The sequence below is a fragment of the Aotus nancymaae genome, unplaced genomic scaffold (genome assembly GCF_030222135.1).
Source record: "Aotus nancymaae isolate 86718 unplaced genomic scaffold, 86718_ANA_hifiasm-v0.15.2.pri h1tg000040l, whole genome shotgun sequence".
In the NCBI taxonomy this organism is placed as follows: Eukaryota; Metazoa; Chordata; class Mammalia; order Primates; family Aotidae; genus Aotus; species Aotus nancymaae.
The window spans coordinates 18,116,292-18,259,588 of record NW_026988454.1 but is presented as its reverse complement, the minus strand read 5'-3'; the positions used below and the strand labels follow the sequence as shown (position 1 = coordinate 18,259,588).

General features: G+C 40.1%; 3 protein-coding genes, 2 non-coding genes and 1 pseudogene across 8 annotated transcripts; 4 read left to right on the top strand and 2 right to left on the bottom strand.

The window, feature by feature from the left end:
• Positions 1-7,121: 7,121 nt before the first annotated feature.
• On the bottom strand, positions 7,122-49,179 carry PPIL4 (peptidylprolyl isomerase like 4). Its single transcript, XM_012452521.3, has 13 exons — positions 49,073-49,179; positions 41,915-41,982; positions 41,762-41,826; positions 41,339-41,456; positions 36,481-36,623; positions 35,871-35,967; positions 34,609-34,725; positions 27,283-27,407; positions 26,110-26,176; positions 21,421-21,532; positions 19,509-19,605; positions 13,790-13,937; positions 7,122-7,960 (listed from the first exon to the last, which is right to left on the bottom strand). Exons 1-13 carry the CDS (start codon positions 49,140-49,142, stop codon positions 7,709-7,711), a joined length of 1,479 nt encoding a protein of 492 aa, XP_012307944.2. The 5' UTR covers positions 49,143-49,179; the 3' UTR covers positions 7,122-7,708.
• Positions 19,049-19,110, top strand: LOC135268553 (U7 small nuclear RNA). Its single transcript, XR_010336858.1, has one exon. It is a non-coding gene; the product is annotated as a U7 small nuclear RNA (small nuclear RNA).
• On the top strand, positions 44,510-46,348 carry LOC135268400 (NADH dehydrogenase [ubiquinone] 1 alpha subcomplex subunit 5-like; annotated as a pseudogene).
• Positions 49,180-64,742: 15,563 nt separating the features above from the next.
• On the top strand, positions 64,743-90,153 carry GINM1 (glycosylated integral membrane protein 1). Its single transcript, XM_012452506.3, has 8 exons — positions 64,743-64,862; positions 70,181-70,240; positions 70,403-70,499; positions 79,776-79,924; positions 80,905-81,061; positions 81,970-82,100; positions 83,813-83,976; positions 86,587-90,153. The coding sequence occupies exons 1-8, from the start codon at positions 64,743-64,745 to the stop codon at positions 86,696-86,698; spliced, it is 990 nt and encodes a 329-aa protein (XP_012307929.2). The 3' UTR covers positions 86,699-90,153.
• On the top strand, positions 89,206-89,340 carry LOC135268580 (small nucleolar RNA SNORA2/SNORA34 family). Its single transcript, XR_010336884.1, has one exon. It is a non-coding gene; the product is annotated as a small nucleolar RNA SNORA2/SNORA34 family (small nucleolar RNA).
• KATNA1 (katanin catalytic subunit A1) lies at positions 89,555-131,199 on the bottom strand. Of its 4 annotated transcripts, XM_012452485.3 has the most exons (13): positions 130,958-131,174; positions 126,888-127,023; positions 122,106-122,280; positions 117,180-117,337; positions 113,533-113,574; positions 109,963-110,143; positions 99,139-99,260; positions 97,375-97,480; positions 96,220-96,378; positions 93,175-93,301; positions 92,132-92,266; positions 91,686-91,812; positions 89,555-89,825 (listed from the first exon to the last, which is right to left on the bottom strand). In XM_012452485.3, the coding sequence occupies exons 3-13, from the start codon at positions 122,265-122,267 to the stop codon at positions 89,627-89,629; spliced, it is 1,518 nt and encodes a 505-aa protein (XP_012307908.1). In that variant the 5' UTR covers positions 122,268-122,280; positions 126,888-127,023; positions 130,958-131,174; the 3' UTR covers positions 89,555-89,626. The 4 variants fall into 4 exon arrangements, with proteins under 4 accessions (XP_012307908.1, XP_012307899.1, XP_064216652.1 ...); XM_012452476.3 differs by lacking the exon at positions 126,888-127,023; XM_064360582.1 differs by lacking the exon at positions 113,533-113,574 and having other exon boundaries at positions 130,958-131,173.
• Positions 131,200-143,297: the final 12,098 nt, after the last annotated feature.

Sequence of the window (143,297 nt, the reverse complement as noted above, 5' to 3'; positions counted from 1 at the left end):
TCTTGGCTCACTGCAACCTCCACCTCCCAGGTGTGCAAGCGATTCTCCTGCCTCAGCCTCCCAAATAGCTGGAGTTACAGGTGTGTGCCACCACACCCAACTAAATTTGTTGTTGTTGGTAGTGGTGGTGTTTTTTGTTTGTTTGAGATGAAGTTTTGCTCTTGTTGCCCAGGCTGAAGTACAATAGAGTGATCTCAGCTCACTACAACCTCCGCCTCCCAGGTTCAAGTGATTCTTCTGCCTCAGCCTCCCAAATAGCTGGGATTACAGGTATGCACCACCAAGCCCGGCTAATTTTTTGTGTTTTTAGTAGAGACGGGGGATTCACCATATTGGCCAGGCTGGTCTCGAACTCCTGACCTCAGGTGATCTGCCCACCTTGGCCTCCTAAAGTGCTAGGATTACAGATGTGAGTCACCATGCCCAGCCAGTAATCATACTCCTAAATGCATTGATGAGACCGCAAGACAGGGAAATTCCTCATGACCCACAAATAAATTTACAAAATGGTAAGCAGGCCACTAACCAGGATGCCCCTGCCTGCACAGCCGGGGACTAAGGACTTCAGGTCACAGTGATGAGGGACATCTATAAAGATGAGGCTTTGGGCCTAAAAGAGAACTGGGAAGCTAAGCCTGAGATCTTCACATGAAGCTAGGAGATGATCATAGAAGGGCTCACCTAAAGCAAACTCATCAGAGAAAGACTGGGCTAGAAAAAAAACAGCTGCATTTTCCCCGGTTCTCCAATGATGGGGGTATAGATGGGAGATCTTAATACTAGACATGTTTCCCCTGATATTTTGTCAACTTTCATCAAGGTCTAGGGGTCAAAAATACATTATGTTTGCACATGGAAAGTCCAAGCCAGAAATGAAAGTGGCCCCCAGTGATTGCATCACCTGGAGTCTGAAAGGTAAATATGCATCCTCTCTGGATAAAAGCGTCTTCATTTTAGGTACCTTAGGAGTCCCAACGTATGTCCTCCCAATTTAAGGGGGAAAAAATCTGAAACACATAAGGAAATAAGCCACTATGCACAAGGGTCAGCAGGAAAACTTTTTAATTCTTAAGAAATTAAGATACTGGAATTATCAAAAACACAATAGAATTATGTAAATAAAACAGAGTGGAAATAAATGATCCAAGAACAACAGAAAATCAGAAATAACCAGGCAAATTCTAGAAAGAATCAAACAGAACTCCTAAAAAAAAATACTGAAATTAAAATTCAGTAGATAGGTTAAATAGGAGACTGGGCTTATATGAAAAAGAATGGGTGCCCTGGAATATAGACCTGAAAAAAGTATTCAGAATACACTATCTGGAAAATATGAGTTGAGATACAAAGGGCAAAATGAGAAAGGCTTACATAAAACTGACTAAGATTACAAAAGGAAGTAATAGACAGAATGTGAAGACAGACCATTTGAGGAGAAAATGGCAGAGAAGTTTCCAGAATAATAAAAAACATGAAGCCATCAGACACAGAATATAACAAGAAAGATAAAGGAAATCCCTATCTAGACACATTATAGTGAAATTCTAGAATACTAAAGACAAGGAAAACCTTAAAAGCAGCCAGAGACCTTTTCAACAAATAGTGCCAGTGCCAGTCGATGTTCGTAAGCCAAAAAAAAAAAAAAACCCAAAATCTCAAAATTGATCACAGACTTAAATGTAAAACTAGACAATTTTTAGAAAAAATTAAAAGTATGAGAAAAATTTCAGAAGCTAGTGCTCAGCAGAGTTCTAACTTTTGACACCAAAAGCACAATCCATAAAAGGAAAAACTGATAAACTGCAGAAAAATTAAAATCTTGTACTCTACAAAACTCTGTTAAGAAGATTAAAAGACATTGGAGGCTAGATGTGGTGGCTCGTACCTATAATCCCAGCATTTTTGGGAGGCCAAGGCGGGAGAATTGCTTGAGACCAGCAGTTTGAGGCCAACCTGGGCAACAAAGGGACCTCGTCTCTACTAATAAGAAAAAAATTAGCTGGGTATCGTGGCAGGCACCTGTAGTGCCAGCTACTAAGAGGCTGAGGTGGGAGGATTGCTTGAGCCCTGGAGGTCAAGGCTGCAGTGAGCTGTGATCGCATCACTGTACTCCAACCTGAGTGATAGAGCGAGACTCTGTCCCGAAAAAGAAAAAAAAGGAAAGACAAGCTATGCATTGGGAGGAAACATCTGCAAGCAACACATCTGACAAAAAAACTAGTATGCAGGATGAAGAACTCTCAAAACTCAAAAATCAAAAAACCTAAAAATTCAATTAGATGTAAAACAACATTTCACCAAACAGGATACGCAGATGGCAAAATGAATGCATGAAAAGATACTCAACAACATCACCAATTAAAGAAATACAGGCCAGGTGCAATGGCTCACTCCTGTAATCCCAGCACTTTGGGAGGCCGAGGTGGGTGGATCAGCTGAGGTCTGGAGTTCAAGACCAGTCTGACCAACACGGAGAAACCCCACCTCTACTAAAGATAAAAAAGTAGCTGGGTGTGGTGGCACATGCCTGTAATCCCAGCTACTCAGGAGGCTGAGGCAGGAGAATCACTCGAACCCAAGAGGCAGAGGTTGCAGTGAGCTGAGATCGTGCCACTGCACTCCACCCTGGGCAACAAGAAAAGACTCCATCCCAAATAAATGAATAAAACAAAATAAAATAAAAGTGAGCTATTGATCCAGCAGCAAACTGGGAGAATCTCTGAAGAATAAGGCTAACTGCAAAACAAAGCCAATCCCAAAAAGAGGTTTGGTTTATAATCCTGTAAGACACAATCCTGAACATTTAATCCTGCATGGTGAAAATTCCAAAAGATCAAAGTGCCTAATCTAAAATCCATAATGTCTAAAATTCCAAAAATCACAATCACAGGATACTGGCATTGTGTTAGGTAGAACTACAACTTTCTCACTGTCTTTATTTGGAAATTAAGTACGGTTTAAGGAGGCATCTATGGGTGCCAAGTTGATGAGAGGTAATTTTAGGTGTAAAGTTGACTGGATTAAGCAATACCTAGAAACTTGTTATGATTTTGTGTGTGTCTGTGCAAGTGTTTCCAGAGATTAGCATCTGAGTGAAACCCGTGGAAGACACTGGTTGTTCTTATTTCAGATGATTGCAGTTACAAAACTGAGTGTACACAATTACCAACCATCAGGCTATGCATTGATACATTTCCCTTTTTGACCTATTTCTTTATAAACACCATTCATCTACCCATGGGACTGTCATTAGTAGGGCGGAGAACTGGTTATGCTTGCAAAAATAAGTAATTGTTACCTATTTTATCGTGTAAAGTGGCCTGTGTTCTGTCATGTGTTAGTATTTCTCAAATAAATCCTCTTTTACAAATGTAAATAACCTGAGGTCAGGAGTTCAAGACCAGCCTGGCCAACATGGTGAAACCCACCTCTACTAAAAATACAAAAATTAGCCAGGCACGGTGGCACACACCTGTAGTCCCAGCTACTTGGGGAGGCTGAGGCAGAAGAATCGCTTGAAACTGGGAGGTAGAAGTTGCAGTAAGCTGAATTCGTGCCACTGCACTCCAGCCTGGGTGACAGAGGACTCTGTCTCAAAAAAAAAAAAAGTAAGTATCTTTTAAAGAGTTTTAATATTATTCTTTCCAGAATTATATATTTTGGATTGATTTTCAGGATTTCAACATTCATAATTATGGCATTTGTGATTATGTACTTCCGAATTACGATTGGCTCCCACAAAAGGCTACATAATATAGAATTCCACTTATATAAAATCCTTGAAATGACATAATTATAGAAAGGGAGAACAGATCAGTGGTTGACAGCGGTGAAGGAGAAAACAGAAGTGGCAGGGAAATAGATGTGCCTATAAAAGGATGGCAAGAGGGGTCCTGGTAGTGATGGAAATATTCTGTATCTCCACTGTGTCCATGTCGGCATCTAGGTTAATACTGTACTAGAATTTTACAAGATGATATCACTGGGAGAAAGTAGGCAAAGGGTACACAGTTTCTCTCTGTATTATTTCTTACGATTGCACGCCAATCTCCAACTGACTTCAAAATTGAAAGTTTAATTAACAGCGAAAAAGCAATCAGAAAGAAGTCACATTATATCCAAAAGAATGACATTTGGAATGACAAAAGATTTCTCCCCATTAGTAGCAAAAGTAAAGACAGTAGACTGATTCTTCAAAGTACTGGAAAAAAAAAAAACTGTCAACTTAGAATTATGTACATATAAAATCAGCTTTATAGAATGAGTGACTTTAAAACATTTTCGATAAATGTAAACTAAGAGTTTGTTATCAACAGCTGTCACTGGAGGAACATCAAAGGATGTGCTTCAGAAAGAAGGAAAATTATCCTAGGTGAAAGTCCTGAGATGCAAGAATGAGTAAAGAAACACTTCCAACATATAAAGTAAATCTAAACAAAAAATTATCTGTACAAAAGCAGTAATAATCAGAAGGTCTAATATTTTTTCTAAGTAACGGTACCTCACTATGTTGCCCGCGCTGGAATGCAGCAGCTGGTCACAGGCACAGTCACAGTGCACTGCAGCCTCTAACTCCCGCCCTCAAGGGATCCTCCTACCTCAGCCATTCAGCAACTGGAACTACAGGTGTGCACCATTGAGTCCAGCTCAAGGTCTAATTTTAAGGTTAAAAATCATAAGCTATGACTAAAATACTGGATGATTGTGACACAAAAGTTGCAAGAGGGATGACTTAGCGAGTTCCAAGACTTTCAATTAGGAGGGTAAAGATAGAGCATTATACTTTTTAAGTATGGATGTAATATTCCAAAGCAACTCCCCAAAACAAAGAGGGGGCAGAGCGATGAGGGTGGAATTAAAAAACATTTTTGATTCCAAAAGAAAAAAAAAGGGTGAAAAAAAAACATAAAAAGCACAAAATAAGGTGGTAAGAAATAAATCCAAATACATCCATAAACATAAAAATAAGCTTACCAGTTAAAGTTCAGATTAAATTAAAAAATAATCAACCAGGCGCGGTGGCTCACCCCTGTAATCCCAGCACTTTGGGAGGCTGTGGATCACAAGGTCGGAAGTTTGAGACCAGCCTGGCCAATATGGTGAAAATTAGTCTCTATTTAGAAAAAAAAAAAAAAAAATATATATATATATATATACACACAAAAATTAGCCGGGCATGGTGGTGGCTACCTGTAGTCCCAGCTACTCAGGAGGCTGAGCTAGAAGAGTTGCTTGAACCCGGGAGGCAGAGGTTGCAGTAAGCTGAGATTCCGCCACTGCACTCCAGTCTGGGCGATAAAGCGAGACTCTGTCTCAAAAAATAATAATAATCTAGCTACATGCTATTTATGAGACACACTAAAATATAAGAACATTCATCAACAAAGCAAAATGATAGTAAAAATCAGCTAAAATCTACCAGCTAAACTATGTGCACCTCCATCAAAAAATTAAAAACTTCATTGAAAATAAATTCCCAGAAAAATGTAATAAAAATGACTAACATTAAAGAAATAGACTAATAATTATATAATTTTTGAAACCTAATTAATAAATTTTCTCACAAAAAATGCAAAGTTCAGATAATTTTATAGGCAAGCTCTATGCAGCTTTTAAGGAACAGATAATTTACATATTGTTCTTTTCTTCCAAGAGAACAGAGAGGGAGAGAAAGAGAGAGACAGCCCTCCCTAACTTATTCTTAGTTTCCACAATCTATTAAACATAAAAAGACAACCTACTCTATAGCCAAGGTAAGATTCGCAGGGCAGAATATTGGGTTTCCCTTGAGTCTTCAGCTAAACACCAAGCAGTGTATGCATGTGAGGTAACTGCACACGGCTGGGAAGAACCAGCACAAAGGAACAAGAAATACAACTGGGAGCTCAATAGGGCTCAGAATAGTTCATGTTCCCAACTTTGTAACCAGAAGGATTATTCAGAATATTACCTTCATAGTGGGTCAAATTTGCCCTAAAGTGACCTGGAACTGTCTCACTAAGCTTAAAAGCAAGCTACAAAATGATCAGATTGTTTCCAAGTAACTTTATGTCTCCAAACAGAGTTCAAGATACTTAAATAAAAGAACTTAAGCACTCAATGTTAAAAACAGAAATTACCAGGCACATGATGAAGGAAATTACAACCCAATATGGGCAGGGTGGGGAATGGGGTAGGGTCAGAATCAATCAATAGAAACAGACCCCAGAAATGATGCAGATGACAGAATGTGCAAGTACACTGAAACAGCTACTGTCAATACGCTCCAAATGTTAAAAATAGAGGAAGGCATGAGCATGTGAAGGAGACACATGAGAGATAATGTCCCAGACACAGCTTCTAAAAACTAAAATGTCTGAGGTGAAAAATACCTGGATACAATTAAAAGGAAATTAGATACTTCAGAAGATTAATGAACAATGAGGACACAGCGGTGGAAACTACCCAACATGAAACACAGCAAGAAAAAGGCTTTTTAAAAAGCTGAGCAGAGCATCAGCACACTGGGAGACAACTTTGAGGGGCCTAACATACTTCCAAGTCATCGGAGCCCCAGGAGAAGCATGAGAGGAGCAGAGAGACAGAAAAACAAAATAGAAGAAAAAAATGCCCCCAAATTTCCAAATTCTATGAAAACCATAAACCCACAGGTAAAATAGCTACAGCAGAATAAACATGAAAAAAAAAAAAAAACAATATCAAGCACATATCAAACTGCTTACAATGAGTGAGACAGAAAACCTTAAAAGCAGCCAGGAATAAAAGGACATCTTACACATGGAAGAACAGAGAATAATCTTGCTGGAAATCACAGTAAGATACCACTTAACATCCACTAGGTTGGCAAATTTTTAGAAGTCTGAACTTAACAAGTGTTGGAGATGCTATGAAACAAAGGTAACTCACAGTGCCAGGAGGGGTATAAACTAGTACAGCCACTTCAGAATATAATTTGGCATTATTTTATCAACATATCGAGCAATATAATTCCTAGACAATGTTCACAGCAGCATTGTTTCAACAGCAAAAATAAAAATAAATAGAACTCAAATTCAAGAGAAGAATAAGCTGTCGTATATTCATATAATACTATGTAGCAATAAAAATGAAAGTCACAGAAGTAAACATTTTGCCATTTATATAAAATTCAGAAACATACAAAATTAACATTTCATTTACAGATACATACATATGTTGAAAAACTATAATAAGCAAATGACAAACACAAAATTCCAAACACAAAATTTACTAGACATGTAGTAAAAAAATTTAAATAGCATGTAGCTAGATTTGAGAGGGAGAGGGCACTTAAGGGACTTCTAAAATGGGGGCAATACTCTATATCTTAAGCTGGCTGACGAGTACACAGATATTTACATCTATTATCCCTTTACTTTATATGTACATGCTTATGTATTTTTGTAGTATGAAATACTTCATTAAAAAAAGAGTGAAAATGTAAAAGATTTTAAAAATGAAGACTACCATTTATGTTTAACAATAAAATTAGTGTAAAAAAGTATACAAAGAAAATGTTCAGTTCTTTATTTTTCAGTGCCCTATACAATCAGTATTAATCTAAAGGGCCACAATCCTAGTATGAAAAAAAATAACAAGCTTTGACACAAAATCTAAGCATCTGCTTTCCTGACACTCTAAGTTAGACAAGAGTAAATATGTTAGCCACTCAATTCCGCCTCTTCATCTTTCATCTGTACTTAGATTTTTCTTTATCTTTGGATTTCTTTGGACTTCTGCTTCGGTCTCTCTTTTTACCCCTTTCTCTTTCGTAAAGATCTGTTTGGTACTTGGATTTGTGACTATTACTATAATGGCCATCCCTCTCTCGAGATCGGCTACGACTTCGGTTCTGAGTTTGGTCTCTCTTTTCACTCTTTTGTTTCTCCCAACAGCTTTCTTCTTCTTCATAGTGACCAAACCCCATTTCTCTATAGATATCCTGTAAAAGGAAGGGAGAATTACAAGTGAATCAGTAAAATCATCATGTTGTGGGCATTTTCAATTAATAAAACTTAGAAAGACTATCATTAGCAAGCTGTTATAACAGCTCAAATGTGAACACCACCACTAATGTCAAGAATCTTGTAAATTACAAAACAATAAAATAATTCAGAAAAAGGTTTAACCATTTTTTTTTTAACAATTTCATTGCTTTGTATTTAATATTTTGGCTGAAATGAAGGATCAGATCAAAAAATATGAAAATGAAACAGCTCAACTGAAATTAGAACATGTCTTTAGAAAAATGCTGCAATATCAAAAATTCTGATTATTATAGTCTTATTCCCACCTCCTCATCCTTCACTCCCCCAAAATGTGGCGCCATTATTGATCTGCAATAAAACTACTAAAATTCCCACAAGAATCTTGTGAGAAGATATCACTGAAATAACTTAGCAAGAAGAGATCTTAGAAAGTCAGTAAGTCTTAAATGAAAAGAAAACGGGTAATGTATACTTGGGTCTGAGCAATTTATTTTTAAAGTGTTTTATTTTGTAACAGCTCTTCTCTAGATCTTCAAATACATCTTCTATGTTTAGAAACACAGAAGCTAGAGAGAATTTTTTTTGAGACAAGGTCTTGCTCTGTCACCCAGGTAGGAATGAAGTGGTATGATCACAGCTCACTGCAGCTTCAACCTCCCAGGCTCAACAGATCCTCCCACTTCAGCCTCCCAAGTAGCTGAGATTACAGGCACGTGCCATCACGCCTGGCTAATTTCTGTATTTTTTGTAGAGATGGGCTTCGCCATGTTCCTCAGGCTGGTCTCCAACTCCTAGGCTCAAGTGATCCCCTCTCACCTCAGCCTCCCAAAGTACTGGGATTACAGGTATTAGCCACCTCACCCAGCTGACCAGGCTTACATTAAAATTATTACATTTCTTTAAAATGAGTTTAAAAACACTGGAAGAATCCTTTGCCCCAAAGATAATAAAACTGCTAAATTTAATTCTACTCTTAGACTAGAGCCAATGCTCTTTCAAGAGATACTTTGTAAAATTCAACTTTCTTAAGCTTGCCCAAGGGAAAGGCAAAATTCTAAGGACTGAACTCCCAGAGGTCTCAACTCCATCACCAGACATTACTGTAGTAAATACAAATGTCAAGGCTTAAAATCCAGAGTGATGAATACCCATGGTTAAGGACTGGGTTTTATGCAAAGTATTAATTATTCCATATACTGTCTAGATACTGTACACCTTGAGTTTGGCAGTGTGTGAAAACAGACGTAACATGATTGTTATGGTAATAATCACAGTGTTTGTGGAATACAACAATATAAACTGATTTGTGATTTTCCACACAATCCAAATAGTTCTTGTCATATCGTAAGAGTCCCTGATGTAGAAAAAATGAGTAGGCATTTTGGTTTAGCCCTTTACCATCTATTTTCTAGCAAATTATGACATTTCTAGATGAAAGAATTTTTGTGCTTCCAACATATACAAAATAGAAATATCCATATAGTATTACATCTGCACATCTTATCGTTATTTCTGTATTGGTTGAGACAAACTTTTAAAATGCAGAGACTGTTGGCTGATATATAACTTCATCAAATCCTCAGCATGTTATTATACAAATGGGCACTTAAGTCCTTTGAGTATTTAAAATAAAAAGAGATAAAAGATTACGTAGCACTTAATTCTTTTAAAAAATTGAGGAAGCTGAATATTTGAATTGGACTGAAACTTTAAAATCACTCCTACTTGGGAGTAGTTTTCAAAGCTACACAAGCTTTGAAGTCAAGCAGATCTGGGTTCAAGGAGTCTTTGACATTTAGGAGATGTGTCAAACAAGAAGTACTCTTAAGGTTAGACTAATTAGAGAAGGTTTCATGGAGAAGTCAGGATTTCAGATGAGCCTCAGAGGATAAGTGAGCTTGGGTCTGACTAGGCTGCAAGAAGGCTAATGAAAGTAGCGTAAGTGAAAACTGGAAAGCAAGGAAAAATGAGCACTGTATGTATGAAGGGGAAAAGTTTAAGTGGCTGGATGAAGCCACATAAGAGCAGATCCTTTAAGTACATGCTAACACAGTGCTAAGAGCTTTAGGAGTGCAATATTATCCTCATTCTAGAAATAGGGAAACTGAGACTCAAGAGATCTACACAGGTTGGAGATAATTATTTAATCAATCAGTAACTTGACATCCAAAATTAAAAAGGGGGGAGTGGCATAGAAAAATGGGGAAAAAATCCAACACCTGACTGAATCAAATAAATGTTAAAATTCCAGCTCTCCCACCAAACTATAAAGGCCTAAGAGCCTGTGGGATCAGTATCTTCATATCTAAAGTGAGAGAAATGAATTAGATAAGCTCTAGGTCCTTTCCAGTATGAACTTCTAAAACTTACATTATTTATACATTTAAAACATAAGACAAGATGATTAAACTACCATGTGGCCAAAAAAGAAAGAAAAAAACAAAGAACACAAAATGGCCAATTTAAAGAACCTAACAAATGACTTAGTATAAGCAGTCAAAAAAAGTCTTGCTCAGGTCTCTGGGACTAAATCAAAGATCTGGTTAAATCTTAATCACCAAAATAACATTAAATCACTAAAATGACAGCAAAATACAGTCAAGAATACAAACATTATGAAAACCCCGGTGGAAAACTGACTACCAGCATGAACACTTGTCAGTAAGGCAACCCCCAGCTGAATACTCATTTCCTGTAACCCCAGTAAAACCCAAACCTCAACAACACAAAAACCACTTCTGGAATTAAGAAATGAGGTGGAAAATTAAACAGAGACGTTTTCGAATTGATAAGCCTATCTACTCAATAAAAAACAAAGAATTTGAAGAAATAAGTAAAAACACTCTTGGGAAATCAGACATACCAAGCAAAACACCAACAAATAGGAAAATATGAACTATAGCTGAAATTTGTCTAGTACTGAAAATTCTCTTTAAAGAATTTTAAAAAAGGAAAGCAATCAAAATAATAAAAAAATTGGGGGCCACTGAAATCTTAAATACTGATGCTGAGTTTTATTAGAAGGAGAAATTTATGTAGCTATATTATTAAATCAAAGTACAAAATGTTTTAAAAATGTAATTTAAAGAGAGAAGTAAAATTTGATCATTTTTCAGCATTTAATAATTTTATAGTTAATAGTGCCCTAAAATTAAAACTTAAAACTGCCTTAAAATTCCTTTAAAAAATACTAATAGCATTCCCCCAAAATCTTGATGCTTTTACTTCAAGCAAAATGAGAAGGATATTTGCTACTGTAAGGTTTCAAGTAATCAAACAGCAGAATCAAAAAGATTCACACAAAAAAACACAACCAGTCTGAATTTTTTTAGACCTCTGATTATATCAAACACACCAATGTTTATTTATCTCAGGCTTAAATTCATTGAAGGTTCCATGTACAAGGGCAGGATGCAAAGCTGGAGCTAAAAGCAGCACATGGAGGGGGAGGGAATTCAGAGTTTTTAGTGGAAAACATGCTAAACATTCATAGGAATGTGATCCAGTCACCAGTGAAGAAGACTGATGTGACCTTAGACTAAAGTAATCCATAGAGTACAGACATTTAAGAAGGAGATGTGTTCCTGTTAGATCACAGTGGAATACTGTACTATGAGACAAATTTTATTAAAATAACAATAGAGTTTAGGAAAGAAAACTGACAAGAATATAACCCAGGTAAAAAGAGCAGCAAGAGTAGTTAGGAGTCCAAGTAGGAAACTAAACTATGGTTCCACTACTTACTAGCTGTGTAAAACTATGGGCAAGTAACAACTTCTTTTGTTCTTGCTTCCTTTGTTGTGTGAAAAGGGGATGAAAGAACCCACCTCACATTGTAAGGACCAAAAAAAATGTTAACTACTACTGCTACTACTACTGCTTTTTTCTTTTTCTTATTTAAATTTTTTGCAGAGACTGAGTCTCGCTATGTTGCCCAGGCTGGTCTTGAACTCTGGGCTCAAGCGATTCTCCTGCCTCAGCCTCCCAACATGCTGGGATTACAAGCATGAGCCACTGCACCTGGCCTACTAATACTTTTATTACCACCACTGATTCACATGAGAAATATTTGAAGGAACCAGCAAAAAGTATGGCCTAAAAACGGGATGAGACATGAATGATGGCAGTCTTTAAACAGCTAAAGGCCTATGGAAAGAAGAAATTCTTTCTCTGCTGGATTATAGCAAAGAGGTAAGAACATATGACAAATATTTACTTGCTAAATTTTTTTAAATGAATAACCCATAAAACACATAAAATACCCACAGAGGGAAGAAGGAAATAGGGAGGGAACAAGAATAAAAGCTAGGTTCTCTATATGTACCATTTTGTAGATTTCACTTTGGAAACAGTTTTTAAAACTACAAAACAACAAATTCTTAAAGCAACCCTTAAACATCAAAAATAAAAAGAAACAATATAACTGAAATATAAATCTAGTTAATGTCATAACCACAGAGAGAAACTATTTCAAGTAACTCTAAAACTAGTAATTTGCTTCAACAGTTAAAAAAAAAAAAGTAGTAACAATAATAGCCAGCGTAGAAAATGTTTGCACAGGTATTTTTTTTTTTTCACTTAATCTTAACAACATGCCTGTAAAGTATTTCTCACTTTTCACGAAAGATGAAACTGTGGCTTAGAAAGTTAAAGAATTTGTCAAGGTCACTTTGATGACTAGCAGTATAGAAACGTAAACCTAGCTCTCCTGACAGCAAATCCTTGACTGTGCCTATCATATCTACATTTCTCTATTTCTGCATCTTTACTTCACATTCTCATCATCTTGAGTTTCCTCCCTTCTCACTTCAACCCACTGAAATCCTTCTCAGCTACCAGGGCCCAGCTCAAATGCCTCTATGTGGTAAAACAAAAGCAAAGAGCTTTGATGGAAAAAAATCCGTATTTTTTTGGAGACACGGTCTGGCTCTGCTGCCCAGGCTGGAGTGCAGTGGCACGATCTGGGCTCACTGCAGCCTCTACCTCCTGGGCTCAAGAGATCCTCCCAAGTAGCTGAGACCATAGGTGCACACCACCAGGCCTGGCTTTTTTTTTTTTTTTTTTTTTTTTTTGTATTTTTTGTAGAGATGGGGTTTCACCATGTTGCCCAGACTGGTCTTGAACTCTTGAGCTCAAGCTATCTGCCTGCCTTGGCCTCCCAAAGTGCTAGGATTACAGGCGTGAGCCACCAGCAACCAGCCTGTAAACTATTTTTTATTTAAGTAAGAACCAAAACACAGGCTGGAAATAATTACTTTTCTTCACACTAAATTTTCTTTGGGGAATTTTTATTATTGTTTTTAAAAGTGTGCTGTTCAGGACAGCTTTTAGGATGCTCAAGCTATCAGTGCTGTTTTTATTTCTTATATACAATATGGAAGAATATAAATGTTTTGTAGGACATAAAATCTCAAGAGCCCTTAAGAGCTATACATCACACTTGATGATAAATTAAGCAGATAAATGACAAAATCTTTTTCAGCACAACCACACTTGTTTTTGATGGGAATAAATGAGTATCCACAGGTATGGAAATCACTCTTGCTTCACAATGTGGAAGTATTTGATACATTAAGTTATGTCAAAAATGATCTTTTATTATTTGTGATAAATATGTTTGAAAATTAAAACCCAATACCCCAGTGCAAACATTCTACTTCTTAGGAACACATCCATCTCTGCTTAGAATGGTCCCTTACCTCCTAAGTGGTATCACTAAGGCATCATTTACAGAGGGATAAAATACTTATTTCTCCACATCTAAATCTGGACATTAGAGGTACCTGATTAGGATTTTTGATTGGCATGTAGTCCTCATCTTCTTTTTCTTCAGAGCAGTGACGGGTTTTCTTCTTGTGTTTTTTACTTGTGTGTGAGTGACTTGATTTTGAGTCTTCTGCCTGCTCATCTAGTATCAGATCATATTTTGCACTGCAGCAGTTAGTTAAGGATAAATATGAGAAATAATACTGGTAAGACATCAAAACTTAAGAATCTGGTAAACAAAGATCATAGGCTAAAAGTAACTTTAAAACAAAAAGCATTGAGAATAGAGTACATTTCTTAAACAAAACTAACATTTTCTTTCATTATACGGTCAGGAGAAATGGAAAAAATCCTAATCCTAAACAATCTTAAAATAACAACTAGTAGGCAAAAAAATAGAGGGGAAAATAAACATGTTTGTCAATAATAATAAAATAAACAGAAAATGAGGGACATCTTTAACCTGAAAAAAATAAGGTATTATAAATTCCAATGCCCAGAAAAGCTATATAAGATAGCAGGTACGTCCCTTCTTTTAGTTCAGTCCTACAGGAGGAAATTCAGCAATGCATATCAAGTTATCATGTTTAAATTCTTTTTTTTTTTTTTTTTTTTTTTGAGATAGTCTTGTTCTGTCGCCCACGCTGGAGTGCAATGGCGCAATCTCAGCTCACTGAAACCTCTGCCTCCTGGGTTCAAGTGATTCTCCTGCCTCAGCCTCCCGAGTAGCTGGCATTACAGCTGCTCGCCACAACAACACCTGGCTACTTTTTTGTTTTTGTTTTTGTTTTTTGAGACAGAATCTCGCTCTGGTTGCTCAGGCTGAAGTGCAATGGCACAATCTCGGCTCACTGCAACCTTTGCCTCCCAAGTAGCTGGGATTACAGGCACCCACCACCACACCCAGCTAGTTTTTCGTATTTTCAGTAGAGACGGGGTTTCACAATGTTGGCCAGGCTTGTCTCAAACTCCTGACCTCAGGTGATCCACCTGCCTTGGCCCCCCAAAGTGCTGAGATTACAGGCATGAGCCACCATGCCCAGCCTTTTGTATCTTTAGTAGACACAGGGTTTCACCATGTTTGGCCAGGCTGGTCTCAACTCCTGACCTTGTGATCTGCCTGCCTCCGCCTCCCCGCTAGGATCACAGGCATGAGCCACCACGTTTAAATTCTAATAAGAATTTATAAATAAAGTTAAATGAACAAAAATATACACAATACCCAGGCGTGGTGGCTCACATCTGTAATCCCAGCACTTTGGGAAGCAGAGACAGGTGAATCACTTGAGGCCAGGAGTTCAAGACCAGCTTGGCCAACATGGTGAAACCCCATCTCCACTAAAAATAGAATAATTAGCCTGGCGTGGTGGCACACACTTATAATAATGCCGGCTACTTGGGAGGCTGAGGCAGGAGAACCGTTTGAATCCAGGAGGTAGAGGCTTCCGTGAGCTAGGGTTGCACCACTGCACTCCAGCCTGGGTGACAGAGTGGGACTCTATCTTGAAAAAATTTTTTAAAAAAAGCATAATAGGATTACTTTTAGTATCAAAGTGGGAACAACAAAATATCTAGTAATAAAGATATACTTAAATGCATTATAGTACTTCAAAGAGATATTATAAAGGAAGTTAACAATGATAAATGTTACAGAAAAAAACCTAGAAAGGTGTTTATGAAAATTAACATGAAAAAAACTTGAAGCAAAAACTACATATACTATACAACAATTATAACTACATAAGACAAAGGCTTGAAAGAAACAAGGAGAAATAAAAAGTATCACGTGTCTAGGTGATGAAGCTATGAATGAATCCTTTTAAATTTCATATAAATGTGTTAAAAACTTAATGTTTTAATTCAGAGATAAGTATTTTCTTAAATATAATATCTTAGAATAAGATAACATATATAATAGTTACAACTTCTGCTGAAAATAATCTCAACCTCAAAGGTAGGTTTTGAGGAAGGCTGACATGGGCTGCAATGGTGGTTTTCAAAAGAAAGCTTATGAGGAAGCCCAACAGGCAGAGCTATGTTAGTTCCATATGGGACCACAGTAAACACTTCTATCAGGCCTGGAGGCTCAGGTCGGCTTCACAAAGCCACAGCTCCACATTCTCCACAGGAATGTCTCACTTCTACATAAAAGCAAATGAAAGACACTGTCCCTCCTGGCTTCCCAAGAGATAGCTAAAGAGGGTTAGTCAGCTCATACCATCCTGTTACGACTCCATTACCTCCAACTTCTTCCCCCTTTTTACTATGCCACACTGTTTCCAGGGCATCTTCTGGATCTTGCCTGTTCCAGATATACATTCCATAGCTCCTGCCTATGATTTCATCCTAACGTGCTCTACACATGCTGTTCCCTCTATCCAAATTCTTCAGAGCAGTGTTTTTCTTTTCTTTTTTTTTTTTTTTTTACTGAGACTGAGTCTCGGTCTGTTACCCAGGCTGGAGTGCAGTGGCCAGATCTTGCCTCCCTGAAACCTCCCCATCCCTAGTTCAAGCAATTCTCTTGCCTCAGCCTCCCAAGTAGCTATGATTACAGGTGTACACCACCACACCTGGCTAATTTCTGTATTTTTAGTAGAGACGGGGTTTCACCATATTGGCCAGGATGGTCTCAAACTCTTGACCTCAAGTAATCTACCTACCTCAGCCTCCCAAAGTACTGGGATTACAGGCATGAGCCACTGCACCGGGCTCAGAGCAGTGTTTTTCAAACTGATGACTATAATCCATCAATGGGGTACAAAATCTATTTAGTGGGTCACAATAGCATTTTTTAAAAGTACAGAAATATAGTATATGCCACCTAAAATTTTTATTTTATTAACCTTTTGATTCGTGTGTGTGTGTGTGTGTGTGTGTGTGTGTGTGTGTGTGTATGACTGTACCGTGACTCATGACTGTGCTGGGTTAAGTTAAAATCTGTATTTAAAAAAAAAATGGAGACAGGGTCTCACTATGTTTCCCTGGCTGTTCTCAAACTTCTGGGTTCAAGCAGTCCTCCCAATTTGGCCTCCCAGAGTGCTGGAATTAAAGGCATGAACCACTGCATCCAGCCTATTTCTTAAATGATGGATCACATGAAAGAAGACAGCATTCCACCTCAGCCCTCCTATCTCCCATATTAGTGTCGCAGTTTTAATGTCACTTTTTTCAGTGTTGAGGGTATTCTCTAACCTCTCGCCCCCTATTATGAGTCCCATACCCCTTTGCAATATTTCTTTGCAATAGTTTAGACATATTTAGTTAATGGTAATTACTCTATGTCTGTTCTTTTTCCCCACTCTAACAATAAAATGTAAGCTCTGGCCAGGCGCAGTGGCTCACACCTGTAATCCCAGCACTTTGGGAGGCCGAGACAGGCGGATCACGAGCTCAAGAGATCGAGACCATCCTGGCCAACAAGGTGAAACCCCGTCTCTACTAAAAAATACAAAAATTAGCTGGGTGTGGTGGCGTGCGCCTGTAGTCCCAGCTACTAGGGAGGCTGAGGCAGGAGAATTGCTTGAACCCGGGAAGCAGAGGTTGCAGTGAGCCAAGATTGCGCCACTGCACTCCAGCCTGCTGCCTGGCGATGGAGTGAGACTGTCCAAAAAAAAAAAAAATGTAAGCTCTATGTGGGCAGGAACTGAATATCTTCCATTGCTAAACTGAGTATGTGACAGATGCTAACTAAGTACCTGTAAGATGACTTGTCATACCCTCAAGACACTTGTTATATTTCTTGCTTCCTCACTTGCCCACTATCTTGTACCTACCACTAAAATCAACAGTTTTAGAAGACATCAAATCCCTCCCTTTGAATAAAACACAAATTTGTGAGCTCACTGCCCTCTTTTCTCCATTTCTTCCCTGAAGCCTAGTTGGGCCAAGTTACTTCCTTCTCCTACTTCTATTTTTCATTGTTCTTATTAAGAATCTATATTTACAGTAATTTCTTTCTTTCAAGGCCCATAAAGTAGATGCCACCATGCCTTAATTGACTGATGACAACTTATCTGCACATCAGACTATCTCCTAATGGCATTTCTCTGTCTATATCAACATCAGAAGGCTAGAAGCTACACTATTCCATATAGGTATATGTGTGGTTGTTTCAATTAATTAAAATTAAAGAAAACTTAAAATTCCCCATCTTCTAGCTACAGTTATTAGTAAAAAGCCTAAATTTAATTTCAAAGATTTAGTAAATAAATCTCAAATGTATTCCATTCATACCTTTTATGATTTAAAGCTTTCAATCATATGCCCTTGAATGTTATTATTTTCAGACCAAATCCCAGCTTCTTGTTTGGTCTGTCTGCATGTGAAAGCCTCTCCTCATGCTGATTTTATCAGCTTCCTTCACTTTATCCAGCTCTAACACCTCACAATGTTTTATGCATTGTAGACAGTCAACACATCTTAAAACAGGAATATAGACCAGGTCAACCTGATACTCATCTTTCTTGATGAGTACTTGGAAAAGAAATGTCTACATAACATGTATGGAAAAAAAATTCCTGAAATACCAATAGAAACTAGGAAACAAAGACACCATTTACCAGAAAGAATCACAAAAGAAAGAACTTTGGCAATGTGTGGAGTGATATATTTATAATGGGAAAAATTAGTGAACAAATTAAAATGTCATAATATAAACAGTATCTTTCGGCTGGGTATGGTGGCTCATGCCTGTAATCCTAGCACTTTGGGAGGCCGAGGCGGGCAAATCACGAGGTCAGAAGATCAAGACCATCCTGGCCAACATGGTGAAACCCTGTCTCTACTAAAGTATAGAAATTAGCTGGGCGTGGTGGTGCACACTTGTAGTCCCAACTACTCAGGAGGCTGAGGCAGGAGAATTGCTTGAAGCCAGGAGGCAGAGATTGCACTGCACTCCGGCCTAGTGACAGAGCGAGACTCCATCTGAAAAAAAAAAAAAAAAAAAAAAAGCCAGTATGTTCCACTGCTTTTTACATGTCTCAATCTAAAACTTGGAAGAACCTGAAGTAAATGGTCAAGTCAATGGATTTCTTTTAATCCTATAAAAGTGAACTCTTGCACTCAGTAGAAACCCAATAAGTATGTGTTGTTTAAATTATAATATACTATACAGAAAGAAGTAACCTAATTTTGTAACAGAGAACAATAGGATTTTGTTATCTACATAAAAAAGTTAAACATAAGAGTGGTTAGCACAAAGGATTCAGCTTAGCAATAATAAATTTCTGATTATGAGGAATAAAAAACATTAAAATTCCATACAGAAAATATAAAGCTAGTGTTACAGCTCTTTTAAAATTTGCCTAGCAGGCTTTCCAGTTTTTGTAGGAAAGCCCCCCAAAAAAGAAAATACAAATCTTACCTGAAGATCTGCTGAGAATATGCTAAGTAGGAAAGTACTTAACTTAGAGTAGGAAGGTACTGATAAAAGAATTAGGCTACAGATTTCTTTCAACCTTAACTTTTTCCATACACTAGAGTATAGTGAAAAAGCAAAGTATATGTAAGATCTTAAAAAGAGATGATAGCACTGAAATGTCCTTTGACATGATAAAAAAATAAATTAAATTTTAAAAAAAGAAAAGAGATAATGATAAACTAAGTTACTTCCTCACAATCTGGATTCAGGAACTTTGTCTTCTATAGCTTTTGTGACTTTTGATAACACATCACACAGAACTCTACACATAGCAGATAGTCAATATATATTAACTAACTGATTCTTGGTAAGGATACTCTTGTTTGGGCTTTACTTTATCTTTCAGAACCAAATTAGATGATTTATCCTGTTCTTTTTCATATTCCTTGAAATCACTCTTGGTATATTTCCCACCTATTTATTAAAAAAAGAAGAAGAAAATTGCTTAGTAAAAAAAAAAACAACCTAGTTAATCAAGAACAATAATTATTTTATAAAAGGTGTAAGAGCTATTTTATAAATGGCATATATCGAGAGACAGAAAAAGGGAATAAAAGAATCATAGTAATTCCATCTCCATTACTAATTTAACTGAAATCAGATATCCATTTTGCTAGGTAGCCACATGCTGCCACCTAACGATATATGTGAATATTACAACATCAAACTTTCAAATAAATTACACACAAATGCAATGTTCAAGTAGAGCCACTAAGTCCATGACAACATTAAGTCCAATGGAAAACGGAGAATTTGGGACCTGAGTTTAAGATCTGAAAGACCAGGTTTGGAAGAAGTGAGACTTTAAGAGACCTTTTAAGATCTAACAAGAGATACTCTGCTGCCAAATGGCAACTTCCTTGCCTACTTCAGTCACATTAATAATTTCTTCCTTCTCTCAACTCCCATAAAGTAATAGAATCCACCAAACAATTCAGCAATTCACAACTAGTGTTTTTCTTTCTTACTAAAAACAGACCAAAAAAAAGTTCATTAAAATCATGGGAAATAAGTGTTATAGAAAAATAAAGTAACCCTAAAATTCCCAGTAAAATTTAGCATTACATGTGAGTAACTATCAAAGTAAAACCTTTTAAAAACACTACATAAAAAACCTAAAACTTATTTCAACATACAAGAGACCCAACTTTAAGACTGATATGCTACCAGGAATTTATTTGACATATGTGTATGTATATGTGGGAAATGTAATATGTATAGGGGTAAAACATACTGCTATGGACATGAAAGAGTAAAAATTTAGAAAACTTAATAGGACTGGTTCATTTTATATACTCACATGAACTGATTTCTTAGATACACTGTTAAGTGAAAAATGCAAGGTACAAAAACAGTATGTATAGACTGCATCCTTTGTATTTTCTTTTTTAAAAGGAGAAAATCATATATATATATGCATGCAGATATATATTCAAAGACTTTAGGGGAAAATTAGTACCAATAGGTAATAATGGTTGCCTGGAAGAAATTAGATATGAGGAGCAGGAATGAATGAGACTTTTATCTACCTTTTCATGGACCTTTTCTATTTTGCATCATATGACAACTAAAACAAACTTTAAAAAATTTAAGTTGTGTACCTAAAAAACTCAAACCACCATAAAGTCAAAATAATTACTTTGGAAACATATCATGTCTGCAGCGGATAATTATTAGTAGTTTATAATACAGTCAAACATAGAAAATATAATTTTTCATCAGTTTAAAATACACACATACTCACACACACAAACACACTCTACCTCAGTTTCTAGACAGCAGGTTTGTAAAATTATAAATGGCAGAAGTTACATGAATTAATATTTCTCCTAATTAACAGCACTCAATCAAAGGCTCACATAAGCATGAAAAGCACAACAAAAATAAGGCCAGGCGCAGTGGCTCACGCCTGTAATCCCAGCACTTTGGGAGGCCAAGGTGAATGAATTACCTGAAGTCAGGAGTTGGAAACCAGCCTGACCAACATGGTGAAACCCTGTCTCTACTAAAAATACAAAACTTATTTGGGCATGGTGGCACGTGGTTGTAATCCAGCTACTTGGGAGGTTGAGGCATGATAATGGCTTGAACCCGATAGACAAAGGTTGCAGTGAGCCAAGATCACGCCACTGCACTCCAGCCTGGGCAACAGAGTAAGCCTCCATCTCCACAAAAAAAAAAAAAAAGAAAGAAAGCAGAGCAAACACAAAAGAAGATAAACCATCATACCTTTTCCTTTCCATTTAACCTTTGCAACAGACTGGCTAAAATCCACATGTATTCTTCTGTCATCTATAAGTACATTGTCCATTTTGAAGAATGCTTTCTCACAATCTTCTTCCTGATAATAATTATAAAAACTCAAGCATAAATCTTTATGGAAAAGATTTCTGTAGCTAGAATACTGAAAATACAAAAAATCTGTTGTTACAAAAATTAATGTTTGAATACTTATTACACACCAGATGCTGTTAAATGTTTTGTATCTATCATCTCAAATAACTCTGGTAACAACCCCATGAAGTACTATCTAATATTATCTCCATTTTCTCAATGAGAAAACAGACTAAAATTTAGAGAAGCATAGAAGTTGTCGACAAGAGTCAGAGCCAGGATTTTAAAGAGGCAGTTCGACTGCAGTAGACGGATAAATACACACTTACTGACTGTATTATACAAGTTCACAATCCTTTTTACTCAAAATCCAAAAACATCCTGAAAAGTGAAAGTTGTTTTCGTAAGTTTGGTGTTAAAATTTATTCGGCAGCAACACTGGACCTAATGGTAGGTTATGACTTTTTTTTAATCCACTTAGTATGAATATTCATTTGTTTCACTGCAGAAATACTTTTGTGATGGCTTACGAAATGCTGACCCAGAAGGATATTACATAATCACGGATGTAATATGTATGTGTGTGTATGCATATACACAGTATTACCTTTCTGAATTCTGAAAAATTCTAAATTAGGAAGCCTGCTTATTCTCAGGGGTTTTAGATAACAAACTGTGAGCCTGCAATACCAAGGTGTGTGCTACATAAGAATCCTTCCTGTCAGTAGCTTCCCAACTCTAAATCCCTGTTTCTGACACTGACAGTGACATATTTCAACTCAGCACTGATCAATTTTCTTTTATATTCCTGGAAACTTATTCTTACTAGAGATAATTCAAAGAGAAACAGATAAAATAGTTTATTTATTATGTGTCAAAAATAAAATTAATTATAAACTCATGAAGATACAGACAAAACTTTATTCATCTTTGTAACTACATCATTTAGAACATCATATGCCATGGTATCTAAAACATAGGTAATCAGTGTATGTTTCATGAATCTGACTAATTATTCTCAGGCAAGTATAATTCTATCACCATGCCATTTCTGCAAAGAGAAAGTGCTCAGATCACTTTTTCAGGAGGATAGTATTTGCAAATACTCAATTTACTTACACCTAAATAATAGGTAAGAAATCTCTTCAAAATTAAGAAACTGATTCAAAAATATATATATATAAATTCAAAAGTCAAAAACAGCTATCACAATCTTCAAAAACAACAAAGTTAAAAGACTCACACTGTAAGTTAGCAAGACATTATAAACCTACAGTGATTAACACAATATAACAGTGGTATATGAATAGACAAATATATCAGTGCAACAGTATAGCATCTAGAAACAGACTTTATACATATATGGATACCTGATTTATAACAAAGGTGGTACTACAAAGTTGTGGGACAGGACAACTTTTTTATTATTTTCATCAGTAGAGACCTCAGAGAAAAGGATAACCTTTTAAATAAATGGTGCTGAGTGTCACTTGGCAATCCAAGAAAAATGAAATGATGTAATAGACATACACAAAAAGCATTTTACCGAATTGAATGGAAAACAATTTCACAACATAACTTCTAAAAATAATACAGGAGAATATCCTCAAGTCTTTGAAGTAGACAAAGATTTTTTAAATAGACCATTAAAAAAAAAGAAAAATACTGACAAACTCAACCATTAAAATTAGAAATTTATTTATCAAAAGACACCATTAAGAAAGGAAAAAGGGGGCCAGGCGTGGCAGCTCACACCTGTAATCCCAGCACTTTGGGAGGCTGAGGTGGGCAGATCACAAGGTCAGGAGTTTGAGACCAGCCTGGCCAATATGGTGAAACCCCGTCTCTAATAAAGATACAAAAATTAGCTGGGCGTGGTGGAGGACACCTATACTTCCAGCTACTTGGGAGGCTGAGGCAGGAGACTTGCTTGAACCCAGGAGGCAGAGGGTTGCAGTGAGCTGAGATCGCACCATTTCACTCCAGCCTAGGCGACAGAGCAAGGCTGTCTCAAAAAAAAAGAAAGAAAGGAAAAACGCATGCCTGTGGTCCCAGCTACTCAGGAGGCTTGAGTTGGAGAATGACTTGAGCCCACGAGTTCAAAGTCCAGCCTGGGCAAAACACAGAGATCCTGTCCCTTAAAAAAAGAGAAAAAAGGAAGGGAAAAAAAAAGGAGGCTGCGTGCAGTGGCTCACACCTGTAATCCCAGCACTTTGGGAGGCAGAAGCAGGTGGATTACTTGAGTTTGGGAGTTCAAGACCAGCCTGATCAACATGGAGAAACACCGTCTCTACTACAAATACAAAATTAGCCAGGTGTGGTGGTGCATGCCTGTAATTCAAGCCACTTGGTGGGAGGCTGAGGCAGGAGAATTGCTTGAACCTGGTAGGTAGAGGTTGCAGTGAGCCAAGATCACACCATTGCACTCCAGCCTGGGCAACAAGAGTGAAATTTCATCTCAAAAAAAAAAAAAAAGTAAAAGGAAATCCACAGAGCAGAGATATCTGTATCACATATAAACAACAACAACAAAAAGCTTGCCTCCAGAAAATATAAAGAATCCTTAGAGATCAATAAAAAAGCAAAACAGCAGATACAGTGGTTCACACCTGTAATTCCAGTACTTTAGGTGGCCAAGGCAGGTGGATCACTTGAGGTCAGGAGTTCAAGACCAGCCCGGCCAAAATTATGAAACCCCGTATCTACTAAAAATATTAAAATGAGCTAGGTGTAGTGACACGCAACTGTAATACCAGCTACTTGGGAGCCTGAGGCAGGATAATCGCTTGAAACTGGGAGGTGGAGGTTGCAGTGAGCTGAGATCATGCCACTGCACTTCAGCCTGGGCGACAGAGCAAAACTGTCTCACAAAAAGAAAAAGAAAAAAAAATGGTATAGCTCCAGAAAACTGAAAAACATGGGCAGTCATTAGCCTATGTGCTACAAATGAAATAAAATTTTCTTTGTGATGAAATAAATAATAGATTCTATAGTGTCAATGAAAGAATGCTAATGCAGGTCTACAAGTTTTCACAACAAACCAAAGGTAAAGGTCTTTCTGCTGGCACCAATGTACCTTGTAAGTATCATTTCTGGTACACAGTGCCTACGTATATCTTTATGTGTCTATCTTCCTCAACCCTCCATGATTTATCTTGTATCCCTAAGCCTTATTGCTGTGTCTGAAAACATAAAAGGTATTCCATAAATGCTTAATAATTAGAACTTAGAATGAGCTACTATTGGATACATATTAGTCTGAAGTTGCATTAAAAAACAGCATACCATAGCATAATGTAAACTCAATGGGAACAGAATCACACATATCTGAGTTCAAATCCTAGCTATGACATTCATTTACTAGGTGTGTGATTTTGAACAAGTCACATTAACATTATGTGTCTCAGTGAACTTATCTGGTAAAGGGAATGGTCCCTATCTTATAGAACTGTGAGGATTAAATGCAGCAAAAGTAACATAATGCCTAGCTTAAAGTAAATATTTGAGCAACATAAGCTATCATCATTATTACAGCTCTAGAAGGGACCATCTAATCTAATACCCAAGTTTTATTTATAGGAAGGTAAGGCCTAGAAAGAAGGGTTAACTAAATTGCCAAGTATCATACAATAGCTAGCTAGTGACAAAAGAGGGACTAATATTTAGATTTTAACATCCAGTTCAGTTCTCTTTCTATTATTCACTTTTATCTCAAGTAACAGGGAAAAATTATTAGAGTCTATGAGGCCAGGAGCGGTGGCTCACACCTGTAATTCTAGCACTTTGAGAGGCTGAGGCAGGCAGATCACAAGGTCAGGAGTTCGAGACCAGCCTGACCAACGTGGTGAAACCCCATCTCTACTAAAAGTACAAAAATTAGCTGAGCATGGTGGTGCACACCTGTAATCCCAGCTACTCAGGAGGCTGAAGTAGAAGAATCACTTGAACCTGAGGGGCAGAGGTTGCAATGAGCCGAGATTGCGCCACTGCACTCCAGCCTGGGTGACAGAGCAAGACTCTGTGTCAAAAAAAAAAAGTCCATGAAGGCCTTTATCTAGTTCTAAAGACTGGCTGGCTGCGATGGCTCATGCCTGTAATCCCAGCACTTTGGGAGGCCAAGGAGGGCAGATCTCTTTAGGTCAGGAGTTCAAGACCAGCCTGGCCAATATAGTGACACCCCATCTCTAAAAATACAAAAAAAATTAGCAGGGCATGGTGGTGGGCACCTATAACCAGCTACTCGGGAAGCTGAGGCAGAAGAATCTCTTGAACCCAGGAGGTGAAGGTTGCAGTGAGCCAAGACAAGGCCATTGCATTCCATCCTGGGTGACAGAGCAAGACCCTGTCTCAGAAAAAGTTCTAAAGATACTTTCATGCAGATTGCACCTGAACCTAAAGTAAAAGTATGGATATTAACATCAACAGATGTTGGATTTATCCCCATATGAATACAATAAAGTTAATTTTGAGGAGTGCCAAAAGAAAGGGCAATTCTAGAAACTAGAAAAAATTCTACAATTTTTCGTATTTTAATATCATATAAAAGCAAATAAATACCAAACTTATGTCTACATTATGACATACCTTTTCAAATTCAATAAAAGCATAACAGAGGGACTCTCCTGTCTTCCAGTCCCGGATAACTTCACAACTGAAAGAAAGTATTTTAAAGTGACTTAAAAAAAAAAGTGGGGGGTCGGGGAGAAAGCATTCACTCTCACTCTTCAAAACTTAAGAAGAAATAAGTCAGTTATTACAAGGCAAAGTTAAATTCATGGATTTTTCCAAATTTCTTTAATAACAATTCTTTTTTAAAAAATAGTTCACCAAACCAGTAACTAAATTATCTAAATTTTACTCTAAATGCCCTATGCAGGCCTATAGTCCTAAATCCCTTAAGCACTGAAGGAAGAATAAAAATATTTAATTTTCATTTGGCAAAATGAAACTGCTAAAGATTTTTAAAATCATAACACTTTTCTAGTCCAAATATAGATGAATTATAGAATATCTAATATTACTTTAGAATAATGTATGCATATTCATACATATGTTTAGTAAGTTTAAGCTTTGAAATTTTTGATTTTTAATAGTCAAATTAATAGCTCTAATTTAACACTGTAAGCACAATGTTAATTACAAAACTAATATACCATAATAACCAAGTGAAAAGGCCAATAAGCTGGAGTTGAAAGCACCTGGCTTGTCCCTTTCCCCAAGTGTCATAAATCTCATTTTAAAAACCTGAAATGAAAGGAAACCCTAAATATAATACTTTTTAATCAATGACAAAATAGTCCCCTTCCTCACAGACATACTAGTTTCACAGACTTTTTCATTTATGCAGGGAAAATTAGCCAAAAGAAAAATTTTGGAAAATTTAGTTTTAAATTAATTTTGACATAAACTGCTGTTAATTTTAGGAGTTAAATGAGATAAATATTTTAAATATTAAAGAAAGCTGTTAACGCATATTACAAAACTAGATTTAAATTGTTCCTTTCATTTCCTGTTTTAGAGTGAAAATGTGTGGGGAGCGGGAGATTCAACTATTTACCTCTATATGTGTGTGTATATATGTATGTACACACACACATATACACTTTTCTTCCCTACTGTCCAAAGACTCACCTGTAAAAATTCACCAGTACAAAATTCACCTAGAATTCACAGAATCATCAATATATGTCATTAGAAAACCACCAACGGAATACCTCTTTTTTTCCAAATTTCTCTTTCACTAATTCTAATGATTACCTTCTTATTGGCCCGAATCTAGAGAATATTATTTCCAGATCCTCATCTGTGGTCACTGGGTTCAATTTACACACAAACAGCACATTTTCTGGAGGTTTAATGTCTGCATCAGGTAGGTCTCCCACCTAAATTATAAACAAACAAAAACATAAATCCATTCCTATTTAGTTTCCATTCTAAATCTTATCCAATCCCCACAATGCTGATTTCCTTAAAACATCTAAGTTTATATTATACACTCCAGGCTCTGGAAAAGAAATCCAAGTAAGATTTCAAAATTTGAACTATACTGTTCCTATTCTTAACAATAGTAATAGCTAATATTTGCATAACTCATACTTTGTGTGAATATTGCTTGTGACTTCAGATATATTGCACTAATTTTTTAAACAATCCTGCAATTACCATTTTAAAGACAGTACAGTGGCTGAGCTCGGTGGCTCACGCCTGTAATCCCAGCACTTTGGGAGGCCAAGGTGGGTAGATCACTTGAGGTCAGGAGTTCAAGACCAGCCTGGGCAACCTGGTAAAACCCTATCTCTACTAAAAATACAAAAATTAGATGAGCGTGGTGGTATGCACCTGTAGTCCTAGCTACTTGGGATGCTGAGGCAGGAGAATTGCTTAAACCCAGGAGGCAGAGGTTGCAGTGAGCTGAGATAATACAACACTGCACTCCAGCCTGGGTGACAAGAGATTGAGATTCCATCTCAAAAATAAATAAATATAATAAATAAATAAACAAGTAAATGAAATGAAGACAAGTAAAGTGAAATTTTAAAAAGTTAAACAAGTAACTTGCCCAAGGCCACACAGTGGTAAACAACAGTGCTGGGATTTGAACCTAGATTTACCTGTCTTCAAAGCCCAATTTTACCCCTACTTTTCCTTTCTTCAAGTGTTTGATACATTTTTTAAAGGATAAGAATTTATGTAAAGTACACGTAAGTAATAAAGCATTAAAAATGAAATCACTATGATGCTACCACCTAGCTTAAGAACTAAAATGTCAGCCGGGCGCGGTGGCTCACGCCTATAATCCTAGCACTTTGGGAGGCTGAGGCGTGTGGATCACGAGGTCAAGAGATCGAGACGATCCTGGTCAACATGGTGAAACCCCGTCTCTACTAAAAATAAAAAAAAAATTAGCTGGGCATGGTGGCTCATGCCTGTAATCCCAGCTACTCGGGAGGCTGAGGCAGGAGAATTGCCTGAACCCAGGAGGCGGAGGTTGCGGTGAGCCGAGATCGCGCCATTGCACTCCAGCCTGGGTAACAAGAACGAAACTCTGTCTCAAAAAAAAAAAAAAGAACTAAAATGTCGCCTGATCCCATTCTCCCTCTGCCTCCTCATCAGAGACAATGAATACGCTGCTTTTTTATTTTCCTTTTTGGTCACTTCTTTGTATATCATCAGAATTTTGCCACATATGCATGCAACTCTATGCAATATATTGTTTAGTTTTGCTTGTTTTTGAACTTTTGAAAAATATAATCATACTCAAGCTAGGCTTCTGTGATTTGTAATGCCCAATTCTTTCCACATAATTGTTCAATATGGAATAGTAACAATTCCTGGATAATGTTTCTAGCTTTTGTCTCTTACACTCACCCTTTGGCCTTCTACTTCAGCCAAACTAAAGTCAACTTCACAATCAACTAGGACAATGAACACAGCAGGTCACTTCCTACTGAAAACCACTGAGGGTGACAGTAAAAGAGAACCATGATGATGGTATTGGTCTTATTATGGGAAAATTGTATTTCCCATGAGCCCTTAGATAGGGTAATAATATTCCTTTATACATGTATTCAAACACTCTCTCACAGATGATTTCTGAAAAGATCACCTGCAAAGTGTCTCCTTTTGAGTAAACACATCCTTTCCCCCAAAATTTTGAAAATAAAAAACAGTGAGAAGCAACAGAGCCAGTAAGATCTGCTCAATGATTCTGAAGTCTATCAGAAGACAACATTATGTCCAATAAGAAGTATCAGCCAGGCATGATAGCTCACGGCTGTAATACCAACACTTTGGGAGGCTGTGGTGGGAGGATCACTTGAAACCAGGAATTTGAGACCAACCCAAACAACATACTAAGACCTTGTCTCTATAGTAAATTTAAAAAATAGCCAGGCAAGGCAGTGTGAGTAGTTCTAGCTACTCAGAAAGTTGGGTGGACGCTTGGGTCCTGGAGGTTTTGAGGCAGCAGTGAGCTATGATCACACCACTGTACTACAGCCTAGGAAACAGAGTGAGATCCTGCCTCTAAAAAAGAAAAAAAGAAAGAGTATCAAAACACAGAAAAAGAAGAGCAAATTAGGAAAAATCCTCCAAAGCACCTATAATGGCAGAAAGAAAGCACAAATGAGAAAAAAAGTTAATGAGTCAAAAAAGAGGTTGCTATACTACTTAGTCAAAGCTAACTGTAAAATACTATTAGGAAATTTAAAGCATTCATAATAGCTATGAGGTTCAAAACTAATTTTGCAAAACACTAGCTGAGGCTGGTAACAGTGTCTCACGCTTGTAAGCCCAGCACTTTGGGAGGTCGAGGCGAGTGGATCACAAGGTTAGGAGTTCGAGACCAACCTGACCAACATGGTGAAACCCCGTCTCTACTAAAAATACAAAAATTAGCCAGGCATGGTGGCATGCATCTGTAATCCAAGTACTTGGGAGGCTGAGGCAAGAGAGCTGCTTGAAGCTGGGAGGCAGAGGTTGCAGCAAGCCGAGATCATGCCACTGCACTCCAGTCTGGGTGACAGAGCAAGACTCTATCTCAAAAAAAAAACAACACTAGCTGAATTATCACTGCATTATAAACAAATGCAAATAAAGAAAGAGAAACAAATGTTCTTAGAAAAGAGAAGATGAAACATGTTAATAAAAATCAAAAGGACACAGAATCACCTTTTAGAATGACTAAAATCCAAAACAATACCACCACCAAGTGCTGGCAAGGATGTGAGGCAAAAGAAACTCATTCATTGTTGGTAGGACTGTAAAATGTAAAGCCACTGTGGTAGACAATTTGGCAGTTTCTTACAAAGTGAAATCATTCAATCCAGCATCTGAACTAGGAGTTTACCTAGCTATTTACTGAAATGCACTGAAACTTTATGCCTACACAAAAATCTGCATGCAAATGTTTACAGCAGCTTTATTCACAATTACCAAAACTTGGAAAAAAACCAAGGTATCTTTTAATAGGTAAAAAATAAACAAGCTGTGATACATCCATACAATTAAATTTTACTTAGCAATGAAAAGACATGAGCTATCAGCCATGCATGGTGGCTCATGCCCGTAATCCCAACACTTTGGGAAGCCAAGGCAGGAGAATCACTTGAACCTAGGAGTTCAGGATCAGCCTGAGCAACACAGGTGAGATTCCATCTCTACAAAAAAATTGTTAAATTAGCCGGGTGTGGTGGTGTGTGCCTACAGCCCCAGCTATTCAAGAGGCTGAGGCAGAAAGACTGCTTGAGCTCAGAAGTTCAAGGTTATAGTAAGCTATGATAGCACCACTGCACTCTAGCCTGGGTGACAGAGCAAGACTTTGTTTCAAAAAAAAAAAAAAAGAAATGAAATCCCAGGTGGGCAACAGAGTGAGACTGTCTCTACAAAAAAATAAAATTAGCCACATATGGTGGCACATGCCTGTGGTTCCAGCTACTTGGGAGGCTGAGGTAGGAGGATTACTTGAGCCTGGGAGGTTAGGGTGCAGTGAGCCATTATTGTACCACTGCACTCCAGTTCGTGCAACAGAGCAAGAACCTGTCTCAAAAAAAAAAAAAAAAAAGGAAAAGGAAGAATGGGAGTGAAGGAAGGAAAAGGAAAAGGCGAGAAAAGGAGAGGAAGGAGGGAGGGAGGGAGGGAGGGAGGAAAGGAGGAAAGGAAGGAAGGAAGGAATAGTGGAACCTTAAATGCATACTGCTAAGTGAAAGAAGACAGTCTGAAAAGGCTACATACTCTATGATTCCAACTATATGATACTTTGAAAATGCCAAAACTATATAGGCATTAAAAATATCAGTAGTTGCCAAAAACTGGGTGTTGGGGGTAGAGATGAACAGGTAGAGCCCAGGGGATTTCTCAGGGAAACTACCCTGTATGATCCTGTAAGGGTAGATAAATGTTATCATACATCTGTCAGTTCCACAGAATGTACAACACAAAGCTTGAATTCTAAAGTATACCATAAATTTTAGTTAATAATGTATCAATATTGGCTCATCAATTGTTAACAAATATATCACAATAATGCAAGAATGAGGGACAGAGGGAGTACACAGAAACTCTCTGTACTTTCTATTCAATGTTTCTATAATCCCAAAATTGCTCTACAAATTATCTATTTATTAAAAGCAAAACCAAAATAAGAATCCATGAGTCAACACTGATAATGAATGGATAGATGAGAGTTAAGAAGGGAGGGCTCGGCCGGGCGCGGTGGCTCAAGCCTGTAATCCCAGCACTTTGGGAGGCCGAGGCGGGTGGATCACGAGGTCGAGAGATCGAGACCATCCTGGTCAACATTGTGAAACCCCGTCTCTATTAATACAAAAAAATTAGCTGGGCACGGTGGCGTGTGCCTGTAATCCCAGCTACTCAGGAGGCTGAGGCAGGAGAATTGCCTGAACCCAGGAGGCGGAGGTTGCGGTGAGCCGAGATCGCGCCATTGCACTCCAGCCTGGGTAACAAGAGCGAGACTCCGTCTCAAAAAAAAAAAAAAAAAAAAAAAAGAAGGGAGGGCTCGGCCAGGCACGGTGGCTCACGCCTGTAATCCCAGCACTTTGGGAGGCTGAGGCAGGCAGATCACGAGGTCAGGAGGTCAAGACCAGCCTAACCAACATGGTGAAACCTCATCTCCACTAAAAATATAAAAATTAGTCAGGTGTGGTGGCAGGCACCTGTAATCCCAGCTACTCAGGAAAATTGCTTGAACCCAGGAGGCAGAGGTTGCAGTGAGAAGAGATCGCGCCATTACACTCCAACCTGGGTGACAGACAGAGACTCCCTCTTAAAAACAAGAAGGGAGGGCTCTTCTTACAGTAGAATGCAGGCTGGTAATTGTTTAAAGGGTGGTGGAGTTGGGAAAATACGAATTTGCATTTAACCAGAGTCAAGACTGGTACAGTCAGGAATCACAAATGGCGGAGAAATTTATGGGGGAAATTTGACAAGGAATAAGACACTTGAAATATCTCAAAGTGTCTAGCCACAGATTATCTATTGGAGACACTGGGCAGTGGATTACCATGACCAAGTAACCAAAATTACCATCAAGGAACTGATGAATATTGTACACCTCCAGATGTGACATCTGAGAAGGACAGAACATCACTCATGTAATGTTTTGGCTGTGGGTGCATAACCTGAATCTAATCATGAGGCAAGAGTAGATAATCCTAAATCGAAAAATATTCTATTGGCAGGGTTCAGTAGTTCACGCCTATAATCCCAGCATTTTGGGAGGCTGAGCCAGGTGGATCGCCTGAGGTCGGAGTTCGAGACCAGCCTGGCCAGCATAGTAAAACTCGTCTCTACTAAAAATACAAAAATTAGCTGGGTTTGGTGGCAGGCACCTGTAATCCCAGCTACCCAGGAGGCTGAGACAGGAGAATCGCTTAATTCTGGGAGGTGGAGGTTGCAGTGAGCTGAGATCACGCCATTGACTTCCAGCCTGAGCAACAAAGGAAGACAATATCTCAAAAAAAAAAAAAAAAAGCAAAGAAAAATATTCTATAAAATAAATGCAACAGATGATAAGTCATGAGCTGGATTCTAGTCTGGAGGAGGAAACGATTATAAAAGGATATTATTAAAACTGTCAAAATTGGAATATAAACTAATTTGTCACTTTTAAATTTTCTGATTTTGATAACTACACTGTGAATATGTATATATTGTTATACATATTGAATGCTGTTGCTCTTAGGAAATACACACTGATTAAGCGGTAAAGGGAAATGACAGGCAACTTACTGTCAAATAGTCCAGAAAAAAATATGTGTGTTTATGTGCTTGAATAATCAGAGAGAGAGAAAAAGAGAGAATCATAAAACAAATGTAGCAAAATGTTAAAGACTGGTGAACGTGGGTAAAAGGTATACAGAAGTTCTATGTACTTTTTTCCATAAATTTGAAACTATGTGAAAACAAGTTCTCAAAAGTATGTTAATCTATTTTCTTCTGGCATAAATTTCCAAAGTGTTACTGTTGAAAAGTCTGATACAATCTAAATTCATTCCCTTATAAGTAACTTACTGTTTCTGCCTAGTTGCTCAACATATCTTTCTTTCAAGTGCAGTAATTCTCTTAGAATTTGTATTGGTGTTAGTTGTTCAGGGTCAATACTCTGAGATACACAATGTGCTCATTAAAATGTATATTTTCTTTTTTTTTTAAATTTCAGTAAAGCTTTCTTGAACTATAGCCTTTACTATTTGTTCATTCAGACAGGCGATAGTAACAGAAACTTAAGCCTGGGCAACACGGCGAGATCCTGTCCCTACCAAAAAATTTAAAAATTAGCAGAGCATGGTGGTGTGCAACTGTGGTCTCAGCAACCCAGGAGGCTGAGGCAGGGGCAATGCTTTAGCTGAGGAGTTGGAGGCTGCAGCGAGCTATGGTCATATCGCTGTACTCAAGCCAGAAAAACAGAGTGAGACCCTGTCTCTATAAAATAATAATTAAATAAATAAACTTTAAAACAGACTACAAATCTGAAAGTTCTATTATATAAAATAATAATAAAAACTTTATTATCTATTCATTCAAATTTTTATTATCTATGATATGACAGGTATGTCCATTCTACAAAAATAAGAAATGGAAAATAATACCAAGTAGGTCAATTAATCATCTACTGAATTATTGTTCCTCAAATGACTTCATGTTGTTAGTTATACAGAGAATGTATTTTAGAGTGCTCAGTTTCCACCCATTATTTTCCCCTACAACTACCATTCTGTTTAATCTTAACAGTTGAGTGGTACAATGAAGAGCTATTCTTTAATATACATAAAATTCAGCCCACTAAACACTCTTTAAAAATCAGATGACTATTAAACAACTAAAATTCAATTAATAAGTTAGAGATCCACTTCCCATTGTTTAAAAAGGCACTTAGCACTATATTGACAGTACAGCCAAATTTATTTTCATCTGCATTATTATGCCATACCTAATTTAAACCAGAAAAAAATCATAACTAAATTTTTAATATTTTAAGACTACAAAAGAGCCAGAAACAAACACTCAATTAGTATTATTAAATATATTACAGAACAATTATTTGAACAAAGATAATTATCTTACCATCTCTAAAAGTATAGCCTGAGTTTTAGCCTCTTTTTCTGCCTTTATTTCTTCTACTTCCTCAGCTGATCGTCCTTTGAAATCATCAATTTCTTCATCTGCTCCTATTCGACCACTCTGTAAGGCAGAAGTTACTGATGTATATATTTAAAGAATTTTTTAAAAATCTGAGAAACACGGAAGACATACTTTATTCTTAGTTATATCAAATATGCTAAAACAGCAACTGATCAAGGCAGCAGTGAGCAACAATCACACCACTGCACTCCAGCCTGGGTGACAGCATGAGATCCTATCTCTTAAAAAAAATTGTAATAATTAAACAGCAACTGAGACAAACTTATAAACCTCCAAAATTGATTTAAATTAATTCTAAAGTATTAGCCAAAGTGGGCTTCTGTTAAAATCAAAATAGGCCAGGCGCAATGGCTCATGCCTATAATCCCAGCACTTTGGGAGGTTGAGCCAGGTGGATCACATGAAGTCAGGAGTTCGAGACAAGCCTGGCCAATATGGTGAAACTCTGTCCCTACTAAAAATACAAAAATTAGCCAGGCATGGTGGCACACGCCTATAATCCCAGCTACTCAGGAGGCTAAGGCACACGAGAATCACTTGAACAAGGGAGGCTGAGGTAGCAGTGAGCCACTACACTCCAGCCTGGGCAACAGAGCTGAGACTCTGTCTCAAAAAAAAAAAAAAAAAAAAAAATCAAAATAAATATTTATATGGACACTATTATCCAATTCTAACTGCTGAATGAAGACAAATAATCTTAGAATTAAGCACCAATCCCAAACATAAAGACAAATTCAGCTTTGAGGAAGCCTCACAAACAGAAATTTATACCTTAAAATATGTGGGGGAAAAGTCTGTGCTGTTCCACAGAGATTTCTGGGTTCTAGCCTGGCTCCAGAGTATCCCCAGTTGAAAAGTTACCTCACAAGATGATAGTTTAATTTGGCCTCGAAAACTCCTAAACTAGTTAGATGACAAGAAAAACACTTCCTAAGGTGTTCATGTAAGCTTCCAGAACTGAGGTTGTCCAGTAGAAAAGAAACTGAAGAAAGGAAATTAGGGAAATGAGAAGATAGCTAGAAAAATTAGTATCTCTGTGGAAAAGAAAAAGAACTCTAAACTTGTTCTAGTATAATTAAGTAAAATAATAATTCTGAAAAAATTAACTTTAATAGATGAAAAAGATAAATCCATACAAACTATTAATATGAATGTACATTTAATGATAAGAGGGCTTTACTTACATCTAATTGTTCCCTTGTAGGTTCTGGTGATCGATCAGGGATTAATAAATCAGGAGGGTCATCAAATGGATCATCTAAAATCACCGTATGATTTATCCTTACAAAATAAATCCAAGTCAAATGTTACATTTAAGTTATTTCAGAATCCATATTTTATTAGATTACAAAAAATTACTTGATTATCTGTAATGCCAAAAAAACCCGTATTGCACATGGATATTACTAACCTAGATATACTTTCACAATGAGTGTTACTGTTCTGCATTGAGTGATACCATATTTATTACCCTGCATTACTTTAAGATGTAAACTAATATAACTGTCTAAATCTTAGTACTTTTGCCCCATTTCTCAATTAAAAAACTAAATTAAAGCATTAATAATTCCTACAAACATAAGTAATTATAAATAAATAATTAGTATAAGTATAAAAATACAAAAGATCCTTTTTATTATAAAGATTCTTATAGTCTTATATTAATTCACCTTTTGGAATTAGAATTATCCAGAAACCAGTCCTATGCATATTGTTCCTATCCATACCACTATGTGTCAAATACCTCAATATGAAAACATTCTAGTACATTCTAATAGTAAATTGTAACCACACCTGATATCCTGATATGGTACAAAGTCCTTATCAACAAAGGTCTCATTAATTTTCTTAATTATGTCCATTCCTTCTGTCACCTCACCAAACACTGTATGGACACCATCAAGGTAATCTAGATTTTCTCCTGTAGTAATGAGAAACTATACAGAAAGACACATAATAAATACCAAAAAAAAAAATACATAACTCAAACTGAAATCAGTTACAGACTGACAAAAAAAAAATACACAAAAGTAAGAGTCCACATTTACTGCACGAATTCTTACACACTTGTTACTAGAACTAAGTAAAAAGTACAAAGCTTATGCAGGCATATCTCATTTTATTGCACTTTACAGATAGTGCATTTTTTACAAGTAAAGATTTCCAGCAACCATGTATTAAGTCTATTATTGGTGCCACTTTGCCAAAAGCATATGCTCATTTCATGTTTCTGGCTCACATTCTGGTAATTCTCACAAGATTTCAAACTTTTTCATTACTATGATATCTGTTATTATGATCTGTAATCTCTGATCTTACTACTGTAATTGTTTTGGGGCACCACAAACTTGCCCATATAAGATGGTGAACTTACTCTATAAATGTTGTATGTGTTCTGACTACTCCACCAACCAGCCATTCCCGTCTTTCTCCCTCTCAGTGATTGCTATTCCCTGAGACACAACAATATTGAAATTAGGCCAATTAACCCTCTAAGAGACTCTTAAGTGTTCAAGTAAAAGGAAGAGTGACACATCTCTCATTTTAAATCAAAAGCTAAAATGATTAAGCATAGTGAAGAAGGCATGTTGAAAGCAGACATAAGCTGAAAGCTAGGCCTCTTGTACCAAACAATAGCTGAGTTGTAAATGCAAAGGAAAAGTTCTTGAAGAAAATTAGAAGTGCTATTCCAGTGAACACATGAATAATAAGAAAATGAAACAGGCTTACTGCTGATACGAAGAAAGTTTTAGTAACCTACAAAGACCGTCAAACCAGCCACAACGATCCCTTAAGCCAAAGCCTAATTCCAAGCAAGCCCTAACTTTCTTCAATTCTATATAAAGGCTCAGAGAGGGGAGGTAGCTGCAAAACAAAGTTTGAAGCTAGCAGAGGTTGGTTCATTAAGTTTTAAAAGAAAGGACAGGTGCAGTGAATCACTCCATCACAAACAAACAAACAAAAAATTTAAGGAAAGAAGCTGTCTCCATAATTTAAAGGTGCAAAGTGAAGCAGTAAGTGCTGACATAGAAGCTGCAGCAAGTTATCTGGAAGATCTAGCTAAGACCACTGATGAAGATGACTACATGCAATAACAAATTTTCCATGTAGATGAAACAGCCTTATATTGGAAGATGACACCACTTAGGACTTTCATAGCTAGAGAGGAAAAGTCAATGCCTAGCTTCAAAGCTTCAAAGGACAAGCTGACTCTTTTGTTATATGCTACTGCAGCTAGTGACTTCAAGTTGAAACCAATACTCAAAAATCCTAGGGCCCTTAAGAATGATGCTAAATCTATTCTGCCTGAGCTCTAGAAATGGAACACAGCCTGGATGACAGCATATCTGTTTTACAGCAAGGTTTATCAAATATTTTAAGATCATTGTTGAGACCTGCTGCTCAGAACAAAGATCCTTTTTAATACTACTGCTCTTTTAATAAGAAATCCTTTTAAAATATCACTGCTCATTGACAATACTCCCGGTCACCTAGGAGCTCTGATGGATATGATGGAAATTAATATTGTTTTCAGCTCTGCACAGTGGCTCACACCTGTAAACCCAGCACTTTGGGAGGCTGAAGCAGGCAGATCACTTGAGGCCAGGAGTTCAAGACCAGCCTGGCCAACATGGTGAAACCCCCATCTCTACTATAAATACAAAAAATTAGCCAGGTATGGTAGTGCATGCCTGTAATCCCAACTACTCAGGAGGCTGAGGCAAGAGAATCATTTAAATCTGGGAGGCAGAGGTTGCAGTGAGGTAAGACTGCACCACTGTATCCCAGCCTGGGTGACAGGGTGAGACTCTGTCTCAAAAATATATATATATATTGTTTTCATGCCTGCTAACATAAAATCCATTCTGTAGCTATGGATCAAAGAGTAATTTCCACTTTCAAGTATTATTATTTAAGAAATACAGCCTGACATGGTGGTGTGCACCTGTAGTACCAGCTACACAGGAGGCTCAGACAGGAGGATCACATGAGAAACACAGTGAGACCCCATCTCTAATAATAAAAATAAAAAAATACATGTTGTAAGGCTATAGCTGCCATAGATGGTGATTCCTCTGATGGATATGTGCAAGTAAATTGAAAAACCTTTTGGAAAAGATCACCATTCTAGATGTCATTAAGAACATTCGTGATTTGTGGGAGGAGGTCAAAATATCAACATTAACAGAAGTTTGGAAGAAGTTGATTCCAACCCTCATGGATGACTTTGAGTGGCACAAGACTTCAGGGAAGGAAGTAACTGCAAATGTGGTAGAAATTGCAAGAAAATGAGAATCAGAAGTAGAGCCTGAAGATAGGACTGAATGCTGCAACCTCCTAACAAAACGCTAACAGATGTGGAGCTGCTTCTTAAAAATGAGCAAAGTGGTTTTTTTCCCCTCTTTTTGAGAAAGAGTCTTGCTGTGTCACCCAGGCTGGAGTGCAGTGGCTCAATGTCAGATCACTGCAACCTCCGGCTCCCAGGTTCAGGCAATTCTCTTGTCTAAGCCTCCCAAGCAGCTGGGACTACAGGCATGTACCGCAACGCCTGGCTAACTGTTGTATTTTTAGTAACGATGGTGTTTCACCATATGGGTCAGGCTGGTCTCAAACTCCTGACCTCAGGTGATCCACTTGCCTCGGCTTCCCAAAGTGCTGGGATTACAGGTACGAGCCATCGCACCTGGCCAAGTGGTTTCCTGAGATGGAATCTACTCCTGGTGAAGATGCTATGATCATTGTTGAATGACAACAAAGGATTTAGGATATTACATAAACTTGGTTGATAGAGCAGTAGCAGGGTTTGAGAGGACTGACTTCAATATTGAAAGAATTCTACTGTATGTAAAATGCTATCAAACAGCATCTTATGATACACAGAAATCTTTCATGGAAGGAAGAGTCAGTCCATCAACATGGCAAACTTCTGTTGTCTTTATTTATTTTACAAGGCCTCACTGTCACCCAGGCTGGAATGCAGTGGTGCAATCACAGTTCACTGCATCCTTGACCTCCTGGGCTCAAGTGATCCTCTCACCTCAGCTTCCCAAGAAGCTGCAACTACAGGCATGCACCACCATGCCCAGCTAATTTTTCTATTTTTTTGTGGAGATGGGATTTTCACCATGTTGCCCGGGCTGGCCTCGAAATCCTGAGCTCAACTGATCTGGCTGCCATGGCCCCCCAAAGTACTGGGATTACAGATGTATGCCACTGAGCCAGTCTGTTGTCTTTTTTTTTTTTTTTTTGAGATGGAGTCTTGCTCCATTATCCAGCTTGGAGTGCAATGGCACGATCTCGGCTCACTGTAACCTCCACCTCCCAGGTTCAAGCGATTTTCCTGCATCAGCTTCCCGAGTAGCTGGGATTACAGGTGACTGCAACCACGCCTGGTTAATTTTTATATTTTTAGTAGAGACGGTGTTTCACCATGCTGGCCAGGCTGGTCTCAAACTCCCAACCTCAGTCAATCTGCCTGGCTCTGCCTCCCAAAGTGCTGGGATTACAGGTGTGAGCCACTGCACCAGGCCATGTTGTCTTATTTTAAGAAACTGCCACAGTCACACCAACCTTCAGCAATCACCACCCTGATTAGTCAATGGCCATCAACATCAAGGCAAGACCCTTCACCAGCAAAAAGATTACAATTTACTGAAGGCTCAGATGATCAGAAGCATTTTTTAGCAAAAAAAAAAGTATTTTTTGGCCAGGCATGGTGACTCATGCCTGTAATCCCAGCACTTTGGGAGGCCGAGACAGGCAGATCACCTGAGGTCAGGAGTTTGAGACCAGCTTGGCTAACATGGTGAAACGCCACCTCTACTGAAAATACAAAAATTAGCTGGGTGCAGTGGTACGCGCCTGAGGCAGGATAACTGCTTGAACCCGGAAGGCAGAGGTTGCAGTGAGCCATGACCACACCACTGTATTCCAGCCTGGGCAACAAAGCAAGACTCCAACTCAAAAAAAAAAAAAAGAAAGTATTTTTAAATTAAGGTATATACATTTTAAAAGACATAATACTATTGCACACTTAAGAGACTGCTGTATAGTGTAAATGTAACTTTTATATGCATTAGGAAACCAAAAAACCTGTGACTTGCTTTACTGAGTTATTTGCTGTATTATGCTGGTTTGGAAGCAAACCCACAGTATCTCCAAGGTATGTCTGTATATAAAACATCAACACATACAAAGATGTCCCCTTGATTGTTTAAAATACTTGGACAAGCCACGACTCAACTTCATGTGTATATAGCAGAAAATACAAGTACCTACTCTAATAGGGTTGTTGGGAGAATTAAACAAGGTAATGAATGGAAGGTATCCTGCATAACGTTTTTAAAAAATTAAGAAATACTGAAAAATGAGCCACAAATGTGAATAGTGATAATTATGGAGAGTTGAGTTGTAGGTAATGTTTTTCTTTGTACTTTTCTGTATTTTCTCAAGTCTTCACAATGGGTATGCCTTACATTTAAAAGAAGAAAATAATGCTTTCTAATATAGAAAAATGTGCATTTTGTTCCCTAACACATATTTCTGATTGAAACCCTCTAAGCCTTACTGGATAGTTTTAAAAGATCCCTCAGTGGGCTCCTTCTAGTCCTTCATTTCTAAGCAAAGTTCATGTTCTCACTCATTTCCTAACCTGAGATCCATGTTGATCACTGCCATTGTTCACCATGGACACTGTGCCTTTCTTCTTGTGCTTAATTCTTGGGACTTTTTCTGCCTCAAAAAAGCTTGCTTGATCACCATACAGTTGGCTGAAAAAAACATATAATAAGGTAAATGTAAGTACTCTCAAAATGAAATACAGAAGCACTAGTAACATATAGGGTTACCAATTATTTCTTTACAGAAATGACACCAGGATTCAAAATATTCCCCTTTTTTGCTAGACATTTAGGGAACTTCAAGAAAAAAAAATATAAATTTGGACCATATTTTAAAATGTAGATTGAAGCATGAGCAATTATATTTTTCCTCATTTAAGAATAAAATAACTTGTTCTGCGCTTCCAGAGGTAAAAAAAGAAGAAGAAGAAGAAAAGAAGAATAAAAGAACTTACCCAAAAATAGACTCTCCTCCACGGCCAGTCCCTGTAGGATCACCAGTTTGTATGATAAAATCCCTCTGTAATATGCAGGATTCTTTGTTAATTCAAAGAGTTTGTTAGATAGTTCCAAAAACAAAGGAAATGACTTAGTATCTACCAACTCACCTGTACATTGTGAATAAGGCAATAATTGTAATATTTTATTTTGCACAATTTCAAGAAATTCAAGCAGGCTGAAAGAAAAAAAGTACAAAATTAAAAATACATTTTTAAATAAGTAAAAGCAAAGCAAAATGTAATTTCTAAATTACCATTAAAAGAAAAAAAAAGTCAAATATCCAAAACTATAAAAAAGGGCAATAGGCCTGGCACAGTGGCTCACACCTGTAATCCCAGCACTTTGGGAGGCCTAGGTGGGCAGATCACTTAAGATCAGGAGTTCAAGACCAGTTTGGCCAACACAGTGAAACCCCGTCTCAACTAAAAATACATATAAAATTAGCCAGGCGTGGTGACAGGCACATATAATCCCAGCTACCCGGGAGGCTGAGGCAGGAGAATCGCTTGATCCCAGGAGGCAGAAGTTGCAGTGAGCCAAGATAGCACCACTGTGCTCCAGCCTGGGTGACAGAATGAGACTTACCGAAAAAAAAATAAGCTAGGGTTGGGTGTGGTGGCTCACGCCTGTAATCCCAGCACTTTGGGAGGCCAAGGTGGGCAGATCACCTGAGGTCAGGAGTTCAAGACCAGCCTGACCAACACGGAGAAACCCCATCTCTATTAAAAATACAAAAGTAGCCAGGCATGGTGGTGTATGCCTGTAATCCCAGCTACATGGGAGGCTGAGGCAGGAGAATCACTTGAACCTGGGAGGCGGAGGTTGCAGTAAGTCAAGATCATGCCATTGCACTCCAGCCTGGGCAACAAGAATGAAACTCCGGCTCAAAAATAAATAAATTAAATTAAATTAAAGATCAATAATCGCTCTAGAGAGCAACTATTTTTAAGTCTAGAAAAAAAGCAACATATTTTAAATTACCTTTTTTTTTCTTTCATAGGATTTTCGGGGTATCTGGGCTAATACAGAAAACTGACACTTATCTGTGATAAGCAATCATTTATTGATAAGATTGATTTACTACAAAAAAAAGAACACTTAAAGAGCATATTGTAATAGTAATGGATCTAGCATAATATATAAAAATGAATATAGATTATATCAATTAGGAAAAAGTCAAACATCCAGGGTCAGTTTTTAAATAATAAACAGTCCTTTATAAAAAGCCATACACTGGCCAGGCGCAGCAGCTCACGCCTGTAATCCCAGCACTTTGGGAGGCCAAGGCGGGAGGATCATGAGGTCAGGAGTTCGAGACCAGCCTGGTCAACATGGTAAAACCCAGTCCCTACTAAAGATACAAAACATTAGCCGGGCATGGTGGTGAGCACCTGTAATCCCAGCTACTCAGGAGGCTAAGGCAGCAGAATTGCTTGAACCCAGGAGGCAGAAGTTGTAGTGAGCAGAGATCGCACCATTGCACTCCAGCTTGGGAGACAGGGAGAGACTCTGTCTCAAAATAAATAAATAAATATTTTAAAAAGTAAAAATAAAAATCCATACGTTTATCACAAACAACCTTTTTCGTGTAAATTAATCCTGCTTATCCAACAAACATTTACCGAGTACCTTCTAGATGGCTTGAGACTGCCATCACAAATGCCAGTAAACCGTGGTCCCTGCTTCCAAAAAGTTCACAGTCTAGTCATGGAAAGACATGTTAACAAGTTCCTAAAGGCACTAAGTAAGAAACCGGACAAACAGTAAGATATATGAGGCAGTCCCTGCCCTCAAAAAGCTTACATTAAATTAGGGTCCTTACATTTGAACACAAGAAGTGTTCAAATTACATACTGAGCATATCTAATTAATAACATGTGTGCCACTTAAAGAAAAAGTAGTTTTAAAAATTCCACAAGAGTTCAAAAGATTGTTTCTGGCTAGGGAAATCAGAACACCTCAGGGAAGGTTAAGGCAAACATTAAAAGAACTACACTAGCAGAGAGTGAAGGGTGACCATTTTAAGTTTGGAGGACTATGAAAAGGCCTGGAAGTGGGAATTTAAATGTTTTAAGGGTCTGTAATAGTCTGGTATTACACAGTAATAGAGGATGAAAAGGCTGGAGAGATAAGATGGGGCTAGTTGTTCAAGAGAGTTGAATATCAGTCTTACAGTTATTTATTTCTGGGCTTCCTGTTAAACAGTTAGGAGTGGTCCTTTTACTAGAAAACAAAAATAATGGATTTAGGCAGTGATCATCAATGGCTGCCAAAAATTTAAGTCTTTCATCAAAATCTGATGATTATAAGGGTAACAAGGCTGCCAGGCGTGGGGGCTCACGCCTATAATCCCAGCACTTTGGGAGGCCAAGGTGGGCAGATCACGAGGTCAGAAGATTGAGAACAGCCTGGCCAACATGGTGAAACCCCATCTCTCCCCAAAATACAAAAATTAGCCGGGCATGGTGGTGCGTGCCTGTAATCCCTGCTACTCTGGAGGCTAAAACAGGAGAATCGCTTAAACCAGGGAGTCAGAGGTTGCAGTGAGCAAGATCATGCCACTGTACTCCAGCCTGGCAACAGAGTGAGACTCCATCTCAAAAAAAAAAAAAAAAGAAAAGAAAGGGCAACAAGGCCATAACGCTAACCAATTTTAACATCACAAAAAGAGCCAACCAGACATCAAGTGCCTCCTGAGTATGATGGAGCTGAAAGTACAGACTATCTTATATGAAATATTCTTGCCAAAAACATTAGATCTGAATCTGATCAAGGCTCTAAAGCTGAAGAACAACGTACAGGAAATAGAGGGCATACAGGAATATGTTAATGGACACAGTAAATAATCAGTCAAATCCAAAACAAGAGAAATTCTAAAAGACAAAGGACCTAGATTCTTTCTCAAATTTTTTTCAAGGAAAAAAAGGGGGAGAACCAATAGATTAAAACATATATAAGAGACATTTTAACCAATATAATATATGGACTTTGGGTCCTAATTTAAATTACCAGATTTTCTTAAAATTTATGAGATAATAGGAAAGTTTAATGATACTAAAAAATTACTGCTGGTTTTTTCAAAGTGTGATAAAATTTGTGGTTCTGTTTTTCTTTTTCTATTTTCTTCAGTATTTTTCCCTTTTCCCTGTCAAATTTTCTTTCTTTTTTTAACTGTCACTTATGTGGCACTTAAGCTCATAGTTCTGGTTTTTTTTTGTTTGTTTTTTTCCAAAGAGTCCTTATCTTTTACAAATACATACTGAAGTAATTACAGATTAAATAGATACACTGGAGGTGGGGGTATTTAATGGCTGTGTGTTCACAGCTGTTAAACAAAGCTGGTCATGTGGACATGAGAGTTCCTTTACAAGATTCTCTCCACATCTGTGTTTTAAATTTTCTATAATAAAAAGTTAAAAAAGAAAAGGAAGAAAGAAGGGGAGAAAGGAAGGTAGGTTAAGTGTGCATACGTTGATCACAGATGGATAAGAGGGTATAAATATAGTTGGTAGGCATGTAAGCAGATCTCCAGTCATATGCTTTCAAATATGTACAGGGGGTGGACTTAGGTTTTGGTGTTATGGGCTTATCTTTGCAGAACCACTGCTTGTTAACTGGGTGCGATAGCCCTACCTCCCCTTTATTTCCTCACAACTCTGGGGAAAGAGGCCTATTCATTTTGCCAGGTGCTGCTCTACATGAACAAAGCCTCAAAAAAACTCAAAGAAAAGTAAAATCAAGAGATAAAAAACAAAATTCCCTATCCTTTGAAACCCTGGATCCAGCCACCTTTAAAACCAAGCTTACCCCAGTATTATGAGGTAACAAATTATCTTCTTTGTTTAAGCCAGTTTGAGTTGGGTTTCTATCACTTGCACAAAGGGTCCTAATACAACACATTTATATCCATTAGTCAATATAATGAACCTCTAGTGTGTGCCCTAAAAGTAACAAGCATTGTACTACGTATTCAGGATATAGAGATGATAATTGTGGTATAGTTCCTGCTCTCACTGGAGTTTACATTCTTGAAAGAGGAAGCCTTGTAATCAGCTCCAGAAAAATAGGCAAATATTATAATAAAATGTGTCTATAAAAGACCTAAGACAGAGCAGAAGAAACCTCAGATAACTGCTTAGAAAGGAGGGAAAGCGGTTGTTCCCAGAGGGCTGTGCGATATCAATTCGTCAGCACTGTCACGGCAGGTGTGCTAAAGACCACTGGCCTTGTGAGATTGGCTGTGTGCAATACTCCACACGAGAGGCTAAGAATATTGTACGCAAAGATTCTTGAAGTTCTTGAGGATATCCCTAAAAATGGAACATATAGAAAATATACAGAACAGATTATAAATGAGAAGCTAGGTATGGTTAAAGCAGAACCAGATGTTCAAAAATTAGAAGACCAACTGTGGTCAATTAGAAGAGGTGATTCTTCAGGCTGACCATGAACTAAATCTGGCAAGAAAAATGGTGCAGTGAAAAACATGGGAGCCAGTAGTGGAAGAGCCTCCTGCCGATCAGTGGAAATGGCCAATATAATTATTAAGTGATTTTGGTGGGTTGATGGGAAACTGATGTAATGAAATGTTCTATTAAAAGCGTGTTCGTATTACTGACATAATCAAGAAAACTGATATAGAAAATATCTAGGAGACTTAAAATTAGTGATTATGATAATTCAGTCATGTGAATCCATTATTGATTTGTAGTCACACAAATTATTTCAAAGATGATATTTCTATGAACAGAGAGGTCATGGGAAGATTTGAGAATTAATTTAGAAAAATTCCTACAGATTTTCAATGTAGAGGCCATAATAAAAAAGTAAAGTTTCTTTAGTAATATGTTCAAAACATCATTCAATTTTTTAAATTATCCTGAAGAAAAGAAAAGGTCCTTAATTATTATGGTCTAAACAAATTTACAGATCACTGTTTGAGGTAAAAAATAAAAGTGATATTTTTAAATGTGATAAAATAGCACAGTGGCTGGTAATAAAATTTGAAATTACGGTTAACCTCCTTAACTGTGATCTTACGGATGTAAAGTAAAATTTAAATATATAGTTATATATTGATTACAAAATCCATAACGCCATTTTATTTTAGTCATTATTTGAATTATACCATTTACTCTGTTTTCTTATAGTCTTAATGTTATTACATTTTGTTGTTATGTATTATATTTAAAAACCAAATTAGAATACATTGTACAGTTGAAGAAACTGACTTGGTACTTGAAAGAAAGATTTCTCATTGCATAGAGGTACTTGGAAAAACTTTTCCTTTTGTTGCATTTGTGGAAGTTAGTTTTCTGGCCCATAGCCTTTAAATTTCTTTTTTTTTTTTTTTTTTTTTTTGAGACGGAGTTTCGCTCTTGATACCCAGGCTGGAGTGCAATGGCGCGATCTCGGCTCACCGCAACCTCCGCCTCCTGGGTTCAGGCAATTCTCCTGCCTCAGCCTCCTGAGTAGCTGGGATTACAGGCACGCGCCACGAAGCCCAGCTAATTTTTTGTATTAGTAGAGACGGGGTTTCACTATGTTGACCAGGATGGTCTCGATCTCTTGACCTCGTGATCCACCCGCCTCGGCCTCCCAAAGTGCTGGGATTACAGGCTTGAGCCACCGCGCCCGGCCCAGCCTTTAAATTTCTTAATCAGCCTAATTACATCAGGATAGAGGTAGAATTTCTGTAAAAGAAGAGACATTAACAGTTTCTGACATTTATATCTGGCATACGGATAGGCTTCAAAACATTTTAGTCATAGGACTATAAATTCAAAGTGGAATCGCTAAGTAGTTTGCAGTACGTTTCTAATATAAGTGTAAGTGGGTATAAAAACGACAAATGTTGTTCAGGGAAAGAAGTTGGCAAGCTTAAGATTAAACAAAAATAAAATTACATGTGTTTTCGCCTTTAAAAAAAAAAAAGAAAGAAAGGAGGGAGGGCTTCAAAGAAGAGATGATGCTTGATCTGAGGCTTAGATAATAAGTAATCGGTTTGCCAGAAGGACAAAAGTGGAGAGGAATATTGGCTAGAAGGAACAGCAAGAGAATGGTAAAATTGGCACGGGAGAGTTTGTAGTGTTTTTGCCCGGCGGAGAGGAGGGAGGAATAGCTGCGTCCTGGTGGGGTGGGGGGGCGGGGAATGGAGCATGGCAGAAAGTAGTTATTGTACAATACTGCAACTTATTTCATCTTCTTTGATAGGTTCTGCATTCCATGTGGGTAGGACCCTGTCTGTAACTAATCTCTTCTGGTCTCCAGTTTCTTCCTGACTCTGATACATTCTCCACACTGCTGCCTATTATCTTCTCAAAACAAGTATGCCACACCTCAATACTGCTGTTAAAGTCTTCAAAGACTCTGATCATCAGTAGGACACACAAGACTATTCACGACCTGACCTAAGCCTATCTGACCAGACTTGAGTCTGCCTTTCCATGACTCATACCAGTCCTTCCAGTCACACCAAATTATTTGCCGTTTCCAGAAAATTCCAAGCAAACAAAGTCTAAGCTAAGAAAACCCTCATTCCCATTCATCTTTGAAAGAACTACTTCAAGTGTTGTACTTGCAAGCTTTGCTTCTCCCCACCCCCGCCCCCCCCGCCCCGAGAAGACGCCCTCTTCTGGTTTCCATGGCAACTGACACATTCTTCTACCAAAACACATAGAAAACTAAAACGGGTTCCTATGTCAATTTCCCCCAACGGAAAATCAGACCCTCAGAGGCAAGAAGCCAAGCCCAGGACTTAGCCCAGTGCCTCAAAGGCTCAAGTTCACACTCCGGACAACCTCTTCTTCCATCCAGGCGGATGCCCACACTCGCTGCGCCAAGCACACCCTACCTGCCTTCTTCAAGATTTAACCGACTACGCATCAAGCAGTAGTTGCTGTGTTCCTCTCCCAAGTAAACATAGTAAAGGCACAAAAGCTATGGGTATTGTATGTACAGCTCGAATCACACTCACAGGCCCCCCCCGCCCCGACACATACGCTCCCAAAGGCAATTAATGACCGAAAGCACCCTCCACCGGACTGGCCAACACAAGATACAGGAGAAGGGCTGCCAAGGCTCAAACGAATTCGTCACATAAACTTTTCTAGCCAAGGCAGGTTAATAAAATAGCCCAGTCGCAGACACTAGCAGCCCAGAAGTTCGAGCTCCAACCAATCTATAGCCTGGACTGCGCAGAAAAGGGAAAGTGGGGGGACAAGCTCAGGGGTCCCGGCGACAGGTGAGCAGGGTTCAAGCCTCACCACGCGGCCGCTCCTCGGTGTACAAGTCGATGACGACGTCGCCCAAAGTGGTCTCCAGTAGAACCGCCATGGCGCCCGCTCCACCTCCGCTACAAACCCCGGGGGGTGGTGACAGGCGCGGGTCGTCAGTGTGGTTTACGCCACGCGTCACCCTCGGCGCGACCCCTGTTGCGTCATCTCGCCGGCGCCGCCCTTCGCTTCCGGGCAGTTTCTTCCGGCCGGTGGGTGGGCGCAGGGCTGCCGCGCTAACGTGCAGTCCCTATTCGTCCCGCCCCCGGCGCGGCCTTTTTGAAAATCCTGGTCCGCCCTTGGCGATTTTTGCGGAAGCCTGTCGCTCAGAACAGTCGCCGAATAAGTGTTTTGTGCCCCGTTTGAGTCCGTCTCAAGAGCAGAGCGGCTCTCCGAGCGACCCTTTTATCCACCAGGGGGCACCCACGGCGGGATCGTCTCCCCACCTTTTTGGGCGGACTCCTTCGGCTTTCCTGTCAGTCTCTCTTCGCAAAACAACTTTGGGCCTCTACCGTGGGTTTCCGTTTCTAAGAACTAACATTTTGTTTCGTATTGTTTTCTGTTTTGAGACGGGGTCTCGCCCTGTCGCCCAAGCTGGAGTGCGGTGGCTCTATCTCGGTTCACTGCAACCTCCACCTCCCCGGCTCCAGCGATTCTCCTGTCTCAGCCTCGCAAGTACCTGGGACCACAGGCCCGCGCCATCACGCCTGGCTAATTTTGTTCTCTTATTTTTTTGTAGAGATGGCGGTGGAGGGAGGTGGTCTCACTATGTTGCTCAGGTTGCTCTTGAACTCCTGAGCTTAAGGACTTCGAACTCTTCCCGCCTCGGCCTCCCGAAGCTCTAGGAGCTAGGATTACTGGCGTGAGCCACCGCGCCCTGCCAGAACTAACATTTTGTCATGCAAGTTTATTCCCCAAACACTCTTCTGGGCACGCCTGTCACTCTCTTTTATGACATTTTATAATCTTATAATCTCCAATAACTTCACATCTGACAAAAAGCCAAAGCTGTTATAATGGCTGACAAGGCATTACAAGACCCTCTCCTACCCCATCTTATTCCCAGGAAACTACGCTAGACAGTTTGCTATTCCCTGAACACTGCTGACACACTCCTGACTTAGGTCTTTTCAATTGCCATGGTTGGGAGACTTCTTCCTCCAGTTATTTGCATGGCTCCCCTTCACCCTCTTCAGGTGCTTTGGCGTCCGATACCCTGTCAGTGAGGCCCTCAAAGACTTTTATTTTTCTCCATATAGCTTTTTCTCCAGAGCACTTTTTACAATCTAACATGCTCTTTACGAATTTGTTTATGTTTGTTTATTGTTACTAGAATGTGTGCTCCAGGATAATCCATGTTGTTTTGTTTAAAGCTGTATCCCTAATGCCTATGACAGCCTGGTACATAATGTGCAAATAAATGTTTGTTGAATGAATGTTGTGTTTTGGTTTTTGGCTTTTTTTGAAATGGAGTCTCACTCTGTCGCCCAGTCTAGAGTGCAGTGGTGCAATCTCAGCTCACTACAACCTCCACCTCCTGGATTCAAGCGATCCTCCTGCCTCAGCCTCCAGAGTAGCTGGGACTACAGGCGCCTGCCACCACACCTGGCTAATTTTTTCTGTTTTAGTAGAGATGGGGTTTCACCGTGTTGGCAAGGCTGGTCTCGAACTCCTAACCTCAAGTGATCCACCCACCTCAGCCTCCCAAAGTGCTGGGATTACAGGTGTGAGCTACCATGCCCAGCCATGAATATTGTTAATTAAAGAAATGCAAATTAAAGAGATACATTTCTGATGGGAATGCAAAATTATATTAATACAAATAGGGAACAGCAGCTAGAGCTTCCCCTGGGGTCAATCTAAGGGTTCTCAGGAGAAAGTGTGTCCATGCGTTGTTCAGTTTGCAGTACCATTTGGAGTTTAATTGCTTCTAGGTGAGAAGAAACAATTGGAGTTACAGTCTTGAGTATACAGGATCCAAATATTAATACAAGACATATAAATAAGAAAGGGCTTAATAAAGGGGTTACCCAATTCCATAAAGAAGACTGGAATTCATTAAAGGATTGTAGCCACCCGGGGGCTGAAGCTGGCATTTTCCCTGAGCCTGTCAATAATTTTAATTTGATCTTTAAGTACCTGTAGATTTTCCGCTACTTTACTAGAGGTGTTAATCCAGAAGAAACATGTTTCGCTTAAAAGTGCATAGGTACAGCCGGCACGGTGGCTCACGCCTGTAATCCTAGCACCTTGGGAGGCTGAGGCGGGAGGATCACCTGAGGTCAGGAGTTCAAGACCAGCCTGGCTAACATGATGAAACCCTGTTTCTACTAAAAATACAAAAAATTAGCCGGGTGTGGTGGTGCGCGCCTGTAATCCCAGCTACTCGGGAGGCTGAGGCAGGAGAAGCACTTGAACCTGGATGGCGGAGGTTGCAGTGAGCCGAGATCATGCCATTTGTACTCCAGCTTGGGCAACAAGAGTGAAACTCATTCTCGAAAAAAAGAAAAAAAAAAAGAGGCCAGGCACAGTGGCTCATGCCTGTAATCCCAGTACTTTGGGAGGCCAAGGCAGACAGATCATGAGGTCAGGAGTTCGAGACTAGCCTGACTAACATGGTGAAACCCCATCTCTACTAAAAATACAAAAGTTAGCTGAGCTTGGTGGTGCATGCCTGAATTCCCAGCTACTCAGGAGGCTGAGGCAGGAGAATCGCTTGAAACTGGGAGGTGGAGGTTGCAGTGAGTCAAGATTGCACCATAGCACTCCAGCCTGGGTGACAGAGAAAAGAAAGAGAGAGAGAGAAAGGAAGGAAGGAGGGAGGGAAGGAGGGAGGGAGGGAGGGAGGGAGGGAAGGAAGGGAAAGAGCAGGGAGGGAAGGAGAGAGAAAGAGAGGGAGGGAGGAAGAAAATGCACAGGTACCTCCTACTTCAGCCTTAAGGACATCTAAGTCTCATCTATTTTGTGCTATTCCTGAGGCTACGAGTCTATAGATTGCTGTTGTGTCTCTGTGGCCCTTACAGTTGCATTCCATTCTTGTTTCATCATAATAGAGATATTAAGTATTGATCTTTCAAGGAGAGGGATGCCCGCAAACCAGAATAGATTTCTAGCTATAGAATTTCTCATCCATGATTTTTCTAAAATGGGATTGTCATGTACATGCCCTCCCAGTCTGCCCTTTCAGTTAAATCTCCATATGAGGGCATAGAAATGATATATCTCTTTGTCTGGTGTATTTGAGATAGTGCAGTTTCTAGAAAAGAAGCCTAAGTTAGGGATATCCCCAGATGCTGCTGCCATCTCAGTGGAATTTAAAAAAAATAAGTCAGGAGGCCAAGTGTGGTGGCTCACACCTAGCACTTTGGGAAGTGTAGCCCCAGCACTTTGGGAAGCTAAGGTGGGTGGATCACCTGAGGTCAGGAGTTTGAGACCTGCCTGACCAACATGGTGAAACCCTATCTCTATTAAAAATACAAAAATTAGCTGGGTGTGGTGGTGGGTGCCTGTAATCCAGATACTTAGGAGGCTGAAGCAGGAGAATCACTTGAACCCAGGAGGCAGAGGTCATAGTGAGCAGAGATTGCACAATTGCACTCTAGCCTGGGAGACAGAGCAAGACTCCATCTCAAAAAAAAAAAAAAATTACAATAATAATAAGTCAGGAACTACTGCGACTACATTATAAATTCCATTCCACTTTCTTGGGAGGATTAAGTGTATCCAAGAGCCACACAGAAGATATCGCCCTGCTCCTTGAAGAGACAGTTCTAAGTTGTGGCTTGTGAGAGACACTGGCAAATTTTTCTCATATCTTAGAAATTTTTCTTCTTTACATATAATAGGGACATCCTTGAGATAAGGATAACCATATTTAGGATAGTCACTTATGATGCCATTTGAAATTTGACATGCTAAATGAAAAAGGTCCACCTGACAAATGGAGTTTTAAAAAATTAGAGAAATAATATGCCCTGGCCAATATCTCAGATGATCACTGTGGCAAAGGCTGTCAGTCCAGATGTCTCCAATTCACTCACAGATTTGTAAACTGCTACTATTAGCAAACATCATACAAGGGTTTGGAGTTCCATGAGGGCGCATGTTTGGAAAGGCCCGTGTGTTATTCTTTACATTATAGTCAAGGTGTTTATTTAGAACATGTCATTCCCATCGGGACTTCCAGCTAATGGGAGAGGCTAGATTCTGAAAGCTCCCTGTACTAGGGCTTCTGATTCTTGTAGATTACCCTTGTTGCATCCTCCCCAAATATTTGAACTTTCAGCAATTACAAATGTGATGTTACAATATTTGAGATGTCCCAAGTATGGTCCTTCCCCCTTACTTCTAAAGCAGCAGGAGGCATTTGCTATTACTTGGTCCACTTTTCCCAGCCTGAGGGTGTGAAGTTTGTCTTTGGGGAGAGTGTTCTTTGGCATTGGGGGCAGAATTTTTTCCTGAGAGGAGTTAGTCACCAGTCGAAAGTGCTCCCATACCATGTTCCATTTATGTCTGATATGTCTTTAAGGGTTAAAGGTAAAGCCAACAAAGGGAACCCTACAGTGGTGAGTTCCGAGTCATTGTAAGGTTTCCCAGTGCCATTGAACTAAGTGATCTGCTCAGGACAGATCCAACAATTAGTCTCGTTGTAGAAATGGGCCGTAGCAGATATTATAGGAGCTAAGGGTATGATGTATTACTAAGTCCAATAAAAAATCCTAACAGACTTAGTAAAACACTCATGTTTACTGCTGGTTAACAACCGTTATTCCAGCTCTTAGTAATTAAGCAAACTGCTACAGTAATTGAGATTCTTTGTTCGATATTCCACCCTGAGGGTGCTATAGTATATAGTCATATTTGGCTTAAAAGGAGAGGTAGAAATGGCAAAAAGTATTTCGTGAGGTAGAGGTGAGACTGAGTAAGGTGAGTAGTTATACTCTGTTCCTCATCTTTTGTGATTTTCAGCTTAAGGTTCCTATTTCTTCACATTGATATTCAGGTTGTTCCTCTGGGCTCTCAGGAGTTGCTCCTTCAGCTTTCCAGGCTTTGACTCGAGTGTGATGTATCCAAGAGTCTATTCCTGTAACTTTTATTGCCAGGGGGTTTGGAAGAAGAACAGTGTAAGGCCCTTCCCAGCTTGGGCTTAGGGAGGGAGAGAGAGAGAGGAGGGAGAGGCTTCAGCAGTACCAAATCTTCTGGGTTAAATAGAGGTGGTCCAATTTCCTGGGGTTAGGCCTTTGCTACTTGTGCTAATTCCTGTTGGAAATGAGCCAGAGAAGTTACATGCTTGACTAGCTCAGAGCTTTCTTGATCTAATAGAAAATCATTGGTAAGGAAAGGTCATCCATATAGCATCTCAAAAGGGCTAAGACATAGTTTTGAAGCGGTATTTCTTATTTGTCGTAAGACCATGGGAAGAAGAGTGACTCAAGGAAGGTGAGTTTCTTGGGATAATTTTCTGAGGTGTCTCTTGATAATATCATTAGTTTTCTCTACCTCTCTTGAGGATTGGGGTCTCCAAGCACAGTGGAGATGGTATTCTATGCCTAGTGCTTTTGAGACTCCTTGTGTGACAGCTGCCTTAAATGAGTGTCCATTGTCACTTTGAAGATACCTAGGTAGACCAAAGCAAGGAGATATTTCATTAACTAACACTTTTATTATCTATCTCAGAGGCATTTTCTGTACAGCATGGAAATGCCTCTACCCAGCTAGTGAAGGTGTCTACCCATACCAGCAGATATTGGATACCCTTTGTCTTTGGCATGTGGGTGAAGTCTATTTGCCAGTCTTCCCCTGGATAACCTCCTATTCTTTAGGTTTGAGGAAGAAGGAGTCACATGTTTGGGGATTATTTTTAAGACAGACTTCACAAGCATTAACAACTTGCTTAACTGTTTTTAGTAAATTCTCTCCTGAAAACAATCTCTGGGCACATTGATACGTCTTATCCTTTCCCAAGGTGAAAATCTTGGTGAAGGAAATCAAGGACTTTCCATTGGCTAGAAGCTGGCAAGTGGAGCTTGCCATCCTCCAACTGTCCCCATCCTGAGGGTTGAAACAAATACTGTTGAGAAGTGGCCTGTTCTGCTTCTGTAGGGGAGTACTGAGGTTTAATTCCTCTTATGTAGCCTTCCCAGACTAGAGGGGTTTGAAGCGGGTTGATGTCTTGAGGCTTTTTTACCTCTGACTTAGCTGCCTGATCAGCTAATCTGTTTCCTTCAGCTACTTCATCTGTTTCCTTTTGATGTCCCCTACAATGCATTACTGCAGTTTCTCGTGGAAGGAAAACTGAGGATAGTAACCTAATAATTTCCTGATGATATTTTATAGGATAGCCATTGGTGGTAAGAAAATGCCTTTCCTTCCAAATGGCCGCATGAGCACGGAGAACTAGAAAAGCATACTTGGAGTCAGTGTAAATATTAGCTAACTTTCTTTTGCTTAATTCAGTTCCTCTTGTAAGAGCTATTAGCTCAGCTAATTGAGTGCTTATGCCTAGAGGAAGAGATGCACTTTCAATGATGTCATTTAGATGACTACTGCATATGCTGCCTTGCAGATCCCTTGTAAAGAGCTCCCATCTGTGAAGAGAGTCCAGTCTGCATTCTCTAGGGGAGTTTCCCTGAGATCCTCCCTGTCTGCATAGGTTTATACTATGACTTGTTCAGTTATGCTCAGGTTCCCTAGTCTCCTCAGGGAGGAAAGTAGCTGGATTTAGGCTAGACCAAGTCTTTTTTTTTTTTTTTTTGAGATGGAGTTTTGCTCTTGTTACCCAGGCTGGAGTGCAATGGCACGATCTCGGCTCACTGCAACCTCTGCCTCCTGGGTTCAAGCAATTCTCCTGCCTCAGCCTCCCAAGTAGCTGGGACTACAGGCATGCACCACCATGCCCAGCTAATTTTTTTTGTATTTTTAGTAGAGATGGGGTTTCACCATGTTGACCAGGATGGTCTCGATCTCTTGACCTCATGATCCACCTGCCTCGGCCTCCCAAAGTGCTGGGATTACAGGCGTGAGCCACCGCGCCGGGCCCTAGACCAAGCCTTTAACTGGATGTTGGAACCCTCTAACAGGAGGGCCTGACATTTAAGGATTTGGATATCTGTTATCCAAAGCCTTCCTCTAGAGTACAGTAGTCCTGCACATTGTGTGGGTTGTAAACAGTTAAATCATTCCCCAGGGTTAATTTGCAGACTTCTGGGATCAGCAGAGCCACTGAAGCAATGGCTCAGAGGCATGTTGGCCACTCTTTAACCACCATATCAAGTTCCTTACTTAGGTAGCCTACTGGCTCTTGAGCTGGTCCTTGGGCCTGTGTTAAAACTCCTAGGGCTATTCCCTTCCTTTCTGATATATACAGATTGAAGGCCTTCTCTACAGGAAGGCTGAGAGCTGGTGCCTTGAGCAAGGCTCACTTTAGCTGGTCAAAGGCCTTTGAGCTTCAGGTTCCCAGGTTAAAAGATGAGTTTTAGCTCCCCAAGTTTCTTTTATGAGGTTATATAAGGGATGGACTACTTCATTATACCCAGGTATCCATAGCCTATGGAATCCTGTAATACCCAAAAATCTTCTAGGTTGCTTGAGGGTTTTGGGAGGGGGAAGGAGGAGATAGGCTTAATCCTATCTTCCCCCAATGCTCTGATCCCTTCAGATAGCACTAAGCCTAGGTACATTACCGAGGTTTTGCGGAGTTGAGCCTTGGGTTTTAAAACCTTATATCCTCTGCTAGCTAAGAAGTTAAGAAGAGTTTCAGTAGGCTGGGCGCGGCAGCTTACGCCTGTAATCCCAGCACTTTGGGAGGCCAAGGCAGCTGGATCATCTGAGGTCAGGAGTTCGAGACCAGCCTGACCAACGTGGAGAAACTCCATCTCTACTAAAAATACAAAATTAGCCTGGCATGGTGGCACATGCCTGTAATCCCAGCTAGTTGGGAGGCTGAGGCAGTAGCACTGCTTGAACCTGGGAGGCAGAGGTTGCAGTGAGCCGAGACCACACCACTGCACTCCAGCCTGGGCAACAAGAGCAAAACTCCATCTCAAAAAAAAAAAAAGAAAGAAAAGAAAAGAAAAAACGACACGGACACACCTGGAGTAGCTTTAAGGAACAGGGAGTTTAATAGGCAAGAAAGGAGGAGGAAGAAAGAAAGAAGTAGCTCCCCTGTACAGAGAGAGAGGGAGGGGGAGCTCCAAAGCTGAGAGACAGAACCTTGCTTTCACATAATATCAGCCAGCTATATTTCACGGCTGGAGGAAGCATTGTTTGATTTGCATAGGGATCAGGGGATTGGTTTGACCAGACATGTCACTCATGTAGCCCAGGAAAAAAATTAGCCCTAACACCCTAGCCTTTTAATAGGTAAATACAGGGCACCATGATGTTCCACATAACGTGGGGATATGTGGGGGCGGTCATGCTGCTAGGCACATATGGAGGCAAGGATAAGAGGACAAAGGTGGGAACTGCCATGTTGGGTGAGTTTCTAAAGGCTTGCATTTGCATATCAAAGGTTGCCGGCCAGGGTCTAACACTCAGGGCTTTTATGCTAGACAAGAGCTGCAAAAAATCTTCCAAGGACCCGTTTTTTCCTCTCTATCTGCCTAAAACAATTTCTTAATAACTTCTACCTCAATACTGCCACTTTGGAAGACAGCTTGGCAGTTTCTTAAAAAGCTAAACATACTACACTATTCAGCAGTCGAGCTTCTAGATATTCACCCAAATAAGTTGAAAACTTATATTACACAAAAATCGTTACACAAATGTTTATAACAGCTTTATTCATAACGGCCAAACCTTGGAAGCAAGCAAGAAGTCCTTCAAAGAATTAATGGAAATAAAAACTCAGAGCCACAAAGGAAATGAGCACTTGAATGAAAGATTTCTCAGCAAGGCAAATTTACTTCTGCAGAAGGGCGCTGCTCGCGCCTGGCATGGTCTCAAGAGTGTACCAAACAAAGGAGGGAAGGGGTTTTTATTAATGCAGCTGGTCCTTGCTTCTGTGTCTTATCCCCGTTGGCTGGGGTTGGACCACACAATCTAAACTAATCCCAGTTGGCTATTTTAAACAAGAGGAGGGATGTGGGTTACAGTGGCAGGATGGGCAGTTTCGGCAGGAAGAGCCGTTGTGGCGGGAGGGGTAGTTTACAGAACAGGTAACTAGGAGTGGGAAAGTACAAGGAAGTTGATCTTAAGAACAAAGTACAGGGAAGTTAACAAGCCAGACCTTTGAAGAGGAACTTACTGTATCTGACAGGGTAAATGGATACACAGTGTGGTGCCCATATACAATGGAATACAGTATATACTACATTATTCCATACTATGGGATTCCTACTATATGACATTCTGGCAAAGGCAAAACTATAGGACAGTAAGAAGATCAGTGGTTCCATATAAGAGATATTGTTAAGTAGAGGGGGAAAAAAGAAAAATAAATAAAAACAAAAGGATCAGTGGCTGCCAAAGGTTTCTAGGGGAATAGGGGAGGGGTGAATAGATGGTACACAGGGGATTTTTCTGTATGATACTATAACAGTGGATACACGTTATTGTACATTTGTCCAAATCCATAGAACTATACAATACAAAGGGTAAACCCTTGCAAACTATGGATTTTAGTTACTAATAGTGTATCAACATTGGTTCATTAATTGTAATAAATATACCACATTAATGCCATATGTTAATAATAGGGAACTGGGGTTTGGGGAGAGGGTATATGGGAACTCTCTATGCTTTCTGATCATCAACTCTTCTATAAACCTAAAACTGCTCTAAAAAATGCAGTGTATTTAAAACAATAAAACAATGATTTACCACTTTTTATCTTAAGAGACTCAGAAGATGAGCAATCCTAAATCTTAAATTTTACATTTATAGCACTTATACTCTATAGTTTTATGGTTTAAATTTCACAATTAGCTATAAATATTATGAGTCCTCTGAGACAGTAATCTTCTACTCCTACCTTATCCAATTGAATAACAAACAGAAGCTATTTTTAAGTAAAAGAGGGGCCAGGCATGGTGGCTCATGCCTGTAATCTGAGCACTTTGGGAGGCCCAGACAAGTGGACTGCTTGAGCCTAGGAGTTCAAAGAGACCATCCTGGGCAACATGGCGAAGCCCTGTGTCTACCCAAAAAACATAATAATAATAATACAAAACTTAGCTAGATGTGGTGGTGCATGCCTGTAGTCCTGCTACTTAAGAGGCTGAAGTGCAAGGATCACTTGAGCCCAGGAGGTAGAGGTTGCAATGAGCCAAGTTTGTGCCACTGAACTTCCAGCCTGGGTGACAGAACAAGACCCTGCCTCAAAAAAAAAAAAAAAAGTAAAAATAAAAATATAAATAGGAGCAGTTTCATATATTTCCGATTTCCAAAACTGGTTGCATTGCTGCATAATACTAAGTTGTGTTTTAGCAAAAATAACTTAGCACATTCCTATGTGTTGGCCTATACTTGTATTGCTATAAAGAAATACCTGAGGCTGGGTAATTTATAAAGAAAAGATGTTTAATTGGCTCACGGTCTGCAGGCTGTACAGGAAGCATGGCACCATACTTGGCTTTGCCTGTTCTTTACTGTTGTTCAATTGTGTTTGTTTGTGTGTCTTTAAATATCCCTTGAAAAGATAGTTTAGAACAAAGGGCAGTCAGCATCTTGCCCACAAGATGTACTAAAACACTAGAAATCCACAGAGAATTATCCTCCAACAATTATTTTTTGAAGATCTTTGAAAACTGGCCAGGCAAGGTGGCTCACGCCTGTAATCCCAGCACTTTGGGAAACTGAGGCAGGCAGATCACCTGAGGTCAGGAGTTTGAGACCAGCCTGGCCAACATGGTGAAACCCTGTCTCTACTAAAAATACCAAAAAAAAAAAAAAAATAGCTGGACGTGGTGGTGCGTGCTGGTAATCCTAGCTACTGAGGAGGCTGAGGCAGGGGAATCTCTTGAACCTGAGAAGCAGAGGTTGCAGTGAGCTGAGAATATGCCGTTGCACTCCAGCCTGGGTGGCTGAGTGAGACTCTGTCTCAAAAAAAAACATTAATTTTTTATAGAACTATTAAAAACAATACTAAAATTCACATGCAACCAAAAAGCTCAAATAGCCAATGTAAGAACAAGAAGAACAAAGCTGGAGGCATCATATTACCTGACTTCAAAATATATTATAAGGCTATAGTAACCAAACAGCATGGTATTTGTATAAAAATTGACACACTGACAAATGAAACAGAATAGAGAACCCAGAAATAAAGCCATACACTTAAGCCAACTGATCTTTGACAAAGCTGAAAAGAGCTTACATTGGGAAAAGGACATCTCCTTCAATCAATGGTGCTGGGAAAATTGGATAGCCACATGCAGAAGAATAAAACTGGACCCCTATCTTTCACCATATACAAAAATCAAGTCAAGATGGATTAAAGACTTAAACATAAGACATGAAACTACAAAAATACTGGACAAGCCGGGCACAGTGGCTCACGCCTGTAATCCCAGCACTTTGGGAGGCCAAGGCGGGTGGATCACGAGGTCAAGAGATCGAGACCATCCTGGTCAACATGGTGAAACCCCGTCTCTACTAAAAATACAAAAAATGAGCTGGGCACGGTGGCGTGTGCCTGTAATCCCAGCTACTCAGGAGGCTGAGGCAGGAGAATTGCCTGAACCCAGGAGGCGGAGGTTGCGGTGAGCTGAGATCGCGCCATTGCACTCCAGCCTGGGTAACAAGAGCGAAACTCCGTATCAAAAAAAAAAAAAATACTGGACAAAAACCTAGGGAAACCTCTCTTGGACATTGTCTAGGCAAATAATTTATGATTAAGTCCTCAAAAGCACATACAAAAAAACAGAAATAGACAAATGGGACTTAATTGAACTAAAAAGTTTCTACATAGCAAAAGAATCAGCAGAGTGAAGAGACAATCTGCTGAATGGGAGAAAACATTTGCAAACTATTCATCCAACAGGAGACTAATATCCAGAATATATAAGGAACTCAACTCAACAGGAAAAAACAATCTCTTTAAAAAGTGGGCAAAGTTGGCTGAGCATGGTAGCTCACACCTTCAATGCTAAGCACTTTGAGAGGCCAAGGTGGGAGAATTCTTTGAGCCCAGGAGTTCAAAACCAATCTGGGCAACATAACAAGATCCTGTCCACTATTTTTTTTTTAAAGTGGGCAAAGAACATGAATAGACGTTTCTCAGAAAAAGACAATCAAATGTCCAACAGATATATGAAAAAATCCTCAACATCACTAACTGTCACAGAAATGCAAAGCAAAACGACAATGAGATATCATCTTACAGTCAGAATGGCTATGAACAGATGTTGGCAATGATGCAGAGATAAAGAACTTTTATACACTGTGGGAATGTAAACTAGTATAGCCACTATGGAAAACAGTATGGATATTTCTCAAAAAACTAAAATAGAATTACCATTCAATCCAGTACCCCACTGCTGGCTATCTACCCGAGGGAAAAGAAATCAATATATCAAAGGAATACCTGCATTCACATGTTTATTTCAGCACTGTTCACAACAGAAATATAGAGGATCAACCTCTGTGTCCATCAACAGATGAACAGATAAAGAAACTAAGGTATTTATACACAATCGAATACTATTTGGTCATTAAAAAGAATAAAATAGGTCAGACACAGTGGCTCACTCCTGTAATCTCAGCACTTTGGGAGGCCAAGTCGGGTGGATCACCTGAAGTCGGGAGTTCGAGACCAGCCTGACCAACATGGAGAAAACCCATCTGTACTAAAAATACAAAATTAGTTGGGCGTGATGGTGCATCCCTGTAATCCCAGCTACTTGGGAGGCTGAGGCAGGAGAATCATTTCAACCCGGGAGGCAGAGGTTGCAGTGTGCCAAGACTGCGTGCGCCATTGCACTCCAGCCTGGGCAACAAGAGTGAAACTCTGTCTCAAAAAAAAAAAAAAAAAAAAAAGATGAATGAAATAATGTCATTCATAGCAACATGGATGGAACTCAAGGTCACTATCTTAAGTAAAATATGCCAGGCACAGAAAGAAAAAATATCACATGTTCTCATTTGTATGTGGGAGCTAAACAAATTGGACCACGTGGAGGTAGAGAACGGAAAGGCAGATGACAAAAACTGGGTAATGATGAAAGTAACAATGAAATCAGTTACTGGAAAAGGAAATATATGAAGGTTTGTAGTCAAAAGGTATTATTTGTTGAAAGAATAAAGACATTTTAATATATACTTTGTTTTCCATACTATTAGAAATGTTTTAAAATATCTTCTCCTATATGAAAGATTACCTTCAAAGAGTTTGAGAAAGCATCTGATGTGCATGAAACTACACTGGGTTGCTATTAGGTGAGTCAAACTCTTTTTATGATAGAAGATATCAAGTTCACATGAGCTGACTGAAAGGAACATCAAAATACACACTGTATTAACACTGACAGATTTATTTGTCATGTAAGCAACTGCCAAGTTAATTCTGTCTTTTGTTTCTCAGATTCATGTGAAGGCTCAGTATACCAAGCTGAGTTTTCCAGTGGACAAGTGGAACTCAGCCACAAAGCTTGTTTAAAGATTTGTTGTGACTCTAATATTAGAGTTGTGGTATGGTGCTTCTTCCCCTAAATGATGGGGCTTTTTAACGTGAAATTCCATAGCGCTATTTCCACGTAGCAAAACAATGGCCTAAAGAGAACCATTTCATACAAAAGAGTAAAATTGTTAATTATCAAATAATACTGTCAACGAATTAGGCATTATTTGTCCAACAGACCCCCACTGAGGGCCTACTCTAGCAAGATGTTTGCTTTAAGGTTTGGCCACCCCCTTCCTGGAGCTCACAAGGCAGACAAAAGAATAATGGACAGTTAGACCATCGAAAGGCTCCGTAAGAAAACAGCCTCATTTGAGTCATGGCACCAAAAAATAAAATAAATAAATAAATAAATAGAAAACAGATAGCTTCAACTTTCCCTATTTTCATATATATGGACTGTGTAACCTTATATTACTAATTCAAATTATACAGATCCACATGTTATGTTTGTTTTCCGACTTCCAGATTCTTTTTTTTTTTTTTTGAGATGGAGTCTCACTGCGCAGGTTGGAGTGCAGTGGTGCTATCCTGGCTCACTGCAACCTCCGCCTCCCAGGTTCAAGCGATTCTCCTGACTCATCCTCCTATCTGGGATTACAGGTACGTGCCATCACACCCGGCTAATTTTTGTATTTTTAGTAGAGACGGGTTTTCACCATGCTGGCTAGGCTGGTCTCAAACTCCTGATCTCAAATGTTCTACCCACCTCGGCCTCCCAAAATGCTAGGATTACAGCTGTGAACCACTGCTCCCAGCTTCCAGATTCCTTTTTTATTTTTATTTTTATTTTTTGATAGACTCAGGCGATCCTCCTGCCTGCGTTTGCAGCATAGCTGGGACTATAGGCACAAACCACCACGTCCATCTCCAAATTCATTTTTAATTCCTGCAGTAGGAAAAAAGTGAAAAGGCCAAGTGTGCAGATGGAACCCAGAAGTGGGTGGAACTTCACTGTGATATCACTTGTAGCTTAGCAATGGCGTGGGGAATCTCAGAGTAAGCCGGGAGTCAGTTGAAAGGAGTCTTTAGCCAAAACTTTCATAATTTATTCTAGCGGGGGGAAAAAGCAGGCACGTGGGAGAAGGCTGTTAAAAGGAGTAATGGAGGCTCAAAGAGAGAAATAATTCTTGTTTCCCTTTTCACGTCAAAAGTTTTACTTCAGAGGAAGACTATTGTCTTTTATTCTGCCTGAATGGCCAAGTTTTCAAGTTTTTCTCAATCAACATGCAATCCTGTTAATCTAAAATGCTTGAATTTCTTGCTACTCTCTGCTTTACAGGTTTCCATAATCTTTTTTTTTTTTTAACTCTGAAAGGTGGAAGAAAAGTCTAACACTTTCACTTTAGAGTTAGGAGACTGACCAAAAACGCACTGACAGCCCAGGTGTGCTGGCTTCCAGTTTAGCATTGTCCCCGCGCGCCTCCAGGGATCCGCTGAGTGCTCAGCAATAAGCGGCATAGCAAATCCACCGGCGAAAATTTAAAAACTACCAGGGCCAGAACATCAGCCCAGGCTGGAAATTGGGGTGCCCAGGGAGACCCCAGTACTTTTTAAAGCTGCATGGGAGAGTCCCACGTGCAGCCAAGGGTGGGAAATTACCCACTCAATAAAAATTTCCCCTCTAAATGCGATGTTTCATTTTTAATGTATAACAGTTTTCTGAAATATTACCGTTGTTTTCATCGTATAGGTATATATACATGTGCACACACAGATACATGCATGTGTGTATATACTAATTTTAAAAATAATGGCTACGAGAACATTTACACCGCTCGGGTTGGAGTCCAGTCGGTTCCTGAGCGCGGGTTTAATGAAGGGCCGGACCTTCCCAGACTTCACTCCGCCCCTCGACGCCGCGCGACGCTGAGCGTGCGCAAACGCCTTTCCCCGGCGAGCGAGATTTCAGAGGTTCCTTGCGCCTTCCGCGGCGCCCGAGGAGGGGAGTGCCCGCCCCTCTCCCCGAAGCTCCGCCCCGCCCACCGGCCGGCTCCGCCCTCACCTCCAGGTCGCCGCTGCCCGCTGTCGGGGTTGTCCAAGATGGAGGGCGACCCACCGGCGCCGCTCGCCCTCCGGCTGCTGCTGTTCGTGGCGCTACCCGCCGCTGGGTGGCTGACAACGGGCGCCCCCGAGCCGCCGCCGCTGTCCAGAGCCCCGCAGGTAGGGCAGGGTGGGCCCGGCTGGCCGCTTTACCACCCCGACCCTCCGAAAGGCCGGGGCCGTCCGCACCGACGCCTCTTACATCCCGGCGGCGGGCAGGGGCGGGGGTCCGGGTCCCCCGAAGGAGGCTTGGGGAGAAGCACCCCAGGAAATGGGGGCGGCGTGGGAGGCCGAGGTGAGAGGAAAGGGACCCATGGGGGCTGCGTCGCTGTGAGTGAGCCTCGGGCCACCCCACACCGACTCGGCCACCCAAGCCGGCGCGCAACCTGACTGGGCTCTGCCGTCGAAGCGCGCGGTTGCGGGTGATCGCAGGCCTTCGTAATGGCGCCTTCCCGGGGTAGAGCCGGCGCTTGGGCAGGGAATGTTTGTGTGCTCGGGAAGTGTGGAAGTTGCCCAGTTCGCGCGTTTCCAAGCCACCTGTGCCCACTCGGCCTGCGATCGCCAGGGCGCGCCGTCCCGAGGCTGCGGGGCTCCGCCGCGCTGAGGTGGGCAGAGGCAGAGCCCCGGCCCTCGCGCGACGTTGTGTTTTTGTCGGATGTTGGAGGAGAGGTTCTCACAGCGGGGCGCGACCGGCGGCGTCCGCACCCCGCGGGAACTTGGCCCGGCCTCTGGGGGCGGGGCTCAGCAGTCCAGGTCGGCGAGCCCTGCAGGTGCTTCTGATGCCGGCTGAGGTGGGAGGATCGAGGCATCCTAACATTAAAACGTGGCAGATGCTCACCGTTTCTGCCGTAGAGTCGTCCCTTCCTAGGCCAGTATCAGCCTTTTTTTCAGTACTGTGTTTGGTAAGGTTAACTTTGACTATTTTAAAGTGCAAGTTTTCCGAGAATGACAAGAAGCTACGTCGGTACACTTCTCTTCCTAGTCAAGACTTGAATATGAACACTCTAAATACAAAGGTGAAGGGCACGGTAAATGTCACTTTTTAAAGTTTTAACGTTTTAGGATAATGATATCACCCCGCGTGGGTACAAAACTGACGAGCATGTCTCAGTTCTGCAGGGCATTCCAGGAAGCCACAACATTGCTTGCCCTAAGAACCACCTAGATCTAAGATTATATGTGGACCACAGTTTCACTTGGTTAAACAATAGGAATGTGATGGACAAACACCAAGGGATCAAATAAGGACATTATTTTCCTATTTTTCAAGTTTTATTTTTTATTTATTTATTTTTTTATATTTTTCAAGTTTTAAAGATTTCATCATTGACACCTATATGTCAGAGAGATGTTTAGGTCTACTTAGTCTGCGAAAAATACATTTTGACTGCAGGCTTAAAATACACTGCATTGTCGGCTGGCTCTTAGTGATTTTATCATTTCAGTTCTCCCTTCTTGGGCCTTCATTCCACTTTTGGAAAGTCCAGATCTAAACTGGGAAATTCACATATTAAGCTGGGTGCAGTGGCTCATGCCTATAATCCCAGCTGCTGCGGAAGCCGAAGCCAGAGAATCGCTTGAGACCAAGAGTTGGGAGTTGGCAATAAGCCTGGTTAACATAGCAAGACCCTGTCTCAAAGGCAAAAAATTTCACAGTTTAAATGAATGCTGAGCAACTAGAAAGAGAATCCCATTACCTGGACTGTTTGTGGAAAACTGAAGACACTTGATCTAAGTCTTTTCAACGTCTTATCTTATTGTGAAACATTTCCCAATATGAAAGAATTTCACAGTTATCCCACATACTGCATAAGTCCTGTCCAGTAGAACTTTCTGCCTTGATGGTTGTCTTTTCTCACCATTTGAGTAGCCGCTAGACTCCTGTGGCCACTGAGCACTTGAACTGTGACCAGTGCCAGTGAGGAACTGTTTTTAAATTTTTATTTAATTTTAATCAACTTAAATGTAAATAGTCGCAAGTGATTAGTGTGTACCATATTGAAGAGTGCAGAACTGGACTACTCTTAACATTACTAGCTTTATCACATCTGTCCATCTTTGTCTTCAGTCTGATAGAAATTAAACTGGTTGATGTCAGGAAAATTCTGTCTTCTTCCAGTGACTCAGATATATTGGATTACAAGCATTTTTCTGTTTTTATGTATACACTTGTCAGAAGTTGAAGTTATAAAAGATTTCACATAAGATTGAAAAATAAAAGTCTTTTTTTTTTTTTTTTTTTGAGACGGTCTTGCTCTGTTGCCCAGGCTGCAGTGCAATGGTGCAATTCAGGTCACTGCAGCCTCCACCTCCTGGGTTCCAGCGATTCTTCTGCCTCAGCCTCCCAGGTAGCTGGGATTACAGAAAGCACCACCACACCTGGCTAATTTTTGTATTTTTAGTAGAAATGGGGTTTCACCATGCTGGCTAGGCTCGTCTTAAACTCCTGACCCCAGGTGATCTGCTGCCTTGGCCTCTCAAAGTGCTAGGATTATGGGTGTGAGCCACCACACCCAACCGAAAAATATAAGTCTTTATAGTACATTCTTCTAATACTAAAATAACTTGGTCACCAAAGAGAGGCATTCAGAAGACACTCACTTTCTTGTATATATAACTATATATTTCTCTCAGATGTATATTAAACCAGCTGTCTATTACCTTTATTCTTAGGAAGCCACTTGTGTCCCTGATGGGCATCCTAGGAGTAAAGGAATTAGAAGAATTGAAGATGATTAGGGAGAAACTTTTTAGTGTCCCCAAGCACTCTCTAAGTATATACAACCCTGGCTCACAAGCCTGACCTTCCATTTCAATGAGAAGTTCTCAAGAAGAACAATAAATGTGACCTGGCTCTGAACTCTTGACCAGGAGGCAGTAAGGAATGTGATTCCCTTTTGCAGTGAAATCATTAAGAAAGACCAGAAAATAATTTTGTTGAATTTGGTTCTGTAGAAAATACAGTATGCTTATGTCTATTAATTGTCTTTTTCAAACTCTGTATTTTTACTAGGTAGGTGATATATATAAAGTTCAGTAAGTTGCTAACAGTATAGTGTATGTTCACTGCTAAAAGGCAGAAGCTATAAAATGGTTCCCTAGAACATCATTGGAGGCTTACTTCTGGGCTGTTACAAGAACAATAGTTTATAATTAATACATTCTCTAGTTTGCAAAGGAGATCCATATGACTTGAATTTGGACACAAAACAATATAGCTATCAGTCTGATGACTCACTGAATGTTGATTTGTTTTAGATGCACTATTGGTTCCAACTCTGTAGATCAAGGTAGGCCAGGAGAAAGCTGGCTAGTTCTGAGGAGTTGCTAGTTGTAAAGTTTCCTAGGCTCCTTGTTGGTAAGTGAACCATACTTACCCTAAATGTGTGGTGTAGGTCTTGTGTGGTATGAATCCTATTCCACAAGTTATTCCTGGAATCAGCTCAACCTCATGAAATTTCATCAAATTCTCTCATTTGTTGGAAATTATATATATGTAAAATATTGAGGATACTCAGTACCAGCAGATATACTTGTATTTTTTTTTTTTTTTTTTTTTTTTTTTGAGACAAAATTTCACCCAGGCTGGAGTGCAGCGGCACAATCTTGGCTCACCGCAACCTCCGCCTCTCTCTCGGGTTCAAGCTATTCTCCTGCCTCAGCCTCCTGAGTAGCTGGTATTACAGGCATACACCATCACTCCCAGCTAATTTTGTATTTTTAGTAGAGAAAGGGTTTCTCCATGTTGATCAGACTGGTCTTGAACTCCCAACCTCAGATGATCCTCCTGCCACAACCTCCCAAAGTGCTGGGATTATAGGTGTGAGCCACCATGCCCCGCCCTGTATATTCTTTTTGATGTTTATGAACAGTTTTTCTATTTTCTAAGTTAATACAACCTCAAAGTATTTGAGAGGAGTATTGTTTTTATTCTTGAATAACAATGTCTATTTCTGAATAAACTTAGGAAAGAATTTGATTTATAAATGACCGATTATAGTTCCTGTGGTCAATGGTAAATACTTATTTTAAAAGTGCTTGCCTCTTGGCCGGGCGCAGTGGCTCACGCCTGTAATCCCAGCACTTTGGGAGGCTGAGGCAGGTGCAAGGTCAGGAGTTAGAGACCAGCCTGGCCAATATGGTGAAACTCCGTTTCTATTAAAAATACGTTAAAAAAAATTAGCCAGGTGCGGTGGCACACACCTGTAGTCCTAGCTACTCTAGAGGCTGAGGCAGAAGAATCGCTTGAACCTGGGAGCTGGAGGTTGCAGTGAGCCGAGATTGTGCCACTGCACTCCAGCCTGGGTGACAGAGCAAGATTCCATCTCAAAAAAAAAAAAAGTGCTTGCCTCTCTATATAAAGCATGTCATCTTAAATATTTGGGTATACTGCTTTTGATCATACCTCGAGAGGCAATAAAATTCCAGCACTACAGATACTTGTATAAGAAACACACTCAAGAAAGGGTCAGTGCAACTTTGGTCAGGTTTTGGGGCTGAAGCCTGTAATCCTGGCACTTTGGGAGGCTGAGGCAGGTGGATCACCTGGGATCAGGAGTAGGAGTTCGAGACCAGCCTGGCCAACATGGCTGAACCCCATCTCTACTAAAAATATAAAAATTAGCCAGGCATGGTGGCGTGCACTGGTAGTCCCAGCTACTCAGGAGGCTGAGGAAGAATTACTTGAACGTGGGAGGTGGAGGTTGCCGTAAGCTGAGACCCCACCACTGTACTCCAGCCTGGGCAATAGAGCGAGACTGTCTCACAAAAAAAAAAAAAAAAAAAAAAAAGTCAGTGCAACTTTGTTTATAAAAGCAAAATGTTGGAAACAACTCAGATGTCCATGGGTAGTAGAATAAATAAGTAAATTGGTAGACAGAGATGGAATGTTACCACAGCACTATGATTATGCTACGTGCAACAACTAAAGTTATGGAAGAATACATATACTGTTATCCTACTTACATAAAGCTCAGAAACAGATAAAACTAAGCAACATATTATTTAGAGAGAGAGAGTGAGACAGGTAGTAAAACTATTTAAAAAAAGCAAGAAATGATTCAAATGGAAGTGGGTATGGGATTCCTTGTGGGGGGATAGAGGGCAATCATGCAGAGCCTCCCAAGGCAGGGGTATTATTTTAGATTTTAGTCTTGGTGGTACTTACAGGAGTGCTCATCTTTTAAACTCTACATTTGCATATTATATACTCGTGATATTTTCACAAGTAAATAGAAAAAGTATATATTATAAAAAATTAGAATTGTCAATAAGGGTGGAGAAATGGCTATAAAATGCAAAAGATGGTCTTTTAAAATCTCTTAATGCTGTTATAAGTGATTGTACAATAGATATAATTGGAGGGAAAAGAAAGAGCCACGTTATTCTCAGTCTGTGAGATGCAGACTTGTCCAATTTAAACACTACTTGTTTTACAGGATGGCATCAGAATTAATGTAACTACGCTGAAAGATGATGGGGAGGTATCTAAACAGCAGGTTTGTCTCCTTTTATGGTTTTAATATATAATTTAGCTAAGTGCTAAGCAGCTTATTTGATTTTTTAACCTGCACATCTAATTTAGTTTATCTTTTTTGACATGAAGAGTTTGCTACTGTTTATAAATATTGGAATTAATGTATATGCTGCTTTATTTTAAGGTTGTTCTTAACATAACCTATGAGAGTGGACAGGTGTATCTAAATGACTTACCTGTAAATAGTGGTGTAACCCGCATAAGCTGTCAGACTTTGATAGGTGAGTACTACTAAATTATTTCCATAATTGCTGTTTTTTTGTTTGTTTGCTTTTGTTATTTTTATTGTTTGGTTTTTGAGACAGTATCACTCTGTCACCCAGGCTGCAGTGCAATGGCGTGTCTCAGCTCACTGTAACCTCTGCCTCCTGGGTTCAAGTGATTCTCATGCCTCAGCTTCCAAAGTAGCTTGGACCGCAGGCATGTGCGTAGAGATGGGGTTTTGCCATGTTGGCCAGGCTGGTCTTGAACTCCTAGCCTCAAACCATCTACCCTCCTCGGCCTCTCAAAGTGTTGGGATTACAGGTGTGAGCAACCATGCCTGGCCTGTTCTGTTTTTAATAATACTAAATTAGCAAAATAATTTTTGGATGTTACATATTTCCATTTTAAAGTAAAAATAGGCCAGGCACAGTGGCTCACGCCTGTAATCCCAGCACTTTGGGAGGCTGAGGTGGGCAGATCACAGGAGGTCAGGAGTTTGAGACCAGCCTGGCCAATATGGTGAAACCCCATCTCTACTAAAAATATGGTGTGCATGCCTGTAATCCCACCTACTCAGGAGGCTGAAGCAGGAGAATCATTTGAATCTGGGAGGTGGAGGCTGCAGTGAGCTGACGTCACGCTACTGCACTCTAGCCTGGGCAACAGAGTGAGACTCCATCTCAAAAAAAATAAAAATAAAGTAAAAATGTACATCATTGAAGCAGGAAGATCACTTGATCCCAGGAGTTTGAGGCTGCAGTGAGCTATAATTGTGCCACTGCACTCCAGCATGGGTAGCAAGACCCCATCTGTAAAACACACACACATCATCAGAATGTACAATAACACTAATGTGTTGAAAACTCTATGCTTATTTTATATTGGCTACTCTGGCACACTCACTTTTTTCCATGAGATCACCATTGATGAAATTGCATTTCTGGTAGGTTGATATTGATGTAAGAATGTGTGTAGAGGCAGGCCATGGTGACTCTAGCACTTCAGGAGGCTGAGGCAAGTGAGCTCCCTGAGCCCAGAGTCTGAGACCAGCTCAGGCAACATGGCAAAACCTTGTCTCTGCAAAAAATACAAAAATTAGCTCAGTGTGGTGGTATGTGCCTTTAGTCCCAGCACTCCTGAGAGGTGGGAGGACTGCCACTACACTCCAGGCTGGGCAACAGAGTGAGACCCTGGCTCAAAAAAAAAAAAAGTGCATAAAGGTAGTAAATGGAATAGCAAGAGCCAAGAAAATGAATTGTCTGATTATCTAGTTTTCAGTTTCTTCTACTCTTATGTCAGTTGAACATTTTTTTCAACCTTTAAAAATTTTGAGTCATGTGTGTACCTATGCAACAATCTTGCATGTTCTTCACATGTACCCCAAAATCTAAAATGCAATAAAAAAAAATTTTGAGTTGTTTAAAGGTAAGCAGATATGTTGCTTTGGAATATACCATATTATTTGAATGAAATAGCAAACATGAAGACTATACATAGGATTTTTATTACCTGTTTTAATGTGCACATTTAAAACAGTACATTTTTCTCTAAGCACTTTTGTCATATACTTGATTTGTTATAAATATTTTTTTTTTTTTTTTTTTTTTTTTTTTGAGACGGAGTTTCGCTCCTGTTACCCAGGCTGGAGTGCAATGGCGCGATCTCTGCTCACCGCAACCTCTGCCTCCCGGGTTCAGGCAATTCTCCTGCCTCAGCCTCCTGAGTAGCTGGGATTACAGGCACGTGCCACCATGCCCAGCTCATTTTTTGTATTTTTAGTAGAGATGGGGTTTCACCATGTTGACCAGGATGGTCTCGATCTCTTGACCTCGTGATCCATCCGCCTCAGCCTCCCAAAGTGCTGGGATTACAGGCGTGAGCCACTGCGCCCAGCCCTGTTATAAATATTATTCAGTTAAAAGTATTGCCTAATAATTTCTTTTGCTGTTTCCTCGTCTTAATGGTCATTTGGAATTACATCGCTTAATTTCTAAATATTTGGAACTTTTTACTGATTCCACCTATTATCATCAGAAATATAACTGTGTGATTTCAAGCCTTTGAAATTAGACTTAATTTATGGCTTTAGCATATAGTTAGATTTATTAAATGTTTCTTTCCATGTGTACTTGAAAAGAAAATAAATATATGTAATGAGTTGGATACAATAATGTAATGCCAGGTGAAGTTTTTAATCATGTTGTTCTGTCTTTTTTGGAATTACTGATTTTTTGTTTGCTTGCTTGCTATATCAATTACTGAGAATAGTATGTTAAAATTTCCACTCTGTGGATTTTGTCTATTCTCTTTTTAGTTCTGTCATTTTGGCTTTACATATTTTCACACAGTAATACTAAATGCATGTAGATTTAGAACTACTATGCTTTCTGACAGATTGACTGTTTTCATCATTTGTATGGCTTCTTTGCCTCTATTGATGTTCTTGCCTTTAAAATCAGCTTTATCTGTGTTTAGCAATAACTGCTTTTTGGTGGGGCAGGAGGGGAGGTGCATTGTTGTGTGGTATGTCTTTCCATTTTATTTCTGTTTTTCTGGGTCCTTGTATGTAAGGTAAATATCTCATAAACAGCATGTATTTGTTGTTTTTCCAGTCATTCTGTCAGTCTGTCTTTTAGTTGGGATTTTAACTTATTTACATTAATAGAATTACTGATACATTTGGATTTAAATCCTCCTTCTTAATTGTTTCCTCTTTGTCCCAACGGTTTTGTGTTTCTTTTTCTTCCTCTTTTGCCTTCTTCTGGGTTATTTTTGGTTTCATAGTTCCCTTCTATCTTGGTTTTATATAATTTTACTATTCTTTTAGTGGTTACCCTTGCTCTCAGTAAATTAGTACTTCTAATTTACTGGCTGGGCATGGTTGCTCATGCCTGTATTCCCAGCCCTTTGGGAGGCCAAAGCTGGAGGATCACTTGAGCCTGGGAGTTCGAGACCATCCTGGGCAACATAGGGAAACCCATGAGCCAGTGTGGTGGTGCAGGCCTGTTTTCCCAGCTACTCAGAAGGCTGAGGCGAAAGGATCCCTTGAGCTCGGGAGATAGAGGCTGCAGTGAGTTGTGATTGTACCACTGTACTCCATCCTGGGTGACAAAGTAAGACCCTGTCTCTAAAATAAATTTAATAAATAAATTTGTACTTTTATCACTTCCCAAACAATGCAAGAACCTTAGAATACTTAAATTCCATGTATTCCCTTTATGCCTTTGCGCTATTATTATGTATCTCAACTCTTTGTTTTCTTAAACCCAATGTGACATAATTATTGTTGTTTTATGCTTTTAAATATTCATATATGTTTACCATCATGGTTACCTTTTTCGTTGCTCTTTATTCCTTCCTGCCTGTGCTCGCCTCTGTATCATTTGGTTGGAATTTTAAGTTCCAAAATTCTTTCTCCTGTCTCTCTTTCTCTGTATATTCTGCAACTCCTGTCTTGTCTGCACACACATGCATTGTGCCCTCATTGTCATTTTCCTTTGGCCTAAAGAATTCCCTTTAGTATTTCTTTTAGTACAGGTTTGTTAGCAGTGAATGGTCTGAGCTTTTGTTTTTCTGAAAACATCTCTTTGCCTTCATTTTAGAAGGATATGCTGGCTGTGGCAGCATAGCTTAGCATTTTTGTTTTAACACTTAAACACTTCATTTTCTCCCCTGCTGGGTGAGACTGCCAGACACTTTGTCAAGCTTTTTTGCCTCCCACTTACTGCTTTCTACTCAGCTTTTCAACTTCTTACCTGTTGGGCTTGGGAGTTGGCAAATGTCTTTGGGGGAAGAAGTTGCATGAGATATTGTACTCACCTCAGGGAGCTCTTTCCTTGGCCCTTCAAGTGCTGGCTGTCTAGCTTCTGATGCCTCCTTGGACAGATTTGAATGTATGTGTGGATGTGTATTTTTTACATCTTTTCTAGCAGTTCTTTGCAAATGGTTCATTGCAAGAGGGTTGGTGTACTACAAGCTAATCCATGGTAGCTAAGAAAGGAAGTGCTAGTACTATTGAAATAATAATTCTTTTGTTGTTGTATTCACTGGGAAATGGATGTGGATACAGCCTCTCTCCTCTATTATGGCCACCTTTAAGTCATCCCAGTCATTGCACTGAGTTTGTTTCTTTGAAATAAGTGCTCATCTTATCCAGTTACAACAAGAATCTTCAAAACATTAAGTGCAGCAACAACAACAAATCTTCTTTAATTCTTTAAAGAAACTTTTTCTTGACCACCTCTGGGAGAGAGATCCAAGATGACTGATCACTAGCAGCTCGGGCACGTAGCTCCCAGTGAAAGCGCAGAGAACGAGAGGACGCCACACTTTCAGACGAATATTTGTAGCTCACGGACCAGGAGATTCCCAGCGGAGGAGCCCCACGGGTCGCCAGTGCGACTCTTGTGGCCGGCGCGGCGGTTTTGCTGGCGCCTTAAAGCGGCAGTTCTTGGTGCAGAGTCCGGAGTTTCCTGGGCAGAAAGGCACCATCAATCTTAACACCGCTGTCTTGGCCGGCGCAGTGGATTGCTCAGTTTTCGGCGCTGGGAATCAAAAAGTTGGACGTCCGCTCAGAGACCTAGTTAGAAAGTCGGTAATTACAAAGACGACAGATGGATAAATATATAATCAAGGGAAGAAAGCAGCCTAAAAAGGCAGAGAATACTCAAAATCAGAATGCCTCTCCCTCTACAGGGGATCGCAATTCCTCATCAGTAACGGAACAAGGCTTAATGGAGAACGAGTGTGTTCCAGTAACAGAAGCAGGTTTCAAAACGTGGGTGATGAGAAACTTCTGTGAATTAAAAGAACTTGTTCTAACGCAATGCAAAGAAACTAAGAACCTTAAAAAAAGGTTTGACGAAATGCTAACGAGAATGGACAATTTAGAGAGGAATATAAGTGAATTGATGGAGCTGAAAAGCACCACACGAGAACTTCGCGAAGCATGCACAAGCTTAAACAGTCGAATTGATCAAGCAGAAGAAAGGATATCAGAAGTCGAGGACCAGCTCAGTGAAATGAAACGAGAAGACAAGATTGGAGAAAAAAGGATAAAAAGGAATGAGCAAAGTCTCCAGGAAATATGGGACTATGTGAAAAGACCTAATCTACGTTTGATAGGTGTACCTGAATGTGATGAAGAGAATGAATCCAAGTTGGAAAATACTCTTCAGGATATCATTCAGGAAAACTTTCCCAACCTAGCAAGGCAAGGTAATATTCAACTCCAGGTAATACAGAGAACACCACAAAGATATTCTTCAAGAAGACCAACCCCAAGGCACATAATTGCCAGATTTATTAGGGTTGAAATGAAGGAGAAAATACTAAGGGCAGCCAGAGAGAAAGGTCAGGTTACCCATAAAGGGAAATCTATCAGACTTACAGCAGATCTCTCAGTAGAAACCCTACAAGCCAGAAAAGAGTGGGGACCGATATTTAACATCCTTAAAGAAAAGAACTTTCAACCCAGAATTTCCTATCCAGCCAAACTAAGCTTTATGAGCGAAGGAAAAATTAAATCCTTTGCGAACAAACAAGCACTTAGAGAGTTCACCACCACCAGGCCTGCTTTACAAGAGCTTCTGAAAGAAGCACTATACATATAAAGGAACAACCAATATCAGCCTTTCCAAAAATATATCAAAAAGCAAAGAACATTAATACAGTGAAAAATTTACATCAACTAATGGGCAAAACAGCCAGCTAGCATCAAACGCCAGAATTAAAGTTATATATATTTTAATTGAATAAAAAGCCAAAACCCATCGGTATGCTGCATCCAGACCCATCTTACATGCAGCGATACACAAAGACTCAAAGAGAAGGAGGAAGATTTACCAACCAGAGAGTAAAAATAAACAAATAAACAAAAAACAGGAGATGCAATTCTCGCCTCTGATAAAGTAGACTTTAAAGCAACAAAGATCAAAAGAGGCAAAGAAGGACATTGCATAATGGTAAAAGGATCAATGTAACAAGAATAGCTAAAGATTCTATAGATCAACGAGATAGAAAATTAACAAGGATATTCAGGATTTGAACTCAGACCCGGAACAAGTAAACTTAATAAACATTTATAGAACTCTCCACTTCAAATACACAAAACATACATTACCACCTCACACCTATTCCAAAAGTGACTATATAATTGGAAGTAAATCACTCCTCAGTAATCGCATAGCATTTCATAGGTTTAAATGAAATATTGGTTGGCTGTTTGTTTGTTATCTTCTTCCCTTATTCCTTCCTGACTACATCATTAAGTATAATTATCAGTATAAAAGAGATTTTCAATACCCATTACTAAATTGCATTCCAGCCTGGGCAAGAAAGCAATACTCCCATTCTCTCTCCCTCTTTCTTTTCCTTTTTCCTCCTCCCCATTCGCTCTCTTTCTTTCTCTTCCTTTTTCCTCCTCCCCATTCTCTCTCTAAAAAAAAAGAAAAAAAAAAAAAAAAAAAAAAAAAAAAAAAAGAAACTTTTTCTTTAGTTGATGTATTTGTTATTTATTGCTGCGTAACAGTTTAACCCAGAAGTCAGTGGCCTAAGACAGTATTTATTATTTCATAATGTCTGTAGGTCAAGAATCTGAGCTTGGCTTTAGTGGAGTCCTGTGGTTCTCAAAAGGGTGCCATCACATCAGGGCTTAGCTGGGAAAAATCTGCTTCCCAGCTCATTCATGTGGTTGTTGGCAGGAGTCAGCTCCTTCTGAACTCTTGAACAGAGGCCTCAGTTCCTCACCAGATGTTGGCTGAAGGCCTCCTTCAGTTCCTTGTCACATGAAGCTCCCCATAGAGCATCTCACAACGTGGCAGCTGGCTTCATCATTGAGAGGACAAGAGAGACTGCCAGTAAGAGAAAGAGTACTAGCAAGACAGAAGTCACAGTCTTGAATAATCTAGTCGTGGAAGTAATAGTCCATCACTTATGCTATGCTCTGTTTGTTAGAAACAAGTCACGAGGCTGGGTGCAATGGCTCACACCTGTAATCCTAGCTATTTGAGAGGCTGAGGCTGGAGGATCACTTGAGGCCAGGAGTTCAAGACCAGCCTGGGCAAGATAGCAAGACTTCTCTTTCAAAAGAACAAAAAAAAAAAAAAGAAGAAAAGAAAAGAAAAAAGACTGTCATTCATAGATAGATAGGTAACTAGTCACTAGGTCCGACCTACTTGAGGAAGGAATTACACAAATGTAAGAATCCTTAGAGGCAAAGGTCATTGAGGGTCATTTTTGAAAGCTGCTTACCACAGTAAGGAAGTCGGAATATGAAGGGCTTTGTTGTTTTTTATTTAATTTTACCCTATGTTATAGGTACTGAATGAGGCTCTTCTCACATTGCTATAAAGAAATACCTTAAACTGGGTAAAGTATAAAGAAAAGAGGTTATAATTGGCTCATGGTTCTGCAGGCTGTACAGGAAACATGGCACCAGCATCTGCTCAACTTCTCAGGAGGCCTCAGGAAGCTTTTACTCATGGTGGGAGGCAAAGGGGGAGCCGGTGTCTCACGTGGCAGAGCACGAGCAAGAGAGAGCGAGAGTGGCAGGGGGTGCCATAACACCAAGCCATGAGGGATCTGCCCCCATGGTGCAAACACCTCCCACCAGGCCCCACCTCCAACATTGGGAATTACATCTCAACATGAGATTTGCAGGGAACATCCAAACTATATCAGGCACCAAATTTGCAGGCTGAAGATTCGCCACTTGGGTGTATATATATGACTGCATTTTCTCACCCATTGAGTCTCCTGTACCCTGGTATTTGGGCTTATGGACATGCTGACACAGTGCCTGCCATTCCACGAGGGAGACCCACAGGTGTTAGTGGTCAGTTGAAACATGGGGATGGACCATGAGAGGGGGTACCTTTCACAGTGGTGTCTTTCAAAGGGCATGAAGAATTAGGCACACTAGAGAGGGGAGCAGCAAGGGGCCAGATCAGGAACCTGAGGACGACCAGTCAGAGGACAAGGAGCCACACAGGAGTGCCACTGAAGGTGTATGAGCAGGAGGCTGTGGACTGAAAACCATGTCACAGTGAGATGCACTGTTGTCTGAATGGTTTGGAAGGGAGGGACTAAAGAAGGGAAGAATAGGTAGGGACAGTTTATAATAAGTGGTTAGTGAACTAGATACTGAGATATTCCAGATAAAGGAAATAGCCCTGTAAATGCACAGAATCAGATTAAACAGCTGGGTATGCATTCAGGTTGTGCATCTGGTTTCCTGTTTGGCAAATAATCTTCAGATTCTTTGCCATCTGTGGCAAAATGTTCCATCTGTGGCAGTTGCATTGATGTATGTTGCTTAATCTTTTTTTATAGCACTTTCTACCTTAATAGAGTAGCCACTGGCTCTATAAACCAGCTGTAGCTACTACACCGCATTTCTACTGGAGTGGGAATAGGGGTTTCCTAGCTAGAGAAGAACATGGCTAATAGCTAGTCCTACCCCATTATACATTACCAGGAAGAAATGACAGGCCTCCCCCACCCTCTTTCCCCATTCCTGCTTTCTCTAACAGTAATAAGTCACTTATCCGGGAAAGGATTGAGAAAAAAACTCAGTGTTCATACTGCTTGTGCCTCTTCTATCACAGGATTTTGAGGATGAATGAATGGATGCATGTATGTGCTTATTGTGTTAAAACATGGGATTGACTGTGTCTTCTGGCTAGCTTTATAGTTATGCCATGGTGGTTCCTCATTGCCAACTGTGTAAAAGAATAGGAAAGAGGGGCCGGGCATGGTGGCTCATGCCTGTAATCTCAACACTTTGGGAGGCTGAGGTGGGTGAATCTCTTGAGGTCAGAAGTTCAAGACCAGCCTGGTCAATATGGTGAAACATGTTTCTACTAAAAATACAAAAAATCAGCTGGATGTGGTTGTGCAAGCCTGTAATCCCAACTACTCCGGAGGCAGAGGCAGGAGAATCCCTTAAACCCAGGAGGCAAAGGTTGTGGTGAGCCAGGATCGTGCCACTGCACTCCAGCCTGGGCGACAGAGCAAGACTCCACCTCAGAAAGAAAAGGATAGAAAAGATGTTGCTAGTGTGGTATTTCATACAAGTCTAAAGATCAACACATTTTATAATGTAAAGATTTGTCAGATTGTCTTTGTTTTTAATAAATCGGAAACAGCATTGAGATCAGGGATGAAGAAAGCCAAAGAAATTGGTTTATGACTGTCTTGTTCCATGTAAATGTCATCAAAATAATCAAACTTCTGTAACAGATTTGGAGGTAGATTTTTGTTCAAAGCTGTCACTACTTTTTTTTTTTTTATAGTGAATGAAAATCTTGAAAATTTGGAGGAAAAAGAATATTTTGGAATTGCCAGTGTAAGGATTTTAGTTCATGAGTGGCCTATGACATCTGGTTCCAGTTTGCAACTGATTGTCATTCAAGAAGAGGTAGTAGAGATTGATGGAAAACAAGTAAGATAGTATGCTTATTAATTGGGAATTAAATTATAAAGATTTGAATTTGTGCTAAGTATTATGCGTGTGTTCAGTTATTTTGTTTCTGACTTGATAAGGAAGGTGCCTGATGTTGCCTGTATCCAGTTATTTAGAATTTTTGTATATTTAGCATTTGAAATGTATTTTTAAAATTTCACATATTAGTACCTGTTTATATCACTTTAAAATGTATGGACATTATTAGATAGAAAGTAAACAAAAAGATTCAGTTTGGCTCATAGTTCTGTTACCATTTCCTCTATGGTAAATGAAGTCTCTGTGTGTAAATGAAGTAGAATCGAGATTTTTTTTTTTTAAAGAGATGAGGTGTTACCATGTTGGCCAGGCTGATCTCGAACTCCTGACCTCAGGTGATCCACCCATCTCAGCCTCCAATAGTGCTGGGATTACAGGTGTGAGCCACCACGCCCAGCCTAGAATCGAGATTAAGCTTATAATAGTGTTAAAGCAGACAGGAATATTATTAAAGTTGCAAGTTAAGTGCCCCAAAGTGGGAGTAGGAGGAAATAAAGAGTAACTGTCGACCAGGCACAGTGGCTCACGCCTGTAATACAAGCACTTTGGGAAGCAGAGGTGGGCAGATCACCTGAGGTCGAGAGTTTGAACCAGCCTGACCAACATGGAGAAACCCTGTCTCTACTAAAAATACAAAATTAGCCGGGCGTAGTGGTGCGTGCCTGTAATCCCAGCTACTCAGGAGGCTTGAGGCACTAGAATCACTTGAACCCAGAAAGCGGAGGTTGCTGTGAGCTGAGATTGCACCATTACACTCCAGCCTGGGCAACAAGAATGAAACTCCATCTCAAAAAAACAAAAAGGAGTAATTGTCTGAATAGGACATGTGTTTTAGTTACATAAATCTGGGAGGGAAATTTGCTTTTAAATTGTTATGGGGCTGTGCCACTATTTAAAATAAATCATATTTTCTTTCATAGGTTCAACAAAAGGATGTGACTGAAGTTGATATTTTAGTTAAGAACCAGGAAATACTCAGACATTCAAACTATACCCTCCCTTTGGAAGAAAGCATGCTCTACTCTATTTCTCGAGACAGTGACATTTTATTTACCCTCCCTAACCTCTCCAAAAAAGGTAACTTAAAAGACCATTATTTAAAGTATTAGGGAGATTATTTATTTAGTTGGTAGCTTTATATACTCTTGAACTTTGTTATTTTTTACACTAGTTTCAAAAGTTGCTACTTATCTTTAATAGTTAATATGTTTGGAAATGAGCTTCTTTAAAAATGCTTCATAACATGTATTGGTTCATATGTCCATTTAAGGACTTTAGGACTCTACTTTGAGCCTTAGTAGAATGTGATCAGTGCTGGTTGCATAGTGACATTTCTCAGTAATTATCCACTCTTACTCTGAATATTGATCACAAAATATGTAATAAGACTATTGTGAAGGTTCATTCAGAGGAAGAACTATTCATTTCTTCACTGAAACGTAGAACTTCTAAAATTTTGGCCTTTTTTTTTTGAGGTGGAGTCTCACTCTGTTGCCCAGGCTGGAATGCAGTGGTGCAATCTCAGCTCACTGCAACCTCCACCTCCCAGGTTCAAGAGATTCTCCTGCCTCAGCTTCCCAAATAACTGGGATTACAGGCGCCTGCCACCACGCCTGGCTAATTTTTGTATTTTTAGTAGAGATGGGGTTTCACCATGCTGACCAGGCTGGTCTCAAACTCCGAACCTCAGGTAATCTGCCTACCTTGGCCTCCCAAAGTGCTGGCATTATAGGTGTGAGCCACCACACCCAGCCTAAAATTTTGGCTTTATATGTGACAGAATCATAACTGCTTTAGCTCTTTATACATATCTTAGTTTATAGCTCTCTTCTGGCATTTAAATCAGTGAACACTCAAATGTGTTAATTTTTTATCCCATGGTAAAATATATGTTCTTACAATCCTAAATGTTATTGGTATAGTAATCCTAAGACTAGTAGGAAAGACACCAGCCTTTTGGTAATGTTACTCTTCCTCCTCAGTAGAAAGTGTTAGTTCACTGCAGACCACCAGCCAGTATCTTGTCAGGAATGTGGAAACCACTGTAGATGAAGATGTTTTACCTGGCAAGTTACCCGAAACTCCTCTCAGAGCAGAGCCTCCATCTTCATATAAGGTAAATCAAGTATTTGGTGTTATATTTATTTGGTGTTATCATAAGCATTCATGGTTATGGTGAAGAAAATAGATCCTAGCATTTAAAATGAAGTGGAAATGAAGAATGGAACCATGGTGCATTGGTGGTAATGGACTCATCTTGGTCTTAGTATGATATTTTTAGGTATTCCTGTTTTCTTCTTCAACCTTCGTTTAATAATATTGTAGTCAGATCATGATTATCAAGGTGCTGGGTTTCATTTGGTTGGAATTGTAAATTCCACAGTTCTTTCTCATATTCAGATTTCTGTGTTTATTCTGCACCCGCTACCTTGCGTACACACGTGTGCATAGTGCCCTCAGGATCTTGCCCCGTGATTCAGCTCAGGTGGTTGAGAATATACTTCCTGGAGTCAGCCTACCCAGGCTTGAAACCTGGTTCTGCCACTTACCGGTTGTGTGATCTTGAACAAATTCTTTTTCTTTTTTTTTTTCCTTTGAGGTAGAGTCTCTCTCTGTTGCCCAGACTGGAGTGCAGTGACAGAATCTTGGCTTACTCCTCTGCCTCCTGGGTTCAAGTGATTCTCCTGCCTCAGCCTCCCAAGTAGCTGGAATTACAGGCACGCCCCACCACACCCAGTTAATTTTGTATTTTTAGTAGAGACAGGGTTTCACCGTCTTGGCCAGGCTGGTCTCAAACTCCTGTACCTCAAGTGATCCACTCACCTTGTCCTCCCAAAGTGCTGTGATTACAGGCGTCAGCCACTGTGCCCAGCCTTGAACAAATTCTTAATCTCTCTAACATCAGTTTCTTTATCTGTACAGTGGGGCACCCACTTAATTAAATAGTAGTGTAAAGTAGTATCTAATGAAGTTGTTATGAGGATTAAATAATATGGGTACTACATATAAATACGAATTGGCACCTACCAATTTCTTGTATGTTACCTGTGACATTTATACTGCGTACTAGGAAGATATTCATGGGTTCAGAGAGTATCCTGATAACTCTCTGTATATTAAGTAGGCCCCTACCCAAAATTCATTTTAAATGAGCCGGGTCTATGGTTGGTCTTAAAGGAGTAGCAGTTCTCACTGAAGGTCAGGATGTATATTTGGGGTCACTTTAGCAGTCTGGACTGTAGCACCCTCACCCTGTCTACCTCACCCCCCTTAGCAGGTCAGCCCCAGAGCAGACTGTCTTCATAGCCCATGCCAGCAGTGCCCACCTTAGGTTCTCTTCTCGCTCTTCAAGTATAGAAACATGTTTTGTACACAGTGAGCTTCCCATCTGTTCTAAAAGCTACTGATATATTTGTCTTTCTCTTTTTTCTCTTGTGCTCTAGGTACTGGAAACAGATAGTTGATGCTGCTTTATTTCGTTTGTAATGGACTAGCCTAATGAACCTCTTCTCAATTAGCAATTATTTTCACTTGATTTGTAATTAGAAAACAATACAAATAATTTTAAAGGCTATTAACATGTTTGTGCTTGTATTGTTAGAACATACTTTTTTAAATTATAAGTAACTTTATTGAGGTACATTTGAAAATAAAATGCACCATTTAAAATACACAGTTAGTTTTGACAAATGTAGTCACCCATGTAACTACTAGCACAATCAAAATACAGAACATTTTTACCATCCCAAAGCTAAAACATTACAAAATGTAAAGTTTATTCTTAGAGCTCGATGCAACTTGCTTATCTAATCGAAACTTCTTTTTCAGGTAATGTGTCAGTGGATGGAAAAGTTTAGAAAAGATCTGTGTAGGTTCTGGAGCAGTGTTTTCCCAGTGTTCTTTCAGTTTTTGAACATCATGGTGGTTGGAATTACAGGAGCAGCTGTGGTAATAACCATGTTAAAGGTGCTTTTCCCAGTTTCTGAATACAAGTAAGTATCCTATTTTTGAAATGTTAGTATTTTTTAATGATTAAAAACTGAGACATATTTGCTGTGTTTTTGAGTAGAAAATATAAAAATTAGAAAGGGTAAGACAAATGGGAGGGAAAATACAACTGCTGTTTTTCTAGCCCATCTTCCAATGTTAGCAAAATTGAAATACATTTATTGAATACCTATTGTGATCCAGACATTCTTAGAGATTCAGATGTGAGTAAGACAAATTCTGCTCTCTAAGAACTTAAAATCTAGTAGGAGAGGAAGGAAACAAATATGTGTAATGGAAAATGCAATTGTATGATCAGAGATGAACAAAACCAGAGGACTTCGTGGTGTATTTTCAACCCCAGAGTATCAGTTTAAAATGTAGTTAATTTCAGTAGACAAGCAGCATATTCACTGCAGCATTGTTTGTAACAGAAAATAAAAGAAATAGGCTGGGTGCACTGGCTCACGCCTGTAATCTCAGCACCTTGGGAGGCCGAGGCAGGCAGATCACAAGGTCAAGAGATAAGACCATCCTGGCCAACATGGTGAAACCCCATCTCTACTAAAAATATACCTCCTAGGTTCAAGCAATTTTTATGCCTCAGCCTCCTGAGTAGCTGAGTCTACAGGCACCTGCCACCATGCCTGGCCAATTTTTGTATTTTCAGTAGAGATATGTTTTACCAGGTTGGCCAGGCTGGTCTTGAACCCCTGACCTCAAGTGATCCACCCCCTGACCCTTGGCTTCCCAAAGTGCAGTCCTAGCACTTTGGGAAGCCAAGACGGGGGAGTGGATCACTTGAGGTCAGGAGTTCGAGAGCCACTGTGCCTGGCCTAAGCCTCTGTGCCCAGCCATTTTTGTAAAGAAAATTTTATTTTGTGTAGAGACAGGATCTCACTATGTTGCCCAGGCCGGACTCCTTGGGCCCAAGCAGTCCTCCTGCCTTGGCCTCCAAAGGTGCTGGAATTTCTGAGGGCATGAGCCACTGCGCCCAGCATTATATTTTCTTAAAATTTATTTATTTTTGAGACGGTGTCTCCCCCTGTTGCCCAGGCTGAGTGCACTAGCACAATCTCTGCTCACTGCAGTCTCCGCCTCCTGGGTTCAATTGATTCTCCTGCCTCAGCCTGCCAAGTAGCTGGAGCTCCAGGCGTGCATCACCACAGCCAGCTAATTTTTGTATTTTTAGTAGAGCCAGGGTTTCACCATGTTGGCCAGGCCTGTCTCCAACTCCTGACCTCAGGCAATTCGCCCACCTCAGCCTCCCAAAGTGCTGGGATTCCAGGCGTGGGCCACTGCGCTTGGCCAAAATTTATTTTTTAGCATTATTTTTGTGTATACTTTTTACTCGAGAGTTCTCATTTTGTTTTCCAACAGAGGCCATTTTTCCATCAGTAATTTCTCATTGACGTAGAATGTTACTGTATTATAAACTAAATTTCCATGTACACTAGTCTTTTTGTGGACTTTTTTTCTGTCCCAGTGATCTATTTGTCTATTCCTGTCTCAGTAGAACAGTTTTAATTACTATCATGTCTTGTTTTTGTTTTTGAGACAGGGTATCACTTTGTCACCCAGGCTGCAGTGCAGTGGCATGATCTTGGCTCACTGCAACCTCCACCTCCCGGGTTCAAGCGATCCTCGCGATTCAGCCTCCCGAATAGCTGGGACTGCAGGTGTGCACCACCACACCCAGCTAATTTTTTCTATTTTTAGTAAAGATGGGATTTCACCACTTTGCCCAGGCTGGTCTCAAACTACTGGGCTCAAGCGATCTGCCTGCCTTAGCCTCCCAAAGTGCTAAGATTACAGGTGTGAGCCCTCACACCTGACCTGTTATGTTTTAATAAAACCTTTGAGAGCTAGTTAAGGCAACTTTCTCTTCTTCCCCTTGTTCTTTTTGAAAAAAATATATGGCTATTCTTGCAGTTACTTTCCTGGGAACTTTAGAATCTGTTTAGTTCTATAAACAACTAACCTCTGTTGATGTTCTTAGAATAACACCATATTTATAATATAGGGTCCCAGACTGAATCCAAAGATGTACTCTCTGGTCAGGGATTTTAAGTGACAAAAAGAGAAACACTATCTAAAGACCTAAGGATGGCCGGGCACAGTGGCTCACGCCTGTAATCCTAGCACTTTGGGAGGCTAAAGTGGGGGATCACCTGAGGTCAGGAGTTCAAGACCAGCCTGGCCATCATGGTGAAACCCCATCTTTATTAAAAAAAAAAAAAAAGAAAGAAAGAAAGAAAAAAAAGACCTCAGGTTGTATTCTGGTGATGAGTATTGTTTAGAAAGGTTCTTAGGCTTAGTCTTTTTGCTCAGCCTAGGTATATCTAGGAACTTCACTCTACCTTGGAGATCTATACTTACCCTATTCTTCCCTAAAATAGGAAGTAATGAACTTCCCTGATGCCTTTCTATTCTCTCAGCCAGTTTGGTTAAAGTGATTTGGGCTCATTGTACAACCACTATGAATATTTAAATAGAATGTAGCAAAAGCACCTAACTTTAGGTATGTATTATAACTTTGAAGTAGCCTTATCTCACTAACAAACTACAGGCAGAAACATTTAATTTTGATAGTAATTAATCACTTTCTATTTCAGAGGAATTCTTCAGTTGGATAAAGTGAATGTCATACCTGTGACGACTGTCAACTTATATCCAGATGGTCTTGAGAAAACAGCTGAAAACCTTGAAGATAAAACATGTATTTAAAATCCCATCTCTTATCATGGACTCTGAATTAGTCTGTTACCTCCAAATTTGCCAGTTGAATATAATTTTCTTTAAATCATTAAGAATCAGTTTATACACTAGAGGAATTGCTAAACTTCTAAGACTGCCTGAAAATTGACCTTTACAGTGCCAAGTTCAAGTTTACCTTATTCTCGACCAGGCGCAGTGGCTCACACCTGTAATCCCAGCACTTTTGGGAGGCTGAGGTGGGCAGATCACAAGGTCAGGAGATCAAGACCACCCTGGCCAACATGGTGAAACCCCATCTCTACTAAATACAAAAATTAGCCGGGCATGGCAGCTCGTGCCTGTAGTCCCAGCTACTCGAGAGGCTGAGGCAGAACTGCTTGAACCCAGGAGGCTGAGGCTGCAGTGAGCTGAGATTGCACCATTGCACTGTAGCCTAGGTGACAGAGCAAGACTCTGTCTCAAAAAAAAAAAAAAAAAAAGTTTACCTTATTCTCTAAAAGGGCTGGCTATTTATATGATGAATTGTGAAGGAAAACTTAAAGTGGAAGATAAGACATGTGACGAGACTTTGAAATTACCAAAAGGAAAAAAAGGCCAGACAAAATCTCTTGTGCCAGGAACTTTTCAAGGTGCCTTTGTTAAGGAAATTATATCCACTTAATTACTATAATATATAAGACTTTATGAAAAGCACTTTATAAAATTCTAATTTAAAAGCTCAAGAACTTAACACTTATTTTTTTATTCAGTACAATGTGCCTTTATATTGTGTGTGACTCAGTATAAAATCACTGAAGCATATCATGATTTGACTGTATCCTGTACCAAGACTCCTTACCTTGAATGCTCCAAGATTTAAAAGTAGTATGACATGTTCTCACTCTAAAATAAATTTTTTTTGAGGAAAAAAGTATAGCCGTTTTGGTTACACTGATATAAAACCTTTACCCAGGTAAGAATGGCCGAGATGCAGGAGTAGGTTTACTTTCATTTACACTGGCTGAAACCATGGCTCAAATGAGTCCATTTATACCATGAATTAGACTGTGCCCTTGTTCTTGTGGTTCTAGATATAGTGCTGTTTACCCTACAAGTGTTTTATTACCTTTTTTAACCCTCACTCATATTGACATATTAATATTTTACAATGTGACCTAATACATACAATTATGTGATACTTTGTTATTAAAAATTTTTTTTACTGCAGCCCATCATTTTGAAAACATTGTCCAAGAAAGTAACGGTTGGTTTTTATTTTTTGTTTTTGAAACAGTGTTTTGCTCGTTGCCCAGGCTGGAGTGCAATGGCACGATCTCAGCTCACTGCAACCTCCGCCTCCCGGGTTCAAGCGATTCTCCTACCCCAGCCTCCTGAGTAGCTTGGATTACAGCCACCCACCACCATGCCCAGCTAATTTTTGTATTTTTAGTAGAGACAGGGTTTCACCGTGTCGGCCAGGCTGGTCTCGAACTCCTGACCTCAGGTGATCCATCCACCTAGCTCTCCCAAAGTGTTGGGATTATAGGCATGAGCCGTCACACCCAGCCATGGTTGTTTTTTTGAGACCACTTTATATTTAGGCCAAATAGATACGTGTGTGGTAGGAGTGGAGAGGATGACAAATAGCAGAATGAAAGAGTGATGTTTCATTTTACCAGACTTTAATTATTACACTGCATGGAGTTCTATTATGCCTACCCTCATATTGCTGAAAGAAATATCCTGCAACTTATAATTTGATCCTAGAGTTACCAGCTAGTAACACTTTTTCTTTACACCCTTTTTCTTTCCCTAAGTTATTAGCACCAGTTCTAACTAACTCCAAACAATGACATGATCTTATTTTATCATCTAGTAACTGTAAGCTTACAGATTTTAGTGAAGAAGAAAATAGGAGGCTTTGCAGTTAGCAGATCCCTATCCTGGCTTCTGTCTTTCTCAATAAGACTTTGGAACATAGCAAGGTCCGCAGTCTCCTGAAGCTGTTTTCTATGGCTGGGATAACGTAGTAAGTTATTTTCTTCTAAGTAGTCACACATGGAAATCTAACCTAAATTTTATACCATTAAATTTTATTTCACTTACTAACAAACAACAAACCATTAACTATTACTGTAGCTATGTTTAGTATGCATGAGTTAATGAGTTTGATTAGAGGTTTAGAAATGCCTGTTTGCCTGTAGTGCAGCCTCTTACGTAGACAAAATAAAAGTCAGGTAAGACTTCTTTTATTTTTTCTTTTTAAAATGCAAAGTAAAATGTGTCTTTAAAACTCTCCCAAGAAGAGAAGGGAAGCTACCATAACACTAAGTGAGAAGGAAGATATATTGGGCCTGGCGCATGTTTTAATTAGCTACTTGTGTAAAAATGTTGAGGATTTTCAGTTATCCACTGGCACCTAGAGGCAGTGGGTAAAGTTAACTGAAGATACAGCCAATCTTATTCTCCCTAGAAGGAGTAAGAGGAGCAAAGGAGAGAAGATGCTAAATTAGAAGTGCATATAAAGACAGCTTTCCTAGGACCTGAATCAAGACAGGTGGTAGTTTGCCATTGGAGCTGTTGGTTTCAAATAAGAGCCAAGATTGATGTCTTTCTTACGGTCCATTGGCTAATCCCAATGTGAACAGCCAATTCATTTGGAAGAAACAGTCTTGAAAAAAATAATAGAAAAAGCAAAGGAAAAAAAAAAGACAGCTTTCCAAGCTAAGTAACATTTGTGTTGTAACAGTTGTGGTCAGTGAAACAGAAATCTGGTAATGCTAAAGTAAAACAGATTTTCAGCTTAAAAATATTGCCTTTATTCAGAATCATAAGAGTTTAAAAAAATCTTACCATTATGCAAGTTTAAAAAAATATAGCACTCAGTGCAATGAATTACTACATTTAATTATTATTCAAACACATAAGGCACATTTCTCACAGTTTACATGTGAGAATTTAGCATGATCCAAACTCAAATATCCACTTCTCGTATCTCTCAATGTCTGCAGCAGACACCGACTTAGAAACCTTTTTTAAAGCCATTTCGAAATCCTCCATGGTTGTAGGCATATGCATTTCTTCTTTGGAAAGATTTCGGATTTCCTCTGGAGTCAAACCTTCAATGCGCCTTCTCATTGCCATCAAGGACGCATCCCTAGGTTTTAAGTTAAAAACAACAACAAAAACAACACACAAAGTGTTACTTTGGTTAAATGAAAACCTGTTAATAGAAATATTTTCAGTGGATCTGTTGTAACATTCCTTAATTATATTATACACATATATATTTAGTATTGCATAGAAGCTTGTTGGTATCCAAAGCCTGTTGTTTTTTTTTTAAGCAGTTAAATCTTCTGTGATGAAATAGAATGCTAATCAATTTAATACTGAATATAAAACCCCAGAAAATGTAAAAGGGGTGTTAAAGAAGCTAGGAATTAGTTTCATTGTAAGTATTCAATAAAATGAATTAGTATCACAGAGTCAGAAGAGAACCAATTAACAAGAAAATTAAATATTTTCTCCATGTAGAGGAAAAGCTAGGTTAAGTTCAGTGTTTTCTCCTTTTCTCCTCTATTTGTGCTTTTTAAAACACACACACACACACACACACACACACACACATTCAAATACCTCTTTCCTTTTAACAAGTTTCATCCTTAGTAGCAGCCACCATTTATGCAAAGGGACAGCAATATAGCTGCTTGATGTATACAGGTTAGTTTTAATCCTCAGAATTCTGTGGTGTGCTCACTTTAGAGATGAGGAAATGAGCACAGTCAAGCCTCTGGTTAATTATCTCCACTAACACTTAGGACAAAACTTGCTTGAACCAGCTGGATTAAAGACAATCTTTTTTTCTTTTTACTGCTATTCCTATCACATTAACTGCTATCCTATCACATTTACTGCTATTCCTATCACATTTAATGCTTCCTATCACATTTACTGCTATTCCTATCACATATAAGTTCACTGAGAATGAGACTGTACTCAGCATATACCAAGTCAACATATTTCGCAATCATTACCTATTTTAACTATAGTGAACAAAGGCACCAACAATTTTTTTAATCCAAGACAATTATTGATTTTCCATTTTGCACAAATTATCCTAACATTAGCTTCTTGAACTTTTAGCTTTCAAGTGAACTGTAGACTCTTCACTAACATGAAAGATACCCAGATATCTTACCAGCACCTGCTAACACCAACAAAACCAGAATTTGTGACTGACTACAAAATGTAATGTGGGGCTGGGCACAGTGGCTCATGCTTGCAATCCCAGCACTTTGGGAGGCCGAGGCAGGTTGATAACTTGAGGTCAGGAGTTCAAGACCAGCCTGGCCAATAGAGTGAAACCCCGTCTCCACTAAAAATAAAAAAATTAGTGGTGTGGTGGCACGTGCCTGTAATCCCAGCTACTTTTGAGGCTAAGGCACAAGAATCGCTTGAACCCAGGAGGCAGAGGTTGCAGTTAGATCGTGCCACTGCACTCCAGCCTGGGTGAAAGCGAGAGTCCATCTCAAAAAAAGAAAGAAAAAAACACTATAATGTGGGTCTTGATTCATCTTTTTTTTTTTGGACACAGGGTCTTGCTCTGTCGCCCAGGCTGGGGTGCAATGGCACAATCATGGGTCACTGCAGCCTCAAACTCCTGGGCTTAACCACAGGTGAGCACCACCATGCCCAGCTAATTTTTAAAAATTTTTCATGGAGATGTTGCCCAGGCTGGTCAAACTCTGGGCTCAAGTGATCTCTCGTTTGGCCTCCCAAGGTGCTGAGATTACAGGTGTGAGCCACTAAGCCTAGCATATTAATCTAAATTCAGCATAAGAACTTCACCTCAGAGGATCACTTGAGCTTAGGAGTTTCAGGCTGTAGTGAGCTGTGACTGTGGCTCTACTCCCCAGTCTGGGCAACAGAGCTAGACTGTCTCAAAAACCAAAAAAACTTCATATTAGTTTATGCCTACAAAAACCTGTGCTCCCATAACTTCAATAATAATGCATACCTGCACACGTTGGTAATGTCCGCACCTGAGTAACCTTCCATGTTTTCTGCTATACTTGCAAGGTCAACATCGTCAGCCAATTCCAGCTCACGTAGACTTATTCGTAATAGCTCCTCCCTGCCTTTTGCTAATGGTGGAAACACATTTCAAAATTAAGCCTATGGCATAAACATAGTATACTGTTGTCTCGAATCTTTTTTTTGTGTGAGTTGTTTTCCAGTAAGAATTGGATGTCTAAGAAGAGATCATTTCTTAATTCAAGAGACATTCTTTACTTTTTAATTCCCTACTATTTAATATTAAGGCGTATAGCCAAACTAGTACTGTAAGGGAAGATACTCCTCATGTGTATCTTCTGGAAAGTTAGTTAATACCAAATTTTTAATTCTCTAAACAAAACTACTTGAAAGTTAACAGACTTTCTAACAAGATTTAAAGGAAGATACCTGATGGCAAAGGAATATAGATTCGTTTCTCAAGACGTCGTCTTAAAGCCTCATCTATATCCCAGGGAAAATTAGTAGCTGCCAGAACCATAACCATTTTGGAAGGGTCATCATTTTCAGAAGCACCTCCAACACCTAAAATAAAGGTAAGGAGAGAGTGAAAAAGATACTAAGTTGGATTATACCAAATAAAGCTCAGCTATTTAAAGATCATCAAATATTTAGCACAACAATAAGAGGTAGCATAGTCTTCAAGCCTCCTTAAGACTTAGAAAGGTAACTGGTACATACATGATTTTGTAATCCAAAGAAAGTAAGTTCTGTAGTATGCAAACATGACTCAAAATAGATTTAATCAAAAAACCAGATCAGCTCAACTACATAAAAATTTTAAATCTTAGGCTGGGCGCGGTGGCTCATGCCTATAATCCCAGCACTTTGGGAGGCGGAGGCAGGTGGATTATGAGGTCAAGAGATCGAGACCATCCTGGTCAACAAGGTGAAACCCCGTCTCTACTAAAAATACAAAAATTAGCTGGGCATGGTGGCGTGCGCCTGTACTCCCAGTTACCCCGGAGGCTGAGGCAGGAGAATTGCTTGAACCCAGGAGGCGGAGGTTGCAGAGATTGCGCCATTGCACTCCAGCCTGGGTAACAAGAGTGAAACTCTGTCTCAAAAAAAAAAAAAAAAAAAAATTTAAAATCTTTACCAAAGCGTATGTAAACTCTAAGGCCAATTTATCTGCATTTCTTTCTATTTCAATTTCATGGCTAAAGTAAGATAGTTGTATATACCAAAAGAAAGTTGTATATACCCTGTGGGTGGCCATTATTTCTGACTTGTCACCACTGTCAGTGTACCAGATCTATTACTATCAATCTCAGGAACTCCTTGCCACCCCCTCTAGTCCATCTGAAGTTATGAATACCTATTTAAAGCCTTGGATTAGCACTATGAGTAAAGCTTGATCCACTGGAGCTGGAGATGCCACACCTAACAACCTCCCACCCCAGGTCAACTCATGCTAAACACATCACAGATACCATCCATTTGAACCAGCAGCTCTGCTTTCACCCTTCTGCTTGCTTCATGTTCTTCAGAAGTCCCTCGACGACTACAAATGGAGTCTATCTCATCAATAAATATAGTGGCTGGAGAATAAAATCGAGCCTAAAGGAATAAACCATGCAATACGAAGCTATTATTTCATTTTAAAATAATCTATAGGTTAGCAATCAGACAATAGCTGAGGGAGGCTGGGCATAGTGGCTCACACCTGTAATCCCAGCACTTTGGGAGGCCAAGGTGGGCAGATCATTTGAGGTCAGGAGTTTGAGACCAACCTGATCAACATGGAGAAACCCCGTCTCTATTAAAAATATAAAATTAGCCAGGCATGATAGCGCATTCCTGAAATTCCCAACTACTCAGGAGGCTGAGGCAGGAGAATCACTTGAACCCGGAGGCAGAGGTGGTGGTGAACCAAGATAGCGCCACTGCACCCCAGCCTGGGCAGCAAGAGCAAAACTCCATCTCAAAAAAAAAAAAACTCAGTACTTGGGTTTTTATGTATAAATATTTTTTACTTTTTCAAGAAATGGAGAGAGGAAAAGAGTGAACTTAATCATTAAAACATCCAAGAAAATTCTCAACTGAAATTTTAGTTAGCAACCATCTATCAAAAGAACCTACATCAACAAAAATTAAATTTCAGTCTGTTGCCACACCAAGCAAAAATGACTAGACTGATTCTTCCCACATACTGAGGGTATGTAGAATGATCTGACTTCAAGCAAAGGCTCTGCATCCTGGCTTTAGCTGGCCAGGGAAGCTACTGTAGAGAACACCTATTGGTTCTCCCTGCACAGCACACTTCTGGTAAGAGAAGTGTCTTTTTGATTTGCAAATCATAAATCATCCCTCTTTTTTTTTTTTGAGACGAGAGTCTCGCTCTGTCTCCCAGGCTGGAGTGCAATAGCAAGGAACTCGGCTCACTGCAACCTCTGCCACCCGGGTTCAAGTGATTCTCCTGCCTCAGCCTCCTGAGTAGCTGTAGCTGGGATTATAGGCATACACCACCACACCTGGCTAATTTTTGTATTTTTAGTAGAGACGGGGTTTCATCATGTTGGCCAGGCTGGTTTCAAACTCCTGACCTCAAGTGATCCGCCTGCCTCGATCTCCCAAAGTGCTGGGATTACAGGTGTGAGCCACCATGCCCGGCCCCTCACTACTTCAAAAGAGGCTAGCTCTACTTTAAGGTCCAGGGGTTTTATTCAGGCCTGGCCAATCAATTTGGCCAAGAGCACTTCAATTCTCTGAGCAAAAACAAGGAGTGTAGGCATGGATATGAAGCTCAAAACAGGCCAAATGTTAATCTTTGGACCTTTGCTGGAACAATGACAAAATGAGGGCTAATTTCTCTGAGAGTTCATAACCCTAAGGACAATAAAAATAAGGCTTAAAAGCTGAGTACAGTGGCACATGCCTGCAGTCCCAGGTACTTAGGAGGCTGAGACAGAAGGATGCAGTTCGCTATGATTGTGCCCATGAATGACCACTGCACTACAACCTGTACAACATAGTGAGATCTTTTCTGTTGTTGCTGTTGTTTTTGAGACGGAGTCTCACTGGAGTGCAGTGGCAAGATCTCAGCTCACTGCAACCTCCCCCTCCCTGGTTCAAGCGATTCTCCTGCCTCATCCTCCCGAGTAGCTGGGACTACAGGCATGCGCCACCATGCCCAGCTAATTTTTGTATTTTCAATAGAGACAGGGTTTCACCATCTTGGCCAGGTGGTCTTGAACTCCTGACCTCGTGATCCACCCGCCTCGGCCTCCCAAAATGCTGGGCTTAAAGATGTGAGCCACCATGCCTGGAGATAACTTATCTTTAAAAAATAAAAGCTGAACACAATGGCTCTTGCTTGTACCAGCACTTTATGGGGTCTACGCAAGAGGATCATTTGAGGCCAGGAGTTCTAGACTGGCCTGGGCAACATAGTGAGACCTCATCTCCATAAAAAAATCAAAAAAGGTGGGGCGCAGTGGCTCATACCTGTAATCCCAGCACTTTGGGAGGCCAAGGTGGGCAGATCACCTGAGATCAGGAGTTCAAGACCAGCCTGACCAACATGGTAAAACCTCATCACTACTAAAAATACATAAATTAGCCAGGCATGGTAGTGAGCACCTGTAGTCCCAACTACCCAGGAGGCTAAGGTGGGAGGATCGCTTGAGGCTAGGAGTTCAAGACCAGCCTGGGCAACACAGCAAGACTCCATCTGTAAAAAAAATAAAAATTAACTGGGTGTGGTGGCTCATGTCCATCATCCCAGCTACCTGAGAGGCTTAGACGGGAGGATCACTTGAGCCTGGAGGTCATGGCTGCAGTGAGTTGTGATCATGCTCCTGCATACTAGCCTAGGCAAGAGTGAGAACCCGTTTCAAAAAAAAAAATTAATGTCTTTGTCCCTAATAGCGTAACTCCTAATTACATCAAACTACTCTGTTTCTTAGAGGCAAGAGTAAAGTAATCAGTGAAGCTTAACAAAGTCTAGTTTAAAAGGCTGTGGAATTCAATCTAACACTCTACCAAAACTTGTTTAATTACTTTCTTCTATTGGTACTCTGATTTGTATTGGTGGAACAAAGAACCTAATCCAAAGATTAGGTCATGAAAATGAAGGCATTTGCTATAGTTAATACATTGGAGGTGACCTAAGTTCCACAATAACTTACGATTCTCACCTTTTGGCATCATTGTTACAATACTGTGGTTATGATATTATAACTAAACCTATTGATTTAAAAAACATAATTTCAGATTCCTACAAAAGATTAGTAATGCAGATCTCATAATGTGAACATGCCCCAAAACTGGTAGATTTGGATCTACATCTGGAGGAAAAGAGACAAAGAGAAACTCAAATTATTCATGTTTGTAAAGAACACTAGTTTTAAGGACACAAGAATCATACTCTGGGCAAAATGGTATCCTGCCTTATTCCATATACTTGAGATAGTTACAACTCACTTTCCCTGCTTTTAGAGAGGTAAAGAATCATTAGAGCTGTCTCAAACATTCACCATTTCAAACAGAAGACGAACAAGCTTCTCAGATTCTCCTCTGTATTTGGAAGTCAAGGTTGATGAAGAGACATTGAAGAATGTTGTCTTGCATTCTGTAGCTACCGCTTTAGCAAGGAGCGTCTTCCCCGTTCCGGGTGGGCCAACCATCAGTACTCCCTGTTGGGAATATAATAGCCTTAGCAGAGGATTTATCTGCCATTGTTCTAATTCATAAAAATTTCATGACTAAGTAGCAACTTTCAACCAACTTACATATAATATCAAGACAAGTAAAAGACAAACAGATAAACAGGAGGATACTCTGTCACAAATTTACTCTTCCTATTAAAAAAGAAGATAACCACATTATTAAAAACATGGTGAAACCCCATTTCTATTAAAATACAAAAAAAATTAGCCGGGCGTGGTGGCACGGGCCTGTAGTCCCAGCTACTTGGGAGGCTCAGGCAGGGCATCGCTTAGACCCAGGAGGCGATGGTTGCAGTGAGCCGATATCACGCCACTGCACTCCAGCCTGGTGACAGAGCGAAACTCCGTCTCAAAACAAAACAAACAAAATACATTCATCTATCATTTATTCAAAATATGTCTATCATTTTGTATCTTGCTTATTTAATGTATAAAGGATTTTTACAACTATTCATACATGCAGAGTTACCTATTAGTGTGTTTTCCAACCCAAGAAAGGTTTTTTTGATGGTCTTTTTTTTTTTTAAGTGTTGATGGTCTTTTTTCAGATCAGCCCATGACTTCAAAAAGTACTCATCACATGCAGATATTTCCCGTTACTTGAGAACAATCCCCAAAATACAGGTTACTAGTCATGTAACATGACATATAAAATGACGTATTTTTGCTTTAGCTAACAAGGTCATATTTGCAAATACAGCTCATTCAAAATGGGGTGAATTCTACATTTTAATACTGTGTATTCAACTTTCCAAAGATCACATTGTATGTATTTCTTATTCAAGGAATCTTGCAATGGCTTTTGGCCTAACAAAATTCTCAGTAGCACAACATATACTTTGTAATTTAAAAATTTCCTTACTCCACTTTCTCCCTCCACTGTCCCAATATAGAGAAATATTGGCTCTCTGTATCAACACATCGCCATTTACTTTGACAATGCCATCACAGTAACAGACTTACTTTCCATGGTCTCCTAATGCCCTTAAAGAATTCAGGCATCCACATTGGTAACACCACAGCTTCCTTAAGCAACTTTTTGGCTTCTACTAAATCAGCGATATCATCCCTGAAAGAGAAGACATTTTATCAACTAATAAACCTTTGGAGGACATATGTCTATGTAGTCACTCATGAGAAGCCCTGGAAGCACATGATGTTACGCTGCTGACAGAATGGTGAGCCTCTCTCTGCGCACGGGAGAACTAACACACTGCAATGAGGCCCACCATGTCAACCAGTAGATATGCAAAGAGCACAACCTTTTCTTCAGTTCTTGGCAGTTGACAGTTTTTTGCCTGGATCATGAGAACCTAGTCTCCAGGCCCACTATCCAATATTATCGTGTCATCTCATCTTAAACTTCTGCTCTTAAGGTCCTCATTCCATAACCTCCATGATTTAGAAACAATGAGCCCTTTTTTTTATTTTAAAAAAAGCATAAAGAATAAAAAGGGTATAAAGCAGAGACAGGCTACAACATAGCTGCTTTGCCTCCAGCTCTATTTAGAGGTAGATGCCAAGGTTAAAGAGTATCACAGAGCTCAGAAGAAGCAATTTCTTTACAGACTTAAAAGAAAAAAAGAAAAAAAAAAAGAGTATCACAGAGATTGCTATAAAGTCTTCTCCAACCACTAGAATACCTACGACTACTGCTACATGTGGCAATTTTTGTTAAAAAGAAAAAAAGGTATTTCATTGTATAAATATTAATGTCCCCAATATTTTTTAATATCACTCAAACCCATACCTAATAATCATTAAGGTTTTAACACAAATATAAACAGAATATACCTAACTTTATGGAAAAGTTAACTTTTATAACTCATTGTAATACATTACAGATCTTTGATTACATGTAATATTAATAAAGTTGAGAACCACTGCTCTAAAAGGGGGAAAAAAAGCAACATTTATAGGCTGCTAGAGTTAATAAGCAACACACGTACATAAAAATAATTGCCTTGGCCAGGTGCATTGGCTCATGACTGTAATCCTAGCACTCTGGGAGGCTGAGGCAGGAGGATCACTTGAACCCAGGAGTTCAAGACCAGCCTGATCAAGACTCCATCTCTACAAAACATTTTTTTAAAATAGCTAGACGTGGTGGTGTGCAGCTGTAGTCGCAGTTTCTTGGAAGGCTGTAGCAGGAGGATCATTTGAGCCTAGAAGTTTGAAGCTGCAGAGAGCTATGATCGAGCCACTGTCCTCCAGCTTGGGCAACAAAGTGAGACCCTATCTCTAAAAAACAAAAACAAACGCCAAGCGCGGTAGCTGACGCCTGTAATCCCAGCACTTTGGGAGGCTGAGGTGGTTGGATCACGTGGTCAGGAGTTTGAGACCAGTCTGGCCAACATGGTGAAACCCCATCTCTACTAAAAATACAAAAATTATCCAGGTGTGGTGGCACATGCCTGTAGTCCCAGCTGCTCAGGAATCTGAGGCAGGAGAATCGCTTGGACCTTAGCGGAGGAAGTTGCAGTGAGCTGAGATCGTGCTACTGCACTCCACCCTGGGCAACAGAGCAAGACTTCATCTCAAAAAAGAAAAAACTCAGACTCTCAGACAAGAATTGGAACAGGCTGAACACAGTAAAGTCATGCTCATGTTGCATATACTCCAGTTTTATCTTCAAGCTGTGCTCTTCAGTACAAGCTCACATTTGTTCTATTTTCCATTCCAAAAAGCACTATCAGCACCCAATTATTTTGTTTTGATATAACTTACCATCGAACATTGGGATTCTGGGAAATTATATCTCTTTCCAAAGCTTCTACTAAGTCTTTATCATATCCGGTACTATCAAATTTATTTGTCTCTGGTTCTGTTACTGCAGCAGGTGATTTGTTCTACATCAAGGAAAAAAAACAAGAACTTTTGATTTATTTATTTTGTTTCTGTGAATAAGAAACACAGATTGGACTCAAATGACATACTTTAAAAAGCTAATACAAGTAACAAAGATTGGATCAAAGACTTGAAGTCATCCTTCTGTATCAACATCGGTTTGGGTTTGATGTATCAAAAGTATCAAGAAAAGTAACAAAAATGACCATGCATATGAACTGGCTACATAAAAAAACTAATACTGAGATAAATGTGGTCACAAGTAAATAGCAGATATACACAAAATTTATCTCAATTCTTTCAAGGAGATAAGATTAAAGACAGGTGGCTTATTTAGCCAAGACTATGGCTCAATCTTAAGTACCTAAGTGGCCCTCGTCAACGCTCCTAAAAATATCCCTTTTCATCGTTCCCACTACCCTCCATAAGACACATCTCAGTCCTTACATGAGACTCCTCTCACCTTCTGTGATGACAGTCATTAGGGCCATGGTTCCCAAACTATGTACTCAATACCCAGGACACAATGGCAAACTCACAAGGTACTGTGGGATAGTTTAAATTTTTTTTAAAAAAACAGCAACATCTGTTGAACACTGTGTGAACTACTAGCTTGAGGTAGTTCACAATTCCTACATAGGACTGCTATACTGCTCTTCAATGATGCCATATTTATTTATTTTATTATTATTTTAGAGTCTCGCTCTGTCACCCAGGCTGGAGTGTAGTGGTGTGATCTCGGCTCACTGCAACCTCCAGCTCCCAGGTTCAAACAATTCTGTCTCAGCCTCCTAAGTAGGATTACAGGTATGCACCACCACTTGGCTAAAATTTCTGTATTTTTAGTAGAGACGAAGTTTCACCCTATTGGCCAGGCTGATCTCGAACTCCTGACCTCAAGTGATCCGCCCACCTCAGCCTCCCAAAGTGTTAGGATTACAGGCATGAGCCACCACATCCAGCCTCAATAATGCCATATTTTGTGAAGCTGGGTTTTGGGCAGTTGCTATGATAAAATGTACAGAGAGAAAATCAATGTGGAAGAAGAATGAGGGTAGAATGTTCATTCTGACTGCAAGGTTTGAGAAACTGTGCAATAGGGCCCAATAGGTGCTAAACTGGTAGGACATAAACTGTTTGAACCTAACTTCTTCATAAATGGGTAGGCATTTTTCATAAATGGATGAGTATCCTGGCCTAGAGATGCTGTATAAAAATTACTAAGATACTCGTGAATTTTATAGGTCAAGCCCTGCATTCAGGTAAATAAACATTTCTTATGTCTTGTACTAAAATTGTTACGCAATTCCCATAACAGTTTTTTTGCACATAATATGATGATTCCTTTGTCAACTGGTGCTAATGCCATTATTAATGTCCAGACTTAACCAATATTTATGATATTCAAAATGTTATCCTAGATGGCCAAATAAGCATCTGTTTTACAATATGTATACTGAGCCTCTAATACTAACATACAAGATTCAAGGTAGGAACTGTGTAACTTTTTTTTTTTTTTTTTTGAGATGGAATCTTGCTCTCTTACGCAGGCTGGAGTGCAGCAGTACAATCTCACATCACTCTAACCTCCACCTCCTGGGTTCAAGCTATTCTCCTGCCTCAGCCTCCTGAGTAGCTGGGACTACAGGCATGTACCACTATGCCCAGCTAATTCTTTGTATTTTTAGTAGAGATGGGGTTTCACCATGTTGGCCAGGCTGATCTCAAACTCCTGGCCTCAAGTGATCTATCTGTCTCAGCCTCTCAAAGTGCTGGAATTACAGGAATGAGCCACTGTGCCTAGCCAGGAGCAAAGTATTGGATAGATGTTCACCTAACAGAAATTGTACTACTTCAACTAATCAAATAAAATCCTATTAAATATGTCAGCATTTGAAATTCCACAGCTTCCTTTGGCTGGCCTATTACAGCACTGTTTCTTTTTTCTGCTTACTTAAATTTGTTTTGCTTTATCTGCAGACATTCCCTTAGTGCTGTGTTCTATGGAAGAAAGGAAAGCGAAAGAAAACATCTATCTTCCCTGGCTTATATTATATCTTCCTGATAGTCAGGGACAGTGTCTTCTTTCTGTTCTCCATGGCAGCTAACACAGAACAGACACTTGTTAAATATCTGTAAATGAATAACAACTTTATAAATACTTTGAAGAAAAAATTATCTTCTTCTCTTTTAAATGTTACACAGTTCTGGCCAGGCATGGTGTCTCACGCCTGTAATCCCAACACTTTGGGAGGCTGAGGTGGACGGATCACCTGAAGTCAGGAGTTCAAGACCAGTCTGGCCAACATGGTGAAGCCCCATCTCTACTAAAAATATAAAAAGTTAGCCAGGTGTGGTGGCATATGCCTGTAATCCCTGCTACTCGGGTGGCTGAGACAGAAGAATCGCGTGAACCTGGGAGGCAGAGGTTGCAGTGAGCTGAGATAGTGCTACTGCACTCTAGTCTGGGTGACAAAGCGAGACTCTGTCAAAAAAAAGAAAGAAAGAAAAACTAGTTATTTTTAAAGCTGCCAAAATTATAAATACAAAACCCATTACTTCAATTAACAAAAAAAAGTTAATTTAAAATGACAGCTGGGCTCTCACTTCTGGGAGGATGGAGCATACTTTTCAGCATTTTCTCCACTAAGTAGAGCTAAAACCCTTGGGTATTATACACACCACAAACACAGGAGGACTCTGAAAGGTGCAAAGAAGCCACAGAACCACTAAGGAACTCAAACATGGTGTGTGTTCCCTGCATTTACTTTCTCTTTCAAATGTCCAGACTTGGGGCTGAAGAGTTGGCAACCTGGAATTTGAACAAACAAAAACTGCCCCAACAGAAGCTTGCTCTTTCTAGGCAAAGAAAAGACCAAGAAAGGGGCAGCCTAGCAAGACAGAGCTTTTAGACAATAACTACTCCAGTCAAACACCACCAAAGTCTTGTGACCCCAGCCCCACCTAGGGCAGAAAGGCAGAGCAGAAGGCGTAGACTTTCCACCTCCAAAAGCCTACAATGAGGTACCGCACACCCAACCAGGGTAGAATCAGAGGCTAAGTAAGAAGCTGAAACTTCCATTCCCACTGACCAGCAACAAGAGCCCCTGTACATTCCCCTCTCCCCACCCCTCCCGGCCACAGTCACTGGAGATCATAGAGGAAACCTGGACTTCCACTCCAAAACCACAGTGTCCCTGGAGAGTGTGCGGAGAACTTCTACCACAGCTCGGCAGTAATGAGAAGGTCTCTGCCCCTCTGCAGGTGCCGGCAGAGGCTGGCTTGGGAACCTGAACTTCCATCCCCACCTGGCAGTGGTGGTACCCTTATTCGCCGTGCCAGAGCAGTGTTAGGGAAAGTCTGCTAAATAGTAGGTTTAAATAAGATCCAGAGGCTCATAATATAATATGAAAATGTCCAAGTTTCAACAAAAAATTCCTCATACTAAGAACCGTGAAGATCTCAAACTAAATGAAAAAAGACAATCAACAGATGCCAACACCAAGATGACAGAGATGTTAGTTTCCTGACAGATTTTAAAGACTTTTACATGATTCAATAAGCAATTATGAATGCACTTGCAACATTATTAAGAAAAATAGCCTCAGAAACAAATAGAAGACCCCAAAGACTCCATGCCAACACACATTATACTTTAACTTCTGAAAACTAAAGACAAAGAAAAAATTGGAAGCAATGAAAGAATATCAACACCTTGCCTATAGGGAAAAGCAATTCTGATGAAAGCAGATATCTTCTCAGAAAAGCAAGTCAGTTCATGCTTTTAATCCCAGCGGGCGTAGTGGCTCACACCTGTAATCCTAGCACTTTGGGAGGCTGAGGTGGGAGGATCACCTAAGGTCAGGAGTTCTAGACCAGCCTGAGCAACATGGAGAAACCCTGTCTCTACTAAAAATACAAAAAATTAGCCAGGTGTGGTGGCACATGCCTCTAGTCCCAGCTACTCAGGAGCCTGAGGCACGAGAATCATTTGAACCCAGGAGGTGGAGACTGCCGTGAGTCGAGATCACACCACTGCAATCCAGCCTGGGCAAGAGTGAAATTCCATCTCAAAAAAAAAAAAAAATCCCAGCACTTTGGGAGACCAAGGTGGGCGGATCACTAGGTCAAGAGATCAAGACCATCCTAGCCAACATGGTGAAACCCTGTCTCTACTAAAACTACAAAGTTAGCTGGGCGTGGTGGCGTATGCCTGTAGTCCCAGCTACTTGGGAGGCTGAGGTAGGAGAATCACTTGAACCCAGGAGGCAGAGCTTGCAGTGAGCCAAGATCGCTCCACCTGCACTCCAGCCTGGCAACAGAGACTCCATCTAAAAAAAAAGAAAGAAAGAAAAAGAAAGCCAGGGGAAGTAGCATAGTATTTAAAAAAAAAAAAAAATTTTTTTTTTTTTTAAGAAAAAAACTCAGGCCAGGTGTGGTGTCCCATGCCTATAATTTTAGCATTTTGGAAGGCCAAGATGGGAAGACTTGAAGACCAGCTTGGACAATAAAATGAGATCCTGTCTCTACAAAATAAAAATTAAAAAATTAGCTACGTGTGGTAGCACACATCTGTAGTCCCAGCTACTCAGGAGACTGAGTCAGGAAGATCCCTTGAGCCTAAGGAGTTCAAGGCCACATTGAGCTGTGATTGGTGCCATTGCACTCCAGCCTGGGCAACAGAGTGAGAACCTATCTCAAAAATAAAATGAAAAATCAGCAAGCATATAGAGCTCAGTAACACCATCCAAAGGATCCAACAGACATTTATAGAAAACTCCATCTAACAACAGCAAAATACATACTCTTCTCAAGTGTTCACAGAACATATACCAAAACAGACCATTTCTCGGGCCAAAAACAAACTTAGACAAGTTTAAAAGAGTTGAAATTAAATGATGTATATTCTCAAACACAAAGGATTCAAACTAGGAATCAGTAACAGGAAGATAATGAGAAAATCTCCACACAATTGGACTAAACAACACATCACTAAATAATCCAGGTCAAAGAGGAAGTCTCATGGCAATCAAAGAATACATTGCCTGAAGGAAAATAAAGATACAACTTATCAAAATTTCTGGGACACAGTTAAAGCAGTGCTGAGAGGGCAATTTAGAGCACTAAATGAATATGTTAAGCAAGAAAGTCTCAGGCTGGGTGTTGGGGCTCACGCCTATAATCCCAGCACTTTAGGAGGCTGAGACAGGTGATCACCAGAGGTCAGGAATTTGAGACCAGCCTGGCCAACATGGCGAAACCCGGTCTCTATTAAAAATACAAAACTTAGCCAGGCATGGTGGTGCATGCTTGTAGTGCCAGTTATTTGGGAGGCTAAGGTGGGAGGATCACTTGAGCACAGGTAGTAAAGGCTGCAGTGAGGTTTTCATTGGCACACAGAACATTCTCCAGGAGAGTCTACGGCCAGAACACGCACAATCTTGTCTGATCTCGGAAGCTAAGCAGGGTCAGGCCTGGTTAGGACTCGGATGGGAGAATGTTCTCCAGGATAGATCACATGTTAGGCCACAAAACAAGTCTTAACTAATTGCAAAGAAGTGAAGTCACATCGAGTATCTTTTCTGACATAACAAGAGCAACTTTCAAAACTATTCAAATACATAAAAACTAAAGAACATGTTCCTAAACAACTTATGACTCAATAAAGAAATTAAGAAGGAAAATAAAACATTTATTGAAACAAACAAAAATCAGAACATAATATACTGAAACCTATGGGATACAGCAATAGTAACACTAAGTGTGTAGCAATAATTGCCTAGACCAGAAAGTCCAAAGATTTCAAATAACAGAGAAATGCATCTCAAGGAACTAGAAGAGCGAGAACAAACTAAACTCAAAATCAGTAGAGGGAAATAAATAATAAATATAAGAGCAAGGCCAGGTGTAGTGGCTCATGCCTGTAATCCCGGCACCTTAGGAAGCCAAACTGGGAGGATCGCTTGAGCCCAGGAGTTCAAGACCTGCCTGGGTAATGTAGTAAGACTCTGTCTCTCAGAAAAAACTTAAAAATTAGTTGGGCATGGTGTTACACGTTTATACTCCCAGCTACTCATGAGGCTGAGGCCGGAGGGTTGCTTGAGTCCAGGAGGTCAAAGCTACAGTGAGCAGTGACTGTGACACTGCACTCGTCTGGTGACAGAGTGAGACCCTGTCTCCCTACCCCATGAATTAAAAAAATCAGAGCAAAAAAACACTAAATTGTGACTAACACAAAAGCTAAACAAGGCTGGGTGCAGTGGCTCACAACCAGCACTCTGGGAAGCTGAGGCTGGAGGACTGCTTGAGCCCAAGAGTTTGAGACCAGCCTGGGTAACATGGTGAAACTCCATCTCTACAAAAAAATACAAAAATTAGCCAGGCATGGTAGTACATGCTTATAGCTCCAGCTACTTGGGAGGCTGAGGTGGGAGGATTGCTTGAGCATGGGTAGTGAAGGTTGCAGTGAGCCAAAGCCACTGCACTTAGCTTGGGCAACAGAGCAAGAGATTGTCTCAAAAAAGGCCAGGCGTGGTGGCTCATGCCTGTAATCCCAGCACTTTAAGAGGCCAAGGTGGAATACATTCTAGTGTTCTATAGTGCTATAGGATGACTGTAATTTTTTTTTTTTTTTGAGACAGAGTCTCACTTTGTCTCCCAGGCTGGAGTGCAGTGGCGCAAACTTGGCTCACTGCAACCTATGCCTTCCAGGCTCAAGCAATCCTCCTGTCTCAGCCTCCCAAGTAGCTGGGATTATAGGTGTGTGCTACCACGCCCAGCTAATTTTTTTTGTATTTTTAATAGAGATGGCCACCATGTTGGCCAGGCTGATGAACTCCTGATCTCAAGTAATCCACCTGCCTCAGCCTCCCAAAGTGCTGGGATTATAGGAGTAAGCCACCATGCCCAGCCAGGTGACTGTAATTAAAAACAATTTATGAGAAAATACTAAGAGCAGCTAGAGAGAAAGGTCAGGTTACCCACAAAGGGAAGCCTATCAGACTTACAGCAGATCTCTCAGCAGAAACCCTACAAGCCAGAAAAGAGTGGGGGCCAATATTCAACATCCTTAAAGAAAAGAACTTTCAACCCAGAATTTCATATCCAGCCAAACTGAGCTTCAAAAGCGAAGGAAAAATAAAATCTTTTGCAAACAAGCAAGTACTTAGAGATTTCACCATCACCAGGCCTGCTTTGCAGAAGCTTCTGAAAGAAGCACTACACATATGAACAAACAACCAGTATCAGCCTTTCCAAAAATATATCCAGCTAGCATCAAATGGCAGTTTTAAACTCATATATATTATTAACTGGATAAAAAGCCAAAGCCCATCGGTACGCTGTATCCAGACCCATCTCACATACAACGATACACAAAGACTCAAAGGGACAAAGGAAGATTTACCAACCAAACGGAGAGCAAACATAAATAAATAAATAAAAAGCAGGAGTTGCAATTCTCACCTCTGATAAAATAGACCTTAAAGCAACAAAGATCAAAAGAGGCAAAGAAGGACATTACATAATGGTAAAAGGATCAATGCAACAAGAAGAGCTAACAATCCTATATATACACGCACCCAATACAGGAGCACCCAGATACGTAAGACAAGTTCTTAATGACTTATAAAGAGACTTAGCCTCCCACACAATAATAGTGGGAGACTGTAACATCACATTGTCAATATTAGACTGATCAATGAGATAGAAAATTAACAAGGATATCTAGGACTTGAATTCAGACCCGGAACAAGTAAACTTAATAAACATTTATAGAACTCTCCACTTCAAATACACAAAACATACATTCTTATCAGTACCATATCACACTTATTCCAAAAGTGACTACATAATTGCAAGTAAATTACTCCTCAATAATTGCATGGCATTTCGTAGGTTTAAATGAAATATTGGTTGGCTGCTTGCTTGTTATTTTCTTCCCTTATTCTTTCCTGTCTCCATTGTTAAGCACAATTATTGGCATAAAAGAGGTTTTCAATTCCCATTTTTAGACTGCATTCTAGCCTGGGCAATAAAGCAATATTCCCGTTCTCTCTCCCTCTTTCTCTTCCTTTTTCTTCCTCTTCTTCATTCTTTTTTTCTTTTCTTTTTTTTTTTTTTTTTTTTGAGACGGAGTCTCGCTCTTGTTACCCAGGCTGGAGTGCAATGGCGCGATCTCGGCTCACCGCAACCTCCGCCTCCTGGGTTCAGGCAATTCTCCTGCCTCAGCCTCCTGAGTAGCTGGGATTACAGGCACGCGCCACCGTGCCCAGCTAATTTTTTTGTATTAATAGAGACGGGGTTTCACAATGTTGACCAGGATGGTCTCGATCTCTCGACCTCGTGATCCACCCGCCTCGGCCTCCCAAAGTGCTGGGATTACAGGCTTGAGCCACCGCGCCCGGCCCTTTTCTTTTTTTTTCTTTCTTTCTTTCTTCTTCTTAAAAAAAAAAAAACAATTTATGGTACATTTTCAAATAACTAGAACAGATTTTGAATATTCCCAACACAAAGAAATGATAAATGTTTGAGGTGATGGATATGTTAATTACTGATTTGATCATTACCCAGTATATATGTGTATTGAATTATCACACTGTACTCCATAAATATGTATGATTATGTGTTAAATTAAAAATAACAAACACAAAATTTTAAAAAACCAAAGCAATGTCTACACATGGCTTTTATAATTAATATAGAAGCAATAATGGCATTAGAAAATTATGATTTTGCAATCAGTGCAGAAATAACTGATTCAGACAAGAATCACTGGATGCTAAAACTAGATGAATTATTGATGAGAAACAGAATATTTATATAGTCTCAAAGTACCTCCCACAAATTATTACAAAGGGTCAAACAGTAAGTTTATTGTGGAGAGATCAAGCAGACACTACCTAACCAAGCAAACCAACTTATCACCAGTAATAGGACAAACAGACATCCTGTACCTTCTTACATGATACACTGAGAGAGAAAAGAAAAAAAATCCTACCAATGATATTCCTGCCAAAAATGAATAATCTTAATCTAATCCTGAGGAAGTATCAGGCAAGCCCAAACTGAGACATAATCCACAAAATAACTGGCCTGAACTCTTCAAAAATGTCAGTCCAAGGCAGGGCATGGTGGCTCATGCCTGTAATCCCAGCACTTTGGGAGGCTGAAGCAGGCAGATCACCTGAGGTCGGGAGTTCGAGACCCTTCTTTACTAAAAATACAAAATTAGCCAGGTATGGTGGCGCACCCCTGTAATCCAGCTACTCGGGAGGCTGAGGAAGGAGAATGGCTTGAACCCGGGAGGCGGAGTTTGCAGTGAGCCGAGATTGTGACATTGCACTCCAGCCTGGGCAACAAAAGTGAGACTCCGTCTCAAAAAAAAAAAAAAAAAAAAAAAAAAAAATGCCAGTTCAAGAAAGACAAAAGCTGAAAAGAGGTTTATATTCAAAGGAACTAAAGAAACACGACAACTAAATTCAATTTGTGCATCTACAATGTATTCTGATCTAGCAGGGAGAGAAAGGGGAAAATCTCTAAATGACATTATTGGGATAACTGGCAAAATCTTATAAAGGTCTGTGGATTAGATGAACAGAACTATATCAATGTAAAATTTCCAGCTTTTGATAATTGTGTTGCTTTTATGTAAAAGAATATCCGAGTACGCAGGATATACATTCTGAAGTACTATAGGTTAAAGGAGCATTATATTTACAACTTAGTCTCAAATGGTTCAGGAAAAGGGTATACAGAGGAAGAAAATGATAACTCAAGAGGGGCATAATATTAATAATAGATAAAACTAGGTAAAGTATATATGGAAGTTCTTTATGCCATTCCTGGAAATTGTCTGCTAGTTTGAAATTACATCAAAATATAAGGTCACCAAAAAAAAACCCAAAATATTTGTTGAATTGCAAGTGGGGAAAATCCCAGCCTAGAAGTAGTATAAGTAAGGTTTTATCATAGCTCTGGCAAACAGATGACTACAACTTATTGAAATTTGGGCCAGACACAGTGGCCCATGCCTGTAATCCCAGCACTTTGGGAGGCCGAGGAGGTGGATCACCTGAGGTCAAGAGTTCGAGACCAGCCTGGCCAACTTGATGAAACCCTGTCTTTATTAATACAAAAATTAGCCAGATGTGGTGGCGCCTGCCTATAACCCCAGTTCCTCAGAAGGCTGAGACATGAGAATTGCTTGAACCCAGGAGGTAGAGGGTGCAATGTGCAGAGATCATGCCCCTGCACTCCAGCCTGGGTGACAGGGTGAGACTCTTATCTTAAAAAATAAATAAATAGCCGGGCGCGGTGGCTCAAGCCTGTAATCCCAGCACTTTGGGAGGCCGAGGCGGGTGGATCACGAGGTCAAGAGATCGAGACCATCCTGGTCAACATGGTGAAACCCCGTCTCTACTAATACAAAAAATTAGCTGGGCACGGTGGCGCGTGCCTGTAATCCCAGCTACTCAGGAGGCTGAGGCAGGAGAATTGCCTGAACCCAGGAGGCGGAGATTGCGGTGAGCCGAGATCGCGCCATTGCGCTCCAGCCTGGGTATCAAGAGTGAAACTCCGTCTCAAAAAAAAAAAATAAATAAATAAATAAATAAATAAATAATTAAATAATAAATAAATTTGTACAGTCTTCATTTTTACTGTTTGGAAATAACTTTTTCATTTATGAAAATCAGTAACATTTACCTTTTCCTCTCTTCCTTTATTCTGTTCTTTCTTTTCACGACAACGAACAGCTTTCCCTCTGTCATTGTGAAGATTCTGTGCAGATGAACGATGCACTCTGACAGATGTACTTGGACGATTACCATGTGATTTAGGGTCACTGTACTGAGAAGACTGTCGTTTTCTAGGTCCTGGTGAGGGTCTAATCAAACAAAAACTTTTTAATATCATAATCGACTCCAAATGTGGATGAACACACATACTGTGTAAGTTAGAATCTATGAACTAAAAAAGCCAATGCAACAACTGAACACAAGACACAACTGAATAAACTTCAGGATGTTGAAACCTAAGATCTAAAATTTAAATCTGGGCCAGGCACCATGGCTCACGCCTATAATCCTAGCATTTTGGGAGGCCAAGGTGGGTGGATCACTTGAGGTCAGGAGTTCAAGACTAGCCTCGCCAACATGGTGAAACCCCGTATCTACTAAAAATACAATAAATTAGCCAGGCATAGTGGTGCGTGCCTGTAATCCCAGCCACTCGGGAGGCTGAGGCAGGTGAATCGTTTGAACCTGGGAGGTGGAAAGTACAGTGAGCCAAGACTGCCACTGCACTCTAGCCTGGGCAACAAACCAAGACTCCAACTAAAAAAAAAAAAAAAAAACCCAAAAAATGAAAAATAAAAATAAAATAAAATGTAAATCTGACATAGCTGTTGGTGGTGATTTAATGCAAGGAATGTAGTATAGTTACATTACAGAAATAGTGGAGGGGAACTAATGGTCACCTCTACTTAGAAAGGAAATTGCTGTACATCAAAAATGAATGCAAAATTAGTCTGATTGTTGGAAACGGAAAAAAGCAATCATCAGAGAAGAGAGTTTTATCAAAACAACCAGAATATAGTACAAGTATTCCATTCACATTTATCCACTGGTATATATGCAATTTGGTACCATTTACTTAGAATATACAGGTTGGGTATCCCTTATCCAAATTCTGGGGACCAGAAGTTTTTGAATTTTGGATTTTTTCAGATTTTGGAATATTTGCATATACACACCAGCTGAGCATCTCTAATCTGAAAATCCACAACCTGATATGTCCCCATGAGCGCTTCCTTTGAGCATGACCTTTGAGTGTCATGGTGGTGCTCAAAAAGTTTTGGATTTTGAAATATTTTGAATTTTCATATTAGGAATGCTCAATTTGTACCATAATTTTTGTGTTTTAATTAATAAAATTTAATCATTTTCCCATTTAAAAACTGATATAAGCACTAGCTATGAACAGTTACTAGAGCTCAAATACAGTGCTTTACATTTACATACATCACCTCATTTCACCTGTATGTATTTATATCTTATTATTATTATTCTTTGAGACAGGGTCTTGCTCTGTCACTGCAGCCTTGACTTACCAAGCTCAAGCAATCCTCCCACCTCAGCCTCCCGAGTAGCAAGGACTACAAGGACATGCCACCACAAAAGGCTAATTTTTGTATTTTGTAGAAACAAGGTCTCATTATGTTGCCTAGGCTAGTATCAAACCCTCGGGCTCAATTGATCCTCCCACCTTGGCCTCCCAAAGAGTTGGGATTATAGGAGTTAGCCCCTGTGCTGGTCCTTATTTCATCCTTATTTCTGTAGCAGAATTCAGACTTCTCAAATATCTGTTAGGCTCCTATTCTGCTCCCAGATTTGGTTGCAGCCATTTAAAAGAGGGAAAACAAACCAAAAAAAGGAGTCCTATTCTCAAATAAACCACAGTATAGTTAGACAGAAGCTATGTAAAGCTAGGCAGATAAACTACAAGGTGTGAAAGAGATCTAGTACTATGGCAATGGGAATGGCCTCAGGAAGACAGCCTCATGGCCAACATGGTGAAATCCAGTCTCTACTAAAAATACAGAAAAAAAAAAAAAAAAAAAAAGCTGGGCATGGTGGCACATGCCTGTAATCCCAGCTATTTGGAAGGCTGAGGCAAGAGAATTGCTTGAACCTTGGAGACAGAGGTTGCCGTGAGCCAAGATCATGCCACTGTATCATTCCAGCCTGGATGACAGAGTGAGACTCCATCTAAAAAAAAAAAAAAATTAGCCAGATAATTATTCCAACTACTCAGGAGGCTGAGGCATAAGAATTGCTTGGACTGTCGGGCATGGTGGCTCACGCCTGTAATCCCAGCACTTTGGGAGGCCGAGGCAGGTGGATCATGAGGTCAAGAGATCGAGATCATCCTGGTCAACATGGTGAAACCCCGTCTCTACTAAAAATACAAAAAATGAGCTGGGCATGGTGGCGCGTGCCTGTAATCCTGGCTACTCAGGAGGCTGAGGCAGGAGAATTGCCTGAACCCAGGAGGCAGAGGTTGTGGTGAGTTGAGATCGCGCCATTGCACTCCAGCCTGGGTAACAAGAGCGAAACTCCGTCTCCAAAAAAAAAAAGAATTGCTTGGACACAGGAGGTGGAGGTTGCAGTAAGCTGAGATGCATTACTGCACTCTAGCCTGGGTGACAGAGACAGACTTTCCGAGGTGACAAGTAGAAAGCTGAATGAAATAAGGAAACAGGTCATTAAGTACTGGAGCTGAGGGAAAGGCAGATGAAAGGAGTAAAGCATTTGTGTGCTTGGCTTGTGCAAGGCCACAGCACAGTGCCTGAGGGAGAGAGCTGCAAGAACTTAGGTCCTAGAGGCTGTGGGGAACCAGGTCTCATAGGGCTTGAAAGACATGAAAACTCTGGGTTTTCTTGTGTGAGATGGGAAGATATTTGAGGGACATCAGCTGACTGTTAAAAGACATTTGAAAAGAATCACATCTGGTGGCATTTAAGCTATGTGTAACCTTTTCAATATAAGCCTTCAATGAACCTCCTTGTACTCACATTTTTTGTGTACAGTTCTAGAAGAGAATACTGGATCAGGTAAATCTATTATTTAAACAGTACTAAAATTTAGGTGATGACAAGGTTAGAATCACCAACACAAGTAAAGAAGAAATGACTCTCTTAAGCATGAGTACAAATGAAGACTAATAGAAAAATTAAAACTTGAAAGATATCCAGTTAAGGGAGCAAGTAAAATAAAGTACAAGAAGAAATAGAAAGATGCCAAATAAAAATCAAAAAAGGAAAACATAACAGTAATCTAGAGCATTCAAAATCAGGGACAGAAAATGATATTGAAGAAAGCAAGAAGCAATAAGAAGGAACACCACTTAGGGCTTAACTTCCCACCCACCACCCCTCAAAGGGAATCCTGCCTCTGCTTGTGAGACTGAAGTAACCAGATACTTCACTAAATTCAGAATCAACTGATTTTCCACTGGGAACATCTATTTGCTGGAAAAATCGGACTAATAACTGAGGATTTATAGGACTGTTAGAGGCTGAATGTTTGTGTCCTCCCCAAAATTCATATGTTAAAGCCCCAATGCCCAATATGACTATTAGGAGTAAGGAAGTAAGAGTCCCTGATGTGATAGGATTAATGTCCTTATGAAAGACACCAAAGAATTCACTCACTCTCTCTGCCAGGTGAGCACACAGAGAGAAGGCAGCTGTCTGCTCAGGAAGAGAGCCCTCACCTGGAACCAAACTGGCCACATCTTGATCTTGGACTTCCCAGCCTGAGTGTGAGAAATAAATTTCTGTTGTTTAAGCCACCCAGTGTACTCTGTTATAGTAGCCCAAGTAGACTAATACAAGACCCAAGCAATGATCCTCCAGAAGGAGAAAAGAAAAGAGCAAGTAAATAAGAATAAAACAAATTAACAGGCAAAAGCAAAAACACAACTTGACTTATCTATTAGTTCTACTTCTGAAGTTGGGGAAAAAATTATAAATGCAGAAAAATTTTTACTCACAAATATTCACACAACTTTATAATAATGAAAAAAGGGGAAAAAAACATTAAGAGCATGGTTAACTATATAGGTCATATACCATTCAGAACAATAGCAAATAACTCTTTTTTTTTTTTGAGACGCAGTTTCGCTCGTTACCCAGGCTGGAGTGCAATGGCACGATCTCGGCTCACCGCAACCTCCGCCTCCTGGGTTCAGGCAATTCTCCTGCCTCAGTCTCCTGAGTAGCTGGGATTACAGGCACGTGCCACCATGCCCAGCTCGTTTTTTGTATTTTTAGTAGAGACGGGGTTTCACCATGTTGACCAGGATGGTCTCGATCTCTTGACCTCATGATCCACCTGCCTCGGCCTCCCAAAGTGCTGGGATTACAGGCGTGAGCCACCACACCCGGCCCGCAAATAACTCTTAAAAAACTGCAGAGAAAAATATCTGGCATGGCTTATAAATCATAAATGTTTAAAATATGAAGAGCAAATTACTTAACCTATCTTAGCTTAGCCTCATCAGAAATTGGGGCTAAAAAAATTAGTACCTACATTTTAAGATGGTTTTAAGAATTAGGTAATACATGCAAAACAACAAACACAGTACCTGGCACACATTAAATATGCAATGATTGTTGACTATTGTTTGGATTTTTCTTAGAAGAGAGTACAATGTTGTAAATTATGGACATAGCACAACTACAACTATGAAAATAATGCATAAAAGATCAGAAGGAAATAATCTAGGATGACTGTGATTTTCCCCCTACTTCTATGAATTTTTCTATTTTTCTTTAATGAGTCTACTGTGCTTTTTTGTAGTGAACTATTATATAACAGAAAATGTAATTTACATGAAAGTGCTTATGAGGCCTGAGAAAAATTTAGTAAATATCCAAAGGATATCAGGAGTTAGTAACAGAACATTAGTACAGTCCTTGTATGTGGAGATTAAGAAAATTAAATGGCGCCCGGGTGCAGTGGCTCATGCCTGTAATCCTAGCACTTTGGGAGGCCAACATAGGTGGATTACCTGAGGTCAGGAGCTCAAGACCAACTTGGCCAATATCCTGAAACCCCATCTCTACTAAAAATACAAAAATTAGCTGGGTGTGGTGGTGCATGCCTGTAATTCCAGCTACTTGAGGCAGAGACAGGAGAATTGCTTGAATCCAGGAGGTGAAGGCTGCAGTGAGCCGAGATCTCGCCACTACACTCCAGCCTGGACGACAGAGCAAGACTCCATCTCAAAAATAAATAAATAAATAAAAATAAAAGTGGCTAAGAAATAATCAATACTCATTAATTGATTTTAAATGTCAAGAACATGATGGTGTTGGTCTTCTCAAAGTGTGACCTATGGACCACCTATATCAGAATCACCTGTAGATTCCTGAGTTCTATCCACTATCTACTATATCACATACTCTGGGAGTGATCCCCTGAATCCACATTTTTAATCATTTTTAATTAGAGATTGTTAGGCCTGCTATAGCAGAGAGTGCCAGATTTGTAATTATATTATAAAACACAATATATCTAGGTTCAAATCCTAGCTCTACCAGTTACCAGTTTTGTGATAGTGGGGAAAAGTTACCCAACCTTATTGTACTATTGTACCTCAGCTGTCTTATCTGAAATATAGGGAAAATATGACCTATTTGGAAGGCATATTGTAAGAAATAAATAAAATAACACCTATAGCCTAAAATAGTTCAGGACACTGTGGGTGTATAATCTAGCACCTGTGATTATAAAATACAACCAGCCCGGGCTTGGTGGCTCACACCTGTAATTCCAGCACTTTCCAGCACTTTGAGAGGCCAAGGCAGGCGGATCACCTGAGGTCAGTAGTTCAAGACCAGCCTGGCCAACATGGTGAAATCCTGTCTCTCCTAAAAATACAAAAATTAGCTGGGCGTGGCAGTGCAGGTCTATAATCCCACCTACTCAGGAGGCTGAGGCAGGAGAAATGCTTGAACCTGGGAGGCAGAGGTTGCAGTGGGCCGAGATTACACCACTGCACTACAGCCCAGGTGACAGAGTGAGACTCCGTCCCAATAAATAAAATAAAATTAAAGAAAATATAACCAAGGCTGTCTAAAGTTGTGAGTTATCTCAATTGATTGTTCACAGTCAGTTACAGATCAAACTCCTTGTTCTATTCTTCCTCTACTTCTTACTACTGCACTTGACTAGTATTAAAAAAAAAAACGAAAAACAAGAATTCAAAACTGCAATGACAAAATATTAAAACTGAAAACCATCTGGGCAACATCTTAATGCAAAGTTAACAGGCAATGAACATGGGAAGTCGTAAGTGTTCTTTCTAGAAAGGCATGACACATTCAATATTTAAATCTATAATACAAACTAGGAAATCTACTATGTAAGTGAAATAGATAACATCCACCTGTATACTGGTCAGTTAAAAATTATGCAGTAAAACTACACGATTGGCTGTTTACAGTATTTCAGTAAATATCAGTATCACTAGTCATTCATTTGCTAGCACTTGGTAGTAGGAAGTTGGGGAAAAAATGCCAGAGAAAACCCTAAAATTCAGAACATTTTATCTTTTAACTTTTCTCTATAAATTAAAAAGCCCATTTTTTTTCAATTTTAGCAACATTATACCTTGATGAAAAGAAGTAATCTGTGATGCCTGTTTGAGAGCCACTGTTAGTCTGACTTTCTCTCTTTACACAAGAAAAACCTGAGGCCTGGCCTCACACCTGTAATCTCATCACTTTTGGAGGCTGAGGCAGGAGGATCACAAGGTCAGGAGATTGAGACCATCCTAGCCAACACGGTGAAACCCATCTCTACTAAAATACAAAAAATTAGCCAGGCATTGTGGGGCGCACCTGTAGTCCCAGCTACTCAGGAAGCTGAGGCAGGGAATCGCTTGAACCTGGGAGGCAGAGGTTGCAGTAAGCTGAGATCATGCCACTGCACTCCAGCCTGGCAACAGAGTGAGACTCTGTCTAAAAAAAAAAAAAAAAAAGAAAAAAAAAGAAAAATCTGAGGTCTAAAAGGTTTTATTATTTTCCCAAAGCTACAGAGAATGGCAAAGACAGAAGAGCAGAGCCTGGATATTTCAATTCCTAACCCCATTCTCCTTCTACAAGATAACACTGTCTCTAGCACTTTAAGGTCATTCACAAAAGCACATATTTGAATTATTCCTACCGAAATATTTTTTGAATTAAGTCACAAAGGCATATGATACAAAGTTCAAGAGTTATTAAAAGAGACAATATTCAGTAAAAAAAAAACTCCCTCCCATTCCTGTCTCTCAGCCACCCCATCCTCCTCCTAGATATAATCAATGCTATAAGCTCCTTGGGCTAACTGGTTTCTTAAAAGGTCTCCACTTACCTTCGTTCAACAGGTACAGGCATGGACCAGACTTCTCCCTCAGAAGCTGGAAATTCATGCTGTGCTGCTTTCAAGGGAGTGCTGTCTAGTTTAAAGCTCTCTAGTGTTTTCATGATATCTTTAACATGTTTAGCTTCCACATTTATTTCCTGCCAAACCTGATTTCAAAGAAGAAGATGGCTCTTTAAATTTCTATAATATATCACTGTCAAAATTAACTGAGGGCCATTTATTAAAGATGTTAGGAAACTCCATTTTGATATCAGATATCCAGTAAACCACATCAAGATATTTTGTCAAAATTTTAATAATAGTTCATTAAATTTTTGTTTTCCAATTGCAAAATTAATTCTGATAAAATGAATTAAACATCCAGGCTAAGCTGGGCATGGTGGCTCATGCCTAGCACTTTGGGAGGCTGAAGAGGATGGATCACTTGAGCTCAAGAGTTTGAGACCAGTCTGGCCAACATGGTGAAACCCCATCTCTACTAAAAACATTACTAATTTATGTTCTTATTTCAATTGCATAACAGGCTGGGCACGGTGGCTCACACCTGTAATCTCAACACTTTGGTAGGCCAAGGCGGGCAGATCACCTGATGTCAGGCGTTCAAGATCAGCCTGGCCAACATGGTGAAACCCGTCTCTACTAAAAATACAAAAATTAGTGAGTAGGGTGGCGGGCACCTGGAATCCCAGCTACTCGGGAGTTTGAGGCAGGAAAATCACTTGAACCCAGGAGGCGGAGGTTGCAGTATGTATAGTCTGGGCGACAGAGCGAGACTCCATCTCGAAAAAATAAAATAAAATAAAATAAATTGCGTAACAAATTGAAAAGTTAACTAAAACTTTAAAGTTCTAAAAAAATAATTAGCTGGGCATGGTGGCCCATGCCTGTAGTCCTGCCTACTTGAGAGGCTGAGGTGAGACAACTGCTTGATCCCAAGGGGGGAAAAAAACATCAAAGTACAACTTGTGAAAGTTTTATTTTTGTCAAACTTTATTTTTATTTTTTAGAGACAAAGTTTCATTCTGTTGCCCAGGCTATACTGCAGTGGCATGATCATAGCTCACCATAACCTCAAACTCCTAGGTTCAAGCCATCCTCCCACCTCAGCCTCCCAAAGTGCTGGGATTACAGGTGTGAGCCACCATGCCCAGTCCTACTTTGATAATTTTTATGCCATTTTTAAATGCTGATTAATCCCAATTATCCTGATTTTATCATGAGACACTGTATTCAGAAGTCAAAATATAATATGTATCCCCAAGATAGGTACAACTATTATATATCAGTAAATAATTTCTAAAAAATGAATACAACACTGATCAGAATCTACTAATTCTATGACTCAATGATGGGTCACAACCTACAGACTAAAAAAGGTCTCAATTTATATGCAACCAAGATTTTTTTTAAAGCAGTTTTTTTCTGTTTTTTTTTTGAGATGGAGTCTCACTCTGTCCACCAGGCTGGAGTGCAATAGCATGATCTGGGCTCACTGCAACCTCCACCTCCTGGGTTCAAGCAATTCTCCTGGGTTCAAGCAATTCTCCTGCCTCAGCCTTCCAAGTAGCTGGGATTACAGGTGTCTGCCACCACGCCTGCCTAATTTTTGTATTTTTAGAGACAGGGTTTCACCATGTTGGTCAGGCTGGTCTCAAACTCTTGATCTCAGGTGATCCACCCGCCTCGGCCTCCCAAAGTGCTGGGATTACAGGCATGAGCCACAGTGCCTGGACAAAAGCAGTCTTTATTTTTAAAATATTTTTTAGAGACAAGGTCTCATTCTGTCATCCAGACTGGAATGCAGTGAAATGACCCTAGGTTTTTGAGAGTAAGATTCCAACTCAAAAATAAAAGAGAAAAGAAATCTTGACTCAATTTAAAAACTAATTCTGGACAACACAGCAGTACCCCCATCTCTAAAAAATAATAAGCCAGGCATGTTGATTTGTGCCTGTGGTCCCAGCTACTCCAGAGGCTGGGGTGGGAGGATTGCTTGAGCCTGGGAAGTTAAGGCTGCAGTGAGCCATGATTGCACCACTAAATTCCAGCCTGGGGAACAGACTAAGATAAGACCCTGCCTCAAAAAAACCCGTCAAAAATCTATATATAGTTTTGGCCAGGGGCGGTGGCTCACGCCTGTAATCCCAGCACTTTGGGAGGCCAAAGCGGGTGGATCACGAGGTCAAGAGATCGAGACCATCCTGGCCAATATGGTGAAACCCCGTCTCTACTAAAAATACAAAAAAATTAGCTGGGTGTGGTGGCGCGCGCCTGTAGTCCCAGCTACTTGGGAGGCTGAGGCAGGAGAATTGCTTGAACCCGGGAGGCGGAGGTTGCAGTGAGCCGAGGTCACACCACTGCACTCCAACCTGGCACCTGGTGATGGAGTGAGACTCTAACTCAAAAAAAAAAAAAAAACTTCTATATAGTTTTGACTCAATTGTATTATAGTAATGGATCTGAACTTAGTCTAAAAACTCTATGTGGTGATGGTTGCACATTATATATGTATCTAATGACACTGAACTGTACACTTAAAAATGGCCAAGGCCAGGCACAGTAGCTCACATATGTAATTCTAGCACTCAGAGGCTTAGGCAGGTGGATCACCTGAGGTCAGGAGTTCAAGACCAGCCAGGCCAAAATGGCGAAACCGCGTCTCTACTAAAAATGCAAAAGAATTAGCCAGGTGAGGTGGAACATGCCTGTAATTCCAGCTACTCAGGAGGCTGAGGCAGGAGAATTGCTTGAACCCAGGAGGTGATGTTTACAGTGAGCCGAGACTGTGCCACTGCACTCCAGCCTGGGCAACAGAACAAGACTCTGTCTCAAAAAAAAAAAAAAAAAAAAGCCAAGACAGTAAAGTGTTATGTATATTTTACCACAACAAGAAAATGGTAGGCCAGGCTTGGTGGCTTATGCCTGTAATCCCAGCACTTTCGAAGTCCAAGGCAGGCGGATCACCTGATTATCAGGAGTTAAAGACCAGCCTGGCCAACATGGCAAAACCCATCTCCACTAAAAATACAAAAATTAGCCAGGTTATGGTGGCAGGCGCCTGTAATCCCAGCTACTCAGGAGACTGAAGCAGGAGAATCGCTTGAACCCAGGAGGTGGAGGTTGCAGTGAGCTGAGAATATGCCATTGCACTCCAGTCTGGGCAACAAGAGCACAACTACATTTCAAAAGAAAAAAAAAATAGAAAAGAAAATAGTAAAAAAAAACTCTATAATATTGAAATGAAATTTAAGGTGATAATGTTTTGTTTTACAGCTTAAATGATTTAATCTTACGTACCTTTAAACAAAAGCTTACACTTACGTAAAAGTCTTTGGCCTAACAACAAAAGGTCTAAAAAGTCCTTCACTGACAAACTTCAGACTCTTTATGAAATTAAATATTTTCCAGGCAGAGAATGGTGACTCACGCCTATAATCCTAGCACTTTGGGAGGCCCACGCAAGAGGATCATTTGAACCCAGGAGTTCAAGACCAGCCTGAACAACATAGTGAGATGTCATCTCTATAAAAAATAAAGATAAATAAAATAAAAGATTTGCCCCTTCTGGTAATGATATGGATGTAGTAAAGGATATGGAGGAACAGATACAGGGAAACAGATTAAGTTCAAAGAGTTAGGCTGTTTCTCTCAAAAAAAATTAAGGAAAAATATGGAACAATATTTAAAAAGCAGCTCAGTAGAATCTGAGGTATAATATTCTATCTAGAAGATCAGCTCAAAAAGGCTATTACTTTGTTAACATTTCTTTCCTCTTGTGATATAGTTGAGCCTTATTATAAATGCCAGCCTCCACTGGACCTGTAAGTTCTACAATTTCCAATTTTAAATTTCTGTTGGTCCTCAGTAACTGAAGTTTCTCAGTGGGATCCAACCATAACCTGCTTTATAAAGTTCTATTATACAGGAATATGGGGCCGGGTGTGGTGGCTCACACCTGTAATCCCAGCACTTTGGGAGGCTGAAGTGGGAGGATCTCTTGAGCCTAGGAGCTTGAGACCAGCCTGGGAAATACAGGGAGAGCCCATCTCTCCCAAAAAAATTAAAAATTAGCAGTTCATGGTGGGGCACACCTGTGGTTCCACCTACTCAGGAGACTGAGGTGGGAGGATTGTTTGAACCTTGAGGTCAATGCTGCAGTGACTGCACCACTGCATCCCTCCTGGGCAACAGAGCAAGACATTCTCTCAAAAATAAAAAAAATAAAAAATAAAAGAATTTGGTACCCGTCCGTGAGATTCACAAGCCATTTACAGTTTCGACAATGGCTTAATAAAGTCTGCTCTATTTTTACCAGGTAAAAATCTAATAAAGAAAAAAATGTCAAAACCATTATTTTAAAGAACGCTTATTGGATTCCAGCAATTAGAATTAAGTAGAACTCATAATACTGCTGATGGTGAAAGTAGATTATTATTAATATAATAAATTCAGTTTCAAGTATTATATGCAAAACTGTGTAATAAATCACATATTCGTGTTTTGTTTTGTTTTTTATTTTTGAGACAAGGTCTAGCTCTGTTGCCCAGGCTGGAGTGTAGTGGTACAAGCATATCTCACTGAAGCCTCAACCTCCCAGGCTCAAGTGATTCTCCCACCTCAGCCTCCCTAGTAGGTAGGACTATAGGCATGTACCACCACATCTGGCTAATTTTTTTAATTTTTGTAGAGATGAAGTCTTGCTATGTTGTCCAGGTTGTACTTGAACTCCTTGCCTCAAGTGATCCTTCTGCTTTGACTTCTCAAAGTGCTAGGATGACAGGAGTGAGTCACTATGTACTGTGCTCAGTAGCCATATATTCTTAACATGTAACTATATATAGCATTGACATTTGATCTAAATTTTCTCTTCTGAATACTTCAGCCATTGAAATATACAGCAGCCATTATTCTCACCTGTTGCCATTTCTGCTGGAGGTATGTATCTTTGACTGAGTACAGATACTTGTTCATTTGGTCAAGAACTCCCTGATAATAGACCATTGCAGAGTCATAGTTTCCCAGCAATGCATATTCACGAGCCAATTTGACATTCTCACTAATCATAAGAAGACTCATGTTCAGTTATAAGCTAAAAAAAGAAGAAAAAAAGAAACATTTTAAAGTTCCATGTCTCTTAAAAATAAGTACCCTAGTTATTAAAAAATACTTTCCAAGCCTCCCTCAAGAAATTCACAATCACACATACCACACTTCCCATCTCTGTATGTGTGTTCATGCTATTTCCACTCCTTCAAAGACTTTTTCTTTTTTTTTTTGAGACAGAGTCTCGGTCTGTCACCCAGGCTGGAGTGCAATGGTGCAATCTCAGCTCACTTTAACTTCTGCCTCCCAGGGTCGAGTGATTCTTCCGCCTCAGCCTCCAGAGTAGCTGGGATTACAGGCACCCGCCACCATACCCGGCTAATTTTTTCTGTATTTTTGTAGAGACAGGGTTTTACCATGTTGGCCAGGCTGGTCTTCAACTCCTGACCTCAGGTAATCCGCCTGCCTTGGTCTCCCAAAGTGCTGGGATTACAGGCATGAGACAACGTGCCCGAGAAATATTTTAAGAGGCCAAGGCAGGCAGATCACTTGAGGCCAGGAGGTCAAGACCAGCCTGGCCAATATGGCAAAACCCTGTCTCTACTAAATATACAAAAATTAGCTGGGCGTGGTGGCACACACCTGTAATCCCAGCTACTTGGGAGGCTGAAGCACAAGAATTGCTTGAACCAGGGTAGCAGAGTTTGCAGTGGGCTGAGATGGCACCACTGCACTCCAGCCTGGGAGACAGAGCCAGACTCTGTTTAAAAATAAATAAATAAATAAAACATTTTTTTTTAAAAGTTCCCACATTCAAACCCTCCCTATGTGTCAAAGCCCAGCTCAGATGGTAGTTTTTCTAGTATGTCTAACCACTGAACCTCAGTTCAAAATAATGTCTCCTTCCTCTAAAGTTCCCTGACACTTTACTATGCCTTTCATCCCAAGGCACTTGGCTACTTCAAATTATAGTTTCTATATATGTCAAATCTCTAGCAGATTGTTATCTGACAGCAGGATTTGCACCAGAAAGGTGTGAGACTATATGATCCTTGCATGACACACATCTTATTAAACATCTGCAGAATGAATAGTGAATATTAGATACATTTTTGGAGCAGTATGGATTAGCAGAAGGCATATGTGTTTTGAAGTTAGAAAAAATTTTGGCTAGAATTCTAATTTTGTCACCTTAGTCAAATCCCTTAACTTTTTTCTAAGTCTATTTTTAAATCTATAGAAGTGGCATAGCATCTACTTTCAGGAGTTATGCTATAAAGATTAAATGACTATTTAAAGTACTAAGCACACTATTTGACAAAAAGTAGGTCTTTAATAAATGTTAAACCTATCTGCCATGAAACCTTCTACATATGACAACCTAATCCAACTTTTGCACTTAGTGGGATATGGATATATAGATGTGGTTATAAAGCATTAAAGCAGACGTTTGATAAATGTCAGCTTTATTAATGTTCACAATGCTATTATTATTTTCTAACTGTAAATCACATGGTGAAGTTCAAGGCTGGAAAGATTTATGTGCTTCTGAGAGGGCAACAATTTGGATTAAGAATGTGGCTATGGGAATAAAAAGAAACAAATCAGAAACACTGTGGTGAAAGAACTGCTGAGATTACTTAGGAACTCACTGTGCAGAGAAAATGTTGAAAATGAATGAAGTTTCAAGCCTAGAGGACTAAAAAGGTGAAGAAATCATGAAAGACGACAGTAAAGCTGAGCGGACATATAAGTATAAAGAAAACAAGATTATTTTTTACTTCTTTTGTGTGTCAGTAGGGTATCTAGATAAGTGTATTTCATAGCTAGTATTCTAGCTGCGTCCTTTCTGACTTTCATTGCACTGGCCAATCTTTGCTCACTCTAGCCCTAACCCACCATCAGAAAGAAAAACAGCAGTGCCAGCTCAATACCAGATAGAGACAGCAGAGTATTTCAGGGCAAACAGAGACTTGGGAAGAGTGAGGAGCTGATGAAAAAAGAGATGTCAACACAACAGCTCTTAAGCGTGGTCTCAGCCAGGCACGGTGGCTCACGTCTGTAATCCCAGCACTTTGGGACACTGAGGCGGGAGGACTGCTTGAGCTTAGGAGTTCAAGACCAGCCTGGGCAACACAGCAAAACCCCGTCTCTACAATGAATACAAAAATTAGCAGAGCATGGTGGTGTGCACCTGTAGTTCCAGCTACTCAGGAGGCTGAAGTGGGAGGATTACCTGAGCCTGGGGAGGTCAAAGCTGCAGTGAGGCAAGATAGTGCCACTATACTACAGCCTGGGCAACAGAGACAGAGTGAGATTGTGTCTCAAGGAAATATTTAAAAAAAAAAAAAAAAAGCTCCAGGCCCAGATGACTTCTATTAAGCAAGTTTCTTTTGTTTTTTGGGTTTTTTTTTAAAAAAACCAAACTTCTAAACAGATATAATTCTAACCACATAAAAGCTGATCCAGAAAACAAGAGAAAAGCTGAGCAACTCTTTTTTATGAGGCTGAAATCATCTCAATTGTGCACTGAATAAGAACACAAGAGCCACTTCACTTATGAACATGGAAATCCTACTATTAGCTGACCTACAATGCATCGACACACACACACTCTTACACTCCATGATCAAGAAGGGTTTATCCCAGAAATGTACGATGACTTAAGATCAGAAAATCTATCACTGAAATTCCTCACATTAATGGACCAAAATACCTCACAAGAAAATAAGGAAAGAGCATAAAGGACAGTTCACAGAAAGGAAACTCAAATGGCTAACAAGCACAGACAGGAGTAACCAATAATTACAAACTGACGCCATGAGAGACCTCTTTTTTTTTTAACCAGACTCAAAATAAAAGTAAGTCCAATAAGCTAAGTACTGGCAAGGGCTAGGGAAAAAAGAAACCTTTACATCAATTTGCAGGCATAAACTGGCATAGTCATTTGGGAGTGCAATCTGGCAGTACTTGGGGAAATTATATATGCATATATATATATATGTATATGTATATATACACACACATATATATGTAAATATATGTATATATACACTCCATGACCCAGCAATCCCACTGTTGGGTAAATCTTCCAGAGAAAGTCTCACACACATCCATAAAGGAACTTGGTTTTGGATGTTAATGACAGAAATGTTTGAGAAATCAAGTACAGCCAATCTATTTATTCTCAGCTAAGGGAAATGTGGCAGACCACAGAGTACCATGTAGCAGGCAGAAGCAATGAATAAAATTTACATACAGCAACATGGATAGATCATCAAAATACAGGGTTGGGTGAAAAAAAGGTCTCAGACATAGAACAAGATCTAAATCCCAATGTCATTTTATAAATTAAAAATATATATGCTATATAAAATACTCATTTTTAAAGGATGCATACATATCCAAGAAAGTACCTTAAATATATTAGAAAGTCTATGGAAGGTGAGGAGGAAAATGTTAGTGGAGAGACTGCTTATGAAGGATAGGGGAGAAGCAAAAATTAAATACAACAAAAGAAGGGCCTTATATCCATAATCATAGAAAGCCTCCAAGATGGCACTCAGTGACCTTTGCCTCTTGGTATCTGTACTCATATAATTACTAGCCCTTGAATGTGTGCTTGTAACAAATAACATAATATGATTTCTGAGATTAGACTATGACTTCCATCTTGTTTGCTGTCTCTTGCTCACCCCACTCAAATGGAATACCAGCTCCATGCAGTGAGCTGCCTGGGCAGAGGCCCACATGGCAAAGAGCTGAGGGAGGCTCCAGGCCAACAACCAGTGAAGAATTGAGGCCCTCAGTCCAATAGCCCCTGAGGAGCCAAATTCTGCCAACAACCATGTGAGTGAGATCAGAAGTGAATCCTTCCTCACAAGAGCCTTGAGATGACTACGGCCCTGGATGATACCTGATTACAGCTCTGAAAAACACCCTAAATCTGAGGCATCCAGCTAAGTCATGCCCAAATTCCTGACCCAGTGAAACAGTGAGAGAGATAATAAATGTCTGTTGTTTCAAGTCACCAAGTTTTGGGATTATCTGTTATGAACCAATATAGCTATGAACTAAGGTCTATGACTAACTCAAGACTGGGCATCTGAGCTCCAAAAGAAAAGGAATAAAATCCTATGACCTAAATAGTGCCTCCCTGGATTCATGACCACTGATCATATTATGTCTTAACAAAAGCCTAATGGCCAAGGGCCATATCTCACTGTTATTTACTGATATATCTCTAGCACCTAGAACCATGTTCTCAAACAGTAGATCTCAATAAATCTTTGACTGAATACTGCCTAGTTGTTGTTCTTTTTTTTTTTTTTTTTTTTTTTGAGACAGGGTCTTACTCTAACCCAGGCTGGAGTGCTGTGGCACCATCACAGCTCACTGCAGCCTTGATCTTCTGGGCTCAACTGATGCTGAGTAGCTGGGACCACGGATGTGCACTACCATGCCAAGCTAATTTTTTTTATTTTTATTTTTAGTATGTTTTATAGAGACGGGGATTTTACCATGTTGCCCGTGCTGGTCTTGAACTCCTGGGCTCAAGTGATCAACCCATCTTAGCCTCCCAAAGTGCTAGGATTACAGGGGCGAGCCACTGTGCCTGGCCAGGTTTCTGTTGTAACTACCAAGAGTTCTTACCTTGTCCAGTTCCTGACCCTCAGCATGTTCACATTCCTTGATCCTCAGCTCATCCCTTCCAAGCTGGGATTACAGCTTGATTCTTGTGTGATTACTTCTGCCCTGAAGACATCCATGCCCTATAGAGACACCTAGTCTGGGCAAGAGTATTAGAAAAGTATAATTGGGGCCTGCTACTAAAAGTATACAGTTGTTCTAGATGGGCTTGGATGTCAAGCCTTTCATGTCTTTTCCCTCTCTCCTTCTTTTCCTTAATAGTCTACCTGAAGATCTTTCTTCCCATTTTCCCACTAAAAAAAATCTAAAATAGTCAGGCATGGTGGTTCACCCCTGTAATCCTAGTACTTTTGTTGAGGTGGGAGGATTGCTTGAGCCCAGAAGTTCAAGACCAGCGTGGTCAACATAGTGAAACACTGTCTCTACAAAAAATTAGCTGGGCATGATGGGGAGCGCCTATAGTCCTAGCTACCAGGAGACTGAGGTGGGAGGATCACCTGAGCCCAGGAGGTCAAAGCTGCAGTGAGCTGTGATCATGCCACTGCACTCCAGCCTGGGCAAGAGAGTAAGGCTCTGTCTCAGAAATAAATAAATAAAATAAAATAAAAAATAAATTTAAATTATTACTTATATATAGGTGGTCCTCGTTTTTTTCTTGTGGGCCATGATTCAATGGCCCAAAACTCATAGAAGTCACTCCAAGCCTTCTTTAAAGGTTCCATGTCTTGAACTCTTTCTAGTCAGATAAAATTCTTTAGAAGCCAATGAATTGATATTTTCTAACAAACATAAACATGAAGTCTAATCCAAGGCCACATTAACACATGACCTGAAAAATCCCTGATTATCAAAGAAACAATGTGTTCGCAGAAAACAGTATTAAAGCACTCTAAGTTCACTAAATGTTAGTTGAAAATAATTTTCCCCATTCCCTTATTACTCCCTAAGCCTAAATCATCCTTTTCAAATGAATGTCACAACTATAAATTTATGAAATTCTCCCAATTTTCAAAAATATATCGTTATCATTGCTAAAATTCCACTGCAGGAAGACTAGAAACTGGGTCTATTTAGCACAATATCTGGCAATATTTGAAGAAATGAATCTGTTTGAAAACAAGCTGATTGATACATTTTAAGCACTATGAACTATAAACACGATCTATTGGTTCAACATTAATAAAACACTTATAAAAATGAGACTGACCCAAAATTCAGCCTCTTGGTTACATGAATTATTAGAGAATAACCATAGGATATGCTTGCTTTATCTCACAGCAAGCTTTTCCTTTACATTATTCTAAAAGAATCACTCTTTTGCTTACATGCCTTGAGTACTTAGGAGTTAGCTAATGACTAAATTATTTAAACTGAGCAAGATGCAATGTGAAATTTTAATTCAAGTGACAGAATCAAATTTTTTAAAATACTGAAATCCCAATTTTACAGCAAAATTTCTAGCAAACATAGTATGTGATGCAGTGTTGTGTTTCCACAGAGAAAGTGATTTTTTTTCTCCTCTAGGATTAGGAAAAAGAAGTGATCAAAGAGACTGAAAAAGAACAGGCAAAATATCCAAATATCTGAGTTCTAACATTCTTATTCTGTCTCTAAACAACAAATACAGGGCCCTGCCTATTTCACACCTAAAGAGGATACCTTACCCATTTAATTTTTAAAGGACTCAGGCTGGGTTCCACTTATTTGCAATTTTTAAACATAACGTGCACAGGTCATTCATTCAACAAATATTTAAGGAACATCAACTGAGTTGCAAGGAATTGCACTGAAGACAAAATTAAGACAGAATTAGACCTTGAAATCCTTGAAGTTTAATGGAAGGGATATCACCTTATTTATTCAAGGTGTTTTTTCTTCTTTGCTTAGTAAGAGTAGACAAGCATAAAATATTATTAAACACAGACTAAAAAATCAGCACCAATGTTGGAAGCCTGAAAATGTTTTTTAAACACTTGTCTGTAAAATTTACTTCCTAAAACAAAAAGATCACGAAACCCAATCACACATCTTCCTGAAGGCATTTTAGTAAAGCAAGTGTATGTGACTTCAAAAGTGGCAATACATTGATAAGCAATTTTCAGAATGTTCATCTCTGGGATATGAAGGAAACCACATGCTAATTTACAGTCAGCCACTGATGATTATGAATAAGCACAATGAATGAATGATCCATGACCAATTACAGCATGGCATACATTTTTCTCACTTTTATAATCATCATATGATACATACTTAAGCACAAGAAAGTTACCGCTTTTTAAAAGTACCAAAAAGAAACCTGTTCAGAAAAAAAGTACATACAAAGTCTACTCTATTTGTACAGTAAACTTTCAGTTTACCCTAAACAAATTCGTGAGTATAATAATTAAAATGCAATTTAAAAGTCATATTCAAGCCCTATCGATAAACACCACAAGCAAAATCTGTTTAGCATGTTATCAACATTGACCATATTTATGTGATAATGCTATCTTTTTTAAACAGTCAAGTGGCTAAAAAAAAAAAAAACTATTGTTAACAGAAATTCAACAATGCTGTTAATAAATTCCAACAAGCTTCTCTAATCCTAAATATTTGTCAGGATTGTGACACCAGTTTCCAAATGAGGTGGAGAATCCCTTTGTAGACTACAGAGCATGCCTAGTACTGAACCTATAAAAATGTAAATACTTCTTGAATAACCAATGCTATAAAGAAGCTTTATATAGCTTTTCAAAGTCTAGGAATGTTGGAAAGTTGATCAGCACTGCCTGGCTTCTTTTTAAAGGTATTTACAGGCCACAAGTTTTTTGTTTGTTTGTTTGTTTGAGAAGGAGTCTCCCTCTGTCACCCAGGCTGGAGTGTGAGTGCAGTGGTGCGATCTTGGTTCACTGCAACCTCCATCTCCCAAGTTCAAGCGATTCTCCTGCCTCAACCTCCCTAGTAGCTGGGACTACAGGAGCGCACCACCACGCCTGGCTAATTTTTGTATTTTTAGTAGAGACGGATTTCACCATATTGGCCAGGTTGCTCTCCAACTCCTGACCTCATAATCCGATGCCTTGGCCTCCCAAAGTACTGGGATTACAGACGTGAGCCACCACAGCTGCCCCAAGTTGTTAATGTTAATACAAAACAGAGGTTTGCTCCTATTTCTTGGTGTAAGAACAAAAACCATCTCCTTTGGAAAAGAAAATAGTGCTTTATATTGAGACATTTAAGCCTGTATAAACATTTCAAGAATCTGTCTTAACATCTACTAAGGCGACTATCAACGTGACATCTAAGGGACACATTCTAAAACATCGTGAATGTTTTCAGCAGTAACTAAAGGTCTGATTTCAAAGAGGAAGACGTAAATTAGTGTTTTCAAGACAAAAGGGTGCATCACTGTGCTGTTGGAAGTTAGTAACTAATATAAAAGCGGCCCTTCGCGGTTACAACAGGAAACTATTTTTGATTAAATAAGGGCTTGAGATTATCCACTGTAAGGCATTTTAGGATCTACATTTACCTCTAGTTTTGTCATCACATCTGTATGAAACAAATGTTTCGAGGCAAAACTTACCTAAAATGTACCAATCCTAAACCAAAAGGCCCACAGGCCTCCCAGAGGACGCCGGGCTCTAGAATAAAGAAATAACATCCCCAACAATGTCACTCAACCTAACAAGTTTTAAGAAAATAAGTTGCCTCCCAATGGCATGGACATCGGAGTTTTCACCTGTGAGGGTTTCGGGGTAGGAGGCGTGAACGGATTCCGGAGAGAACCAGTCAAAACAGCGAAGAACTAAAAACTCTCGGCTGGTGACTTGCTAACGACACAGGCCAAAAGACGGGATCGACAGGAGCACCCGAAAAGTCCCCAGCTGGACGGGATTCCTCAGGTAGGGGGATTGTCACCTGAGCCAAAGTGTCGGAGACAACAGCAAGGACCTAAGACCTCAGCTCAGGCACAGGCAGGTTCAAGGAGGGATGCGCGGCAGGTTCTCGCTGCGGGTCCCCCACGTCCCTCACCGGCTCGGCCCTGGAAAATCGGGGGTTCCCAAAGCACCATCAGAGTGAAATCTCACCTGCGGCGGCCCAAGCTCCTCGGGAAACCGCCCAACGCCAGGCACAGGAGATTGGCCGAATGGAGGTCCCGGCAGCGAGGAAGGAGGGCCTGGCCCAGTCCAGCCCACCTTGCTCTCTGCTCACGGCCCCAGTACTGCCCAGTTCAATCCTCACCACCTGACGGCGAAGCTTCTGCTCGCCGAGAATTTGAAGACAAACCCGCCAGGGTCACTTCCGGTGCCGAGGACGTCCTCGGCTACTCAGTCGCACGCGGGGCGACACACCGGGAGCGAGGACGCCGGGCGGCGTGCGCGCGCCGGGGCGAGGAGGGGGCGGTGGGAAGCGGCAGAAGAGGGTGCGGCCGAAAGCGGGGGCGCGCCTGCGCAGTCTGGCACCGCCGCCACCCGGCGGACGCGGCGAAGACCAGGGATGTTATAGGTCTTGGTATGGATGGTATTATAGTACTACCTCACGCGCCTCAGTACCTTGTTCAGGTGCTTGCTCACTTTCCGTCCCATTTGATTTTCATCACATTCCCGAGAGGTTAGGTCAGGTGTCTATTTTAGAGGTGAATATCCAGGATCAAGCAATTCGTTTATGACAAATCCTGTTTTAGAACCTAGTATTCAGAATTCCCCAGCTGGGCTCCGTGTCTTGACATAACAATAGGGTGGGGGTAAACAAAGATTATTGGACACACTGCTAGGGGATTTTATTTTCTGGATTTTTTTGGTCACCATTTCAATAAGACCAGACAAAGAAAATGATGCTATTTCATGATTTACAGATATGTACTTAACAGGGCTTCCTCCAGTCTCAATTTCCATTCCTCTGCCATCACCTAAGGGAGAATAGGGCACTTACCACACATTCCTTTAGAAACTCATGGTACTAAAGTTTCTTACATTAAACCATCCCAGCCGGGCACAGACTCACCCCTGTAATTCTAGCACTTTGGGAGGCCTAGGCAGGCAGATCACTTGAGCCAGGAGTTCAAGACCAGCCTGGGCAACATAGTGAGAACCCTGTCTCTACAAAAGGTACAAAAATTGGCTGGGCATGGTGGTGTGTGCCTTAGTCCAAGTACTCTGGAGGCTAATAGAAGAGGATCGCTTGAGCCCAAGAGTTGGAGGCTGCAGTGGGCCATGATGGTGCCATTGCCCTCCAGTCTGGGTGACACAGTGAGACCCTATACCTAAAAAAATAAAAGTGCCCAGTCATCTAACATAGACATGTAAAAGCAATTCAGGGGAAATACATCCATTCAGTCAACAAATGTTTACTCAGCAACCACTATGTATGAGATAGTGTTGGCACTGTGTACACAGTGGTCACAAAATAGAATGTTTTATGGGGCTTAAAGTCTTGTAACATTCTCAACTAAATAGAAAATAAGAGTTTCGGCCGGGCCTGGTGGCTCACGCCTGTAATCCCAGCACTTTGGGAGGCCTAGGTGGGCAGATCATCAGGTCAAGAAATCGAGACCATCCTGGCCAACATGGTGAAACCCCATCTCTACTAAAAATACAAAAATTAGCTGGGCATGGTGATGCACACCTGTAGTCCCAGCTATTGAGGCAGAGGTTGCAGTGAGCAGAGATTGCACACTCCAGCCTGGGTGAACAAGATTCCATCTCAAAAAAAAAAAAAGAAAGAAAGAAAGAAACAGATTGCTAAGAGGCCCCAGGAAATGTTTTGAGGTGATGGAAAGGGAATGTTCTGTTAGGGTAGTGCTTACACAGGTGTATATATTTATTAAAATTTGTGAACAGTACACATAAACTGGGCACATTTCATTATGTGTACATACGTGTATTATATGTGAAGATTTTTAGGTGGAAAAACAAACCTGCAGAAAGTAGCTTATATTCACTGTTTCCATTTCTTTACTAGTTGTACTAGTCAAGAAAGAGTGGGTTATGCTGTTGCAACTTCACAGAGACTTCAACAACAGCATTTTTATCTTATCTACTCTTTATGTTCATAGCTTGAGTGGATGCAGGCAGTGGGACCCTTGGCAGTGAAAAAAAGAAAGGGAGGTAAATTGCACAGCCTCTGCCTGGATGTGATACTCGCCACTTCTGCCTACATTTTTTTGGGCAGAGCAAGTCACTGGTCAAGCCTGACTTCAAAGAAATGGGGGTGTTCATCTCTGCATTGTGTCTTGAAGAGAAGCAGCAGAATATTTGTTACCACTCTATGATTAGGAGTCATTTCTTCTTTTACAGTGTGACTTCTACAACCACCAACCTTCTAAAATGAGTGTGTCCAAATCGTGACTCAGAAAATCTGAGATTATAGGCCGGGCGCAGTGGCTCACACCTGTAATCCCAGCACTGTGGGAGGCCGAGGCAGGTGGATCACAAGGTCAAGAGATCGAGACCATCCTGGCCAACATGGTGAAACCCCGTCTCTACTAAAAATACAAAAATTAGCTGGGCGTGGTGGCGTGTGCCTGTAGTCCCAGCTAGTCGGGAGGCTGAGGCGGGAGAATTGCTTGAACCCAGGAGGCAGAGGTTGCAGTGAGCCGAGATCGCACCACCGCACTCCAGCCTGGCGCCTGGCGACAGAACAAGACTCCGTCTCAAAAAAAAAAAAAAAAAAAAAAAAAACAGAAAAAGAAAATCTGAGATTATATTTTCCTGGTGAATGGTCAGATTAATTTGGCAGAATCCTAGGACACACAAAAAGAAGTTATGGGAATAGAGGTAGAAAGATAGGTGCCAGCTAAAGAGTTTCAACTTTATTCAGTAGACAAAAAGGGATCCATTGAAAGGTTTCAAATGAAGACATAAGTTATACAGCAAATAGGAGGATTAATTTGACAGCTAAACATAGGAAGGTTTGGAGGGGAGAGAGAATAGATTGGGGGACTATAAAAGAAGTGCTGTGACCCCTGGAATTACACAGAACGGGAATGGCCATAAAGACCTTCTTCACATTATGTATTTGTTTCTCTTGCCCCAGCGAGTAAACTTAATGAAGTCAGATACTTTGTCCATTTGACTAGAGCAATGTTGAGCATATTGTAGGTGTTAATTAGGTATTTGTAGAATAAATAAAATAAAATAATTTAAAAGAATTTGAGGGCTGGGCGTGATGGTTCACGCCTGTAATCCCAGCACTTTGGGAAGCCAAGGCTGGTAGATCACCTGAGGCCAGGAGTTCGAGACCAGCCTGACCAAAATGGAGAAACCCCATCTCTACTAATAATACAAAAGTTAGTGGGCATGATGGTGAGCGCCTGTAGTCCCAGCTACTAGGGAGGCTGTGGCAGAAGAATCACTTGAACCCAGGAGGCGGAGGTTGCCGTGAGCACAGATTGAACTACTGCACTCCAGCCAGGGTGACAGAGTCAGACTCTGTCTCAAAAAAACAAAAAATAAAAGAATTTGAGACACTTTTTACATTTCATAAGAGAAATCAGAAAGGACTTTCAAGACCGGTTTACAAACTTCATTCACCTTGATGTGTATCTTCCTTTGTCTAAATCCAGTTCTTCCACTTGGACTTAAAGTTTCGAGTTGTTTTGTTTTTTAATTCCATTTCATGTTGTATATCTGGATAGGCAATGAATTCACATGATGGAAAATCAAATGATATAAAGGGTTACCTAGTGACAAGTATTTCTACTATTCTTGTCACCCTAGAAATCCAGTTTACCATTCCCAGAGGCAATCAAGGATACCAAATTCATTCATTACCTTTCAGAGATATTATTTTAGTATACACTCGATTGGAAGAAATGGCTGAACATAAAAAAGAATGAGTTCATGTCCTTTGCAAGGACATGGATGAAGCTGGAAACCATTATTCTCAACAAACTAAAACAGGAGACAGAGTCTTACTCTGTTTCCTATGCTGCAGTGCAGTGGCATGATCTCGGCTCACTGCAACTCTGCCTCCCAGGTTCAAGCGTTCTCCTGCCTCAGCCTCCCGAGTAGTTGGGACTACAGGCATGTACCACCACACCTGCTAATTTCTGTATTTTTAGTAGACACAGAGTTTCACCATGTTGGCCAGCCTGATCTCAAACTCCTAACCTCAAGTGATCTGCCTGCCTCAACCTCCCAAAGTGCTGGGATTGCAAGTGTGAACCACTGTGCACAGCCTTGAGTAATATTTCTTTATTTGCTGTACATCCATAGAACCATTTCCTGAGTCTTTAAGTAGTTGCTTAAAACAAAAATTTGCACCAGCCTCACTGGGTATCAGGGGCTGTGCAACTTCTTATGCTGTCATGCTGGCAGTGGAACACCTGAACTTAATCTTGTAGCTAATGAACTCTTCAAAGGTTCTAAGCAAGGACATATTTCATTATGAAAGTTTTCAATTATAGAGGAAAATTTAGAGGATTTTACAGTGAACACCTATGTTCCTACTCTCTAGATTTCACCATTAGCATGTTGTTATCCTCGTTTGCTTGCATGTCTGCCCATCCTTGTATTCACTTTCCATCCATTTCATCTTTTATCCATCTTGGCTCACTGCAACCTCTGCCTACCAGGTTCAAGCAATTCTCCTGTCTCAGCTTCCCTAGTAGCTGGAATTACAGGTGCCTGCCATCACGCCCGGCTAATTTTCGTATTTTTAGTAGAGACGGGGTTTCACTATGTTGGCCAGGATGGTCTGGATCTGTTGACCTCATGATCCACCTGTGTTGGCCTCCTAAAGTGCTGGGATTACAGGCGTGAGCCACCACGCCTGACCAAGATTTTCTGTTTATCTTTGATTTTCTGTAGTTTAAATACATATGCTTGGGTGTATTTATGTATTTGTTTGTTTAGTTTTGGTATTTATCCTGCCTGGTATTCTCCGAGATTACTGGATCTGGGATTTGGTGTCTCTCATTAATTTTGGAAAATTGGGCCAGGTGTAGTGGCTCATACCTGTAATCTCAATACTCTGGGAGGCCAAGGTAGATGGATTACTTGAACTCAGGAGTTGAGACCAAGCTGGGCAACATGGCAAAACCATCTCTACAAAAAAATTAGCGGGGCATGATGGTGTACACATGTAGTCCCAGCTACCTGGGAAGCTGAGGCAGGAGAATCGCTTGAGTCCAGGAGGTGGAGGTTGCAGTGAGCGGTGATCGTGCCACTGCTCTCCAGCATGGGTGAGAGAGGGAAACCCTATCTCAAGACTTAAAAAATTGGAAAATTCTCTGCCATTATGACTTCAAATATTTTTTTCTGTACCCTTCTCTCTTTATTCTCATTCTGGAATTCTCATCAAATGTATGTTATACCTTTTGTAACTGTTCACATGCTCGTTTTTTTTTTTTTTCCTTGCTCTTCATGTTTTGGAAGTTTTTCTTGGCATATCTTCAGGCTCTCTGATTCTTTCCCTGTCTAGTCTGCTGACAAGCCCACCAAAGGCATTTGTTTCTGTGTGTTTTATTTCATGTGCTGTCTTTTGATTCTTTCTTAGTTTCCATCTCTCTGCTTACGTTACCTACCTGTTCTTGCATGTTGTCCACCTTTTCTATATGAGCCCTTAGCAAATTAATTCTAGTTATTTTACAGTTTGATCGTTCCAACCTCTCTGCTATATTTGAGCCTGGTCCTGATGTTTGCTTTGTTTTCAGACTATGTTTTTTTGCCTTTTTTAACATGCTTTGTAACCTTTTTTGTTGAAAGCTGGACATGATGCATTGGGTAAAGGAATTGATGTAAACAGGCCTTTAGTTTGAGGTTTTATGTTTATCTTGCTAGGAATTAGGCTGTGTTTGTTTGCTGTAGCTATAGGTATTAGAGGCTAAAATTTCCTCTAGTGTCCTTGTTTTTGTTTATCTTGTGATAGGGTCTAGCTTTGTTGCCCAAGCTGGAATCCAGTGGCATGATCATGGCTTACTGCAGCCTCAACCTCCCATGCTCAAGCAATACTCCCACCTAGCTTCCCAAGTAGCTTGGACTACAAGCACGTGCCACAACACCTGGCTAATTAAAAATTTTTTTTTGTAGAGATGGGGTCTCACTATGTTGTCTAGGCTACATCACACCCTGCCTAGAGTTCTTTTTTTTTTTCTTTTGGTGTCTTTGAGTTTCCCTAGAGACTTCTTCTTAAAGAAGTCTGAGCTTTGCAGTCCTTCAGCAGTAATCCCCTGTTACTATACTGGAGCATGGTTAATATGGTAGTACACTGTGAGAGTGTTATAGGAGTTATTAAGAAATTATTTTAAGCCAGGCGCGGTGGCTCATGCCTGTAATCCCAGCACTTTGGGAGGCCGAGGCGGGTGGATCATAAGGTCAAGAGATCGAGACCATCCTGGTCAACATGGTGAAACCCCGTCTCTACTAAAAATTCAAAAAATTAGCTGGGCATGGTGGCACGTGCCTGTAATCCCAGCTACTCAGGAGGCTGAGGCAGGAGAATTGCCTGAACCCAGGAAGCGGAGGTTGCAGTGAGCCGAGATCGCACCATTGCACTCCAGCCTGGGTAACAAGAGCGAAACTCCGTCTCGAAAAAAAAAAAAAGAAATTATTTTAGGCAGATAGCGAGAAAAAAGGAGTCCTTGGGAAGTTTTTATTTCCTTTAAAGCAGGTTCAGAAACGTTTTTTATCTAGCAGGAAAGCCTTGGCTTTTTTTTTTTTTTTTTTTTTTTTGAGAGGGAAATGGAGTCTCGCTCTGTCACCCAGGTTGGAGTGCAATGGCGCAATTTCGGCTCACTGCAACCTCTGCCTCCCGGGTTCAAGTGATTCTCCTGCCTCAGCCTTCTAAGTAGCTGGGATTACAGGCATGCACCACCACACCTGGCTAGTTTTTGTATTTTCAGTAGAGACGGAGTTTCACTATGTTGGCCAGGTTGATCTCAAACTCCTGACCTCATGATCTGACCACCTCAGGCTTCCAAAGTACTGGGATTACAGGCGTGAGCCACTGCACAGGGCCAACTTTTCATATTCTTTCTTTTTTTTCGAGATGGAATTTTGCTCTTGTTGCCTAGGGTGGAGTGCAATGGTGCAATCTTGGCTCACTGCAACCTCCGCCTCCCAGGTTCAAGCAATTCTCCTGCCTCAACTTCCTGAGTAGCTGGGATTACAGGAATGTGCCCCCATGCCCGGCTAATTTTGTATTTTTAGTAGAGATGGGGTTTCTCCATGTTGGTCAAGTTGGCCTTGAAATCCCAACCTCAGGTGATCCACCCGCCTCAGCCTCCCAAAGTGCTGGGATTATAGGCGTGAGCCATTGTGCTTGGCCCCAACTTTTCATATTCTACTTAAGAGTTAAAATTGTACCATGTCATGAGATGTAGAAACCTTGCATCTGTATAGGTCTATTTGTTTCCTTTCCATTTTATGCTAAAATTGTCCAGTGTATTATATCTACATATACATCATGTGGTTTAAGTTTTACTTTAAATCGTCATGTATTTTAAAATTAAAAGGAGAAATAAGTATTTTAAGTATACACAGATATTTCTTTTTAAGATTATTTATTTATTTAGAGACAGGCTGCCACCCAGGCTGGAATGCAATGGCATGATCATAGCTCACTGCATCGCCAAACTCCTAGGCTCAGGTGATCTTCCTGCCTCAGCCTCCTGAGTAGCTGGAAATGCAGGTGCATGCCACCATGCCCAGCTAATTTTTTAATTTTTTTGTAGAGATGGGGTCTTGCTGTGTTGCCAGGCTAGTCTTCAACTCCTGGCCTCAAGTGATCCTCCCACGTTAGCCTCCCAAAATGCTGAGATTTAAGGTGTGGGGCACTGTGCCCACCCATCTTTTCCAGTCCTTTTGGTCCTGAAAATCCAGGTTTCCCACTGGTATAATTTCCTTCACCCTAAGGAATATTTTAGGTTTTCGTTGTTGTTGTTGGAGACATGGTCTCACTCTGTTACCCATGCTATAGTGCAGTGGTGCAATCACAGCTCACTGCAGGCTTGACATCCCAGGCTCAAGCAGTTCTCCCAGCTCAACCTCTTGAATAGCTGGGATCACAGGCACACACCACCAAACTTAGCTGATTTTTTATATTTTGTAGAGACAGGGTTTTGCCATGTTGCTCAGGCTGGTCTTGAACTCCTGGACCCAAGAGATATTCCCACTTCACCCTCCCAAAGTGCTGGGATTGCAAGTGAGAACCACCGCGCCTGGCCTAGAATTTTTAGATGCTTTATTTTACCTCTGTTCTTGAAGGATATTTTTACTAAATATAGAATTCTGGGTTTTCTTTTTTCTTTTTTTCCTTTTAGAACTTTAAAGATACTATTCCACTGTCTTCTGGCCTCCATTTTGTTTAACATTCTAAATAAGTCAGTAGATAACCGATGTGCAATGCAATGTACTGTTTTTCTCTGTCTTCATTTAAGATTTTCTCCTTTTTAGATTCCAGCAGTTTGCCTGTGAGGTGTTGTGTTTATGTCTTCAAAGAAGCAGAAACTATGATAGAATTAGATTTGCAAGAGACTTGTTGGGGTAAAGTCCTCTAAGGGAAAATGGAGAGGTTGCAGAAGGAAGTTAGGAGAGACATCATATCATAATCCAATCCTGAGCCCTGTGAAGGAAAGAAGGTTGGGTAGGAAAAGACTTAGAGTGAGGGCTGTTTAAGACTGTTTTGGCAAGGCCAATGAGGAGTCTCAAGTCAAAGCTCCCCATTACAGGAATTTGCATCTTGCAGGAATGGGACTACCGTAGCCTCCCTGCTGGGCCAGTCATTGGCTAGGACCCAATGAAACTCTGGCACAACTGTGATGGTGCATTCAGAGCGTAACATCTGAGGCCATCAGTTAACTATACTCCTCACAGTAGAAGATCTAAGTGGTTCATTTTGATGGCTGCCAATGGTGCCTAGGATTTTTTTTTTTTCAGAGTCTTGCTCTGTTGCCCAGGCTGGAGTGCAGTGGATCAATCTTGGCTCACTGCAACCTCCCTCTCCTGGGTTCAAGTGATTCTCCTGCCTCAGCCTCCTGAGTAACTGGGACTACAGGCATGTGCCACCATGCCCAGCTAATTTTTGTATTTTTATTAGAAATGGGATTTCACCATGTTGGCCAGGCTGATCTTGAACTTCTGACCTCAGGTGATCTGCTTGCCTCAGCTGGGATTACAGGTATGAGCCACCATGCCCGGCCTTGGTGTGGTCTTTTTCTTTTCCCTTTGCTGTATGTTTTCTGAATTTCTTAAATCTGTAAATTTGTCATTCACCAAATTTGGGAAACTTGAGACCAATATTTCTCCTTTTTAGTTCTGCTCTACTATCATCCTAGGGGGAGAGGTATACACATAATAATTATGCATATGTTAAATCTTTAGATGTTGTCTCACATATCCTTGAGACTGTTCTTTTTTAAAAAACTTCTTTTTCCTCTGTCCTTCAAAATGGATAATCTGTAATTATCTTAAAATTCAAATTTTCCTTTGTCATCTCCATTCTTGTCATGCCTATCAGATACTGTGATATTTCTGGAATTTCCTTTTGTTATTTGCTGTAGTTTCTATTTCCTTGCTGGGATTTACTATCTTGACATTTGTTATGAGAGTATTTTCCTTTCCATTGCTAAACATGTAAGAGCTGTTCCAAATGTTGAAAATACAGTCTTGGGAGTTGACTTCCACTGATTGTGTTTTCTCTTGAGAATAGGTCATATCTTTATATTTATTTGTATGTCAAGTTCCTATATACAAAGGGTTGTAGCCTGGATGTTGAAATTGCTATATTGTAGATACTCTGGATTCTGTGATATGCCTCTGGAGATGTTTTTGTTGTTGTTGTTAAGCAGGAAATTAATTTGGCTTGGCTCTTTTTCTCTTGGGCAGCACATTAAATGTCAGGTCAGTTCTTTCATTCTTAGATAGGATATTTGGATTCTTCCCTACATATTTGATTCATGATACAGCCAAAGATGAATTTGGGCCTTTTGCAGACAAGATGTCATAAAAATGGAATACTCATCTAGTGCCACTCCTCTCTTCCCTTCCAGAATCCACCTGGTCTTGTTCCATTCCAGTATCTTTAGGTAGTTGCGTTTTTGCACCAGAGAAATTTTTTTTTTGAGACAGAGTTTTGCTCTTGTTGCCCAGGCTAGAATGCAATGGCGTGATCTTGGGTCACTGCAAACTCTGCCTCCCAGGTTCAAGCAATTCTCCTGCCTCAGCCTCCCTAGTAGCTGGGATTACAGGCATGTGCCAGCACATCCAGCTAATTTTGTATTTTTAGTAGAGACGGGGTTTCCCCATGTTGGTCAGGCTGGTCTTGAACTCCTGACCTCAGGTGATCCACCCACCTCGGCCTCCCAAAGTGCTGGGATTAAAGGCATGAGCTACCATGCCCAGCCTCCCTAGAGTTTATAGTTGTTAGATGTGATAAATTCATTAGGATCTGATTTGTTGTATTGGAAGCAGAATCTGGAATTATCCTAAGGTCATTTGGGTGACAGGTTGGATAATAAACTTGAGTTACCAGAATAAAGACTCATGTTAGAAAATTATTACAATAATTCAGACTGATGAGGGCCTCCACCAAATTAGTAACAACGAGGATAAAGATGATGAATTAGAGAAAAACCTAAGAGGTAAAATAACTGAATTTTATGGTTTAGTCCACAGGAGATGGTGAAAGTACACAATGACTTTGTTAAATTGTTCTGCAAATCAGATTACACACTAGTAGAAATTATATGCTATATTATTTAAGGTATAGGCTAGCAGCAGTAAGAAATTGATGTCTATATATTGTACACAGACATAATTTTTTTTCTGCCCTTTCTCACATTCTGCAGTTGATCAGTCCAGACTTAAAAGATGACCCTTCTTCACATCATCTCTCAGGTAACCAGATTGTATTCATTTTATTGATTCACCATCACTAGAGTGTTTTCCTAATTTTCATGTCAATATAGTAACCACTATGTACGTGTTCCATCCTGTGGGAAGAGGTAAAGAGCAAGTGGTGGGCAAGCAATGTCAACTTTAATTATATGTATAATTTGCACATACCACGTCTGCTCATGTCCCATTGGCCAAAACCTAGTCATATGCTCAAAACTAATTACAAGGAAGTAGGAGAAACATGGACTCTACCGGGTTAGTCAAAAATTAGAAAGTGATAGTGGCTCTATTAGTAAAAGGAAAAATGGGAGAGTGGATACTGGAGAGCAAGAGTGGCCTCTGTCATTAGTCAACCCCTCTGTGAGCTAGGTATCCATGAAAATCTTTTTTTTTTCTGCTGCAGAACAAATTTAACCGTTCCTCAAGGGAAACAACCCAAAGTTCCATTCATAGCCTAAATCCAGCAAAATGTTCAGAATCTCTGGGTAACTCTGTTTTTGAAAGGAAGGAGGAAAAACTAGACAATAACTGTCTGTTTGGCAACCTCCTCTACTCTTCACATACACAAGCAGATGTGCGTGCATTCTTCACATACACAAGCAGATGTGTGTGCATGTGTGTGTATGTGTGTAGCAAAATACCATCACAATTGTAAGTATACCAAATGTGGGCCCACAATGTAGTACAATAAATCATAGGAATAATGTAATTTGTGTCGGCTGTACCATAGCCTCATGTAGAACAAATACAAACTTACAAGGGAGTGCAAACAGGATAAAGAGATATAATGATAACAATGCTTGAAAAGAGGATGAAAAACAGTACTTGTTCATCCATATAAAGTTCATATAATTTTGGCCAGGTGCAGTGGCTCACGCCTGTAATCTCAGCACTTTGGGAGGCCGAGGTGGGTGGATCACCAGGTCAGGAGTTGAAGACCAGCCTGGCCAACATGGTGAAACCCCATCTCCACTAAAAATCCAAAAATTAGCCAGGCTTGGTGCCATGCATCTCTAGTCCCAGCTACTCAGGAGGCTGAGGCAGAAGAATCGCTTGAACTCGGGAGGCCGAGGTTGCAGTGAGCCGAGATTACGCCACTGCATGCCAGCCTGGATGACAAAGCAAGACTCTGTCTTAAAAAAAAAAAAAAAAAGATGTCCATATCAATATATATATTTTGACACAGTAGTTCAGTCTGTAATTCCAATACTTTGGGAGGCAGGGGCAGGAGGATCATTTGGGTCCAGGAGTTTGAGATCAGTCTGAGCAACACAGTGAGACCCCATCTCTACAAACACACAAACACACACACACACACACACACACACACACACACACACAATTAGCCACATGTGGTGGCACATTCCTACAGTCCTAGCTACTTGGGAGACTAAGGCAGGAGGATGGCTTGAGCCTAGGAGTTTGAGAGGTTAAAGTGAGGTTTGATTGTGCCACTGCACTCCAGCCTGCGTGACAGAGCAAGATCATCTCTAAGAAATAAAACAGAAAGAATTATAAAGGAAAACAGATAAACCAACATTTTTACATTTTAAAAATTATATGCTGTAATCAAATGGTACTAAATGTAGAA

What these genes read in the sequence shown, in the direction of transcription:
- PPIL4 (XM_012452521.3), bottom strand. Translation starts at nt 49,142, where the DNA reads ATGGCGGTTCTACTGGAGACCACTTTGGGCGACGTCGTCATCGACTTG. An exon ending in CTACAAGGGAACAATTAGAT is followed by an intron (nt 34,726 to 35,870) that starts GTAAGTAAAGCC and finishes TCTGCCTTACAG; the next exon opens with AGTGGTCGAATAGGAGCAGA. An exon ending in GGTTAAATGGAAAGGAAAAG is followed by an intron (nt 19,606 to 21,420) that starts GTATGATGGTTT and finishes TTTAATAAATAG; the next exon opens with GTGGGAAATATACCAAGAGT.
- GINM1 (XM_012452506.3), top strand. Translation starts at nt 64,743, where the DNA reads ATGGAGGGCGACCCACCGGCGCCGCTCGCCCTCCGGCTGCTGCTGTTC. An exon ending in CGCTGTCCAGAGCCCCGCAG is followed by an intron (nt 64,863 to 70,180) that starts GTAGGGCAGGGT and finishes CTTGTTTTACAG; the next exon opens with GATGGCATCAGAATTAATGT. An exon ending in CCCTAACCTCTCCAAAAAAG is followed by an intron (nt 81,062 to 81,969) that starts GTAACTTAAAAG and finishes CCTCCTCAGTAG; the next exon opens with AAAGTGTTAGTTCACTGCAG.
- KATNA1 (XM_012452485.3), bottom strand. Translation starts at nt 122,267, where the DNA reads ATGAGTCTTCTTATGATTAGTGAGAATGTCAAATTGGCTCGTGAATAT. An exon ending in CCTGTACCTGTTGAACGAAG is followed by an intron (nt 113,575 to 117,179) that starts GTAAGTGGAGAC and finishes TCTCACACTCAG; the next exon opens with GCTGGGAAGTCCAAGATCAA. An exon ending in TGTGGCCAGTTTGGTTCCAG is followed by an intron (nt 110,144 to 113,532) that starts GTGAGGGCTCTC and finishes TTGTTTGATTAG; the next exon opens with ACCCTCACCAGGACCTAGAA.